Raw genomic sequence first — 141400 nt, 5'->3', positions numbered from 1 at the left:
ACTTACGAAAAAGATCTTTGGAATGATAAAATACCTAACAAACAGGTTGATGTAAAACTTTCTATAAGAGATGTTAGCTTTAAAGATAAATACCTAATTTTTAGGTTGTAATTAAAAATAAAAATCTACTAAATAGGAATTGAAAAAACTTATCTCTACCTCAAACTAAGGTTTGTAAATAAATAGTTGAAATGAAGTAAATTACCTATGAAATTATAAATTTTAAATTATTCAACAAAAAGAAAAAAAGAAAGTTCAAATCACCATAAAGTGATTTCGATTTTGAATTGATTTAAATTTAAAAAACTTATGAATTCTAGATATGTCAAAAAGGAAATGCTTCATTATTTCTAAATTTGTGATGAGTAAAAGAAAATCTATAATTAAGGCAGTTAATGAGATCACAATTTATTGATTGACTAATCAATAAGTTTTATCAGATTTTAATAGTGGCATTTTGTAATTTAAATTTAAACGAATGGTTATAATTCAGTGCATAATGAAGAAAAAAATAGGTAGGTTTCTCTTAAACGAGCTTCTAAAAATTGGGTATACATTAAAATACCCCATTTTAAATTCATCAACAGCTCATAACGTTTACAGTACATGTATCAGGTTGAGAATCCGTCTACCGCTTTAGTATTAAGGAAGACGATTGTATGCACCACGGTGCTTGAGCACCATCTAATATTTTAACCAAATCTAGGCAATCCCAGCCATCAATCTATGAAGACTTTTCAGAGCCATCAGATTGTTTTCTTTATTAAAAAATGCCATCAGTTTGTTTAACGGTCTAACCTAAGTTGACCTTCACCCTCACAATCATCGTTCTTCTCTCTACACCCAGACGAATTGCCACGCCTTTGCCGCCGATGCCGTCCGGCCACCCTAGGCCACACAACCACCATGATTTAATTCCTCTCTTTTTCCACTTAAAACTCATGCCATACATGTATGATTTAAGCAAGTTTCAGAAAAAAAAAACTTATTTAGATGCAGATTAGAAGATTCTAAATTCTCGGCGACGAATCAAAATTCCGGCAACCTGCTTCCACCCTTCTTGGTAATCTCTTGACTATCCTCTTGGATTCTGGATCTTTTTCCTCTTTAATTTCTCAAATCAGAGCGCTAATCTAGGTTTTTCTCTTTTTGTTCTTCACCACCACCGCACTTCGGTCGTGAATTCCTTTTCCTCTCGGCTAGATTTCGGGTATTGATTTTGCTATATCCTCTATCAGAGCACAAATGGTCGTCGCCTGAAAGGGGTGAGTGGGTGGCGAACTGGCGATAAGATGATGGAGCGGAGATGGGTTTGAAGCCATGGGTTCCGTTGGGAGATGTTCGGGTCTGGATTTACGGTGAATGACGAAGAATTTAAAAAAGTCACGTGCATGAGCACGTGCTGCTGGTGCTCAAACACCGCTGAAGCACGGAATACACTCTCTATGTTCGTTCATACTATATCCACAATGATATTACACCCATGTTTATAATTATACTTTAAAGCATTCTAAGTACCAGATCGTCAACTAGCAATATTTAATTTACACGTAGTAGAATGAGAATCCGTCCAAACCCCTTTCAAAAAAAAAAAAGATAATCCGTTGGTTGTTTGAGTATTAATGGTTTGAATCTATATTGTCTCTTCTTCTCATGCCATTTTTCACGCATGTATCGGGAGGTGTCAATGAAACTATAAATTTCCGTACTCTCTTTTCCCCCATCCACACCGGACCGGCAGCCAATATTGTGACCTATCGTTTCGGTATTAGTTGTGTTTCTATTCAAATTAATGATATTGTGTTTGAGTTCAAAGTGTAAAACGCTTCCATAATTTAAACACACCTACTAACATCAATATAGGGAAGATTAACGGCAACTCCAAATGAAATATCTAACCCTATCAACACACATTAGCACCCAAATAACTAACAAACAACCCTATTAAGTACTATCGAACCATTTAGAATCGTACTATATTCGATATGACATTTATATGCGCTTATCTTCTGTACATATAGGTCTTTTCATGACCAACCATTACCAACACTCTACTCCATAGAGTTGCACTCCAAACCCGAAACAGAACCAGCTCGATCGACCCCCCTAACAAAGAACAACAGCAGTTAATTATACTTCCAAAAAGTACATATAAACAATGCAAGAAATTTTTTTTTTGGTCTGAAATGCAAGAAATTCGAGAAAACCTTGATTCTAGTATTCCATACCTCACCAGCAATTGCACGCGGGCTCTGGTTGGTTGGTCCGCAATAGTCTATGTTTTGTATTACCAATTCCCCCCCCCCCCCTTCATGACCTGGACCGGACCCCATTACAAACCGACCTATACAAATACGACAGCAACACCTCTCCTCTCCTCTCATCAGTTCGGCTCGGCTGAGGCGAGCCGATCCGTAAAAAAGCTCAGGTGAGACAGTGCGACATTGAAAGTAAGGTCGTTGCGCTGCGTGAGTTTCCGTGCCTGACTGTGTGGTAGTGGGCTGTGGGGCCCGGTGGAGAACGGAATGATGTTCTCCCGGGGACGGGGTTACGTGACGGCGGACGGTCCGGCGTGGGTTAGCCCAAGAGATCATTAGGCTCACGATTTTCTGTGCAGGCCGGTTTATGCCTGTGGGGCCCGTCCCGTTATCCCGTTATGAGCCTCAGACTTTGCAGGGTCCCACTCTCCCCGGCCAATCTTGTTTTGCAGGAGAAGCTTACGCTTCGTCGGCTTCGAGTATATGGCATTTATTTCCGTTTTAGAATGAAGAAGCATTTCTCATCATCTACTTTCTCAAAATGGGTAATAACCAATAGAATTACTCCGTATATAGGATGGGATATAATTACTATTCATATTAATCTCTCCTTATTCAAAAATGGATGTGATCGATTATAGTAGTAACTTTGTGGAAGAAGAAAAAGAGTTCGAGTGAATTTCACATCTCTTGAATGCACTCCATATTCAAGTAGCTAGTCTAACCCTTACCATGGTTGGATGTGATCTTACATTGGGCCACTCTTGAAAGACAACCAATCAAATTGCAAGATTCACTAGGACAACGTAACATTGCAATAAGTGGCGCAAAAGAATTTACATATAGAAGTTTAATGGATATAATATATGCCTGGGTTGAAAAATGATTACCAGAAAACCTTTGAGAACCCTAATTAAAATTACATTATGTAAACCAACATGTCTATAATCGAATTAAAACGTACTCTTGTGAAAATGAGAATCTCCAAAAAAAGATTTAAATATTTAAAATTTGACTCATATATAGGGTACTAATGTTCAAAATATGACACAAAGTTGAATTTTCTTAAGTTTACTAATTGTTTGTTAAATTAGACAACCCCACCATCGTTTTTTGTTATTTTTTTTCCTGTGTATCGGGCCGGTGCATTGCCTTTTGAGTTTTGGGGTCTTTAGGGTAAAGGGAATGTGATAAATATGATTTAATAGTGGACTAAGCATGTTTCATTGTAACAAGCTACAGTAAAGAAAGAAGTGAAGCTAAAGTCTCACACGTGATCTCGGTGTCATTTAGGACCCATCCTTACGTGGATATGAGTTTCAACTTGATCGAAAGGATTTTCTTGCTAGCTCTTCCATACACCTTGAGGGAACGATAATGATAACTTTATCTCAGCCTCATCGGGCGAGTTAATGACACCAAACACCAATAACCATTGGACAAGGTATAGTTGCATGCACTAAAAACTCAATGATAAACACAGTGAGGCACTTAATTGTTTGATTTCAGTTGCAATTATCAATTGACGCTGGCAATACTTTAACATTGACAATTAGGATTTTAATGTACCAAATATTAATTAATTCATTGATGATGTGTATTTGATAGAAGAGTGACGGCGTTACAAGTGCTCCAATTGAATGAACAAGTTGTTTTGTAATGATAATATGTAGCTTATTAATTTGCCTTTCTGCAATTTCTTACGCTTAAAATATCTGAAGTGTTCCCTTAAGTTTTCCTCAAGTTACCGAAGCAGATAGATATGATGCATACATGATACATGCATAGATAAACCGAATGCGAGGGGCCAGTAAGTTGTAAGTTGTAACATCGTGAAAAATTATAAGATGGTTACGTAGGGCGGGAATTTGTTTTCAAAATTTTGAGAGCCAATAAAGTACGAGTGTTCTCTTCTACTAATGGTTGCGAGCTATTGGCTGGTGACAATTGAGTCAATGACCGTCGTGAGAGGAAGAATTGAAGTAGAGAGAAGAGGGACGTTTCACGGTAATATTTTTTCACTTTCCTTTTCACTGGACAAACGAGGCCTTAAGATTAGCGTTCATTTTCTATTACTAAAATTAAAAGCATCCATTTATAACATCATGCAGAGAAGCAGAGGCATTCCGCATACAACCGTATTGATCGATCATCGATGGCAATATATGAAGAAAATCCCAAGAAAATATATTCTTGATCCCGCCTTATTTTGGAAACCCAAACCGAGAGTTGGCTAGCTCTCGAACTAATGAACTAGCTAACTTGACAATAGTCCCAGTTCGTCGCTGGGAGAGAAAGCCGTATCAGGCTATCAGCTCACCTGAATCGATCTTGATGGAAATTCAAGCTACGGTCTAGGGCAGTGCTGACCAGGTGATCAGCACTCCGGTCTAGGGTGGTTAATGCCACAATATCCCCATATCGCTCTAGTGAGCCACAACCCAAGCTAGCTCGCCGGCGCATTACTTAGATACTTGTGACAAGTTTGGTCAGTGTACAATTTCTCACTAGTTAATTAGGTACTAGTGGCGGAGTGGTACCAAGGCGTCGCATAATGTGAAAGGAATCTTATTAGAAGTTTAATTGCGTGACATTAGTTAATGACTCAAAACCTTAATTTCTTTTTGTTGCGTACTAGTTCAATTACCAACATGATTAGCAAAAGTTTAAGAGAACAAATGGGAAGCTGAAACCCAACAAATGGTGGGGACTTAGTTGATGATTGCTGATATAGACTCATTATTGTTACGGTTCCCCACGTTTAACCAGGGATGGGCAACTCCTCAAAAGGTTCCTATTAAAATTAGGGAAAAGTTATCATCCTCTCACTCTCATCTCCATGATCGAGCAAGCTTATCCTACATTCTATGTATCATGAAAATACTTAAAATCTTCTTCTTTTTTTTCACATCGAAAAATATATATGTTCTTCTTGGCGAGTTCCTATATATAGGTAAACAAAACCAAGTATTTTAGCTGTGATAAACTTTTGTGGATGATATATATGTTTATATACGGTATATTTTCGATGAAACATATATATATATAGTAGTTTGGACCATGTATTTCTCAAGTCTCTACAATGTACGTACCTAAAAAGTATTGAGTAAAGCTTGGGCAATATGAATACAGGTAGGCCATACGTACGTTATGGACATAAAAACAGCTTAAGCTGTAGACATCAAGAAAGATGACCACTTAACCTGAACTCTTCATAGTCAGAGGATTACATCGCCCGGAAAATTTGGGATGCCATCATGTCTAGCTGAGCTTGCTGAACCAGATTGGCCACTTCTGATCAGTCGAACCAGACTGCCTATCGTTCAGGGTAAAGACAACACATAACTCCACTACTGCTACAAAATAGCTAAGCTGGTTGGTGAATATAAAATCATGTCATGCTCTTCAAACTTCTAGAACAAATTACTTGTGCTTTAATTATGTATTCATACGATATAATTCAAGCATCTAGCTATATATATCCACACACATATATACATGATGTGAAATTATGGTTGATATTATAGGGTTATGTGTGCTTAAAATCATTAGCAAAAGAATAGATAATGTTGAAGGCACATTATCACACTTACATCGAAGTCGCAACTATATGCGTACTGTATGATCGAAAGGTATTAGGTTAAAAAAATCTGATGATCGAGCTGACATAACCCCCTCACTTAATTACCCTAGCCTTCTTCAAGTAATTAATTAAGCCATGCCACGCCTCAGCAAGACTGCTCCGGCAGAGAACTAGACGACCTGGACAGAAGACCGGCCGTACCGTACTTATGAGAAATCGTCAGTATAAAATAGGTCCTGCTTGAACACAACTCACTGAGCGTTGCCATACAGTCTTAAAATTTGGCCAAATCGTTATTTGCTTGCTAAAATATTCGTCAAGAACAGCCAAGTATAGGGTACAGTCTATTTTTAACTTCAATATTATGAATTTACGACCGATTGCCTATAAATTAAATAAGCTAATGATGTAAGTTATGAGTTTTTCCAAGATTTTGATAAAATGATATGAGGTTTCTATCTAAAATCAATTGGCAATGTATGAAATGACTCAAACTCTTATAAACCTCACACTAGATCTCAATTTCTCAACAGATTTTACATAACATGGCACAAGAGCTACATATAGATATGAAGCCTCAGAAGCCGGACCTGCTAGCTAGGACAGTCAGTAATCTGGTTTTTAAGGCATAATCATGACACAGTATATCGATCTTGATCAACATCAAAACCTCTCCTTACATACTTCTAACACGTTTTACTTGTGATTTTCTGAAGCTACCACTTCAAACTTTGTCGTAATGTTCTACCTCTTAACTCAAACAGTCATTAACATTGTTACTGATCATACATTTGCTTATTTGTGGCTCTTGGGAAGAAAAGGTACGTGAATGCCAGATCAAAGCATGAGAGTGATGATACAGAAAGAGAGGGATCGGAGGGAGATCGACGTTTGCCTGTTGCGATTGTGTTAAAATTAGGAAACAGAAAAATAGATTTTGCAAGTACATGCGCATTAACACGTGGTAGACAAGGATTCATAGGGTCAAAAACTAATTTTCTGTCACTGTCTCACAAGCATGCATGATTGCATGATTAGCTAGCTAGGGAGGAAGTTTTTTCAACACATGCCAAGAAAAAAATGTAATGCACAAGATAGATGAGGTTTTCATTTGCCTGCTCCGAAAAGAGAAGACCACTTCTGATCGATATCACCTTACAGAAAATGCATGCAGCTAACAGCTTCCAGTCACTTCTTTAATCCTCTTAGAAAGCTTCTACTTTTCTCATTCTCTTACTAGCTTGTAAAATGATATTTTCAGACTTCAGCAGAAAGAGCTTGGAATTTTAGACTGTAAAATCACATGATTCACATCTTACTCGCTCCAAACGGCAGAAGGACCTTCTGATGTTAATTTCCTGGAAAACTAGAACAAAAAACGTTCATTTTAGTCACTCCACACATCAAACGAGTATGTGCCTTTGTGGTACGATCCTTGGAGGATTATACCAAAACATTCTGTTTCTATCATTCATTTTCAAAGTAATAGTTCACAGAAAAAAAATCTAGATATTAATTATGTAATTACTATTATTTACTAATGATATAAGTACGTATTAGGTACATTATCTTTGATTGTGCTAGAATTTGCAGCTACATTTATAAAAGTACCCTGATGTGGATCTCTGATCTGTAATATTTTTAGCCCAGTCTGCATCTGTGAAGCCACAAACCTCAAGGATATTATTGTGATTAGAGAACATTACTCATCTCTCTAGAGCTGACTTCAAGTACCTCAAAATCTTTATAACAACATCTATGTGGTCCACACTAGGATTATGCATGAACTGACTCACTACACTTACTGCATACGCAACATCTGGTCTGGTATGTGATAGATAAATTAGGCGTCAAACTAGCCTATGAAAACGAGATTTTCAGTAGGGACTTGATCTGGATACTCTGCTAACCGATGATTCTGCTCAATAGGAGTATCAATAGGAGTGCAGTCCAACATACATGTCTCTATTAGTAGATCAAGGATGTACTTCCTCTGACACAGATAGATACCATCACTTCCACGGGCTACTTCAATGCCTAAGAAGTACTTGAGTGTACCTAGGTCTTTCATCTCAAACTTTGTGGCAAACTGTTTCTGTAATCTATCCACCTCAACAATATCATTCACAGTAACTACCATATCATCAACATATATAATTATGGCTGTTACCTTCACTTGTTGATGTTTACAAAATAACGTGTGGTCTGAATTACTCTGTCTGTAGCCAATTATCCTCATGAATTGTGAGAATCTTACAAACCAAGTATGAGGTGACTATTAAGACCATATAAAGACTTTCTCAATCTGCATACAGAGTTACTCGGAGAAGCGGCCACATATCCAGGCGAAAGATCCATGTATACTTCCTCTGTTAGTTCTCCATGAAGGAATGCATTCTTAACATCAAACTGCCTAAGTGGCCAGTTCAAGTTAGCAGCAGAAGAGAGCAATACCCGGATAGTGTTTATCTTTGCAACATGTGCAAATGTCTCATCATAGTCTATGCCATATGTCTGGGTGAACCCCTTCGCTACTAGGCGTGCTTTATACCGGCTCACTGACCCATATGGATTATGCTTCACTGTAAACACCCAACGAAATCCTACAGCCTTCTTTCCATGTGGTGGAGATACAAGCTCTAAATTATTGTTGTTTTGTAATGCTTCCATCTCTTCCTTCATTGCTTTCCTTCATTTTGGATCTCTCAATGCATCATGCACTTTGTTAGGTACTAATACAGTAGATATTTGATTCACAAATGACTCATATGACTTAGATAATCTTTTGGTAGGGTTGATTCCCGAAACCTGGTGATGGTCCTTGTCGATGAAGTGGAGCTGAAGTTGCTTGCGGAAGGGGTGGTGCCGAAGATCTAACATAAACAGTAAGACTGGAAACGACGGCTGGTGCCTAAAGAATGCTCTCCAGTTGAGACTCATCCTTTCAGATATAGGTGAAAGCGGTGAATAGGCTAGGTGGTTCGGTCAATCGGAGCAATTCACATTTCGCACTAGTATGCTTCACATCAAGACCTTTCAGGAAATGGTGAACTCGTTCAAGCTCATTCTCATTTTGGTACCAAACAATATCCTCTTGATTTTTGATCATGCAAGGACGCTTCACATTAATCTCAGCCCAAATATTCTTCAATTTGGTGAAATAGTGCGCTACTGGTTGCCCATCTTGGTGTATTGCCAAATCTGTGCACATTAACTCATGAACCTATATGAAATCAGAGTCATTAGTATATAAGCCGATCAGTGTCTCCCATATTGTCTGCGCAGTTGCACATGCCTCCACCAGATCAACTATCTCGACATTCATAGATTTCCACAAGAAGGACATGACAAGACCATCGTCGTGGTCCCATTTATTGTAGGCAACAATATCCTCAGGACTAGGAGCCTTAGTGACGTCGGTGACATACCCCATTTTGTGCATGCCTCGAAGATGAGCAGCCATAAGTCATTTCCATTTACGGAAATTGGTCTCGTTGAGTTTGGCGCCCCCATATGAACCACTATCAGAACCCTTGACAGATACTTCGAATGTCAGAACATCAGAGAGCTGAGAACTCTCCGTTTCGTGTCCAGAACCCATTGAAAAAGAAACAGTGTAAAAAAATCAGGGATCAGGCAGTAAAAAAGCACAAAAAACGGAGAAAAATCTGTCTCCGGTGCATTTGCACTGACGGTGAGTATGCACTGACAGGAAAAGGCTGTTGAATCTGGCTGGACCGGGTCAGGTCGAGTTGACTGGGTCAGTTCGCGTCAAAGTTGGGACGGGCCGGGTCGAGGCGAAATGAAACCGGGTCGGGTGGTGCGGAGAGAGGCTGACTCGAGACGAAAAAGAACGGCGGCTAGACTGCAGCGACTGAGGAGCGGACAACGACGTCGCGGGGGGGGGGGGGGGGGGGGGCAGCAGCAGCGGCGGAGGAACGGCGACGTCGGGTTGAGTGCGGAGAGGACGGCGACTTCAGGTCGAGCGGCGTCGGAGAGCAGCAGCGCCGGAGGAGCGGTCGGCGACGTCGGGGGGGAGGGGGCAGGGAGGATGGACGGCGACGTTGAGGAGCGCCGGTGGGCAGCGGTGATGGAGCCGGACATGATGAGGCAGCGGTGAGCAGAGGGCGGTGACCGGCCGAAAAAAGAGAGGAGAAAAACCCCAGAAAAAAACATAGCAAGAAGAAAAAATTGACTCTGATACCAAGTTGAATTATATTGCTTGGTATTGCTTGCTATATTCATACACCGATTAATTCTATATATAGCCTAACTATCAACCAATTACTCACGTCCGTGAATCACGGCCGCCAATAGATAATCAATTAATTTCTAGACTTGATTGGAGTTTTGGTTTCAAAGTAATTAATCAACCCATCGACTAATATAATTATGATTCTCCACATAAAATAGCATTATTTGATATGAAAATTGACTTCATAAGTCAACTGTTGGACACAGAAACACATGCACATAGTGGCTTTGTGTACTGTGTTTTTCTGAAAGCTTCACGGCTAATTATTACCATTTTCATGTGTTTAGAAAAAGAAGAATATTTCTGGAAGACTGTGGTTCTTTTTAGGAGTCTTCATTGTTAGCTGGGATGAAGAGCAGATTGAAATAATGCTAGCTGATGTTAACCGCAGCAGAGAATATGATTGCATTCTGGTTTATATGTCCCCATCAAAATAATAATACCAAAAAAGATTAAGAAATGAGAACAAATAAAGGGCAAGATAATGGAGTAAGGAATTATTATCATCTTGTAAATTTGTTTTTCCGTAAGGTTCAACAACAAAATCAACGTACTGTCTCTCTATCTGCACATAAATTACAGGGATTCTAATTTCTTTAGATGAGGACAATGCATTCCAAGTAGAACGTACTGTAGAAGCAAGCATGGAACATAAGGCTATAATTGAAAAAGTGTATCTTACAAAGAATTCTTCTTGCTTAATTTGGATGAGGAAAATGCTCTTGTTGCATGAAATTGTGATCTAGTTTTAATCAAAGCCTCGCATGCATCCATTCACTACCTCGATTCTATGTAAATCATGTTTCTAGAGTTGATCTGTGACAAATCATCAGGGTTCCAGCAGAAACATGTATATATTAGTTCGAGTCTCGTTCAGGAGTGAAATATTTATAAGATTGGGGCATCGAATGTATGGCAAATTAAGGGATGAAACTGGTGGGGCAACGAATTATAAGAACAGGAATTCCGAATTCAGGAGTCAAACATTTAATCATTCTCGTGATCGATTATAACCGCGCAGCTAAGAACGTTTTTTAAGAAAAGAAAAGACCTGAGAAAATCAATCTAATTGGATCTTGCATAACTAAAACCCCCTTGTGTTTCTCCCTTTCTTTCTTTGGATGATATTGAAAGGCCAGGTTGCCATGTCTGTTGCTTTCTCTCAAAGCCCTTTAATTGAAGCGCACTCGATCGTTGTTCATATATTTTGGCTCTTGCAAATGTGAACTGTACGTCCTTCTTTCAAAAGGAAAGATTTTTCGGAGGTCATTTTTAAAGAACAATACCAGAATAAGAATAATTAGCAAGTTTAGTTTTGTCCCATAAAGTAGTTAAGGACTTAAGGTTTGATGATGAGGAACCAAGTAATGGTTTGAGGGATTATGTGGGGCTTCATACAAAGATAAGGGTATCAAGTAGAATCCCAATATAAGGCGCTTGTGCCCTACACTCTGTTCACATCTTGAAGGAAAAAAAGGCATTTCCCAACGTCCAGGATAGAGCAATCCGGAGTTAAGATGTTCTACCAGAAGCTCATCGATTAAATGAATTAGTATACCTGAATTTGAACTACCGACTATAATCATTTGTCGTGCCACATTTATAGATTGACCAAGTAAACTGAATTTGGCAGTCATGGTAGATCGAGCTCAAACTCTAATGACCTACAGTAAAAGTCACCGGCGGATCTAAGGTCCGAAAGTTAAGTGAGCAGGAAAAAAAATCATCAACATTAATGAAAACTCTTAATAAGGTAAAAAAGTCAATAATTTGAAAGAGATGTAAGAATTGCAAATAAAAAAGATTTATTCAACCGTTACATAAAACATTATGTGACTTGAGCTCTACACTCTCTAATAAACTTGAAATTATTAATCACTATCTCTAAGTCAATATTTCAACCAATGTTAGATGCTTCAAACCTAAAACTCTTCCATCTTCCATTATGTTTCTCCTAGTTTTTATAAATTCTATAGTGAAATAAGAATGCTATACTTTGAATTTTTCTTACATCAGTCTCTTTTTCATTCGTTTTTCATGTGCAAAGAAGTGACTCAAGTGATGGAACAACTGAAAGAACAATATTGTTGCACAGTGAAATAGAAAGAGAGCAACAGCCCAACAAATGTGTACCTTAAGAACCCAAGAGATAATTTTTTTCGATACCTAGCAACAATAGGTTAATTATGAAGGACAAGTGTTTCTTATAAATAATAGGATAGAAACCATGCACGTTTACCCAAATTGTGAAGAGGAAGAGTCAAACATGACGTCTGCCTTGTTAGATCATTTTGTTAATTATGGGAGTATAGGTTGGGCTTCGGTAATAGATTCATAAGATTGTACAATTTTCTTTTTCCACCCAGCGAATTTTTGTATATAGCCTAGATTCTTTTTCTTTTCTCCTAGCAGTTGCTGGGCACGCCGTAATTGACATCCGTCTTTGCGAAAAGTTATATAGATTAATAAGCTCGAAAATGAGAAAATTTATTATTTTAATAAAATATTAATATATCAATAAATTAATAATATATTAATTTATCAATTAATTAATAATTTATTAATTTATTAATGTATAATAAAATATTTTCTTTTACTTTTTTAAGAAGAAAAAATTAAATCAACTAAATTCTTTTATTGTCCTAATATTAATTATGTAATAATAGAGAACAATATAATAGTGACCATTTAGGTCTACCAAAATTTCACATTCGTTAGTTGTTTTGCATGACTGTTTTTTTAGGGGTTTATTTTTGGATCCCTCTATTTTTTTTTTTTTGATATCTCGGTCTAAAGAGGCTATTTGCCACTATTAGGTCCCAGTTTAACAAAAAAAAATATTTTCTTGGGGTTTCCAAATCCTATTTGCACATCAATTACCACGTTTGATTGTGCCTACTATTCTTGTTAGGATCCAGAGGCCAGACGAATAATTCTGAAAAGTTGAATATCAAATGTTAGACTTGGCCCAGTACAATATACACACTAGCCCAATCACTTTTGAATGTTGATGAGCTGCAGGTTGCATTGTAATGAGTAATGAACTAATGACGCTACATAATATTGACAATATTAGGTATAAATATATCGAAAAATTCAAAATATTATGTGTGACCGACTGACCAGTATAGTCTTCTTTGACTTCTCGGATGTAAACATGCATGTACCTAATAGACATATCTCCAAAATTATTGTTCGAGGCGTAATTGAGTCGTATCAAGCCGTACAACAAGCCCTTCATACTCATGTACAATATTATTGTACGTTCAGGTCGAGTTCAATTGAATAGAGATCAAGCTCCACTGAAATGACTGAACCCAAATGAATTGCTCAAGAGTGGCAATATATATACTTACCACAATTTCACATATGGGATAACTAGCATATATTTATATTCTCAGCGCATCAATGCAACAACTCATGAAAAAATGTCGTTTAAAAAAAAGGGCTTCTTATAAAAAAGTCATTCTATACATGAAATTAGACAAAAGTTAGGTAAGATTTCAAAATTAGAAAAAAAATCATATTCCTAAATCTCTTATAGCGTTGCCACTAAAGTTAGAAATATTTACAAGAATGCCACTACAGCTTTCTCTCCGCCTAAAACAACTGAGAAGGTGTTGATAACCAGTGCATAAGAGTTAGGTTGCATCTGAAGAAGTTTTTGAGCGAGATCAATTGAGATGAGCCCTGCACTGCATCTCATTCCACCTAGATTGTTGTAATAACCCGATTTTTCAGAAACCAATAATAGAATTTTTAGAATTCGATAAGTTTGTAAAAGTGATTAAAATGTGTTTGTTTCGCTGTGCGATGTTGTAAAAATCGAAACGGAACCGTTATCGGAATTTTTAATTAGGAAAACGTTACATTTTCGCGATGCAACAATCGACTTTTACTCCGTCGTTCGTTTGTGAAAACTTCCTTCACGAAAATTGTAGAGCTCGTCGATACGAGTTCGTGGACACGTTACGCGTTCAAATCGGACGTCGTATGTAAAAGTTAATTTCAACGGAAGTTGGTTTCCGATTTTGGAAATTGTATAAAAGGAGATGTTTAAAACTCCCTAGTTTCCAAAATTGGAAACCGCATCCCGCAGCCTTTCTGCTTTCTCTCTCTCCTCTCTCTCTCTTCCTGATCGCTCTCTCTCCCCAACCCTCACTTCCCTCGCCGGCGATTTTCCTCCACCGGCCTCTGTGCTCGACACCGCTTGTATCATTGGGACCGCACGGGCACGACGCATCGACCGGTGGTGACAGCGACGCACCCCAGGCGGAGATCGAGCAACGCCGACAAAGCTGAACCTCGGGTCTGTCAATTCCGACGTCGCCGGCATCGCAGGAGCTATGAGCCACAACGACGAGCTCTCCCTCCTACTCCTCAACGCGATTCGACCCACGGTGAGACTCGAATCGAGCAGCGACGACGTTGACCTCCTCCCCTCAAACCCGAGACATTGCGGCGGTCTCCAGCCGATTCTGGGCAAGCTGAAGGTAAGGTTACGATCGCCTCATCCCAGTCTTCATTTTTCATGTTGGTTGCTTGATGTTTTGGTTGGATTTGGTCGGAGATGGTGGAGCGGCGCGTGAACAATGATTTCAAATAGTAAATTTTGTAAAATTTATTTTTACGTACGGTGAAAGTGAAAACTAATTTACGTACAGTAAATGTGAATTTATTTCACGTATAGTAAATGTAAATGTAAATTACGTACAGTAATTGTAAAGTAATTTCTGAAGGATAAATCAGTAATTATTGTTTACTGAGACAGTATTTACAATTGAATAGTACATGGAGGTACATAAATACGTAAATAGTTTGTATGTACAGAAATACGTAAACAATATATACTCATACATGAATACGTAATTAATATGTATTTATACAGTAATACGTGAATAGTAATTACGTGAACAATTATTTCGTAAAAACCAGAAATTGCTTCACATTAAAACATTATTACTGTTTCGGCATTTAAGGTTTTACGTAACGCTTCTAAATTCACTTCTTATCTATTCTAGGTGATCGATAATCAAGTAAAGAATTCACTTTCGGAATCGTGGAATTTACGCTCGGAATTATAAGGTGAGTAAAATCTCACAGTGACGAATCTACCCTTGCGGAGATTCATGATTACGCTTAATTAAAAAGAATGAACTATGATATGTATAAGATATAGTGGATTGTGTATGTGTATATTGGTAAAATAGGTACATATATATGATTTGCTATATTATATACTGTCATAAATTACGTTTGTGAATGAGTTCATTTTAGCGTTGATGATTATTTATTTGAGCATGTCGATTTGATTTGTACAATATCATGTGATGATTGTTTGTACGTGGTTTTAACTTGAGTTGTTAAAACGTTTTTCTTTTTGTGGTATGTGGATCTGTCTTCAGACGTGTTTTTTTTTTGTCTTCGGACATGTTTTTCTGTCTTCGGACGTGTTGGCATGTCGGAACCTAGCCTTGGTCGGGCGAAAGTTACGATACAGTTAGAGCTCTAGTCTATCTGCCAGTGTACTGCATGAGGGGTAACAGTTGGGTTGACAGCTTATGAGTACTCATATTTTTGGGATTTTTGGGTGGTAGATGGGTTGCCCAATGGCCGGCGGTGTACTGTATGAGGGGTAACTGATGAGTACTTGGGTCTCATGAGTACCCGTATTATAAATGTAATTGGGTAAACATAGGGATTGCCCTATTTCTCATGAGCACTTATATTTTCATATATTATTGAATATCCATATGGGCCGTTCAATGACTCATGAGTACATTTATAATTAAATGTTTTCAGTATTTTTCTTTTGGATATTGGGTAGCGAGAGGTTGCCCAATGTCTGACGGCGTACTTCATGAGGGGTAACAGAGCTGTACCAGCACTCACGAGTACCCGTATTATAAATGTATTTGGGTAAACAGAGGGGTTGCCCTATTTCTCATGAGCACTCATATTTTCAGATATTATTGGACAACCAGATGGGCCGTCCAATGACTCAGGAGTACATTTATAATTATATGTTTTCAATATGTTTATTTTGTATTTATACACAAGTTGTATTGTTATTTTACTCATACGAGCTGCAAAACTTACCGGGTTTGTTTTTATAATCCCGGTGCACCTATTCGATGGTGTATGGGATAGTTCTGTAGGTGTGGATTAGCAGAATTGACGAACTACTCTGAAGACGTCGAAGATTTCTTTCTACTGTTAGTGGTGAGGATTTGAGAGGATTTTTACATTTCCATTTGATATAATGTTGAATTATAAATTTGGTTTGTAATAATCAATTTGATTGAGTTGAACTATGAACTCAGTAATGATTCGCTGTGACATTAAAATAATTTCGATTTATTGAGATTGTTTTAGAGTTTTTCATGACTTCGAAATTGAGTTTCATACTCGAAATTTTGGGGTCGTGACAATTGTAACTGACTATGTTCCCTCGAAGCTGGTAATGGTTCATAAGCATGGCAGAAAGAGATGGAGTTGGGTTGAACAAACGGTAGTTGACAATCAAGATTCCAATGTCCTTGGGCTTGACAGAGGTCCTGGGAAAAAGCTCGTCAATGGCATCATACATCAGTGCCTCAGCTTCTTTCATTGAGGGATTTGGAGGAATGTTGAGTACAACCTCTGGATGATATGTTGAATCACCAAGGTCAGATCTCTCAAGGATCATTTTCTGGAACTGTAGATTCTCATATGTGAACAAAGCAGTCATCGTAGACTGACCTATAAAAATCTTTTTCGTACATTTTCGAGTTTCTCCTATGTGAACGAAATTTTGTGTTGTGACCGATGCTGTGATAGGTAGTGTGACAGCAGCTGTGACAAGATCTATGACAGGATCTGTGACAACATCTGTGATAGGTAGTGTAACAGCGGATGTGACAGCAATTGTGACATCATCTGTGATAGGTAGTGTGATAGCGGCTGTGATAGGTAGTGTGACGGCATATGTGATAATGGGTGTGATAGCAGGTGTGACAGTGGATGTGATATGTGTGACAACATGTGTGATAGGTAGTGTGAAAACGGGTGTGATATGTATTGTGATAGGAGGTGTGACAGTGGATGTGACATCATCTGTGGTACTGTGATAGCAAGTGTGACAGTAAGTGTGATAGCGACTGTGATAGGTAGTGTGACAGTGAGTGTGACAACAGTTGTGACAGGGGTTGTGACAAGGGAATGTGTGTGACAGTGGTTAGGGATCGTCAACGGGCCAGGCTCGGCCTAGCCCAGCCCATGAGTGACGGGCCCGGGCCTTCATAAATTTAAATAAGTGGCAGGCCGGGCCGGGCCGGGTATTTTCAAAAATACGAAGATCCAAGCCCGCCCACTTAAGGCGGGGTTTTGCGGGCCGGGCTTTTACGGGCCGGGTCTTACGGGCTTGTATTAGAAAAACAATATAATACTCTAATTTAAGGGTTTGAAACAATAAAAGAATTATTAGAAAACATTCTAAAACAAAAAGTCACAAATAAATTTTCGAAATATTGTCGATCGACACCAATAGATGTGATCGATATATATATTTAGAGATCGTGTAAAAATTTCATCCAATTCGGACTTCGTTTAACCGTCGGAAATTTTGGTCAACAAAAAAAACAGGCTCTTTCACATAATAAAATCTCATTGACCGGGGCTTTGCCAAATGGTTTTCTCGTTGCGACAACGCACGATCGGTGAAAAAAATTAGGTGATTTCAAATATGTAAACAAATTTCCACATTCGCATCTTGATAATTGGTCCCCCCTTAGGGCATATTAGTGTTGTTTTTGGTTTACCGGAAATTTCGACGGTTAAACGAGGTCCGAATTGGATGAAATTTTAAAATGTTCATTAATATATATATTGATGACATCGGATGGTGTCGATCGATTCCGAGAATTTTTCTTCATATATTCGCTTCATAATGTGATAGTTTTATTATAAACCAAATATAAAGGTTATAATACATTAGTGGACACTTCGGCGATCGACAACTCCAATTCAAATAATGGTCGATCGACACGAGTAGATGTGTTCAGTATATATATTTAGGGAACCCGTAAAAATCTCGTCCGTTTTGGACATGGTTTGACCGTTCGTACCAACAGTGAACTAAAAAAGAGGCGTTTTGACATATTTAAACCTCATTGACCGGGGCTTTGCCAAATAGATTTCTTCAGTTCGACCGCGCACGATAGGTAAAAAAAATTAGGTGATTTTAAATATGTAAACAAATTTCCACATTCGCATCTTGGTAATTGGTCTCCCCTTAGGGCATATTAGTGTTGTTTTTTGTTTACCGGAATTTTCGACGGTTAAACGAGGTCCGAATTGGATGAAATTTTAAAATGATCATTAAATATATATATTGATCACATCGGATGGTGTCGATTGATTTATAGAAGTTTCATTCATATGGTCGCTTCATAATGCGATAATTTTATTATAAACCTAATATAAGGTTATAATACATTAGTGGACACTTCGGCGATCGACAACTCCAATTCAAAATATGGTCGATCGACACAAATAGATGTGATCAGTATATATATTTAGGGAACTCGTAAAAATTTCATCCGTTTTGGACATGGTTTGACCGTTCGTACCAACGGTCAACTAAAAAATAGGCGTTTTGACATATTTAAACCTCATTGACCGGGGCTTTGCCAAGTAGATTTATTCAGTTCGACCGCGCACGATAGATAACAAAAATAAGGTGATTTTAAATATGTAAACAAATTTCCACATTCGCATCTTGGTAATTGGTCCCTCCTTAGGGCATATTCGTATTATTTTTGGTTTACCGAAAGTTCCGACGGTTAAATGAGGTCCGAATTGGATGAAATTTTAAAATCATCATTAAATATATATATTGATCACATCGGATGGTGCCGATCGATTTCGAGAAGTTTCCTTCATATAGTCGTTTCATAATGTGATAGTTTTATTATAAACCTAATATAAGGTTATAATACATTAGTAGACACTTCGGCGATCGACAACTCCAATTCAAAATATGTGATTGGTATATATATTTAGGGAACCCGTAAATTTTTTATCCATTTTGGACATGGTTTGACCGTTCGTACCAACGATTAACTAAAAAAGAGGCGTTTTGACATATTTAAACCTCATTGACCGGGGCTTTGCCAAATAGATTGATTCAGTTCGACCGCGAATGATAGGTAAAAAAAATTAGGTGATTTCATATATGTAAACGGCTTTCAGCATTCGCATATTTGTAATAGGTCATCCCTTAGGGCATAATAGTGGTGTTTTCGATTTACCAAAAATTCCGACGGTCAAACGAAGTCCGAATTGGATGAAATTTTTACAGGGTCACTAAATATATATACCAATCACATCGGCTGTTGTCGATCGATCCCGATAAGTTTATTTCATATAGTCGCTTCATAATGCGTTAGTTTTAATATAAACCTAATATAAAGTTTATGATACATTAGTAGACGCTTCGGCAATCAATAACTCTAGTTCGAAATATGGTCGATCGACACCAGTAGATGTGATCGGTATATATATTTAGGGAACCCGTAAAAATTTCGTCAGTTTTGGATATTGTTTGACCGTCCGTACCTACGGTCAACAAAGAAAAAAACGTTTTGACATATTAAAATCCTCACTGACCGGGGCTTTGCCAAATTGGTTTCTTTGGTGCGACCACACACATTCGGTGATAAAAATTAGGTGATGTTAGATATGCAAACGACTTTTGGTGTTCGCATTTTGGTAATGGGTCTTCCCTTATGACATATTAGTGTTGTTTTCGGTTTACCGGAAATTCCGACGGTCAAACGAGTTCCGAATTGGATGAAATTTTTACAGGGTTAGTAAATATATATACCGATCATATCTACTGGTGTCGATCGATCCCAAGAAGTTTCCTTAATATAGTTGCTTCATAATGCAATAGTTTTATTCTAAACCTAATAAAATATGTATGTATAATATTTTATTATTTGGCGGGCTTTTACGGGTCGGGTCTTGCGGGCTTTAGGCAGGCTGGGCCTCACGGGCCGGGCCGGGTAAAAACCCGTCGGACTTGCGGGCCTCAGCGGGCTTTTCGGGTCCGCAGGTTAAATGATGAGGCCTAATAGTGGTTGTGACAGGAGGTGTGACAATATGTGTGACAATTAGTGTAAATATATAGTGTGAGAACTTCTGTGACAGTGGGTGTAATAGCGGTTGTGACATGAGGTGTGACAGTTAAGAGATAGTGTTACAGTGATTGTGACAGGAGGTGTGACATGCCTAGAGGAAATGTGGAAATATGCGAAATTTTGTTAAAATTCAGATGAGATTGGTATAAGTATGCTAAGAATGAAGAGAATAGCTAGAATTAAGGAACCTTGAGCTTCGGTTTCGCCGGAATTCTTGGAGCACCTCCATCGATGGCGGCAACCCTTTGTGATGGTTGTTCGCCTTGTACGGTTGGTTGATTTGGAGTGGGTAGTATATCAAATGAAAGAGGAGAGCGAGATCTTTCTAACGGTACCAATTTCATCAAAATCTATCGCCGGACGGGAAAGTTATGGCCGAAATTAGAAAAAACAAAAGGAAAAAAGAAGAAGAAAAAAAGTGAGAAAGGACAAAACAGTCTAGAAAATATTTTTTAAGTAATTTTTTCTAATTTTATTGACATTTTTCTAATTTCCACTTAAATGTGATGATCTTTTTATAATTAATTCATAAGTAGTGACATTTTCTAATATAAGTTGGAAGATGATACCTTTTTATAATTTGCCCTAAAAAACACTCATGGAAAAAGGTCACAAAACATATCCTAAGTCCATTCAAGCAACTCAAAATCTTAACTCGATATCTCCTAATCAATTAACCGATACCAACCTTACATAAATGAGGTTTAAATCCAACCTCAACGATGTAAGTTAGACTAACTAGCTAACACACTGAGCCTTACTTAAAATAGTAAGTTCGCAAACACTTTTTGATAAACTATAGTAGAAACTCGCTAAATTAATAATTTTGTTAAAATAATACTTGTTGTCAGTCTCGACTCGAGGCTAACGTGTTAAATTAATATTTCGTTAAATTTATATGATAATAGAAATTTGAGAATTGATTATAGACCACATCGAATATATAAATTAATCATGACATAATTTATATGATAAATTTTACATTTATGAGGATTTCATGACATATTTTATAGTCCAATGTATTATATTATTTTATTTGATTATAATTAAATCAACCAAATTCTTCAATGAATTCCTCATAAATGTAAAATTTATTATATAAATTATGTAATCTTTAATTTATATATTCAATGTGGTTTATAATGAATTCTCAAATTTATATTATCATACAAATTTAACGAAATATTAATTTAGCACGTTAGTCCCGAGTTGAGACTGACAAAGTATTATTTTAGTAAAATTATTAATTTAACGAGGTTCTACTGTAGTTTAACAAAAAGTGTTTGCGAACTTACTATTTTAAGCAAGGCTCGGTGTGTTAGCTAGTTAGTCTAACTTACATGGTTGAGGTTGGGTTTAAACCTCATTTATGTAAGGTTGGTATCGGTTAATTGATTAGGAGAGATCGGTTTAAGATTTTGAGTTGCTTGAATGGATTTAGGATATGTTTTGTGACCTTTTTCCATGAGTTTTTTTTTAAACGATCTTTTTTCATGAGTTGAGGCATTGATGCGCTGAGAATATAAATATATGCAAGTTATCCCATGATTCCCATATATGAAATTGTGGTAAGTATATATATTGCCACTCTTGAGCAAGTCATTTGGGTTCAGTCATTTCAGTGGAGCTTGATCTCTATTCAATTGAACTCGACCTCAACGTACAATAGTAGATATGAGTATGAAGGGCTTGCTGTACGTACGGCTTGATACGACTCAATTACGCCTCGAAAAATAATTTTGGAGACATGTCTATTAGGTTTATGTTGTAAAAATAGTGATATATTGCATATATAATTTAATAAGTTGAATTATAAATAAATATAAATCAGAAATGAAGAACACGAAAATAAATTCAACAAAAAATACCGAACGATTTGTGATGGAAGAACAAGTCGAGACGTGTGTGATACCACACTGTCCTTAAGACGTTTACGCCTCCTCTACCGGTGCAAGGATGCTTGGCGCTTGTCTCCCAGGATATAACGACTAAACAATTCTAGAAAGTTGCACTACTAACTAGAACCCTCAACGAACTCGAAATGTACCTTTATCTATCACCAGAGAAGAACTAAGAACTTTGAGAGTGGGAGAGAAATGTGTTTCGAATGGGATGATTTTACAATGAAAGGATGGTGGCTATTTATACTGTGAGGATTTGCAATCAGCAATTAATAAGATGGCTGTTATAGAAATCAAAAAATCATAACATATATGAGTTACATATGTTACAAACATTGATTTCAATTCTGTTATAATTCTCCATAACACACAATAACTCAGTTGTTACAAAAGAAGAATTTGAACAGTCAAGAGAATTTGAAAAGTCAAAACCGAATTTTCGGAAATGCAAAAGGAATCTGCGTTCCGACCCTCAATTCGGTGTTGCATTCGTGTCCGCAGGTCGCACGGGCATACACGAGTTTCCCTTGCGACCTAGGATTTGCACCCCCCCTGCGCGTGCGCGAGAGGGTATAAGGGGGCTTACACACTTTACAATCCATACACAATGGATTCTATATAAAGTCTTTTCAACACTTCTCTTTTCCAATGTGGGACAAATGCCTTTCCCTCATTCTAAGTAGCCATCTTTGAGTGACAATTTCTTATTCACCCACAAACCAAATTACACAAACAAACATATGATCTTGTAGCCCTCATTATGGAGAACTCAAATCTATGTTCATCTTTGATTAATTATAAGTTTAACTTAATTTAATTAATCAATTAAAATTTGGTTTTAAATGGTTTTTCCAACCATTTTCCAACAATTCCCCACATGAATGAAATTGGCCACCAAAGACTCGATAGAAATTGGTGATAGATTTCTACGGTTGAAACCTGCATAGGATAGGTAGGTTTGACCATTTGAACCTTCCCTTATAAAAGTATGCTTACTTTACTAACTAAATAGTAGACGCGATGTCTTTGAACTATTCGTCATTTGTGTAAATGATAACATACTTGACACAGGAGTCTCCCTGGTACACTTCGGTTCTCATTTTTGTGCCCATTTTGGCCATGGAACACACGCCTGGTTCTGCAAGTAGTTTGATAAGAGTTATGCCCTCATTAACTCCCCTAGAAGCGGCCACACTTCTCTCTTGCATAGGTGATCTCTTAATTAAGAGTAACCCGCATTACTCTGCTCGATTTCTCGACGCATAAGAATCATTAAAAGTTTTAACTTAACCTCATCCTTCACGGGTATCACTGGTTTTTATCATAGGAATGGACTTGGGGAACTCCCCACAGTGATCTGAACTAATCTCTACAGTTTGGTTTTCCCTTTTGAACCTAGATCTTGGGATCTCCAGTCAGCTAGGTTGGGTATCCACTGTAGTGATTTTTAATTTCCAATGGGCTTTAGTCCCATTCCCTTCGATGATTTTTCAACTAACTCTCTGTTTAACCCTTTAGTTAAAGGATCAGCAATATTATCCTTAGACTTTACATAGTCTATAGAGATAACTCCAGTTGAGAGTAGTTGTCTAATGGTATTATGTCTTCGACGAATGTGTCTAGACTTACCATTATACATCTTACTCTGTGCCCTGCTAATTGCAGATTGACTATCACAATGTATACCAATCGCAGGCACAGGTTTTGTCCATCTAGGAATGTCCTCTATGAACTGGCGTAGCCATTCTGCTTCCTCCCCACATTTGTCTAGTGCTACAAACTCAGACTCCATTGTGGATCTAGTTATAACTGTTTGTTTTGAGGACTTCCAGGACACGGCTGCACCTCCTAGCGTAAATACATATCCGCTAGTAGACTTTGAGTCTTTCATGTCAGATATCCAGTTCGCATCAATGAACCCTTCTATAACAGCTGGGTATGATGTGTAGTGCAACCCGTAGGTACGAGTATACCTTAGGTATTTGAGTACTCTTCCAATCGCTTGCCAATGCATAGCTCCAGGATTACTCGTGTACCTACTTAGCTTATGAACCGCATAAGCTAGATCTGGTCTTGTACAACTTGTTAAGTACATTAGACTCCCAATTATTCTTGAATACTCTAATTGAGAAACACTTTCACCTTTATTCTTGGACAAATGTATATTCAAATCTACAGGAGTTCTGACAATTCCAGAACCTTCCTTGTCAAATTTCCCAAGAATATTGTCCACATAGTGTGTTTGACTCAACACTAGCCCTTCTGATGTTCTCGTAATTTTAATTCCTAAAATGACATCAGCAAGTCCCAAGTCTTTCATGTCAAACTTAGAATTCAACATGTCTTTAGTAGACTTGATCATCTTATCGTTGCTCCCAACGATAAGCATATCATCCACATACAGACATAAAATGATATATCCATTTTCAGTGTCTTTGATATATACACACTTATCACCTTCATTTATTCTAAATCCACTGGTGATCATGGCATTATCAAATTTCTCATGCCATTGTTTTGGTGCTTGTTTTAAGCCATATAATGACTTAACCAATCTGCACACCTTCTTACTCTTAGAAGGAGCAGAAAAACCTTCTGGCTGTTCCATGTAGATTTCTTCTTCTACATCTCCATTTAGGAAAGCCGTTTTTACATCCATTTGGTGTACTTCAAGTTTGCGCAACGCTGCAATTGCAAGTACCATCCGTATGGAGGTTATTCTCATCACAGGAGAATAAGTATCAAAATAATCCAAACCCTCCTTTTGCCTATAGCCTTTAATAACAAGTCTGGCCTTGTACTTGTCTATTGACCCATCAGCTTTTAGTTTCTTTTTGAAAATCCACTTGGACGTCAAAGGCTTACACCCAGGTGGCAAATCCACTAATTCCCAAGTGTGATTTTGCATGATGGAGTCAACCTCACTTTTGATTGCTTCTTTCCACCGAGGACCATCGGTAGAGCTAACTGCCTCTTTGAAGGTACGGAGATCACCTTCAACCATATATGACAGGAAGTCAGGTCCATAGGACTTTGCGGTCCTTGCCCTTTTACTTCGTCTAGGTTCAACCTCAGACTCAGATTTGGACTCCAACTCAGATTCTTGATCTTGAGCATCATCAGTTTCGGCTCGGTTGTCTTCACGTGCCCGTTTAGAAGAATTAAATTCCTCTCTAGACTTCCGTGGAAATACATTTTCAAAGAAAGATGCATTTCTCGATTCCATTATCGTATCCTTATGGATTTCAGGAATATTCGAATCGTGGACTAGGAATCGATAAGCCGAACTGTTATGTGCATATCCAATAAAGATGCAATCAACCGTTTTAGGCCCATTCTTCACCTTTTTAGGCTTAAGAATTTCCACTTTGGCCAAACATCCCCAAACTTTTAAATATTTGTAGGATGGTTTTCTCCCTTTCCATAACTCATATGGAGTTTTCTCTTCTTTCTTTTTGGGCACCTTATTTAAAAGGTAATTTGCCGTGAGAATCGCGTCTCCCCACATGTTGGGTGGCATCCCAGAACTGAGTAGCATAGCATTCATCATATCTTTTAGAGTACGATTTTTGCGTTCTGCTACACCATTTGATTGTGGTGAGTATGGAGCAGTCCTTTGATGTATAATCTCATTCTGAGCACAAATCTCAGCAAATGGCGATTCATACTCACCCCCTCGGTCACTTCTTAGTGCCTTAATTTTCTTGTTGAGTTGATTCTCAACCTCTTTTTTATAGAGAATGAATTTCTCTATGGCCTCACTTTTGCATTTTAGCAATTACACATAGCAATATTTCGTGCTATCATCTATGAAGGTAATAAAGTATTTATTATTTTTTCTAGATACCATTGATTTTAAATCACACACATCTGTATGAATCAAATCAAGGGGTTCACTGTTTCTTTCAACACTTTGGAAAGATGATCTAGTCAGTTTAGCCTCTACACAAGTTTCACACTTATGTTTTGAATCAATTTGGAATTTTGGTAAGTGTTCCATGTTAATTAACTTTCGCAAAGTATCATAATTAACATGTCCTAGTCTACCATGCCATAAATTGGAAGACTCAATCATGTAGGTGGAAGTAGAAGCTTCATTCATTTTCTTGATCAAAGTCATTACATTCATTTTGATCATCCCACCCGATACATAGCCCTTACCCACAAACATTCCATTCTTGGATAGAACAAGCTTATCAGATTCTATCACTATGCGAAACCCATGAGAGTTCAACATTGCACCAGAAATCAGATTCTTGCGGATCTCCGGAACATACAGGACATTGTTCAGAGTCAACTCCTTTCCAGAGGTCATCTTCAGAATCACCTTTCATTTCCCCTTGATGGCGGAGGTTGCAGAGTTCCCCATGTACAGAATCTCCCCATCCTCAGATGGTTCGAAGGTGGAGAACATCTTCTTGTCAGCACAGACATGTTTGGTGGCTCCAGTGTCCATCCACCATTCCTTGGGGTTTGAATCCACCATGTTCATCTCAGATATCATGCAACAGAGGTTCATGTCTGCAACATCCTGAGTGACTGCCTCAATCAGGTTTGCCTCCTTCCTTTTATTCCTCTTTGGTTTGTGGCAGTCGACAGACTTGTGACCAGTCTTGTCACAGTTGTAGCACTTGCCCTCAAACCTTGGCCTTTTGGAGATGCCTCCTTTTGGCCCCAGCTTGGACCCTTGATACTTGCCTTTCTTGTTCTTGGAACCTTGACCATGTTCCATCATGTTTGCCTTGGCAGAGACGCCATTGATCCATGCTTTCTTTTCGGATCCTCGATTGTCTTCCTCAATGCGAAGTCTAACCTCTAGATCCTCCATGGTCATTTCCTTTCGCTTGTGCTTCAAATAATTCTTGAAGTCTTTCCAAGCAGGTGGTAACTTTTCAATAGCACATGCCACTTGAAAACTTTCACCTAGTTGCATTCCTTCAGCGTGAATCTCATGCAGGATTAGCTGAATCTCAGAGAATTGACTCATTACAGTTTTGGAATCCACCATTTTATAATCAAGGAAGCGGCCCACGATAAACTTCTTGGCGCCGGCATCCTCGGTTTTATATTTTTTCTCCAAGGATTCCCATAGCTCCTTTGCCGTTCCCATGCTAATGTACACATTGTACAATGAGTCGGCTAGACCATTCATGATATAATTCCTACATAAGTAGTCAGAATTATTCCATGCATTCACAGCAGCAATCTTTGCTTGATCGCCATGGTCATCTTCCTTTAACTCAGGAGCATTCTCCGTCAAAAATCTTGCAAGATTCAGAGTGGTCAGATAAAACATCATCTTTTGTTGCCACCTCTTGAAATGCAAACCGTTGAACTTCTCAGGTTTTTCCCCATGGGATACTGAGACAGGTACAACGGGAGCAGTAGGCACAGTTGGCACCAAAGGTCCCTTGCCATTTCCAGAATTTTCTCCGTTAGTCATTTTTAGAAACTGAAACACACACACAAGGTGTAAGTTTGCTTGAAAAAATTCAGATAAATATCGAATACAAATTATATAAGCAATATCAAAATTAAACGTCTTAAGATTGTTGTAAAAACAGTGATATATTGCATATATAATTTAATAAGCTGAATTATAAATAAATATAAATCAGAAATGAAGAACACGAAAATAAATTCAACAAAAAATACCGAACGATTTGTGATGGAAGAACAAGTCGAGACGTGTGTGATACCACACTGTCCTTAAGACGTTTACGCCTCCTCTACCGGTGCAAGGATGCTTGGCGCTTGTCTCCCAGGATATAACGACTAAACAATTCTAGAAAGTTGCACTACTAACTAGAACCCTCAACGAACTCGAAATGTACCTTTATCTATCACCAGAGAAGAACTAAGAACTTTGAGAGTGGGAGAGAAATGTGTTTCGAATGGGATGATTTTACAATGAAAGGATGGTGGCTATTTATACTGTGAGGATTTGCAATCAGCAATTAATAAGATGGCTGTTATAGAAATCAAAAAATCATAACATATATGAGTTACATATGTTACAAACATTGATTTCAATTCTGTTATAATTCTCCATAACACACAATAACTCAGTTGTTACAAAAGAAGAATTTGAACAGTCAAAAAGAATCTGCGTTCCGACCTTCAATTCGGTGTTGCATTCGTGTCCGCAGGTCGCACGGGCATACACGAGTTTCCCTTGCGACCTAGGATTTGCACCCCCCCTGCGCGTGCGCGAGAGGGTATAAGGGGGCTTACACACTTTACAATCCATACACAATGGATTCTATATAAAGTCTTTTCAACACTTCTTTTTTCCAATGTGGGACAAATGCCTTTCCCTCATTCTAAGTAGCCATCTTTGAGTAACAATTTCTTATTCACCCACAAACCAAATTACACAAACAAACATATGATCTTGTAGCCCTCATTATGGAGAACTCAAATCTATGTTCATCTTTGATTAATTATAAGTTTAACTTAATTTAATTAATTAATTAATTAAAATTTGGTTTTAAATGGTTTTTCCAACCATTTTCCAACAGTTTATGCATGTTTACATCCGAGAAGTAAAAAAAGACTATACTGGTCAGTCGGTCACACATAATATTTTGAATTTTTTGATATATTTATATATAATATTGTCAATATTCAGTAGCGTCATTACTCATTACAATCATATAGGCTGCGGCTCATCAACATTCACAAGTGATTGAGCTAGTGTGTTGTACTGGGCCAAGTCCAACATTTGATATTTAGCTTTTCAGAATTATTCGTCTGGCCTCTCGAGCCTCACAAGAAATTGTGCCTACTACAAACGTGGTAATTGATGTGCAAACAGGATTTGGGAAACCCCATGAAAATACTTTTTTTTTTAAACTGGGACCTAATAGTGACAAATAGCCTCTTTAGACCCAGATATTATGAATAAGGAAAACAAATTTACAAAAAAAAAACTGGAGGAATTCAAAAATAAACCCCGCAAAAATAAAGTTATGCAAAACAACTAACGAATGCGAAACTTTAGTATATCTAAATGGTGCTATTATATTGTGTTTGGATAAATGTTGGGGGCAAGTCTCACCATGTAAGCCCAGAGTAAGTAGCACCATAATTTGCCAAGTTATCAGCCACATGGTTATCCTCTCAAAAAATGTGAGAAGATTTGAAATGCATTTGCGAGATTCTGTGCAAACTATTACCTCATTCAATACGAAAACTTCCAAGTTACTAAATGAGGAGAGCGTATGAAATCAAGAATCAAAGAGTCAACCTCTTACCAAACGTGCTTCCAATCCCTTACCCATGCAAGTTCAGTTGTTTTAATTACGACCATCACCTCTACTGCCACTTAGCTTGGAATGTCAAGATTAGATGCAAAAGCACCTAAAAAGGTTCCATCATGGTCAGGAAAGACAACCCTATAACCACCAAGCCCCGAATCATGCTTGTAAGTACTGTGAGAATTGATTTTAATCCACCCAAAAGGAGGAGGATGCCAAAAAACCTCAATCATTTGCGGAGCCCGACGAGGTTTGCATTGAATCCAAAACCTCTTCAAAACACAAAGATCATTTACTATATTATGCATGCTGCCAGAACCAATACGACTTGTAGCTTGAATGTGGCCAGAGATTAGTTGACAAATATGAGAAACATGGAACACATAGCATTCATGCTTCCATTTATTCCTAGCTTGCCATATAAACCTTAGGAGTAGCAGTATAACAAGACAGCCATAATTCTTTAAGCTAAGGACTACGATTATCCAACCCCATAAGCAACATATCAATTAAAGAAGGTGGCACCCCAACCAAATTGACCTTTGACGCCATGCAACTCCATATTATATATACGAAAGAGCAATGAAGAAAAATATGCCCCACAGACTCACCGCTATTACCACACATACCACATTTAGAAGCCAAAGCAACACCACGTTTTTGCAAAAAGTCATCAGATAATATTCTTCCTCTCAAGACTTTCCAGGTTAACGAAGTCATTCTCGGAGTGATAAACCGAGACCAAATGCACTTACCCCAGTTCACAGAAGGAAGAGCATGACGAAGAAAATGAAAAGCTGTCTTTACCGTGAGCTCTCCTGACGTAGAAGGAGACCAAATCACTGTATCCTCCACTGGGGTTACTGCGACAAGACCCATTTCAATCAATCTACATAATGCAGGATAATGAATTTTTAGAAGATCAGGCAAAACCCAGGTACTATTAATAACATAGTCCCCCACGGACCCATGAAGGTTATGCACATTCACATGAGCACCAAAAAGATCAGTTAAAGGCCAGCCCAAGAAATTATGCTTCCAAAATGAAATCTTTGTACCAAAGCCAATTAACCAGTGAGAGTTTCCATTATTACAGGCCAAAATCTCTTCACATCGAGCCATATAGATGAAGTTGTATAAGAACGCCACATGGAATCTCCACGCCAAAATCTATCACGGATAAAAGTATAGCTAATACTTAAGCAAAACTAACTGCTTCAAACCCAAACCTCCTTCCTCTATTGAAGTACAACATGACTTCTATGCCACCAAAGGTACACCACGTTTTTTAATTGAACCAGACCACACAAAATTCTTGCACCACACCTCCACTCTACGAAGCACAGAAATCGGCCATTCATATACCTGGAAGCTATAAACAAGCATGCTATAAATAACTGATTTGATCAATTGAAGTCGGCCAGCCATCGATAATAAAGATCCCATCAAACTTGATAAGCGTAAACGTATTTTATCAATAATTTGTTGGAAATGGGGCACCCGAGGCGTTCCCCGAAAGATGGGAACACCCAAATACATGAAGGGAGCTGAGCCAAGAGGAATGCACAGAGATGAAACAATAGAATGTCGACGATACCAAATATGCTTACCAATAAAAATGTGGGACTTGGACTTATTAATAACCTGCCCTGGGAAACGGATTGTATGCACCACGGTGTGCAGCTATCGTCAAATATTTTACTCATATCAAGGTAATCTCAACTCTTTATTTATGAGGACAAATAACATTAATTCTTAGTCATTCGATTTGTTTTTTTGTGTGCCATCAGTATCCTTAATTAACAGTCAACAAATTGTTGACTAATAAAACCTAAAACCCAGTTTTTCACCCTCACGGGTCTTTTCTCTACAATATTGGTCTTTGGCCGTGTGGCCCTTGCAGCGTGTGGCCAGATTGGTGAGGGCCCCGAGGAAAGAATAGGAGATGGATGTGTTGAACTGCTATCAAGATGAGGCAACACTGCATCAAGTTTTGTGAGACCATGGAATCAATTTGGATCGGGTCGGATCCTCAATGGCTATAGCGGCGTCCAAAGACAATCGGAGGGTACTCAACGGGTTGTTCGTTTGAAAGGTGTTGTGGTGGCAGAGATAATAGTGACGAGCTATTCTGATTTTAGATATGTTCAACAGTTTTTGTGATGGCTCTCTGGTGGCATGGCGGGATGAGCAAAGATTTGTTAAAAATCGTTGCCGGTGGCTTGCAGTGGTGGCCAAAGACCAAATCTGAAATTGAAATTATTCAAGCTCATTCCAGATTTGATTGTTGTTTTTATCTTTTTTTTGGACAGAGACAAACATAGACTAACAGAGAAGATTTTTAAAGAGTTATGTGCTAGGCACGTGTTGCTGGTGTTTGCACACCGTTGAAGCATTGAATACACTCTCCCTGCCTTGAAGCATTACCATACTCCTCAAGAAACCCCATAACTCACTTTAGGTTGCTTGTCTCCTCGCAGAAAATAATGACATCATTTGTAATCATGACATGCGAAGGAGCCTGTGTACCCCACGGAGAAGAAATGAGCTTCATGTCACGAACCTAGCCATTCGGCTGCCACACTTTGTCCATACGGCGCTCCATCCCCATGGAGCCAGCCTTATCTAATGGGGCAATACACTGGTTTCGCCATACCTTGGGCTCATCAGGGGATCGACTCCAGACCCCTACCTGTGTGTAGGGCGGCCAACTCGCCTCTTTGACGTTAAGTCCTCGACTAGCGACAAGCTCTCCAAATTTAACCGGGTCGGCATGCCTGAACCCCTCGGAAGGAGCAGCCATATATCTCCCACACATTGAATCTTGGAGCAAATCCCACATATGCATGATGTTCTTTTAACCAACGACACCCACGATTGACACTCCCAAAATAAGGACGTGACATTCAGCTTCCCCAAACCCACCATCTCATAAAGACCACCGCTAAGGACCTCCTTAGCTAAACAAAAGAGTAGATGAGACAACAGATCACCTTGCCTTAGCTAAACAAAAGAGTAGATGAGACAACAGATCACCTTGCCTCACCCCTCTACTGCAAGAGAAATAACCCACTGATCTACCATTTATTGAGAGAGAGAGAGAGAGAGAGAGAGAGAGAGTTTAGCAGAACGAAGTAGAGCCTGTACCCATAAAACAAACTTCTGGTGAAAACCAAAGGTTTTAAGAACCTCTAACAAAAATTTCCAAGAGAGAGTATCAAAGGCTTTAGTGATGTCTACTTTTATTGCCACATTGCCACCGTAACATTTTGAATCCAAAAGATTATAACACTCAGAAGTTGTCAAAATGCAGTCAGACATACTTCGCCCCAGAACAAAAGCACGTTGATGAGAAGATATAATCCAAGAAGCGATGGAAGCAAGCCTGAGAGCAAGAATCTTTGGGATAATCTTGAAAGTAAAATTGGCAAGAGCAATCGGACGAAATTGCTTAATAGAATCAGCATGATCAACTTTTGGAATCAAAATAATTAACCCAGAGTTGAAGGAATTTGTCAGATCACCTTGAGTAAAAAAAAATAGCGGACAACACTAATCACATCATCTCGCACTATGTCCCAGCATGAAACAAAAAAAAAAGTCCATTGAATCCGTCTGAACCTGGAGCACTATCTGGATCCATTGCTTTCACTGCCATAAGAATCTCCTTTGCCGTGGGAACAGAAGTAAGTGAAGAATTATCTTCGCTTGTGAATCATCCCAGCATGAATCATCCCTATCTTATAGTTAGAGATATACATTATACATATCCTTCTTTCCTGTTCTTTTTCCTTTTTGCCAATACAAATTAAAGGATATGCCAAATTATATCCTCACTCTATATGTCTATATCTGATCTTTTTCTAGTTCAACAAGCACATGATAAAGCATATAACATCTCATCCATCACTAAAAGGTATTAAAGACATTAGACATATAAGGCATGATAAACTTTAGTCCACTAACTTTTTTCTTTTGACAAAAAAAAAAGTACTGAGAAATATACATCTAAGATCACATAAAAGACAGTAAAAGTATTAATTACAAATGAGAACGTTTACGTCATGCTAGTTTTTATATAAAAGAGAATGTTTTCAACTTTTACTTTACATCGGATATCGTAGCGCAACAAATGAGACAACGGGTGGACTTGGCTAATGAGTGACCGAGGTATACATGGTGAAAAATATGTTGGCAGCTACATAGTATGACACACTGATCGTCTTCTATGTACTCCTCAAAGTAAATTGCACACTCGGTGGTTGTTCAATATTTAAAAGTCGTATACTTCATTTGTCATTTACTATTATCCCTAGCCTTAGCCTTATAGTCGTGTGTTGGTGTGGTCGATGTGTCGGATCCCGTATCAGTTGCTTTACTTGTTTACTAACTTGAGACTATGGCGATTATTATTGCATATCTTGACCATAAATGGTGGTTCCGGGTGTGACTATCCTATTTGTCTCTCATCCAATCAATTTTGTTAGTATTCATCGGTATTTTCACCATCAAACACACTGAGCAACTCCATATTTTAGTCCACTAACTTAAGTTAATGTCTTACCTTAATTATCTAATAACCTTTTACTTGTTTGTTTAAATTGGTTGTGTTCTTTTGGTGTATTTTGTTTCTATAACATTTTGGATCATGGTACTATATATTCAGAACTTTTTCATAGAATTTTCTTTTCTTTACAAAGGTTTGATCGATAAGGTTAGCCACTAATTCGATCGCTGTATTTGTCATACCCTAGCTATTTAGTTTGTTGAACATTTTTTGGACCATGCCATTTGATTAGTAGTATATCTAAGGCCAAAGTTACTTACATTTTAGAGTTTGGTAACAGCTTTGCTCCTTAGTATTTTCAAACTAAAATACAAAGATGACGAAGAAAAAAAGTGAAGTACGGCATACATCAAGGTAATTCAAGACGATCTTATGTCCATACATACACGTACACGCATATACTTGGTAATTTTATTTCTATAAACGAGCGATTCCAAAAAAATTATAAAAAGAGAAATTTTAGTTTAAAAAGATACAGTTAATCGAAACATGTATATATGCATATACTTATATCAGTTATATGTGACTTCAATAAACTGAACTCCCCAAGTCTGTTTTGTTACATCAAAATAGAGCTTCTACGAACAGAATTCATATATTAAAGGTTATTCTTGTGCATGATCTTGTAGATCGATCATTGTCCCCAGAAAGTACTACGTATCAAACTAATTTGTCTTTCAATCTCACACCCAATATCCAAATTCCAAAGTAGTTGCAGCCGAGCGCCGACCTGCCGTGACGCACATACTGTTCAGCTGCACTTCACCTATAACAACACCACCTACTGGCCTTAATTTTTTATACCTATAAATTTGTCTTAACTGAGTACACAGTATTGAACCTCATAATCTGATTAGATTAGGCAGTAGGTTCCCCAACATATTGATAAATTAGCAATCAAAATATTAGCTAGTCGATGAAGATGCTAAGTATTTGCTGGTCATGTTTGTTTAGATGATCGATCATCTTGATAAGTTGATTAATCAAAATCTTGAAGATGCATAAACGCTAAACCTTACTTGTTAGCTCATTCAATTTTACTATTTAGGAATGAGAAACATATTGAGAAACTCGATCTTTGATTCAGGATGTATACCATAAATCTGTGTTGGTATCCCCAATTTTTTTGAACTTAATTTCTCTTGTTGTTCTGATTTCGTTCTCATTTGGCTTTTGTGCTCTTTAAGCTTTTGCATGAGGGGTATATTGATCAATAGAATACTGTAGTGGTAAAACCAGTTTTAAGGGGCAAGTGTTCGGAAAGGAAACTTATCAAGTAGCTAATAAGTAACTGTACTCTTGACATTATGGGCACGTTTCCGGGTTGAGAGAATGTCAATGTTTACTTAAACATGATGAAATTTAATATGAATGAGTCTCACCTCCTCGTCTGGAATTAAATCCTTAACAACTCCAATTTGAAAATCTGAAATGGGAGGTGGGTTTGAGATTGAAACATCATGAATCAACTTTTTATGTCTAAAATATCCTCATATAATTTCAATAATCCAAAATTACCCAATCATATATTAACTTTTAATGCCCAAAATATTACATAGTTTAATTTAAATGGTATACATCATGATGTATATCTTTAGTTATATTTTCCTCCATATATTAGTATACCATAAAAAAAGAAACATAATTTTTAATTCAAAGACAAATCCTATAATTCACTTGAAAGTATATATCGTTATACTCGTGTTAAATGATTAAGGGTTTTTAGTAATCAAAGTAGTTTTTATTCCAATTCTTTATGATATGTAAACAACATCTATCGTAACTAAATATGTATCAAGGGAATTGAAAATCTCCATACATAATTTCATTTTGTCTCTCATTTATTTCGTCTTCTATTCCGGGTAAATACTATTATAAGTAAGTAAACGTGCCTTATATATATTAGGAGTTTAAAAACACGATCTAGCTAATTGTGTCTATCTTCAATATTGCAAAAATAAAAGTCAGATCAAATGGGGAAAGTTATAAACAAACAAAAAAATGATCTTGTTGGGAACTTTCCCTTTCTCAACGACTTGTTTACTGTTTTTTTCCCAGACAAAAAATGAAGCATGCATGTTGCCGTCACAAATTTCGTACTCCATACGTGCAGAAATTAAGTAAATTTCAAACCTGGAGTGGAGTATAAAGTACGATATGTATGTAAGCAGATTAATTGACTCATACAGGCCTGATTGATAATATTTGTAGCTTTCGTTGTGTATAATCGTACAGCTGGAGTTCATAACATGTTATATGGATGTATATAACTACGTACGGTTAAACTAATAATAAACATGGACGAATAGAAAAACTAACAGGGAGTAATAGGATCGTTCTTTCTGAACAACACTTGTTAATTGCTTACAATTAGGACAGTCCAGCTCATAACTTTAGATTCTTTGTCTTTTGATCTAACATATTGTAATTTTTTTTATATACGAACATTGTAATAACCTGATTTTTCGGAACGATTTTTGGTTTGATTTAATTTTATAAAGTTGTGGAATTCATTTAAACGAAATTGGTTGTTTGCGACATTACGAAACAAGAACGGAAACGTTCTCGGAACGTTTATTTAGAAAAACGTTACGTTTCCGCGACGTGAATATCGACTTTTACTCCGTCGAACGTTTGTGAAAACTTCCTTCACGAAAGTCGTAGAGGTTGTCGATACGAGTTCGGGGACGCGTCACGCGTTTGAATCGGACGTCGTACGTGAAAGTTATTAACGACGGAAGTTAATTTCCGATTTAGAAAGGGGTATAAAAGGAAATTGTTCTGAAGTATGGTTTCCATTTTTGGAAACCCTTTTCTCTCCTCTCACCCGCGCCTCCATCCTCTCTCTCTCCCCGAGTTCGCTCTCTCTCTCTCTCCCTCCCTCACTGCCCCACCGGCGATCTAACCTCACCGGCCGCCGTGAGTCTCACCACTCATCCCAAAGGCGTCGCGCGACCTCCTTCAGCCACCCTTGGACACGACAAGCCGCGGTTCGCCACACCGAAGTTCTTCCGAGGATATCAAGCTTTTGCAACTCACCGCCGCTCGAACCACCATCTCCGGCGACGCAAGGGCTCGGAGGAGAGCACCTCGATGCCGATCCTCACCCTTGGTACCCTCTGCCATCAGATTGGGGGCCAAATCGCATCGATTCAAGTTCATCCCGAGGGATAGAGCATCGCCGGCGATCCAAGCTTCTCCGGTGCTAAATCGGAGTTTGTACCTTCAATCAAGGTATAGTTTGATGTAATTGATGAATTGTGTGTGATTGTTGTTGGATTTTGGCTTGATTTGAGGAAGATCAGAGGAGGTAGAGAGAGGGAGGTTACCGCCGCCTTAGGCGGCGCGTGTCGGTGCGTGGTGGGGGTAGGAGGCGGCGTGATGCCGTGGGGAGGAAGAGGGGAGGAAGTGAAGGGTTTGGGGGCGGCGGTGGCGTGCTACTCGCCGGCCTTAGGCTCGGCGCATGGGCCCCACGCACTGCCACAGTGAGTGGCGCGTGAGCGCCACGCGCGTTCTGCCTAAGGTGGCGCGTGTACCCCACGTACGGCGGCGCGTGAATAGTATTTTCAAACAGTAATTTGTAAACATTTATTTTTACAACGGTGAATGTAAAAAAGTGATTTACGTATTGTAAATGTAAATTTATTTTATGTACGGTAAATGTAAATGTAAATTACTTTCAGTAAATGTAAAAAGTAATTTCAGAAAGGTAAATAAATAATTATTATTTACTGAGACAATATTTATATTTAAATAGTATTCATACGTACATAAATACATAAACAGTATGTATACGTAATTGATGTGTATTTGTACAGAAATACGTGAATAGTAAATACGTGAATAGTAACATATTATTACTGTTTCGGCATTTAAGGTTTACGTAACGATTCTAAATTCTTTTCTTATCTTTTCAAGGTGATCGATAATTTAAGAAAAGGGAATTACATTCAGAATTATGGAATTACGCTTAAGATTACAAGGTGAGTAAAAGCTTGAGTTTGACTTAAACTGGTTTTTGACTCGGCCATGACTAAATTATTTTTCAAACGAGGAAAACATTTGTCATTACAAATAATCTTCTGAAGGACCACGAATATATGTGGCTGATCTTCTTCGATCAAGCGCCAGAATATTGCTTTCCGTCTTCGAAGATCAAGAGAATAAGAAAAACAAATCGTTCCAAAAGAAAAAGAACAAGAGGTGATCACAACACTTGGTTTTATGTTTCCTCTGCCTCTGCTACAATTAAGAACGTACTTACGTACGCGCGTATACCATTTGTAAGTATGATCTCTTGTGGATAAGGTCTTGATTCTAAAAAAGAAATGGTTTGATCCAAAAACGAAATATTCAAAAAAAATCTCTACTAATGGAAATGTAAGCGCGATCAGGAATTTTGAACAAATATAAAGAGAACTATTGAGGTCAGTGTCGAAGATGGTAGGAGATAATTTCACGATAATTATTGCATTTTATCATGAACGGTTCTTGGGGAGTGCAGCCAGTGCACATGCACTGCCCAAGGCCAAAATTCTATTTTTAGCATATTTATTAATAATTAAATTTAATATATTTTTAAAAGTAAAACCACAACAATAAAGTTTATTTGACATTTATTGATCAATCTACTTCTCCTCGTTTTTTTTTGTCTTCACAATTACCTTATTCCAAGAAAACCTCATTTATCTTTTCATTCTTTCATCTTATTCTCTCTTAAATTTTTGATCTTCTCATTTTATTACGAAGAATACCCATTATAAATTACAATCGGCCCAACAGAGTGCGACTTAACAAAAATTTGTATACGGGCCTATTTTTTTTCCGCACTGGGCTTCAAATCTCTCAGGACCGGCTTTACATTTTATGCATGCTACGTACGTACTATTCTAAATTACCAACTATGACTAATAGTTTATTACTAATTTACAAATTACAATCGGCTCAACAGAGTGCGACTTGCATTCTAACAAAAAAAAAACAGAGTGCGACTTGGCACTAGCAATTTATAAAACGTCCATCAAAATGGACCCTCGAGGCTTTTTAGAAGATTGATTAAAGCGACTCTTCAACTTGGGATTTAGACATTTCTTCATACGGACAGCTTTCATTTGTGTGAATTGTGTCAATCCTAATCACGATTAAAGTTGATCCGATACAATTACTGTTATTGTGATACGTTGTAAATTCCTGAGTTGGAACTGATCCATAGTCAACCAAATGTCTAATAGACAGTTCCATAATATTCACTACATATACGGTAGACCTCTATAGTTTCCTATCATGTACCCTAATGGCCGAATCTATTATCTAATTTTACTTCTAGTTTTGTTAATACTCAATTCTCATGAATATCATGTCGCTCGTGATTGGAATAGTTGTTTTTTGAATATTTGAAATTGTGTTTTTTTAACATTGATCATAATTAAAAAGTAAAATTAGTTAATTATTTAGTTTTGATTAGGATCAATTGACTGCTAAATGAAAAAAAAAAACGTGTTGGTTTGCACTTTTGCTCACTTGCTAAGTACATAAAAGATGAGAAAGTTTTGATCAACTATTAGATAGAGATAAGAGATCGAGTAGCGTTTGATTCACTCCAACATACTAACCAATGATGTTTGATTGTACGGTCTTGCTAAATCAGTTTGTATATAAGATAAATAGTACAAGCAAAGAGTTCCATTAGAGTATCTCCAACAACTTCTCCATATTTTCTCCAAAATAGAGAAATAAATTTCAAAATCTCCAAAATTTTCATGCTCAAAATCCAATAATTTTCTTATTTTGTAGATTTCTCATTTATTACAATAAAAACATATATTTAATTTTATCATTAATTATTACATATTCTTATATTGTTAGCTTACAATAAATTATTCATATTTTTGATTGGTTATAATCTAAGTTTAAATTGTTGGAGAAAGTGTAACATTTAATATTTGGTTATGCAATTTTTTTTGCCAAATCCTGTAAATATGGAGAATTATCTCTCATCTTTCATCTCTTTTTCTATTTTGAAGAATGAGATAGAGAAACTGTTGGAGTGAAAATTTACAATTTTTCTCCAAATTTTTTTTTTCAAAATGCATAATATGTTAGAGATGCTCTTGGATACATCCGTACGTTTATCAAAGTACCAATGTTTATCAAAGTACCAATTAATAACAATTAAGTACCTAATTACTCTCTCTCTCTCTCTCTCTCTCTCTCTCTCTCTCTCTCTCTCTCTCTCTCTCTCTCTCTCGTAATTATTCTCCCCTTTTTTCTGCTATATATATATAGCTTCAATTTCTTCCCATACGCTCCAACATTCTGTACCGTGTACCGACCACTATTTCATCGTATACACAACAATTCTCTGATTTCCCAAAGGAACCATATATTCCAAGAATCCCACCACCAACGCCACTATAAACACCTCACTACTATAAAACTCATAACCGACAGAGACTACTCCAGTACAGAGTTGTATGATATCTTCATCGTTCTAGACGCACAACCCAGTTCAGAGTTGGTTACTTTTCCGATCATGAACTCCTACAGAATGAGGAAGAGCAGAGGTTTCAGGCTAAGAATACGCAAGCTGGCTAAGATCTTCAAATGGATAGTCCGACCCAGAAGGGAGGCTGCCCGGCACCATAGGCTGGAACCAGCTACGGTGAGAAAGTACAACCCCATTTCCAAGTTCTTCACCTTGGCAAGGTCTCTTCGTCGTGGAGCCAAGCAGCTGTCTTTTCCTCACTCGGGTTACATGCGGGTCGGACAGGCTCCGGAGGAAGCCAAACCGGTGGTTGTTCCGAAGGGTCATATGGCGGTGTACGTAGGGGAGTCCGACGACGATACGCAGAGGTACTTGGTGCCTGTTATATACTTCAATCACCCGCTTTTTGGTGAGTTGTTGAAGGAGGCTGAGAAGGTTTACGGGTTCAACCATCCGGGTCGGATCGTTATACCATGTGAGGCTTCGGAATTTGAGAAGGTGCAGATGAGAATTGCTGCAGCGGACTATTGTCAACGGCGGAGGAGGAATGGTAGCCGTCGCTTTTAGTGTAAGTTGAACCGGGGTGATGATCATTTTGCGTAAAATCGCCATAATGGTCCAAATTCATGAAAGTGATTTTGATATTTTTTTTTGTCTTAAGATATAGTAATAGAGGGGTAATTTATTACATATTGTGAATTGATATAAAGATCAACATTATCTTCCTCACCTTTAGAAGAGTTTCCAAATAATGTTCATTGATTCATTGAATGTCATGGCAAACTAATTGAAAATTATTACTAGTTTTAGTCTTGTCTTCTTGCAGCTAACAACTTGTGAGACTCAAATATATTAATGGGTACTACTAGAGCGCTATAATATGATGTCAGATTCAGAGTCATAATTTTATGTGATATGCACTGTCAGCAATTAAATAATTATTAAATGTCATTTTAAATGAAAAATAAGCATAATCTTATTAATCTAACAACTATAAATCATTATAAAAATTATATTTTTGTAGTCTTTTATTATTATTATTTTATTTGCTTCTAAAATATAATTAAAATTTTAATATTTACGAAAATATACTGAAATATATATATATATATATATACAGTTCCTATTAACTCTGAAATTACAGAGTGAAGTTCCAATTTTAGCACATTTTTCAGTCAAATTTTTTCACCATATAATTCAATATTTAGGTATGCTATTCAAGATCATCTCTACAAAATTTTATCTAATTCGGACATCGTTAAGGTATTGAAATTTGATTAAATCAATGAATGAATTAAAACTGTTCAACGTGAACCGTTCGTGTAAATCTCAATTTTGAAAGCTTAAACCATTGTCAAATTGGATGAAACTTTGTAAAGATAATCTTAAATAACATCATAAGTATTAAATTGCTTATGGTGAAAAAATTTGACTGAAAAGTGTGCTAAAATTGGAACTTCACTCTGTAATTTCAGAATGAATCTTCACTCAGGATATGTACTCTGTGTATATATATATATATATATGTTTGTGTGATCGAGGCCAGCAAAGTTTGAGGTTAAATTTTGCAGTGCTATATTAGTTTCACAACGTCCTAATTAATAACTTTCATGTTGATGAAATGGACAAACGGAAGTAGGAATTTCAGGTTTAATTATTTGATACATCTGCTGCAAGCGATGTTGATATAGACAGTGAATTGAAATGTGCCATAATTGATCTGCTTCATCACAACGCGTACAATATTTGAACCGGAAGTAAGTACTAAATACAGAAAAGAACGTATGCACTAAAGAAGTTAACAATATATATTTTGAACGGTGAAACGTTGGAATGAACTAATTAATAAGCTCATTTAAGCACGTCGTATGCTATACTATTACATATGTAAGTATGCAAATTGAACTGACATGAGCTCTAGATCGTCCTCAACTTAACTATATGAAACGAGAGCAACATGGATACGCTACTATCTGAACAAACGCTTGGTGCACACTACTAGTAGTACAGCTCGCCAACTTATGTAGATGATCGGATCTGGATTAATGATTGTATCACCTGTCTGATTGTGCAGATAACTAACATCGACCATTACAAGCAAACCAAAACCTTTTGTAACCCTACTAGCTATCATCTCCTTCTACCAAATAGAAACATAACAAAGAAGACACGAAACACCAACAAGAGAATTAGGCTTTGGTATAGACATAAAGACATAAAACAACAAAGCATCGTGGTGGAACAAGACCTAAATTACCATACAACATGCGCTATCATCATGAATCATATTTGAGAGAGTTGCATGCATACATTCCTTTTCTCCACGCAAAGCAAATTGGTTAGTGGTTTCTTGGTCCCGTATGATATATCCTTTGATATGGGAGATCTGAAGTAGGATTCGAGCTAGCTCTGCTGATGCTGATCGAGCCTTGCTTCTAATTTGGTCCCCGCGTTTTCTACCCTTTCAGTGACGAAGGTGCACCACAACTAATTTCAAATACGTGACCAAGTCTGATCGGACCGACCACCCGAAAAAAGAGGTGAGGTGGAGGACTCGTGGCAGAGCGCCACAAAATCTGGTGCAACTCAATTTTGACACTCTTTACTTGGTTTCTTGCTGTTCATTGCCTTCAAGGATAAACCTGCGGAATTATTCTTCATGCTTAGGCACCTGCAACACGTACTGTAATTCATGCGTTCGATCATAGTACACTTGATTCCTCTGTTAGCCATTTGATGTCTCTTACTATCAGCCCACTCCTCTGTCAGCCATTTGATCCACATCATCGATTCCTTGTCTAGTAAAACCATTTCATCTACATTGTAAATTTGTAATCGCCCTTATCACCATCTCTTACTATCAGACGGTTATGCAACGCACTACGCATCAATAGGGTGGTTGAAGTTTACATGTCAAGTCCAAAGTATGCGCACTCTGAACTACCGGGCCAATTTGGTTGAGCTGCAGAATATGTAGTATAATCGGCTGAATTGCCGAAATATATAAATATATCTTGATGGATTCTCGGCGTATATATACATACGGACCTCCTCAGGGGTGGACCTAGGTGTATAGTAAGATAGCTCAAGTCCACCCACATTTTGGAAAAATAAATAAATCTTCTACTATATATTATATATATAGCAGGACTTCTAGAGTTCCAATTTATACATTAGTAATAAAAAAATGTATTAATGATTTTACATAAAAGAACTCTCAATTTCTCTTGTCATCATGATGAAATAATAACGGATTAACAAATTTTTCACTCTTTCTCTCTCCTTGAATCTCACTCTCTTTCACTCTTGCAATTTGTCTTATTGAGTTTCTTCAATTTGGAGATTCAATTTTAATATAATTTATTATATTTCAATTTTAAACATTGGAGTTAAAGACTTAAAAAAGATAATATCTACATTAACTTATTCATTGGTTTATTTATGTATATATTAACTCTTGTCTTTTATTGCATTTGAGGGATTAGCTCTTATATCCCACCCTGATTAATAAAGGGCAAATTATAAAAAAAATATAATCTCGCAACTTATATTAGAAAAATATCATTACTTATGAATTAATTATAAAAATGTCATCACATTTAAGCGAAAATTAGAAAAAGGTCAACAAAATTAGAAAAACAAAATCACTTTAAAAATATTTTCTAGACTGTTTTGCCATTTCTCACTCTTTTTCTTATTTTTTCTAATTTCAGCCATAACTTTCCCGTCCGGCGATAGATTTTGACGAAATTGGTACCGTTAGAAAGATCTCGCTCTCCTCTTTCATTTGCTATACTACCCACTCCAAATCGACCAACCGTACAATGCGCAACAACCATAGCAAAAGGTTGCCGCAATCGATGGCGGTGATTGCTCGATTACTCGACATCAATATTTAACCCTGTAAGCATCGTTAGTAGTATAAAGCAAGAGGGTATCGTTCACAAACCGGGGATCCATCCAGGGCTTAGGATCACAATACTTAACACAAATTCATAAGGATATAAAAAGTTGATATAGATTCGGATTGAGTTATAAAAACAGTAAATAAAACCTAAACTAATATTTACATGTGATCAATCAACAAACACATAAACAATCACCAAACAAATCATGTAAGAAATCGAAACAAGCTCTATGTCTTCCTTAAGAATCATGCCGAGACCATATGTTGTGCAACTAAGGATGGATCATGCAATTAGGGTTCTAAGCAGTAACCTAAACACATAGACACATAACACATTCGATCACTACCAAGCAGCTATAATCGAAATCTAACATATTCATCTTCATCATGTAATTCCAAAGCCATACACATTGAATTCATCAAGTATGTCACTTACTTAACCAACAACCATGCAATTCGAAATTCACATATAAAAGAGTAAACATGTTCTTAGCATAAGTCTTTAATCCAACAACCTAAATATCATGCTACAAGCATAGTCATAATACTTGGAAATCGAAATTGATCATACATGAAACTCGGCAGAAACCAAAACAGAAACTTCATAAAACCAAAACATAATTTTGAATCCTTTATATAAATTGAATCAAGTAGCTATTTCATAGACAAAATTGAAACAAGATTACACTACACAAATCGCAAGCTTCAACCAAGAACAAGAATAAAACCAAAACCGAATTTAAACAAGAGTGAATCATGGTTACACTTTATCAATCAATCGATTCTACAAGGTGTAGCCAAGACTTCTAGGGGAATGGAACCTCTTCTCAATCGTGCTTGAAGGCTATATAGATAAAGGTGGAGAATGATGGAATCGGTTTTAGGATTTCTTGGAAGAGTGAAGGATGAATTCGGCAGAGCTAGGCTTGTGTTTGTGTGTTAGGTTGATGATCCTCTGAATGGAGAGGCGGAGCCTCTATATATAGGAGTCTAGGAAGCCATCTTGCCGTCCCATAAGGAAATAGAAACCAATTGGGAAACTGAAATCCTCTTTGCTATGGATTTGATTCATGTACTCCATATCCAACTTAATGTAGGAAACCAAGTCCAATAGGGAGATCACTTAAGGGTTGCACGGCATCATCCTTGGTCCAACTGAGGGTAGCTAGGCCGGCCTCCTCTTCTCCTTCTTCAACTCGAACATGATTTCCTTGTTCAACTAGGAATGCATCTCGGCAACTCTTCTTCTTTTCCAAATATGATTTGTCTTTCCTGAAAAGAAATCGTCGATTAAGGAATAGGAAAAAATGAAAATAGGAAAGTAGAATCATAGTCGAGTAAGGAATCCTAGCTCAATAAGGAGTTCTAACACTTAGCACAATTTCATCATCAATTCATTCAAAATTCGAAATAGCTCTCCTTAGAACATAGAAATGACAAATATGAAACTAAAACAACTAAATAAGAAGTAACAAAGCATAAGAATAGGGCATATATACATTAAGAACGTCACACCCGTTGTCACACTACCTATCACATCCACTATCATACTATCTGTCACACTCCCTGTCACACCTCATGTCACACTACATATCACAACCTTTGTCACACAATATGTCACAACCTCTGTCACCTTACCTGTCACAACTCTTGTCACAATACCTATCACAATATCTGTCACACCGTTTTTGTGTGACTATGTTGTGAAAAAAAAAGATGATGATGATGAAGAAAATGACTATAAATAACAAACTTTTGTGATCTTGAACTAATACATATTGACACTTTATGTTGTAGTACATACCCCGCCAATCAGATTGTCTGTCACACACTCACATTACTTATCACACTACTATCACACTGCCTATCACAGTACCTGTCACATTACCTATCACAGTACATGTCATAGCACAAAGTTAGTGTGACAGGTAGTGTGATGGGTAATGTGATAGGTACTGTGACGGGTAATGTGACAGGTAAACTGATACTTACACTACCAAAAAAAACTGACAGAACCCAAGGATATCAAAGCAACCAAGGACGACAACCACCTACACGATTCGAACGACCACGCCGACCTACCAATCTCGCATCTGGACCTTTACCCAATGAAGGCTCTGCTCTGCTGCAGCAACAACCAGGAGTATCTGACATTGGCGGTGTTGTAGTCGACATGCATGGTAAATGACTCGCCGGAGACGTTGTGAATTTGAAGTTGCAGAGAAGCGAAGGGTCTAGAACAAAAATCGAGACCATGGTGATGATTTCCGATAAACTGAACAGAGAATATGACCATTGATGTTGTGCTTGTCGTTGACCCTATCGAGGACGACGGGATCAAAGAAGATAACTTTAGTTCACGGTGGAGATGCATAACAAGTCATCTCTTCTCTTAGAAGGCGAAATCAAAACCTGATGCGATGGAGCTGTAGAGCGGAGGAGCCGTCATCCTCGTAGCGTCTGGTGGGGTCGATGTCGTGCTCATCTTAGAAGGCGTGAGCTCGGTAAGGTCTGTCGGGGAAGATCGACGACATCGCACGAGGGTTTTGGCCGTCGAAAATCGACGATGGGGAGGTTTAAGATGGGCAGCGATGGGCGGTGGTGGTACTGGATGACGAGATTGGAATTCGGATTTGGATGAGTGGATGATCAGATAAAATGAAGAAGGGTTTGTGTATTAGTTTCAGTAGTGGCATTTTTCGTAAATTGTACGAAGTTGATGGGCAACATTTTAGCAATTTTCACATGAGTGACTTTTATTCTAATTTTCAATCTTTGACTGATTTTTTTCTAATTACCAATGTCCAAATGGACTTTTTTATGATCTACCCATTAATAAAGTCCTCCAGCACCGTCTTGAATTTTTTCGTTACAAAATTCAAGTCCACTCAATGTTGAATTTCTAGGTCTGCCACTGGACCGCCTAAATATTAAGAGAAATGATTCAGACTCGAAAACAAGTCTAAGCTACTTCTGATTCAACAGGTTTGTTTACTTTCATGGTAATTTGGAAAGCTCGTAATAGACTTAGGTTCGATAATCGATCTCCTATTTTTTACACAATGTGTTGTTCAATAATGGCATGGATTCGACAATTTGGTCCTCTAAATCCTAGTTATTATAAGCGTGTTCTTGATTATCAGTTATTATCTTCTCTTAAAGTTTGTTTGAAGCCCCATAAGGCTCCCAAGATACATCATGTTATGTGGCATCCTCCTTTTATTCCTTGGGTTAAAATTAATATTGATGGTCTAGCGAAAGATAATCCTGGTCCTGTAGCTTGTGGGGGAGTTTTTCAGGACACCAATGGAGCATTTTTAGGAATTTTTGCCAACCTTTAGGTTGCAAATCTTCTTTTTATGCTGAGCTTTATGCGATGATTTTGGCTATTGAAGTTACATATTCTAGAAGTTGGTCTACTATGTGGTTGGAAAGTGACTCTATCAGTGTTTTAGCGTGCTTTATCTCAATTTTTTTTCTCTTCCATAGAATCTGAGAGTTAGATGGCTGAATTGTGTAAGGAAAATCCAAGATATGTATTTTCGTAGTACGCATATTTTCAGAGAATGAAATGTAGTGGTAAATAAGATGGCAAATTTAGGTCTTACAATTTAGGTCTTACAAGTGATATGTTGTTGTTGAGATGAACTTTTCTCATTGTCATGTGATTTCTATTGTACGGAAGACTAGTTGGAAATTCAATTTTATGGCTGCAATTTATTTGCTTAAATTTCAGTATTATTTTACAATTTCATTTTGTAATTGTCATATTTGTTATTGGCATTGATTTTTATGTACTTTTTTTTCTATTTATAAATTTTCATTAGGGATCGAGTTTGGTTCCTTTACGCTTAAAACTGCTTCTAAAATAGATGTAACATTGAATATTGATATTAGACAGAAGGCCGAAGGCCAGCTATTGAAAACACGGCACCCCAGCATAATAAGTTCTATATATATTTATATTCACATGGATACTTTTTTCCAGATAGAAATATTAAGGATGTAACATCCATATCCTGCTACAAGCCTACAACTTGAACTCTCCGAACTTTCGACATTTATTTCAAGCACTATAACCTTTGTTTGAAGGATGAAGATGGCCCAAATCATAACCATCACAAGCAGCCCAAGATGCCTCCTCCATTTGGGTTTGAGATGCACCGCTGTTGCAGATGTTGGCAAATGCCCGCATATGTTTCATGCCATACTGAGTCAATGACCCACAGTGTGTTTCAAACACTCGCACCTGTAATTCAAAGTAATCACATTCGATAATTACAATGGTGAATATCATCAAGTCGCATGATTCAATAGTTTGATTCACTAATTCAAAGCAAGTGAAGTTGAGAGTTGTTCACCATGGATTTCAAGCATTCCCAGTCATCCACAAGAGGCAGCCCTGGTGGTCTGACAGAATTCAGTACCCTAGCGCCATTCTCAGGTCCATAGAGAAATGCCCCTATGAGTTTTATACTTTCATCTACGTGATTCCTGTGCTTCATTGTTTCTCTAATCTGCTTCAAGGTTTCCCTCTTTTTTTCCGATCCATGTTCTGATCTTTTGTACTGTATGACAATAACCAAGTGAGAATAACACTCGGCTCAAGTGACCTGTTTAATACTATTTGCCAGCCCAACCAGTTCCAGCTTCAAAATAAAAAGGGCTATGCATTCAACAAACTAAAATTTTTGGTTGATTTCGAACTGACATCAGTCGATAAACAACCTAGACTAATAATTCCGATATTGGTAAGGTAAAGGATAGGCTCGTACGATAGATACAAATGATCTATAGGTTGTTTTTAAAACAAAAGGAAAAAGAAGGGAGGGAGGAGCTCACCAATTGCCACAAAAAGGAAATCTCTGCATCTCTTTGGTCGACAACTTCCATTTGCTGTTCTAGTTGACCATTGTTTGGAGGGAAGTTCACAGAGGCAGGATCAAAACCAAGGTACAAATATAGCTTCTCTTGAGTGATATTTTTACTCCCGTATTGCATCACGTGAGATCCGATATTGTAGTTATTAGAATTTGAAGTCCGTTTCTTTACCTGTGAAAATGCAAAAAATTAAGATGTGTCCTAATTGAATACCAGGGTAGTAACAATTCGTTTGAACTGACAAAAGGATATTAATTATTCAGGTCCAGGATATGAAATTCAAGTGCAAATATATTTATTTGTGAACCTCACCGTCTGGTATTGTTCTTTTATTGTTTCTTCCTTCAGATTGTGTCTCTCACTGCAAAACAGAAGAAAACAGCAAACCATTATATAGTTGATAGCGCCAAATAACTATTCATCCATTGAGATATCAAATCACCAATTTTCCAAGGAGTAGAAAGATGGATACCTATCCTCCATCCAAGCAACACTGTACAAATCCCCCAAGCAAGTGATGTATTCAGGTGGTGGTGGAGGGTTCATCCCAGGACAGTAAGTCCCAAAGCTATTCTCCTCTGCATTTGATGCTGTGGACACATAAATGTTAAGGTCGCTGGGCATTATGCCTACAAAAACGCTCCCACTCTCACATGCTTCTACATATATAACCTGCATGCGAGCAATTAAAGTTGAGAACCTCAGAACTTAGCTGTCATATATGTACTTGAAACTGTAATCATAAGAAGTGAAACAAATTCTTTCAAAAAAAAGAAAAAGAAGTGGGACAAATTAAAATTGAAACTGAAAAAGTGACATCCATGGTTCCATACCATCTCTTTGTAGCTCCCAGACGCATGTTTCTTCTTCAAAACATTAATGAAATCCATTGCATAGAGAAAAGGCATATTTGGCATTCCTATAAAACAAAATTGTGAATTGTTGCTCTGAAGTACACAACAACATCTTCTGATAGAAATTCAACCACATCCAGAAAGAGCTAGCGCGCAGTTAGGCTGACAAACTTGCATAAAAAAGAAGAGTTTTGTCCAATTGAATGAGTTCTGATGCGTATAATGAAAAGTGCAGAACCCACCAAGAACACCAGGACCACCATGATCTGAGTAATATAAGAAAATCCAGTCATTTGATTTGCTAGCCACAACCTTCCCGCTTCCACCTTTCAAGGCCTTCTTGTCCCCAAGAAGTACTGCATACAGGTTCGCAGCAGTTACATGCTCCCCAGTGTAATCCTACAGCGTATGATCCAAAGTATATTGGATTCCAGTTCAAAGTAAAGCTCAATAAATACACTAATCGACAATCAATCATGAAGCTAACTATGACTTTTCGATATCCTTTTCCATACTACTGAAATTTATAAATAAAAAGAGGCCGGGGAATTGGATTACTTGAAAATTGAAATGATGTTCTACAAGGAAAAACCAATGCCTCCAGTCCTCGGTAATTATTAGACTACCGTCATAACAAAACAGATCATGGGCAGTAAGAGGCAATTTTATGTTCTTATCATATGCAATTCAATAATTTCATGTAATATTGTACCATATATACATAAAATTATACCAAAAACATTCATGGAGATAGGTTGAACCTTTATCCTACTAATTCTAAACTTAATACTTCACACCCTTCCAAAGAAAAAGATTGAATTTGAGAATAAGTGAATGGCTAGTATTCGGACCATGGGCTACACAGGTCAACAAGTTTGTAAAATGGGCAAATAATGCTTAAAATTGAAGTTACTAGAGCCAAAGACACAGGTCAGTGGTCAATATCATCACTCCTCATCAATCAAGACTCATGGTTTCATGCTATAACATACCACCAACACAAAGATGCACCGAACTTAATCTCCTCTAACATGATCATATTTTGTGACTCCAACACACACATCACTGAAATAGCTTATATCATCCTAAACACAAAATATATGTATATAATTAATATACTTTTGATAATATAAACATCAAAGTCAAGTCACCTATTTATGGCCTACGAAAAACTTTAGTTTTTTTTTTTTTCCAATTCGTCTAAATCTGTAATCATAAAAGTAGTCGGGTAGGGACAATAATTAAGTAATGGATGTCATTTTCGCTAAACCTTGTGCTGACCTTAATATAGACACAAGCTAGCTTATGGTTTATCCTCGTTAAATTACTAATCACTCTACCCACCTTTTGTTTTGGTTAAAAATGTAACATGAATGAAACTATGAATGATGCTAGCTAGATTGTTAAAGCATATTCAATTTTAACAATAGTAAAAATTATTATCACTGATTAGAGAAATGAAAGAACAAATAGCAGCCAGCTTTTGGTACCTTAGGGACGCCGGCGTATACATCTTCACCTTGTGGATGGTTGATGATGATGCCTTTTCTGGGATTCATCTCATGCGCGGCGATGTCATCATACATGAACACCACTATGTTCTCCTCCTTCAACCCTCCTTTTCTGAGTATCTGATACGCGTGACAAACATCCGCCTGTACGCATATGTACATGCATGTATGTAAAAATCAACCCCATATATACAATAATACAAATCATCAAGAACAACAAAAACTGATACCATACACACCTGATGCCTGTAATTTCCGTAACCATTAGAACCGGCTACGAGAACCGCCCATGTTGTCCCGGATTGTTTTTCGATACCTTCGGTTTCATCCTTCTCTGAAGGCAACCGGATTGCAGAGTCCCAGAAGTCGACCCTAGCAGCAGCTCGACTTCCTCCTCTTGTAGTGGTTTGTGCAACCAGTACTACAACTAGGAGAACTAGCAGCTTGGACAGACGGACGGCCATGGATAACAAACGGACCGGGTTGAAGAACACCCAGATTTGTAAGGGAACTGTGTGCAGAGGAAGAGAAAGAAGAGAGGGGAGAGCTGAGTGGAGGTGAAGGGTGGTGAGAGAGAAAGAGAAGAGTTTAAAACATTAAAACAGGTGGGTGCTGGAGTGGTGTCGTGTGAGGTGCCATGCAAAACGAGACAAGAGGTTGACACGTGTCGGGCAGGAAATGAGTCCTGTGGGCCGAAGACTGGTAAGAGTCGTACAGGTGGTCTAGTTTTTGGCAGTGGAGGCATTGGGAAGTGTGAAGACTGAAGGGTGATCACTCTTAGTTTGAGAAAAATGTGAGACTTGTTAATCAAGATATTTGGATCTTTGCTCTTTATTGAAACAAAAAGAAAAAATCCATTTTTTCTCTGTAACAACTCAACGATGTGATCAAGAAGACTGTTTGATTTACGGTTGATCAAACTTCCTTCTTTAATTTCCTTTTGAGAGGATATTAAGCTCAAATTCTTACTATTTTAAAAACAGTTATGACATACGTGTTATAAAATATGAGTTTAGATCTCACTAACATATCATTTATTCAAATTTAGAAATTACTTAATGTGTGTCACGAAATGTATGAGTTCATATCTCACTAATTTATAAAATAACTAGATATTTTTACGAATTATGATATTGTTAAGACTTAAAAAATTGTGTTTAAGAATATGATAACTCAAAATCACCATAATTTTTCAGAAAAACAGCGTTATGAGTTAGGAATAGGCACCTCATTAAAAATTAAAATCTAATGTATTTGTCAATCACATCGTTAGAAAATTGAGTCATATGATTATCCAGGATAAGTAGCTTTCAATCTTAAAATGCTTATTTCATATCATCATATTGTATTTTTTTTAATTAGGCTGAAATTTAAATAAATGAAGTTCATCATCAGGTCATCATATTGTATTTGAGTCGCGTTAAAAGCGCTTTCTAAACAATGGGTTGGTTATGAGCAGTACGGCAAAACCTTAACTAGGAGATGCCAAATAAAAACTTGGGCGGTATTTGGTGAGGTGTTGTGATCGAAACGTCTGTTTCCTTCATTTCAGAAATAGAATAAGACCTTATCCAAATTAGTTCGCTTTCTCTAAAATAAAACAATAATTTTGGGTATAAATCCAAAGACAATCCTAATTTATAAACGACATGAAGCCAAACATGTATATCTAATCAGGACAATATAACATATAGAAATGAGGTTGTCAAAGTGATTACACCAAATAATATCAAGTGACTCGAAAGACATCATTTCCAACTTTACCAGGATACCATTCTTTGTCCAGAAAGCCAAGTTTAGTCTCAAATAAGTAATTAATACCTCACTGAATTTGATCGAAAGCAATCACTAATAGAAGAGGGGCTATGGACCAAGATCAAAACCAAGTAGAGCAAAAGGATTTCTCAGATTACTTGACAAAAGAATTTGGTTATTTTCAGTGACAATGGTACTCTCAACTTTACTTCAAGTTGGTGCGAAAACAAACAAAATCGACAACATTGATAGAGTGACCAACAAACATATTAAAATGCCTATGATATGAACCGCATCTTCCTTAATCACCAAAGTATATCCACTGACCTAGTAGCTACTATAAACTCTACTATTAAGATGTAGCAGACCAAGATCAAGCAAATGATTTAGCCTACTATAACTGAAGGCTAACTGAGACTGAGAGAAATTGAAGGAAGAGACAGAGCGATCAATAGAAGGAAGAGATGATAGAAATGGAAAAAACATTGTGATTGTTTGATGGACTAAACAGTCCATCAACAGCTTTAAAGGCTAGATAGCTAAGTAATCGAATATCCTTCTCTAACACAGTCCTAACAAATACTTGTGGGAATTCGTAACTTTCATACAGAACCTGGATCGTTCAACAGAAAATACAGACCAACAAAATGAACAAGGAAAAGAAAGAACCGGGCAGGAGTTTCAAGTTGCAAGAGCTAAGTGCTATTCTCAAAGCCCCAAGCCCCATTTATTTAAAAAGTTTCTCAAAGACAGGAAAAAAAGCATCTTGTGAAAACATATCCTCAAAAACAACTCCGGATTTGTACTCTAGAATGCAAAATGGAACATCATTTTGTAAAAACTATAAAATCAAATTTCTCAGTATTTTCCTCTCCATGAATGCCACTTTAATTTCAACTGATACAACAAAGGGGGCACACCTAGGATACCACGTGCTAACCTTGAGTCAAACACATCAAAATTCACCCGCCTCAGGGAATCCAGTAGAACTTGGGCAGGCACCGCTGGCAGCAGCACTGGACGCGCCTCTGCAGGTACTGTACCAGCTAATTCACGAGCCATCTGCAAATGGTCATTAGCCACTGATGCCATCTCAAAAACTGCTTCACTTAAGCCCTCACGAGAGTCTAAATGAATCTCTGCTTGGTTCCCATGTTTTACCAACAACCCATGCTTGGCTGCCACTTCAGTTGGTATATAAGAGAAGTGACGGTTGCGATTAGCATGGTATGGAAGTGACTTAATTAGCAGAAGTAGCCCACTTGCTTTACCAATATGTGATGCTGCATGATCGGCTGCAGTGGACCTGATACCGCCAGCTTGTAGCGTCATGTAAAGATTAGTTGACATGGTGTCTTCAGCATACTTTTCCAAGTCTTCAATTTTTTCTGGGGCGTCACCAATCTCCTTTCTTGCATCATTGATGCGAGCTTCAACAGACCGTTTCAACCAGGCCTTGCTAATTTTGTTCTCGTGTACAACTGCCAAGAGGGCTTGTGCTGTTGGGTGCTCAATTGACTTGTTGGCGTAGATTTTGTCTATGGCTTCTTGCCACCAGACAAGACGCATAAGACCAATCCGGGGATCAGAAGCAACATCCATTGCACGAGCTGTTTCAACATTCAAGGCACGGACTGCAAACGCAGCCTTCCGCATGTTATGAGGGAGTTCAAGGAGGCAAAGATAGTGATGATAATCATAATTGCGAACTTGCTGCACACAATGCGAGAAAGCTGCCATTAAACTACTGGATGCTGAAGCTTTATTCATAAGTACAAACTGAGGTTTGACTACGCTAATACTCTCAAACTGTGCAACACTTCATTCAGATGACTTAGGATTTAAAGCAGAGGATTTGACACCTGAAACGAATAAGAAGCACGATTATGATCCAAACCAATATTTAAATCACAACTAGAACTCAAGATCACAGAGAACGTATCGAAGATCCTAATCAAATGATCACTAAACTGAAGAAAAGATAACACATTTTAAATAAGTTTAACCACCAGCTATCTATAAAGGCATTAGCTCTATTCATTCCAAAATACATAGTAGAAAAGTTTATTTCATATAAGTCTACCAGACCATAAGTAGACGCTTCCATATCAGTTTGAATCACTCTTTTATACATGCTTGTCAACTTTCCAAAAATATAGGCTGTTTAATCATTATTACAACCTAGTAGAGACTTGGTTAGGCAATAGAGCTGTTATAACATGAAAGATTAAAATTAAACATAATCCTGAATCATCCCTACAACAAACATCTACTGATTTCATTCACATACATGTATCCTCAATCCTATCCTCATTCAGATTTAAGTCCCCGTGGCTAACGACAACTGATACCCCTCCATAATCATTTCATGCCTTAACATTTCCCCTGGCATCTCAATGGTGCAATCTGCAGGGTATATGTACATCTCAGTAGCCCCCTTCTTCACTACCTATATCACACACTAAATTCAGACAGAATATTTAAGAAGAGCAACTGTGCGGAATCAGTAATAAACACAGACAATTACTTTAACAGATGTCGACTGATTGAACTGATCATAATTAGGCAACTAAAAGTTCTCATTCACATACCTAACTAAGCCATTCCCTCAAAACACATTACCTAATCTTCCTCAAAATTGATCACAGAAATGGGTAAAATAACGAATCCATGGAAGCATCCAAGAAATCTCACCTGCACATACTTCTCCTAGGAAACCACTCACCCAGCAAGCATGGCATTTTTGTGGGCATGCTTGTTTTTGTTTTCTTAGTTCAATACAACCACAACAATCAAACATGACTTCAAAAACCAAGGATAAAATTACATAAATTGAGATGACCCATAGTTTTCATCTGCTCAAAACTGAAATGAACCGGAACCTTACATCCACAAGCGTCGACAGATTACGGTGGGTGTTAAGTTTCAGTGGAGACGCCGTGAAATTGGTCAGTGGAGACGGGTTTGCGGTGTGAGAACCATCAACAGTGAGAGCGACGGAGAGAAAAGAGTAACAGAGAGATCTGATTAGTGTTCAACACTTGAAAGTGGGCTGAGGAAGAACAAGGACAAGCCGCGCCGTGTTGGTTGTGGTAAAAACGTTTTTATTTTTAACTTTTTATTTTCAACCACAACGGTGGTCAAGTTGGTAAGAGATTAGTATTCCCGTACTAAAGTTCGAATTCCGCTCATACTAACGGGAGTTGCTCAAACATGTGCATAATAGCAATTTACAAAGTTTTCCAACAAAATAATATCACATTCACAATTTCAAAAGAAAAGGAAACTGAACAACATTTTTTTTATATACGAAAACTGAACAACACGAACTTAACCATCAATCATATATATCTATGGTAGAGGCGATGTACAATAGGACAATGCCAATACCCAAGTATCTGCGTCCGGTCCTCAACTGACTTAGCTCAGTCCATAAATGGAAAGTATGGTTGAGCATCACGTACGTTCATTGCCTAGTGTAGGAGCTCAACCCCACCAAGTCTTACAATAGCATGCAATAAAACGTTAACAAGCGAAATGGGCTGTGACAAATGAGGAGTATTAATAAAACTGCAAAGCGCATGACGCACAATGAAATCCCAATATCTCATAGTCCAGATGAGTCCAGGGACGGATTCACTATATAGCTTGAGGTGACTCAAGCATCCCAAGACAAGAATTTTTTTTTTAATCTTTTATTTTTGGAATTCTCCTTAACTAAGCATTATCAAATAACAATTCTACTCATTTGTTTCATTTCCAAATTTTACTCTTCTTCCTCAATAACTTGTATTCAGTCAAATATCTCTTCTTTTAGAAAGTTAACTAGTACGTTACTTATTTATTCAATTGTGTATTTGTGTTAGATTTTAACTATATACGTTTTTCTTCTAATAAAAATGAATATATTTTTTCAATGGTTATAGGTGTTTATTAAGCTAAATGACAAATTTGAGTCCAAACTGAAGTGTTCGAAAAGAAAAAAGAAAAAAGAAAAAAAAATTCATGGTTTCAAAGAAATGTCCAGTACATCTACAAGTCCAGATCTGAATTATATTTATTTCTTATCTTTCTTAAACTTTATTGATCAACCGCGATGTTTAATTTAGTTTCTATTGGTCATTTCATAACATTTTGAATCGTTAATAGAATGCTCTTGTAAATAATTCTAGATTACGATGTGTTATATGAATATTTAAACAATATTTAAATAGTAAGTTTATGTTATTTGTATATATGCATTAAAAGAGTAAGACTCATTACGTTCATCAACTAAATATATCAATTTTAATTTCAATTAATAAAAAAATTTCGCACCGTTATAATTCTCCACTAATTTTTTTATATGTAAGTTTAAATATTCCTAATAATGTAATCATGGATCCGCTACTGCAGATGAACATTCATGTAGACTAACTACACGGTCTTACCTCTATCAAAATAGTACCAAGTAAGCGTAGCGAGAGTATTAGCTATAACTCATCATCAATCCCCAGCTTGTACAACTGGGTGAGCAAGGTCTGTTATATGTTGGTTATCATGCAACCTCTCAATTTCCGGGGCAGGGCTCTAGATGCGTAGAGCTTGTCTATTGACTCCATCCAGACGCTTAAAACAAGTAGCCGTGTGTTTCGATCAGAAGGATAACACTTGATTGATTGCATCATGATATCCTACATAAACAAACGAAGAGGAAGTCGGGGGCCGGCCGAGGCAAAGGTGTAGCGATGGTACTCATAGTTTCCAACATAATTCTCACAACTCGCGATCGAGAAAGCTGCATCTGATTTACCTAATCATAGTATTTGCTCCATGTATAGTGCGTTGCCCCAAGAACAATAATACCAAGGCAGTACGTGATACTGTATATGTATGCTCGATCAAATTGCATAAAACTTATCTCCCAAGTCTTATCAAAAGCATCCTCAAAAAATAAAAAATATCAATCAAGAATTCAAGACAAACTCTATTAAGAACAAAATCGTCACTTATAAAATGAGATATCTCGTTATCATAAAACTATTCAATTAGTTAGAGAAAACTGAACGCTCGAATAACTGAATCAATATACATATTTAGAAAACTGAAATAAGTTACTTTGCATATCGAATAGAGTTGTACGATTAAGTTCGATTTATTTCATAAGAAAAAGGAAACATTATTGAACATACCGAGCTCAAAGACCTCGATTGGTTCGTGGAATCTCGTACATTTTCACCCAAAAGGACCAGTTTCTAGCACCAAAGCGTAAGCAGCAGAAGGTTCTCGAACCCCAAAAACCCCCCTAGAAGTCTCTGGTGCCCCTTAAAAACCCATTTCTATCCTTTATAAATCTCTCTCTCTCCCCTCCAAAATTAAACCAACACTCCCCCAATCGCAAAACCCTTTTCCCCCAAAAAAAAACAACCACTCATGGCCGACGAAGCCAAAGCCAAGGGCAACGCCGCCTTCTCCTCCGGCGAGTACTCCGCCGCCATCTCCCACTTCACCGACGCCATCGCCCTCGCCCCCACCAACCACGTCCTCTACTCCAACCGATCCGCCTCCTACGCCAGCCTCAACAACTACTCCGACGCCCTCTCCGACGCCAAGAAGACCGTCGACCTCAAGCCCGACTGGCCCAAAGGCTACAGCCGCCTCGGCGCCGCCCACCACGGCCTCGGCCACTTCGACGACGCCGTCTCCGCCTACAAAAAAGGCCTCGAGATTGATCCCAACAACGCCGCGCTCAAAGACGGCCTCGCCGAGAGCCAGTCCGCGGCCGCGCGTGCCGCACGCGCCTCCCGCCCCCCGCCGCCGTCGAATCCCTTCGGCGATGCTTTCTCCGGGCCTCAGATGTGGGCCAAGCTCACCGCCGACCCGAGTACCCGGGCCTTTATGCAGCAGCCGGACTTCGTTAACATGATGCAGGAGATTCAGAGGAACCCTAGCAATCTCAATCTGTATTTGAAGGACCAGAGGGTTATGCAGGCCCTTGGGGTTTTGCTCAACGTGAAGCTCCAGGGCGGCGGCGCGGCGGAGGGCGACGACGATATGCCTGATTTTCCTGCGGAGAGGGCGAGGTCTGCCGAGCAGCCGGCGCCGCAGAGGAAGGAGGTGAAGAAGCCGGAGCCGGAGCCGGAGGAGGAGAAGGAGGCCAAGAAGAGGAAGGCCGAGGCTTTGAAGGAGAAGGAGGCCGGCAATGCGGCTTATAAGAAGAAGGATTTCGACACTGCCATTCAGCATTATACAAAGGCGATGGAGATTGATGATGAAGACATTTCGTTCTTGTTGAATCGAGCTGCGACTTACTTGGAAATGGGCAAGGTATGGATTACATATTGTTCTTGTTTCTGTGATTGGTTTAGTTTGCGTAGAGCTGGATATGTAATTAGTGTATTGCGTAGTTTAAAGTTCTGTTCTTTGATGTATGCATGATAATGTTTATGATCTCGGTGATTTAGAGCCCAACTTGGAATTTGCTGCGTGTTAGAAACATAATGGGATAACAGTTAATCACATTATTGGAGATCCTTAATAAAGTACATTACTTGGTTATATTTCTTTGAATATTGAATGTGGTAGTTAATCTTGGAATTGGGATTCATTTTGTAACACCGTCACTCTCTATCATAGGCATAGATTTGTAGAGAAGTATGCTACTATAATCAAATCACTAATTCTGTAGTGGATCTTTATTATGGGACGGTTGAGTGTTTTTACATAGGTCATAGAGTAAATCGTCGTAGCTGGTTTCATCTCTATAACTTTTTAAGTTGGTGACAAAGAAAAGTGTGAAGGAGGCTCTTTTTGTAGCTTTAGGGGGCTACTGGCTGCTGAGCAGTGAACCCTCAATCCCTCATACATTGGTTCCTGAGCTGATCTTTTATCTCTTTTGTAAAATATGCTATTGTTTTCTTATTGTACACTGAGATGTTTGTGCCTGGTTCTGTTTTGTTCTGTCCTATACATTTTTCCTTAAATTGTTGTATTATTCATGCGAGGGTTAATATTGTTATGATCATCACATGACCTGGTGTTTTATAGTTTCTGAACCGATTATCATTGTTTTTTTTCGCAGTATGATGATTGCATTAAAGACTGTGACAAGGCTGTCGAAAGAGGAAGAGAGGTAAGGGCGGACTTTAAGATGGTAGCAAAAGCTTTGACTAGGAAGGGAACTGCTATAGTGAAAACAGCAAAAACCTCCAAAGACTATGAACCTGCTATTGAGGTGTTCCAAAAAGCTCTTACAGAGCATCGTAATCCTGACACCCTTAAGAAATTGAATGATGCTGAGAAAGCTAAGAAGGACCTAGAGCAACAAGAGTATTTTGATCCAAAGCTAGCAGATGAGGAGCGAGAGAAAGGTATGCCTCTTACTATGATCTTGATTTTATGGGTATATGGTTTCTGTGGCACAGGTTGTTTTGCCAGTGTACAGCCATTTATGTTTTCCTGATGTACTGTGTTATGTAAATGACAAAATATTGGATTGATGTGCAGGCAATGACTTCTTCAAGCAGCAGAAGTACCCAGAGGCAATCAGGCATTACACTGAAGCATTGAGAAGGAATCCAAAGGATCCAAAGGTGAGAAAATCCCCAGTTCCATATATTAAACTCACTATGTGGCATGGTGCTGTGGATTGACTCAAATGTGCTTATATATGTAGGCATATAGCAATAGAGCTGCTTGCTATACAAAGTTGGGGGCAATGCCCGAGGGATTGAAGGACGCCGAGAAGTGCATTGAACTTGACCCAACCTTTTCAAAGGGTTATACTAGAAAGGGTGCGGTCCAGTATTTCATGAGAGAATACGAAAAAGCTTTGGAAACATATCAAGAAGGTTTGAAGCATGATCCTGGCAACCCGGATTTGGTTGATGGTGTGAGGAAGTATGTAACATGGATAATAGTTTGTGATTGGTATTTTAGTGTAGACAATGGTTGAGACTATGTTAATCACACTTAATACTTCCTTTTTGGCAGATGTGTAGAACAGATGAACAAAGCTAGCCGCGGGGACCTGAGTGCAGATGAATTGAAGGAGAGACAAGTAAGCTTCTGAACATTTTTTTATTATTGATTGGTCTTTTGGAAGTTTGGATGGGGTACTGAGTCAGTTTCCTTTGTGCAGGCTAAGGGAATGCAGGACCCAGAAGTTCAGAATATCCTCTCAGATCCTGTTATGCGACAGGTAAATCATATTTCTTGAGATTGTAGTTCCTTTTCCTTTCTCCAGTGTGAAACTCGGCTCCTGTTCATGTTAACTAGATCCTGTGTTCTGTTTTTATTCCTTATGTGGTGCTAAACATTTTTCTGGGATGTTGGCAGGTGTTGGTTGATTTCCAGGAAAATCCCAAAGCTGCTCAGGAACACTCCAGGAACCCAATGGTGATGGCCAAAATCCAGAAACTGGTCAATGCTGGAATCGTTCAGATTAAGTGAGCTTGATGACAAGATTCGAATGATACATACAGAAAAGCGTTTCTGATTCTTTTGTATTTCCCTATGTTCATTCGAGTAATTAGTTCAGACTTCTGACTCTGGAAAGTTTTGAGATGTATTGTTTTCATTTGTGTGTGGATGTTCCTTCTCTCTCTCTCTCTCGACACATTTTATTTTGCAGCCTGGTAAGTTGTGTTCTTAATGTGTTGAGTTTGAGAAGCCTTCACTTGGAGTCTTGGACTGTTGTACTATACTGAGTACAGCAGAAGACCAACATTTGAGGGCAAATTGGTATGACTTAATGTGTCTTTCAGTACAGGAGCAAAAAAGAGAAAAAAACATCCTCATTTTCTTGGACCCTGAATACAGGATAATAATAACTATGGTACATTGAAACAAAATTAAGCAGCAACTTCTTCCTCCTTAGCAGCAAGTTGGTTCTGAATGTGCTGTGGAACAACGTCAAACTTGGCTAATTGCATTGTGTAGGAGGCACGACCTTTTGTCATGCCCCTGAGTGTGCTAACATATTGGAACATCTCCGCAAGAGGAACCAGAGAATCAACCACCTGCATTTAATCAAAAGTATAACTGTTGGTAAATTCGAAACCAGAAGGAATAAGAACTGCATTATTGAACTTGAGATTTTGGGGTTTTCTAGCAGTCATGGTTATGAATACAAACCTTGAGACCACCAGGTTTGTCACTAAAGCTGTTGATTTGGCCTCTCCTGGAGTTAAGGTCACCAATTACATCTCCCAGATGTTCTTCAGGTGTTACTACTTCAACTTTCATTATGGGTTCAAGCATTTTTGGGGCGGCTTTTCTCATACCCTCTCGGAAAGCTCCTCTAGCTGCCAATTGGAATGCCAAAACACTCGAGTCGACATCGTGGTACGAACCATCGGTTAGCACAGCACGCACGTCAACCACAGGAAAGCCAGCAAGCACTCCGTTACTCATACACTCCTCTAGTCCTTTCATCACCCCGGGAATGTACTCTCTGGGCACTGCACCTCCCTTGATTTCACTCTTGAATTCGTATCCATTACCAGGCTCCATGGGTTCAAATCGGACAGTGATATCTGCGAATTGACCTTGTCCTCCGGATTGTTTCTTGTGCACATATTTTACTTCTGCGACTTTAGAAATGCTTTCGCGGTAGTTAACCTGGGGTGCTCCAACATTAGCCTCAACCTGCATAGAGAAAATGACCCCAGTTATGAGGGGTTTCCTTAAATCGATAGGCTGCGAGTGAAAGCAACAAATGATACTAATAAAATATCAACCCCACCCTAAAGACTATAGTGATTGTCAAGCAGTGTTAGTGTGTTACACCCTTGCCACATGATATCTTGTCATGGCAGATAAATAATCACAATCACTGATTACCCTAACAGGTTACATATTAAGACAAGATTTCATCGTACCAACAAGAAAGAGTGTAGTATGTAAGATGAACTAGGGAATCACTACTCTGGCTCTGTGCAAACTATAAATGCTTAAACCTGTACTATGCACGTGCTTAATCATTAGCAAAAGATGCATAATGTTGATGAGTGGATATATACAAAAACAAGAAGTCATCAGAGGTACAGAACACAACAAAACAAATAAAAATATAACCAAACCTTTTTACTGGAAAATAGTCATATATGAAATTGACAATCAGCAACATGGAGTAACAGATGTATACCTTGAATTCCCTCTTGAGGCGATCAACAATAATCTCAAGATGCAATTCGCCCATTCCTTCGATCACTGTCTGATTAACCTCTTCATCTCTGGAGAAGTGGAATGAAGGGTCTTCCTGAGCAAGCTTAATTAAACCAGCTGCCATCTTATCAATATCAGCTTTAGTTTTGGGTTCAATTGCCACCTTAATCACAGGATCAGGGAATTCCATACGCTCAAGCACAATAGGATGGTCAGGGTCACTCAAAGTTTCACCAGTAACAGTATCTTTTAGACCTGCAAGCGCAACAATATCACCGGCTAAAGCAACCTTAACATCTTCCCTACTGTTTGCGTGCATTTCAAGAAGTCTACCAATCCTCTCCTTTTTCCCCTTGTTTGCATTCAGCACATATGATCCAGCAGTTAGCTTTCCAGCATAGATTCTCACAAATGTAAGGGATCCCACAAATGGATCACTCATGATCTTGAATGCCAGCCCAGCAAATGGTTCATCATCACTTGCAGCCCTCTCAATTGTAATTTCTGGGTTATCTGCATCAGTTCCCTGCATTGGTGGCACATCAAGTGGTGAAGGTAAATAATCCACAACAGCATCAAGCAATGGTTGAACCCCCTTATTTTTAAAAGCTGACCCACAAAGTACTGGCACAAAACTGGCTGAGACGGTTCCCTTCCTAATCAATTTCTTAACGGTAGCTTCATCAGGTTCAACTCCTTCTAGATAGGCCTCCATAGCTTCATCATCCAACTCAACTATGGTATCAATCATCATTGACCTGTATTCATCAGCCAACTCCTGTAGATCAGATGGAATATCCTCATATGTGAATTTCGCACCCAATTCTTCTCCTGACCAAAGTATAGCTCTCATTTTCACAAGATCAATAACTCCCTTAAAATTATCTTCTGCACCTACTGGAATTTGCAGTACAAGTGGTTTGGCACCCAAGTTTGACACTATCATGTCCCTTGTGCGGAAAAAGTTTGCCCCGAGACGGTCCATTTTGTTGACAAAGCAAATCCTGGGAACACCATATTTATCAGCTTGCCTCCAAACAGTTTCAGACTGAGGTTCCACACCAGCAACACTGTCAAACAAGCATATTGCACCATCAAGTACCCTGAGGGCTCGCTCCACTTCAAGGGTGAAATCCACATGACCAGGAGTATCAATAATGTTAATTCTGTGTTTGTCCCAAAACGTTGTAGTTGCAGCAGAAGTGATAGTAATGCCTCTTTCTTGTTCCTGCTCCATCCAGTCCATAGTAGCTGTTCCTTCGTGCACCTCCCCAATTTTATAGTTTCTTCCAGTATAGTACAAAATCCTTTCAGTTGTAGTAGTCTTCCCTGCATCTATGTGAGCCATAATTCCAATATTCCGATAATCTTCCAATGGTACCACACGCTTTCCATCTGTATAAAGAAAAATATAAATCAGCTGATACACGAACTGATACACTAATCTCTGTACAAACATCACTTACCAACTGATACACGAAACTATAAAATAAAAAAAGGTACAGGACTTCTAGGAAAAATCATAAATTCAGCTGAGAAAATTTCAACAAATAGATCATTATAGCACACAACTCGTACATACGTTGACCATGGACAGACAAAAGAGCATTACTATTGTGTTCCTATGTAGCATGTCAAGGCCAACTCAATCACATCCATTATAACTTATAAGTGACATTGATATACAATTCCCTGCATAAACACCTCAAAAGATAACAACAGATAATCAACACAGTAAGCTAGGCTTATCATAATCGAGAGAGAAGTTTCACTGATATATAGTGAAGAAGCTATGTGAACTATAAACTATACTATACCCTAACAAAAGCACAGGTCTCGAGGTTATAAACATTAAACCAATCATTTAAACTCAGTAAAAGTAACAATTTATCCAATTCAACAATCTGGGCAGGCCCAAAAACGCTTAAAGATTGAAACTTGAACAAGAAAGTAGAAGTGGGTTATGAACTAGAAGCATACCATCGGCAGCCATGGCGAGAACAGAGAGGTTTCTACGGCGCAAAGTAGAGGTCTTTGAGTAGTTGGAGGTGAGACGCAGGTTCCCGAAGAACTGGGAAAGCGAAGAGGAAGTGGTAGAGGAAGAAGAAGAAGGAGAGGAAGAACGAGGAGGACGAAGACCCAGAAAGCGAGGTGGCGGGGAGAGAGGGATGGTTGGTCTTCTAGTCTGAGACCCATTGAAGCTGAAACTCCGAACTGCTCTAACTGACTCTGTTGCCATCTTTTTGCCTTATCCCTCACTCGGTGTTTGAGAGAGAGAGAGAGAGAGAGAGAGAGAGAGAGAGAGAGTTGTGGGGGGTTTTGGCGCTTTTATTATCTGATACGACCCGAAATGGTGGCGTGGGGTTTTGGGGATAACGAAAAACCAACTGGTTGAGCTTTGTTTTGCTCCTCCAAACCTTCCTCTCTTTTTTTGCTCTTTTCTCTTCTTTGGGTGATTCTGGACATCAAGATATGGGATTTGTACTCCAAAACTGGAAATTTGAAAAAATAAAGTAAAAGAAAAAAATAGATCCATTTCCAACATGTAGTTTGTGGAATTCATCCAAAAATGGGAAATGACTCAAATGAGTGACGAAAGTGTACGTGACTTGGAGATTATTGGTTATTGAAGTGAAGACACACTTAACTTGTATCACAGCCAATACAGATAAAAATGTGGGTAAGTTTAGAAAGATCGGTGATACTAGTTTCGGTAAATTTACTCTATATAAGAGCTTCTAACTTTAGAGGCAAAGAAATTGTGGTTTGCAAAGACCCAAAGGTGTGCTTCTTGTTCAGTTGTTTTTATCTTTCTATTTTACCCACTCCCCATGACCTACGATGTGATGAAAGAAAAGACTGTACAAGTGATTGTAAACGAATTTTTATCCTCTTCAATGAAATAGATGAGTTTATCAGAGGACTCTCAAGCGAATCAAGGCTGTGAAGCTGCCACATATGTCAGAATTCATATCCATGAACAAGAAGTTTAAATCGATACATGTCTTCATTTTTGGATCCAACTTCCTGCAGAGCCCATTTCATTCCTCGCTGAAGCCCAGCCCACCTTCTCCAGACCAAACTCACCAAAAGTGGAACAAAAACAACTCACTTTCTTCCCCGTATTGGCAAGTACTCCCCTTCCTCGTTCTACAAAGTTGAAACTTCTGGAGTTCGGGGTTCCCTCACATCCTCCTCTACACTCTACAGTCCTTCAGCCTCTGATGAGTTTGCCCATTACGCACAAAAGGTATCTGCTAGTTTTCTTTATTTACTTGTAACTTTTGTGTAGGACTTTGCTGTTTCCAGGGTAGAGTTTTAGAGTTGAGAGATTCACCGGTTTCCGGTGAACTTTCTGTGGTTGCTAAGTTGATGGTTACTTGTGCAAATGTTTCAGCTTTGAATACAATTAGTTTTTTTTTTTGTGGTGTTATTATCTTTGCATTTGGTCCTCAGAGCACTGGTACTGATTTCTTGCTATTCTGCTTAGAATGCTTCCTCTATTTTCGGAATTGAATAACAGTGGATTCGAGAGTGTTGCCCTTTCTTATGATTAGGACCAATTTGATAACTTAAGATATTGATTAAAATATTTGTCTTGTTCTGCTGTTTTTGTTTCAAAAGAATAATGACAATGTGCTCCCTATATTGCATTTGTTCATATATGGTGTCATTGGTATGATAAGGTGGGATCATAGGATGATTTTTCTCTGATAATCTGAGAAATGTAATACGTTGGTTAATGTATGACAGATTAAACTGTAAATCATGTCATCAACTGCACTTGCTGCGTCAGCAACACTTCTAAGGCTCAATTGTGAGGCAAAGCACCAGGGCAGATTATTTCCTGATTTCTCGAGAGGACGCGGGTCTAAGATATCACTATTTGCTAGTTCACAAAGGAAAAGCTATCAGTTTGTTGTTGCTTCAAGTGCATCTGTGGGGAATGGAGGTGTCGCGGAGATGTCTGAAGCTGAAAGTGCCCCTCGGTATTATTCTTGGCCGGATGAGAAGAAACCAAGGGTGTGTATACTAGGTGGTGGGTTTGGAGGTCTATTTACTGCTCTAAGACTGGAATCATTGGTGTGGCCTGATGACAAGAAACCTCAGGTGCTCCTTGTTGACCAGTCTGAACACTTTGTTTTTAAGCCAATGTTGTATGAGCTTCTTTCCGGTGAAGTTGATGCGTGGGAGATAGCCCCTCGCTTCTCAGATCTGCTGGCAAATACAAGTGTGCTGTTTTTACAAGACAAGGTCAAACTCTTGTACCCCTCTGATCATTTGGTAATGAATGGACCTGCAAAATCAAGTGCTGGAGGAAGTGTCCTTCTTGAGAGTGGTCTTCTTATTGAATATGACTGGCTGGTTCTTTCTCTGGGTGCTGAAGCTAAGCTTGATGTTGTACCAGGAGCATTGGAGTATGCATTGCCATTTGTCAGTATGGAGGATGCTCGCAAGGTTGATCTTAGGCTAACAAAACTGGAGAGAAGAAAGTTCAGCAAGGAATCTCTGATACGTGTGGTGGTGGTTGGTTGTGGTTACGCGGGAGTTGAGTTAGCTGCTACCGTATCGGAGAGACTGCAGGACAGAGGTTTAGTGCAAGCGATTAATGTAGAAAACACAATCTGCCCCAATGCCCCCCCTGGAAATAGGGAAGCTGCATCTAAAGTTCTCTCGTCGAGGAAAGTTGAACTCCTGTTGGGTTACTTTGTTCGTTGTATTCGCCAAGTAGTTGATACGGAAGCTTCAGAAAAACATGATATTGGGAAATATATATTGGAACTGCAACCTACTGAAAAAGGATTACAGAGTCAAACTGTTGAAGCAGATCTTGTCTTATGGACTGTTGGGTCTAAATCCCTTCTTCCTCATCTGGAACCTGGTAACAGGCGTGGTGCGCTTCCCTTAAATGGCAGGGGCCAAGCAGAAACAGATGAAACTCTTCGTGTTAATGGTCACCCTCGCATATTTGCAGTTGGTGATTCTTCTGCTCTAAGAGAATCGAATGGAAGGCTACTTCCTGCAACTGCACAGGTCGCTTTTCAGCAAGCAGATTTTGCTGGTTGGAATTTGTGGGCTGCAATAAACAACCGCCCACTTTTGCCTTTCAGGTTTCAGAATTTAGGCGAAATGATTGTTTTGGGGAGAAATGATGCTGCCATTTCTCCAAGTTTCATCGAGGGATTAACGTTAGATGGTCCTTTGGGTCACACTGCGAGGAAATTAGCCTACTTGATTAGATTACCAACTGATGAGCATAGGCTTAAAGTAGGGATCAGCTGGCTCACAAAATCTGCTATAGATTCTGTTGCATCTCTGCAGAGCACCCTGACCAAGGTTATCTCAAACTCATAGACCCTTTTATTATTCCAGGATATACCACTCCTCAGTCATTGTGAATCAATCGAATGTTGGCAAGGAAACTTATAATAGAAGCTTCGTTGGTAACATAAGCAATAGAAATTATTCATCTTGTTCAGGAAAACATATCTTCACTTATAAATATTATTTATTTTCATGTTGATGAACTTCAACGGATTATCGGGCACTCGCTACTGCAAGCCTCTGGTGGCCGCCGGCAGGTTGGAATTTGGACTGTACGAGAAATAATAAAATAAGCGCCGTCGGGCGGCTTGTAAGTACTGTAAGAAAAGAAACCGCCACATTCACAATAATGCTTCCTATTCTATAGTTTTGCCTAAAGAATCTTGAAGGGGACGTGAAATATCAAATTGTTCAAAAGACAGATGATTAGCATACACAATTTATTTCATAAGGTACTGTATTAATGCTATAGTCCATAAGGCTTTAAACCACAAAAATATATATTTAGTGTTTTGAAGACCATGCTTGCTGCATATACTTACGGTGCTATAGAAACCACTCCATATGATTCATTCCTATACCTCTTAACAGTTCTAGCATTTTTTTTCAAAATAATATTCTTGTCCATCAGACTTTTTTACACATGAACAAGTCTCCCGTTTGGAAACTAATAATAGAACATGTATGGATACTGGTCTATAATTCTTGTGTAATACTGTAGGTAGTATACAAATTTTCACCCCTAGCTAGAGGAATGCAGCTTTAGTTCGAGGCATAGTTGTTGATGAGTGCCAAGGCATTGCTCGTCAGACGCGAAATCTTCAGTATTTCCTTCCGGATAACAGTCTCCACCTTCCCATTCAATTTATCAAAACCATCCATGCAGGTGTCCTCATCAGTTAATGCAGCACTGACCCATGTTTGAACATCACTAATTTGAAGCGGGAAATTTCTCGAACCTTTAACTGCATGTCCAAATTCATCTATGGATTCTCGCAGCTCGTCCAAAGCATCACTAACCTCCTCAACACAGTCGAGTGTAGCTGCAGCCTCTATAGCCTTCAGTCCATGAAGTCTTGAACACCTGTTTATTACCACGGAAGTTGCTTTGGTGGCTGCAAGGCTCACATTGAGGGCGGTATGTGCTAGCACTTTCGGACTGGTTTTGATTTTCTCAGCATAGATTGAGAGGGAGGTGTAGCACAGTGCCGGATATAGCGTCATGCTGCATGATGTCTTTATGTACTGAGTGTTTGCTTTGCTAGAAGGTGCTGCGGCGGCTGCGCAGGGGTTGATGTGGTTAAGAAGCAACATAATAGATAGAGCTAGCATAGGATGGCATTCCATCTCTCTCTCTCTCTCTCTCTCTCTCTCTCTCGTCTCTAGAAGACTACTTTATTTCTTCCTTATGTAAGATGGATGAATTTGTAAAGGAAAGGATGCCTCATATATATATAACTAGCTAAGTGGTTCCCGCCACACTCATAAATCATAAATCGATCTCAAATCAATCACCGAGTTGTTAAATCAATCATCCAAGTGTGCCTCCAAAATTGAACAATATTGGAGGATACTTTAAAAAATGTAACATCATGAATAAAAGCAACAACTTTGGATTGAGCGATGCGTAATTTATTATATTATTTCCCAGATGCATGGCTGGTCCTGTTAAAGTGTAATCATACATTACTAAGCATAATGAAATCGTGTACGTAACTAATTGAAGACTAAAGTGACAGTTCACGACTTGCCTCTTAAATTGTATCTTGATTTTAAATATTTTATACTAAGTTTGGGACCAATTTTAAAATAATGATCATTTTACAAAATTAAAACCGGAATCGAAAAAAGAAAAACAGTCTGGATTTAACATTAATTATTTTTGGAACCAGAAGAAACCGGAATCGTAAATATCAAGTCGGTTTTTGAGTTTTTACGGTTCTAAAAGTTTACTGTAATATAATTTTACCTCCAAGCCTTAACTAATAATTATATAAAAATATCAACTTCAAAATACAAATACAGAATGTAATAACAACCTCTCTAATACAATTACCTAATGATCACAATTAACATACTCAATTAATATTTCAAAAAGAATTGAGAGAGAGAGAATACAAAACTAGGACAATTTGAATTTTAGGAAGTAAGAGAATAAAGAGGAAGTGAGAGCGTAAGTCAAAGCGAATATGGTTTTTTTAAAATTTATATAGTGGTTAGTAAGAGTCTAAGAAGTAAAGAAAAGAAAGTGATGAGGGAGGTGGTGATAAAACATGTTTCTTTTAGGGGGTTTTTTTTATATAGTTGTGAAGACACGGTTTTAACAGCTCCAAAATCATTTTCAAAAATAAGAACCGAAGTCTAATCGAATCGATTGTTTCAATGCAATTCCTCTAGAGTTTGTAATTTATTTATTTTTGGAATCGAATCGAATAGATAATTTCGACGGTTCTAAACGGTTCTCGAATCTAAAATCCCGGACCTATTTTATATTGATTGATGTCGTGTGTTTCTATTTGAGCTTGGATTGATTAAAATGAAAACTTGTGTGTTGTGTGTTTATTTCAATATTAATGAGAACAATCATCCTTTTGGTCACAAGTTCTTCAGTTGCACCGCTGAAACTATGTGACAAGATCTATCGATCTGGGTTTAGATTGAGCACTACTCGGAATATTTGCTGCAGAAATTATAACTAGGTAAGTAGGTATTACCTGCTGTAAGACGTATGCAGAAACTTGGTGACATTCTGATTAGACAACAGCATTCTTTCATCTGGTATTGACCGTAACTAGGGTCTTGGTAGTGAAAGAAGGAGACTGGATATGCTTAAAATTCCTTGGCGTTCTGATCCACAGCAGCACTGATTTGGTTTTTGTTTTCCCAAATACCCTTTATTCCAATCACCTCAAAGAAAATGGGGGATCAATCATTCAATCCTTGGCTCTTTTAATAAAGACAAATAAGTTATTCTCACAACATAAATTGTTGGTTTAGTATATTGTTAAAGAAGAAACAATAAATTGAAAACTGAAGCTGTATTATTCAAGCTGCAAACACATTTAACCAATTAGAATTTAAACAAAAATCAGAAATATACATGCAGTATTGATAGAGATGGCCATCAGTTGAACCTTGATCTTCTGCTCTCTAATACGTTCACAAACCTCAATGAGATAGGTAGTTGTATTGTTGTTGTAATGAGAGGCATGGACCAATAGCTCATATATATATAGTGATTCAATTAGTGTTTTACCCATTAAAGAGTCTTAATTGAATTCTAATTTGTTTTCTTATTGAACATGATAATCATATTATAAATCTAATTGAATTCTTAATGAATATCTTTTTTATATAATTACAAGTTATTGTTGAATATACATTTCTCATTCAACTCCAATTGCTTAGAAATTATTTGATCAATTACTTAATCTTCAACTCATGTAATTTATATATTAAGTCCAAATTATTTGCTCAGTTACTGGCCAGGGTTCATTACTTCTGTTTTTAGTTAAGGAAGATATATCACCTTGATCTTACTACCGGATTAGGACAATAGATACAAGTTTAATACTAAAATTTCCATCGATCTATATCCTTTTCCTCATCATTATGCAAAGTGACTTCACAAGACAGAACTCACAGACGCTTTATTTTGATTTCGTGAATCTCAGTTTTCTGTTCCTGCTTAAATATGTTTGTGTTAACTTATCAGCTAGTAACTGCTATATTGGCAGCCATCAGGATTTATGTTTAAACGAAGCTCATGTACGTAGTTATTCAGGATGTAGTAGTTGAGAACTGTACATAACTACATATGAAAGTACTTTTCATGAGGTTTAGTTGTTACGTCCCCAGCTGTACAATGCAATCGCTTCTAGTTTTACTCGGTCCTAAATCCCTTCATTCAGATTAAACTTGCTTCTCTTATCTGATTAAAGAGTCCTGCTATATACAAAATTTGTTTGAAACATTGCAAGGATTGGAAGAAAGAAAGGTAGCGGAAGGTTCTGATCAAATATCTTAAATTGAAATTATTAAATAATAAGAGGCAAATGAGGCTGCATAAGGTCCTAATCAATGTTCTAAATATCCCGATATATTCTCGGTATATCCCCGATATATCCCTGATATTAAGAAAACGATACGATAAGTTGCTTATCGGTCTATTATATTGGTCAACCCGAAAAATCAAGTCAAATGACGATATATCGGTGTTTTTTTTTCGTTTTTTTAAACCACGTTGTTTTGAAAAAATAATTTAAATAACATGAAAGTTTCGTCGACAGCATTCGATGACGAGAGAGTTTATGATGAATGATCACCTCTATTTTTATTAATTAATACTATTTATGTATTTTAATTATCAAAACAATGAAATATTTTTTTATGAAGTTTATTTAGTACATTTACTTCTATAAGTTTTAATTTCTCAAGTTTATTTAGTATATTTTGATATGTATGTTTATAAATATATTAAATTTAATAAAAATTAGCAAAAATGATAAATCCGATACAATCTGATATATCTCGATATATCCCCGTTATATCCTTATTTTACAAAACCGATACGATGCCGATAACCGTTATTTAGACCATTGGTCCTAATCATGCAATTATGTGACTAGCTTAAATTCTTATTTGGTATGGTACTTGTTTAAAATCAGGAAAGCATGCTTGAAATGTATAACGGAGCAAACATAAACAGACGCATCGTACAAGAATTTTCGTTCACATCCTATATTTAAATTATTCTCCATGCCACATGTGAGCTACATGGCATTTTTCAGACCAAAAAAAAAACAGAGAGCTCCATGGCATTTGTCTACTCCCAGTTAACTTTTCTATGCAGGTTGAGCTTGTGCTTCACTATCCCATGGTCCACAAATCACTTTTATGGGGACACGAGGATTCACTATGCCCCTTAATCATTCACCTAATGGTCTAAATATCGTTTATCGGTATCGTATCGGTCGAGCGGTAAAACGATATATTGGGGATATATCGATATATATCGATTTTATCGGATTTGCATATTTACAATAAAATTTATAAAATTATATTTCAATATGTACCAAATAAACTAAAAAAAAGGTAATAAGTAAACTAAAGAAAATAAATATTTGATTTTGTGACAATTAAAGTACACGAACGGTATCTAATAATAAAAATAGTTATTTAAGAATGATTATTTAGGTTTGAAATTCATCATATATATTTAAAATATATATATATAAATTTAATATATATATATATAAATGAAGAAAAAAATCAGTTTTTTCAAAAAAGTGAGGAAAGAAAAATTAAAAAATTAAAAAAAATTGAAAACAAATATCAAAGTTTGACTGATATATCGGAGTTTGACCGATATTTGACCGTTGACCGATATATTCAACCGATATGAGCGATATCGTATCGTTTTCTAAATATCACCGATATATCTAATATTTAGAACACTGCATTCACCCCTTCATGCATGCAACTGCCTCCCCACCATTTTGATGTGGTAAATAAACTAATTAATCAACTTTGCAATCTTCCATGTGCTTCATCTCATTTCCATGATCAATGACTAGGCTTGATAAGATGTGAATAATGACTCATTTGTTTAAACATGATCTAGTCTAATTCTATTTCAAGCAGTGAGAAGCAATTTTGCTGATTGCATAATGTTTCGATGTTTCCAAAATAAGCTTATAAGAGCATCTCCAATCAACTAGCTAAATTTTTGCCAAACTCAAAATTTGATATATGAGGTGGAAGAGCCATTTTTAACATAAGTTTGTTCCAATCGAAAAGTCAAATTTGGAATTTTTATATTATTATTATTTCATTTAAAAAGAAAACAACAATTATCACTCACTCACTCTCTTCCCTATCTCAATAATATCCGTCTTCTTCTTTTTCGGTTACATGACTTGCATCTCTCCTCTATCTATTCTTCTGGTTTCATTATCAACTCTTAAAATCAATACCGATAGAAAAATCATGTTGGGTATTTGAGAGATATTGCCTGCGATTGTTCAAGGGGTGAGTGGTTTTGGATCATCATCATGGCCGTTTTACCCATGGATGGGTAAGTTTATGATGTTAATCTTTATGCCCAAATCTAAATGAAAATTTAATATTTGCATCTTGTATTGTTTTGATGTGGGTGTTTTGTTGAAACTCAAAACCCAAACTTTGGAGGTGATTTGAGTACATAAATGGGAAACAAAAGCTTGAAGTGGCTCAATTGGGGCAGAGTGTTCCTTTTGGAAATTGATGAAGGATGAGCAAAAGCATATAGGACATTTATTGGTCTTGGAAAATTCCATGATCGAGTATTTTGGTTTTTTTTGTTTTTGTTTCAATGAGTCTAGTCAGAGTAGTTCTCAGAGTGGAAGACGAATTTGGTCTGGGTAGGTCTAAAAGAAATTTGACTCATTCGGTGACTTGAGTCAAATTTGACATGAAGCTAGATTAGTTAAATTACAAGTGTGTGACTAACCGGTTGGAGTCAGGAGACTTTAGCCAAAAGTAGCCGTGGAGCTGATATGGCAAATTTGGCTCTTCGGCCGGAGATGCCTTAGATGTCCCATCCCATGTAAAAACAAAAAAACCTAAATTAAGAGATAAGTCCCCTCTTGAATTATATATTTCTCTGCATCATCTTTAGATTCTTATTTGCTTTCCTGACGAAGGAAATCAACTAACTCTAGATTTGGTCGTCTCAAATCTCAGATGTAAAGTAAGTCCAGATCGAACTAGAGCAATGAAAATGGATCACGTTGAAGACGTCGATAAAAAAAGGGGTAATCACATCGATAATGACATCGCTTTAACCATATATTCTTAGTTCATGTAGCGCGATTTTTTCGCGGCAAAACTGTCTGCCTGTTTTCTGGGATGAGTTTATGTTGTATACGAAGATGTTAGAACCATGGTTCAAAATATCGATATCAGTAGATATATCGTTTTTTTTAAATGAGATATCGGATATATCGAAGATATATTAGGGATATTGGAAAAAATATATCGTTCATGTTTCAAAACTATTTATTTATTATTAAATTACATACAAACATATACAATTATTAATTTTATCTAGTACCAGAAAAAAACTCTAAGTGTTTGAAAAGACGCACGTTTGTCAATAAAACTGTAATACTTTGCTTAAGACATACGAGTCATATAGTACAAAATGTAATGGTTAAAATGATAGACATATATCTCTTTCGAGATGCCGACAGTTTCTCCGAGAAGGGGATAGTAAGGATAAATCTAACTTGATGATTGATCATATACTTATCTAAACTGACCGTAATCGTAAATATGATAACCAGATTGATAGTTTTACTTCATGTGATTCGTTTGATGTCTCACTATACTCTGTGCTCTATCAATATAGAATCAAAAAACTTAAGGTAACTAAAGTAACATCATATGGAATACTTTGATCATCAATGACTCTTCTTGTTCTTACGCACCATGATCACCTGATCTAGATCCATGATCCTCATCTTGGATAGCATGATCAAAATTATTTTCACAAGTAAATTGCTCAAATCCTCTGTCTACATAAGATTGTTCTTCCACCACTACCATTACCATGACCACCACCACCATTATCTGAACTATCTGGAGTTGCTACGCCGGCTCACACACTAGCATATTTGAATCATTTTCCAAGTCTCTAACTCAATCAGATAATACATTGTTTACATCAATTCCAAAATCACTTGCCTTTTCTACGTCGTGTGGAGGAGGGTTGTCATTTTCATCATCGAGGTCAAGAAGAGCATTTGTCACTGATATATATATTGAGTCTTGAGAGTTAAGACTTGAACCTTTATTTCTCATTCAGATTTCTTTTACGAAAAATTAAAATTAGCCGATTGAGGACTACTTTTATATTATTCTTTTTGATATCTCTCGAGGCTCGAGGTGATTAGTTAATAAAAAAACTCTTCTATGAGAGTCTGAGACATCCTCAAGTTGAGATAAAAAAATTTAAATAAATTTTTTCAGATATTTATCCAAAATATAGAAGATATATCGAATATATTGTAAATATATGAGATATTTTATATTATCACAGATATGGGAAAAAAAGTATTTACCCCTAAGATATATCGTTTTTTTTAATAAAATATTTAAGAATATATCAGAAATATCAGGGAGATTTTGAATCTTGACTAAAACTGGCTTCCGGAAAGCTAAATGAGTGAATGCTCATGAGATAAAATGAACATATATAATAATTGGGATGTGACCATCTACTGTGAAGTGACTAAATCAGTGTTCTCTTTAGAAAACATTAGCTCTTACGAAGTCTTCAGTTCAGAGTCCAGAAGACTTTTGTAACACTAGAAAAGTACAGATCTCAGGAAGAGGGAGGACTTGTTAGGCATCTGGTGCAATATAGCAACCATTCAGATTAATGGACAATTTAATGCAAATAATCTTCCAAACATTTGTTCTTCTTGAGGATACACACACACACATATATATATATATATATATATATATTGACTGTGAATCAATCATGTGACCATTATCCATTTATGTCGAATTTTCGAAGTGCTATATAACAGAACCGGGTTCGAAAAAAAAAACAAAAATACAAAACAATGTGGTAGCTGTTCATTTCAAATTGAATAGAAAACATGTTGGAAGGTTATGAATCATTCATATTTCAAAAGTGTATAAAAATAGACAGTTGGGCTTTGATAGGAAATGTTGAGATCGTGTCTGAGTGTCGAAATCATTTGATAGGAAATGTTGAAACCACTTCAGACAATTAGTCTAGATGGGAGGATATATGCATGTTCTTCACAAACAAAACTAGTATATTACAGTCAAACAAAAGCTTAACTGGTACAAAACTTAAAGCTTGTTGTCTTGCACATCAACCAGCATGAACAATAATACCCTCTAAACAAAAACTAGGCCAGGCACAAAGTCACAAACCTTACCAATACCAAGTCACCTTTACATATAACCAAGTGAGTGCTAGATCTGGGGCTCATTGGCAGCTGCAGCCGCCCGATGTTTAGCAGCAAAGCGATTAACCAGAGCGAGCGCGTTGCTAGTTACCTGAGCGACATTATTGATCCTTCTTATTATAGCAACCTTGATGTTCCCGTTCATAACACGACCTGAAAAACCATCAAGACAAGTGGTCTCATCAGTGAGTGCAGCACTAACCCAAGTCTGCACATTGCTCATGTGCCACATGAACTCCTGACCAAAGGCTCGTCCCATATGTCCAAGCTCCCTCATCGACTGGCCAAGCCGGTCCACGCCATCTCCCATGTTCTCTATGCAGTCCTTCACAGCTCTGTACTCCCTAGGCTTGATCCCCCTAACCTTAGTCAACTTCACCACAAAGGATTCAGCTTTTCGCACCCGGGATAAGCTCACTGCCAGAGCAGTCTGAGCTAGCTGTCTTTCACTCTGTCGAATAGAGCGTGCATAACCTGCAAGGCATTGAACACACAGAGCTGGATATTGGGTTGCTCTGCATGAAGCTTTGATGAAATTAGTGGAAGTAGAGTGTCTAGGTGGGTGTGAGTCTGCTTTACCAACCAGGTAAACAACATGAAAGAGAACTAGCAAGGAAATAAAGCCAAGTCTTGCCATGTTTGCTAAGGTTATAGGAGATGAAGTATGGGATTTCAAGGAGGGGGTATGAGAGTTTTATAGAGAGAATTAAGAAGGATTTAAACTTTCCTTTGGAGATATAATAAAGTGAAAGTGGTCATTGCCTACTCTGCACTTGAGATACTTGAATTACTTTCCGTTTAGTCATCTATACTGTTCTTTGACTTTCTTGAACTCTGTTTGATTGCAAGGAATTTAGGCTCACCATTTTTTTTTATATGTACTGTAATGGAGTAAATGTACCTAACCCCTTAAAGTTTGCACCGGAAAGTACCTAGTCTATGTACTAAAATTACATTAATTTGAACAAACTAATTGAGATTTGGCCAATATATACACAGGCGGATCCTCTTTATAACGAGGGATGCTCAAGTGCTCAACCATCCCCAACTAATCACAAAACAAACAAAAAATGCAAGTAATATACATATATATTTTTTAAGTGGAAACATCCTCTACACTCACTCACTCACACTAATTTCATCACTCGCACTTAACTTTTTCACACGTGCAGACAATATACATTAATCAAATTCTATTTTCTCTTCGTCTTCTTCCCCGACCTCAGAGACTGCCCTTAATTCTTAAACCAAATCCCTAAATTAGATTGACTAATTCCACTTGGGGTCTTGGGCCTTAGCTCCATGCTCCACCACAATACCACCGTCGTTCGTCGACGATTCAAGTGTGGCTGTGCGGCGCTATTGGGCTTGCTTCCTATATCAAATTGGGGATTTGTGGAATCTGTTTCTCTGTTTGGCAATCTCAAGTGAATGAAGTGATGAAATTGAAATTTGAGTTTAGTTTTACTTCGTTTAATTATTTTGGTTCTTCTAATTTTGAGTTTGAATTGAGTTGATTTTAGTTTTTTTTTTACTTTCTTGAAGAGTCAAGGAAGAGAACAGAGAAAAAGTAAGTTTTTTGTCCATCCACTCCATCGGTTCAAGGTTTATTCATATAATATCAGAACTTCAGCCCAAACGGAGCGTTCGAAAAAAATTACTTCATGGTTTTCAAGCACCGTCGAGATTCTCACTATTTGCTTCTTATTCGGTTTATAAATTAGAACTTCAAACATCCCCAATATGACTATCCAGAATCCACCACTGAATATATATGCATCTTGTGAAGAAGTAATCGAGTGTAAAATCCTGTTAAATGGTCCAAGTAATTAGTATGATTTCCATCTTGTACTGTTATATGGTCTGATGAATACCAGCTACAATTAGCGAGATGAGAACCAAATAATAAAGTACTGGTATATGGTCGAATCTGTCGATTATAATTATGCCTTTCATGATCAGAAGGATTAAATCAAACTAAATCAGAAAATGCTTTAAACCCTCTTATCTACATTAGAGTTTAGTAGTAGAAAATACAGATAAGTGATGATATGTCAAGCAAAAGTATGAGGCTCGACTCTCGTTGTTTAGATCCAGCTTAGGTCATTTCTCACTAACTTGAAGCAGACCTCCCACTTTGGTTAGGTACTCACTAGAAATATAATATCCCAACGATTCTGGTTTTTCTCATGATTACTACATAAAATCTAATTGACTCGTAATTTTTCTTCATTTCCCATATACTTTATACAGGAGCCAAGTAGTCATTCCAAGTAGAACGCAGAATGACCACATACAAAAAGCAGAACCCATTCTTTTCATGCTTGAAAACCCTGCCGAGTCCTTATTCCTGGATTTTCAGCCAAACTGTCCCAGTGTATCTATCCAAGTCAGTTGTTCTTGCACCTAATTATAGAGGAAGAAGATCAATGCTTACAGTAACTAATTTATCTTCCATGTTTAAATAAGCAAAGACTGTCCAGCTTCAAACATCATCTATATGATATGCAACATGTTTAAAAGAAGCACTCAGTCCTGACATTGTACTACTGGCATGTCACTTTATGTTTCTGTAGTGCTTTCAGAATAGTGACCACTTCTCAACCAAACAATCGGTGACCACTTTCTGGCTCCTCTCGATCAAGGACTCAAAGTTCAAACTCCATTTTCAGTTTTTCATCTCAAAGAACTTATCTGATAAACGACATGACAGCGCAAGACGTATGATATATCATATATGAAACTAAAATAGGGGAAACAAAACAATATCTAATGATTACATGCTTCTTGTATTTTAAATGTGTTTTATCAAGATATGTTCTATAGCATTCTATGATTTTCTGTTGACGAGTCTAATCCTTTCTTTCAAATCACTTTATCGAAATGAAGCCTAACTAGTAGTATTCGACCATGATACTGTGATAGTCCACCAAACTTTGTATTTCCTTCCTCTTTAGTCAATAGAAGTGTGTTTCTTATTGAAAAACTTGGATGGGCCTTATTCTCTCATCCATCCAGATCATTAGACTTGCACTGGCCTAACTACTATTCTTAATATTACATCTGAAACACATCTGTGGTAACTGTGTCGTATATTTTTAGTCTCATAACTGTGTTTTGAGAATATGTTTGTCCAGATCTCTGGAACGTCACTGTACGTACATATAGTACTGCAAGTCTTAATTAAGCATGTATTGGTACAATAGTAGACTCAAAGTTTACATTTTTCTTGTACGTTTGTAAATAAAAACTTAATCTATCCAAAGTAGTGTTTCAACACAATATAGACAGATCAAACTATCAAAGTCGCCAAAATTTTATCTAAAATAATACTCATTAGGCTTATATTATATACCAACTGATCAGTCTTCATTAAACTGTCATGTACTTGAGGACAGCTCCACGAAGCTTTTCCATGAAATCTGCTGCTTGCTTCTGCAAGCCAAAAATTTAACATCGAATTAAACTTACATATCGTTTTGGTCGCCATGTATGCAGGCATGCAGCAACTTATTTAGATATAACAGCAACTTTCTGCGTTATTTATGTACTTGTTGCAAGACAGTGCAAGACCTATAAAGCTTGTATATCAAAGTCAAGTACATTTGGGTAGTTGCATGGGGCAAATATTAGGACTGTAGCTTTAATTTCATTACAAGATCCCACCTCAGTTTCTTGATTAGTATTATTTATAGGTGGCATGAAGCTAGAAAGTAACATCATTTTCAGGCGAAGATGGTGGTGTTTCATGATGTATCATGGAGCCTCAAACTTGGAAAGGTAAACAAAACCATGAGATCCATAAACCATATGAAGAAATCTGAAAGAATATGTTTAAGAAAATTACCTGGTTACCCTGCAGAGCACTTGCTATGTTTTCATCAAGAATCGTCAACAAGGATCTATTCAGTTCATTGCTTTCAACCATCTCTAGTAACTGCATTGTCAGGAACAATTAACTCAGTTGAGTAAAACAGTACAAAAGCGTTCAACTTCAAAAGTGATGAATGAAAAGAGCATCACATACAGTTTCTTTGATATTCTTTGATGACAAGATTTTGGCCAGACTTTCCTTTGCTTTAATGAGGTCAATTTGCAATTTATCATACGCTTCTGTAACAAAATAAAAATGCAGCCAAAGTTTGACAGTTTCAGTAAGCATACAACACTAAGGTGAAGTCTTTATCATCAAACTGTGTGGAATTGAACAAACCTGTTCCTTCCTGCAGAGCTTTCTGCAGTGCTTCCAACTCAATCAACCTATCTTCTATGTCCTATTAAACATATTAACCATCACCAAATCTTTCAAATGCACATTGTCAAACAATTAATCAAGTTGTGCTGGAATTGACACCATTAGTATAGTTCTATGTAACACCGACACCGATACCGCGACACTGACACGGCAAATCTTAAAAACTCAAATCCCGACATGGTGTTGGCATAGAAATTTCTATATAATTTAATATATATATATATATATATATATATACGAGGCTTTTCAGGTGCGGAGGTCCGTACCTTAGCTTAAGGTACGGATTTTCATTGTTTGCCAACTTTCTGATCGTGTTTTCACATCTCCACCGTCAAATCTTTAGGTAATAACGTATAGATCACTTCTGCAAATTTTCAACCAATTTGGTAATCGTTAAGTCACTTAAAACTGTGTTTTTCTATTATATACATGAACGGTTAAAATTCGGCAGATTTAATCAGTTCATTGGTTTAACTTAATTAGATACCTTAACTATTACCAAATTGGCTGAAATTTTACATAGGTGATCTATACGTTATTACCTAAGGATTGGACGGTGGCGATATGAAAACTCGATCGAAAAGTTGATAAAAATGAAAATATGTACCTTAGCTTAAGGTACAGATCTCTGCATCTGAAAACCTCTGTGTATATATATATATATAGGAGGAGCCGCAACTTTCCTCCGTCGCTCCCTTCCACTACCTCTTTAGTAACATACTTTCAAAGTGGTGCACTTAGATTTTCCGGCTGAGCTGACTCAACATTTGGTTCTGTCTTACCTACACTTGAGCTCATCCTATTCAAATAAACACATCATATTTATCTTACACTAGCACACTAGCACGGTATCACCAAACCGGGAAACCCAAAGTCTCAAACTAATCCTATGACATTCCAAAGAATCCAAAGTTCCTAAACTAAATATATGAGTCTTTGACCTTCCAAAGAATCCAAACAAACAACAGTACAATGGAGGAAGGGGCGAGACGGAGGAAAGTTGCGGCTTTTTTCTGCTTTGAAATGCTTCGATTTGCGTCGTCCTCTGTTTTGAAGCAAAACAAAAGGAAAGTTGCGAAGTGAGAATTAAGGGTTATGATTTAGGGCTTAATTTTTGTTTTTTCATTTTTGTTTTCTTTTAATTCAAAACGATGATGTGGTATATCAGATACATTAGGTGGCGTGTCAGTCAATGTATTAAGCTGTGTTAAAAAAGTCAACATTCTGGTGTGGCTGTCGGTGCTATATAGTTACGTAACCAACCTGAGTTTTAGAAACCGCAAACCGTAGCTGGCCTATCTCATATTGTAGGTGCGAGAAAAATTCCTTGTTTAATCTGTACATAACATATCTATGTTAGAGTAAAAACTTGACGTGTTCTTTCATTTTTCATTCATTTAAGGATTCCTTACTATCACAATTTGAACAGACGTTCGTAAGTAAAAATGGGTGCAATCACCAACCTTGGCCTCAACCTCGAAATCTCGAACTCAATCTCTCTAGCTTCGGTGTCAAGAAAGTACTCGATCAACCCCTCTGCAGTGTCTGGAGCCACCCGAGACTTAAAAAGCAAGCAAACAAAAACACAAAACAATCACAAACACAATAAACTAATGAAGTAATAATTTACCACTAAGGCACCCAATTAATCAAAATTCAAAACCAACTTGTCAAGCTCACCTCTCTAACAGCTCGACGGCGCTCTTTTTCCTCCATGACTTGGCGCTCGAACGCTTCTCGAGCATCAGAGTCCTTCTCAAGTCGTCTCTGGAACTCGTTTCGGGCTATGTGGCCGGTCTGCGGCGGCCCGAGTATACCCTCTGGATCCTTCCTTGGTTTACCAACACCATTAAAATTAAAATTAAAACCTCAAGACATGGTTAAAACAAGATCATAGAAGGCAGAGTTTGGAGGGTTTACCCAGGTGACGCAGGAAATCCTTGTGGGGTTTATACGGCGGGGTATTGGCCTTGAAATAAAGGCGGAGCTGGTGGTAGCGATGCCAATGCTTAGAGCTGCCATTTGGTTTTTTGATTTGTGAAGCTCTGCTCAGCTCAGCCTCTGGTTTATTTGCTCTGTTTCGTATTTGTTATCCCTTTGGTTTTGGGTGGCAGAGTAGGTAAATAGAGCGTTATGTATGGCGGGAAATGCAACCGTTATCTGTATTATTTGGGCCGGTTATACGCAGATATTTAAGGCCCATGTACGAAGAACTAGTAACACAAATTAGCATAACATGAAGAAACTAATCATGCATGTTCCCCAAATTAAAAATGATGTGAATTCCAGTAATGTCTGTATAGTGTTTAGTTGTTTACTTTACAGGATAGCAAATCTCACAGTCTCACTCGAAGCATTCGCAAATCATGCACATCATGACGACAAGAAAACATCGACATTGTTCCTCATTTCTTATGGAACTCTATCAGCTGTTCGTTTGGTTGCTTATTGCAAGGGTCACGGTGATTGTTAATTTACAAACTGTATGACCGGCTTGAATCTTCCACCACCTAATTTCAAAGTTTAAGCGTACAATCAGACCTATTTCGACAATATCTACGGGACATGTTGATCATTTGTAGATTACATGCATATTACGACATGCTAGAATGAATTACACCCAAATAATATTGTATAGTGAATACAAGTTTAAGTCGGAACAATGTGAATCACAACTAAATGTATTGTGTGCCCTGAAAAACTTAAATCTCTTATAAACTACAAGAATTAACTTGATAACAATGACGAGTTTACTGGCTCAGTCCCAAATTCTTGCATTGACGTGAATTATAATTTGCAACCCACCCATATATCTTGATTATATTGAGTTATTGACAGAGATGGTCTTGGTAGCTAGGCAAGTACCTCGTCGAAAATATTGACTTCGTCTTCCTCGATTGAGTATTAAACTTTGAATACTCTTGAATGATTAATATTCTAAGCACGTAAGTGGCCGGCCAAGCCCGACGGCCGGAAGACTAGCTCGATTATCACAGTCTTGTATTCACATTTCACAGTCACAAGATTTATTTATCAGTTGAAGGGTAACTGATTTTTTTTCCATATCGATTATGTAAAATTCCTCAAATCAGTTCAGAACTTGAGATGGACATCATATAATAAGAAACTAAGAAAATTCCTAACCTGCCAATGTAGTTGGCAGCATTGACAAGGTCCGGGTTTTGAGTGACACTCCCGCTAAATTCAAAAAATTCGCTAAAATATTAGGCTCCCAAAGGATTGTTTTTGTTGCCTTAAAAAAAAAGGGATTGTTTTTGTTTTGTACTGCCCCATTGTTGTGGTCCTGTGGAGTTTTAAGGCCCTTTTTTTTACCAACTTATTTCGTAGGTTACCGACTTACCGATGCTTTATGGGAAGAATATCTTTGTAGCGGATTAAATAGCGTATAGGTTGTGGTGCTTTGTAAAAACAAGAAACAATTTCACCACCGGTATCCCAATTATTGTGGCAAGGTCAATGTAGTACCTCAACTCTGAATTGTACCAATGTAGTACCCAAACTTGTAATTCGCTATCAACGAATAGTCTAAGCCCAATTTCCGTTACGGCTCTGTTATCTCGCTCACGTGTCCCGCATGTGACCACACAAAAAATTCAACAGTGATACCCTAACTCTTGTGGTAAGGTCAATGTATTACCTAAACTCTGAGTTGTACCAATATAATACCCAAACTCGTTTTTCGCTATCAATAAGGGGTTTGAGGCCAATTTTTGTCTTATAGGTCAAAATAAAATAAGTATTTATCTAAATAATCTTATGTGGGTTATAAGACCTTAAATAAGAAACTCTTACAGTAAATATCTAGAATTCAGAAACAACTTACAAATTAGGTAAATCACTAACCCATTCGCATTACACTCCAGACACCTCACCACCACGGTGCGGCATCGAGGAGCTCCACCCCCTCTCATCCCCACCACCTCCTCCTTCACCACCAACACTATCTTCGAGCTCCTCCACCTCTCCTTGGAACCCCCGATCCATCGACACGTCACGCTCATAGACCTTCACTCTAAGGCCGCCGACCGCACCACTTTACACGCCTCGAATGTCGTAGGTGGAGAGAGAGAAGGTTGTATGTGGAGGAGGTGAGGGAGACGATGTGGTGGCTCAAGGCAGAGCTGCCGAGTTGGGAGAAGTCGTCATTGTGGTTGAAGAGATTGGAAGAAACACAACCCGTAGTATTGTTTTGCCTAGAAATCTGAGCTCATAAATAAAATGTGGAAGGAGTGAGAGTGAATGAGTAGGAGAAGAAAGGAAAAAAAGACAAGAAATTACGATACGTGACCCAAAAGATGGAGCTGTGATAGAAATTGGCTTCAAACTCCTCGTTGATAGAGAAAAATGAGTTTGGGTACTACATTGGTACATCTCAGAGTTTGGGTGCTACATTGAGATAACAGAGCCATAACAAAAATTGGGCGCAGACCCTTCGTTGATAATGAATTACAAGTTTGGATACTACATGGGTACAACTTAGAGTTGGAATGTTTTCTAAAAACAATACTTCTAGACAACAATATGGAATATCTATAAATCAAGTTCCAAATCAAGCATTTTGGTACACAAAGTTTGAATTTCAACCTAATATCTATACATTCATCATGACACTGTTAAGACCTCTGCCACCTTACATAATATGAGGATAATGAAAATACAAGATAGAACAATAACGAGTAATAGAAGCGGAATATGTAGAATAATTTTACTTTTCTATTGAATAAACGATATTACAATAATTACACTTTAATCTATAATAATATTATTCTCAAAAGTAAAATACTTCTTACTTGATAGTCACAATCAAGTATGAAACAACCTCACTAAGATTGTTGCTTTAAATGTCGATACAATCTCACTAAGATAGTTGTAATCACACATATGTTGACTTTACTAAGCTTGTTGATGTTGCCACTAAGGTCTTCAATGAAGTCACTAAGATCTTCTAGCACAAAGCTCTATTTTGATGTGAAATTCTTCTCTCTTGTTTTCACATTTTTTTGTTTTGTCCGTGTGTATCACTGGGCAGCCAACCTACTGCCTATATATATGTCTTTATGACTCACGGAAAACATCACAACTTAACCCCAGTACCAATTAGAATTAAACCTAAATCTCTTCCTAATACTGCTTTATATCGAAAAGGTCCATATAAATATGGAATACAACTTTTATTCTAAAACCCTTTTCTATAACAATTTCTAAACACTATTTAAGTAAATATATATTCCCAAATATATAACATTCTTTGCCGTGAATAAAACTTGCCTTGAGGCCCTTGACAGTTTCCTAGTTCAACTAGGAAATAACTTCAATACTCTCCCTTAGCTTATTCTTCACTCCTTTTGCATATCTAATCTTCATGACTTGTCTTCCACTCCATTCGGTTCTTCATCAACTTTATGGAGACCAATTCCGTGTACCTTCAGATAAATTGATCCCTATCGATCGATCTCTGACTAGGTATACTTACCTCCGTCTCATGGTCTCACCTGCTTACAAAGGCTTACGCATTATTGAAGCTCTTCCAAAAACGTATCGACTATGTCTTAGGTCTTTGTTTTTTTTAGTTTCATGTCTAAGTCTTTTGAAACATTAAAAATACTTAGGATAGAAGAAGAACAAAGAATAAAAATAGAAAATAAATGGAACAAAACTAACGGAGCCCGTGAACTCGCTCGTGGTCAATTTCTTCTAGTCTTCGTAAGTAATCACAGCTGTGAGCTCAGCTCAGCTGTGTATAAATATACGAACACAAACACAAACAGGGGAAGGAAGCCAGAGCAGACCAAATATCCTCCCAATAATTCAGAACAGCAAAAACCAGAGATTCACACTAATGGGTTGCCGCAACATTTCCACACTGACGGCCATGGTAGTTGCGGTGGTCGTGTTGAGCTCGATCGCAATCCCAACAACCAAGGCACAGGAGCAGTCGTGCGCTAATGACCTACTGCCCTGTGGAGACTACCTCAACAACACCAACCAACCATCCACCGCCTGCTGCACCGCCATCAATGAAACCGTGTCCACCCAGCTCACCTGCCTCTGCAATCTCTATTTCAACTCCAATGTTCTCCAGAGCCTGGGCGCTACCACCGAATCCGCTCTCAGAGTAGCCACCGCTTGCGGCGTCGACTCTGTCGATGTGAATCAGTGCAAAGGTATGTGGTGTTTTGATGAATGCAAGCACTTTTGAGGTTGATTTTGGATTTCCATGGACGCCCTTTTCAGATCTTTGATTATGTATGAACTAGTGTGAACTACTAATGCTTTACTGATTGGTTTTTGCAGCTCTCCTAGGTCAAGCACCAGCTGTTTCTCCACCTACAGGTACCGGACTTTGTTTTCATTTTGAAATCTTTTTAATGTTTTATTTACATTCCAACAGAACATTTTAGATTTCATCAAGAAAGGATCCCTTGCGGCTCTCGCAAGTTTTTCATATATAGGTAGTTACCCCAGCAAGTAAGCACAATGTAGTGATTGGTTCAGTTGATTTTAGTGCACCCATCTTCTCCACCACTTCCCTAGTTTGAATTCCAGGGATTCGTACTATTTATTTATTTTTATGTTTTTTTTCAAGTCTTTCCTCCTTACTTTTCATTTTTTGTTTTTCGGTTACCCATTTGTTCTTCTTTTTTTTTTCTCCATTTTTTTCTCATTTTTTTATATTTTCTAACGTTAATCATTAGTTTTCCAAAAAAATTCCAAAGGTTTTTGCTCTTTCTCTCATTTTGTTCTCCCATTATTCATTTTAGTACAATATTTAGAATTACATTCTAAATATTAGGGAACAAAATTACCTGTAAATTTTTTTTTTCGAGCAAGTCCTACCACATTTTACATCTTAGATCCGCCACTGCTTATAAGGCAACGAGTTGTCTTTTATTGTGTGTGAAATTCTTGCAATGTGATATACGTTTGTGAAATGCACATTTAAAAAATACTTGACTCATTTCAGCCAGCATCATATATATATATATATATATTTTAAGCAATTATGTCACCGATTAGAGATTTTCATATATAGTCATCATTGTTGTCACTAGTATCTGTTTTAGAATTCTTTGCTATTTTTCAAATATTGAATTAGTTAATGGAAAATAGTCTCTGGTGTAGAAACGTAGATAAAGGACAGAGTGTTTTAGCCAAAACAGAGAAGAGGACAGGGTGTTAGGACGAGGTCCGAGGGCAACACAAGGCCAGGCATGTGTTTGGGACTTTAGGTCGCCTCCAATTTTGACCACCGTATGAATTAAAATTGTGAAAAAAATCCCACTCCTTGACAAGTTTTCTAAAATTCTGAGTTTGTTAGCAAATAGATATTAAGCTTCGTGCTCATTAATCATGTCATGCTTTCACATCCTCACTTTGACCAAATGAGGAAGCTTCTTCTTCTCCAAGAATCAAAGTCACAGGATTTGAATATTAGATTAATGTACTATACCACAAACCATTATGCATATTACATTTAGGCCTCGTTTGGTTTGGTTCGTATTATGCTAGAATACTATCAAGTTACAGAAATTAAACTGTCGAAAAACGAGTGAACCATTATTTACGAATATCAGGAGTGATAATCTCCCTTGTGTTCATATACATTTGTGATTCGTCTTGCAGCTGTACCGGGAGGTGATGGTGGCAGTGGTTCCGTCAAGATTGCGTGGACAGGACTCCCTGCCCTGCTCTTATTCTGGGCTTCTCTCATGTACTACTAGGTTTTTCGCAGCCGATTGTTATAGTCTATTGAGTAAATAAGATTGGTTTTGGTATTAGGGTCCAGAGCAGAAACTTGGAGATCATTGTATTTGCTTCACGTTGGTACGTTGATATTAATTTATTTGAAATGCATTCGTAGCTTGGATCACTTTATTCAGAATTGCTTATGGACATGGTTATCAGGTTATGTGCTTTTGGTAGCCAATGACCAGATTCTTATGATGGTTTTTTAAAACATTAGTAATAAATCAATCTTTGTTGCAAATGGGTGAGACTCAATGTGATATGTAAGGGAGAAGTGTATTCTCTACTCTTATTTCTATCTCAAATCAACAGCAATGCTGCACTTAACAACAATGCCTTGTTCTTTTGAAGAGGTTAGAATCCATCTGAATAAATTGATTGTAATTTAAGCTCAAGTTTGCCGATCTCAGTATATATATGCTACAATTCGGAGCTTAGTCTTCGTTTTCGGTCACTAAGAGCATTTCTCTTTATTGCTTTTCTCATCCGCCTTACCTACAGAGAAATGGTATTACTTCGGTGGTTAGGAAAGTATGGATTCCAAAAGAAAGAGTGGCTTTCCTTATGAAATGCATCGTTCATATTCAGCAAAACTGTCTAGTTTACACTCCTTCAAAATTGTCGTCTTCAAGTGTCTCGTGGCTGTCCTTAATCAGGTCATAATTATCAGTACATGCCGCACTCTTAACAACTTAGGCGACGATGATGGTGATACTAACTGATGCACAAAGTACTGATGAGATAATGATCAGTCGTTGATGAAAATCATACCACCTGTCCGTATACAAATCAACGGTAAAGAGCATAATTATCTCTATTACTATAAATAAAGCACCCAAAAGATTTATCAAATTGTGAACTGTCAAATTTATCATCTATTTATAAATTTATTCTCACACATAAGCAGAAACATAATTATGTAAAAATACAAATATTTCATCAATGTGTTTTGTCAAATCTATCTTTTGCAGGAAACAAAATTACATGAAAAAATGATCTTTGAAAAATACACTTCAAATAAAATTTTCCAAACTCATACGTTAAAAAGATGTGTATGGCACAGGTACGGAACTAGTTAAGTTAAATTGATCTGTTATTACATTTATCGGTTTCGGCTAGTAACCGACCAAGTGAACATTTCTATGTACGAAAATTTCCGATCCTTATTATTCAAACACTACTATGGTACTCGCATGATGTAAATGAAGTTGCCGATCTTAACAAACTTTCTCTTATACACGTTATGAATTAATATACTAGATACCACGCATACAAAAGCCTACAGACACATGATGTATCGTTAGATAAAGAAATGCAATAAGAAAGTGTACGCCCATGATTTCGATTGTCCATCAGTTGTGATCATTTTATCAACTCCTATCATCAATTTTCACGTTTGTTCATCTGACCTTCGTAGAGAGGCCCATAAGGCAAGCCCAATACGATTCATAATGTCATTCTTAACCCGCCCATGGTTTCAGACGACCGGCGTCATATCCAAAATAGGAAGCTCCGAAGCTACTAGAAGCGCCTTGTGACCACCGAGTCACTACAAAGTCCTCACAAATCACATTCCAAAGGAAAAAAGAAAACCCAACTCTTCTCTCTCTCAGCGCCTCTGTAAAACCCTATTGCTACTCTCTCTCTCTGTTACTTCAACAATGGACGAGGCGAAGCTGAAGCAGCTGAAGCATTTCGTCGAGCAGTGCAAGTCCGATCCCTCCATTCTCGCCGATCCTTCCCTCTCCTTCTTCCGCGACTACCTCCAAAGGTAAACCCTCCGTTTCTCCTCCTCCCTCTTTTTCATATTTTTTTAGCTTCAATTCTGTTATGAATTTGATGAATCAAAACGATTCGTTTCAGTCTCGGCGCTACTGTGCCGTCCTCTGCTAGCAAGAATGAAGATTCGAAACCGGTACGGTCTCCGCTTTCTCCTTTTTTTTGCTCTGTGATTTTTATTAGGTTACGATGTTACGTGTGTTTGATTTGAGGCGGTTTTGGCGATTGTAGAGGAGCTATGTAGTGGAGGAGAGCGACGACGACATGTCGGAGGAGGCTGAGCCGGAGCCGGTTCATGTTCAGGAGGAAGAGGAAGAAGAGATTGTCGAATCTGATCTCGAGCTTGAAGGCGAGACTGTGGAGCCTGACAATGAGCCTCCTCAGAAGGTTAGTTTTGGACTGAGCCGAGTTTCGGTGTAGTTTGATTAGTTGATAGTGTGTGAATCGTTTTGCTTATGTGACGTGTGGTGATGGATTTACTTGTTTTGCAGATGGGAGATGCGTCTGTTGAGGTCACTGAAGAGAATCGTGATGCCTCGCAGGCGGCTAAGAGCAAAGCTTTAGGGTCCATGAGTGATGGTATAATGAGTAATAGTATATTGTGTCTGTGAATTAGGGGCGTGGAATTTGGATTGTGATGGGGTTTTATGTTGTACAGGTAACTTGGAGGAAGCTATTGAGCATCTTACTGAGGCGATTCTGCTCAATCCTACTTCGGCCATTATGTATGGCACCAGAGGTATGGGTTCTTGGCGCTCTTATGTTCGTTGTTATATCTGTTTGTTTGAATTAATTAGATAAGTCCTTAGCGGTTGGGTGTAATTATGTTATATGTCCTACTTTAACAGCCAGTGTGTACATCAAAATGAAGAAACCTAATGCCGCAATTCGCGATGCCACCGCTGCTCTGGAGGTTGTTGATGTATTCCTTTTTTTTTTTTTGCTTTTGTGCAATAAAATCTGTGTTTCCCTTTCTGTTATTGTCATTTCTTTATATGCCAGCTTGCTTTTGTGACTTTTGTTTATAATTCTACAAGCATATGGTGAGGTTTTAGCTTCTTTAAAGGTGAAACTTATTATTGATGTAATTTATGTCAGATCAATCCTGACTCCGCTAAAGGCTATAAGGCTCGTGGCATCGCTCATTCAATGCTTGGGAATTGGGAAGAGGCTGCAAATGATCTCCACTTGGCATCAAAGCTAGACTTTGATGAGGAAATCAGTGCCGTACTTAAGAAGGTTTGATTTCTCATTTTTCTGCCACTGATTTATAGTGCTATTATTTTTGCTTGTCCTGTTTTCAGATATATCAATCGCTTTTTGCTCGTCATGAGTAATTTTGTTGCTTATCATTCTTTTCCCACTTGTCCTTTTTTTCTTTACATTGCACAAGTATCTTACTTATAAATACTAAATCATTTCCCAAATATGCTGGTTTCATTGGGAGACCATTGAAAATCTTCCAAATGTATCTTTTGTCCAATTTTACTTTATATTAAAACTGTGTGATAGTGAGCTTTTATGCGATTACTTAATAAAACCGAGAAATTCATTTGATTATTGGGCTGTCAGTTAGGTGTTGGTATTGATGAAGAGCATGATGTAACCTTTTAAACTATGGAATATTTAAAGATGCAACACATTCTAGAAAATTGTGGGGCAAGTACCCAAAGGTCCAGATACAATATTCTTGAAGGTGTTGATACTTAGCTCATAGATAAGAAGAAAATAAAAACTATCATTTGTTAGAAGGAAATCAGTGCTGTACTTTTAGTATTCTCAATTCTCAATTATAGACTTATTGCAATTTGCCTGTTTGTCATTTTCGGATTTGGTTTTCTGTCTAATTGGAACTCATTGACTGTGTAGGTTGAACCAAATGTACACAGGATTCAGGAACACCGTCGTAAGTATGATAGGCTTCGCAAGGAAAGAGAGGACAGGAAGCTTGAGCGTGAGAGACAACGTCGCAAAGCTGAGGCTCAGGTAATTATTTACATAAAAAGGAAGAAACTTCTGTGGCATCAAGTTTCCATCTTATTCTAATATTTTTGTGTTTCCTTCAAGGCTGCATATGAGAAGGCTAAGAAGCAAGAGCAGTCATCTTCTAGTAGAAGGCCAGGAGGCTTTCCTGGTGGGTTCCCAGGAGGGATGCCGGGCGGCTTTCCTGGTGCTGGAGGGATGCCAGGCGGGTTCCCAGGAGGGATGCCAGGCGGGTTCCCAGGAGGGATGCCAGGCGGGTTCCCAGGAGGGATGCCAGGCGGCTTTCCAGGTGCTGGTGGGATGCCAGGTGACTTTCCGGGTGCTGGTGGGATGCCAGGTGGCTTTCCAGGCGCAGGAGGAATGCCTGAAACAGGAGGTGCGGCTGGAGGCTCTGCAGGAGGGGCTCCTGGAAATGTCGATTTCAGCAAAATATTGAATGTATGTACAGTTTTCACAAATTTTGTATGTACCAAATGATAGTCAGATACAGTTCAGTATATCTGTATCTGTGTGTGTTGTCTACATGTTGCGTATAGTCTTTCTTTTATATTTATTGTGGAATGTGCTCTCAAGTCAGAAATGCAAATCACACGCCTAAACTCTGTTGTAAACTTGTGCAGGACCCGGAACTGATGTCTGCATTTAAGGATCCAGAAATTATGGCTGCTCTTCAAGATGGTACAGTCTACTTTTTTACTTACTGTTCTTAGACGTACTTCTCAGACTCATATGGGACATATGTTGCACTTAGATAAAGCTTTTTATTCAGTTTTGGAACTTCAGTTTTGTGGTTTCTGTCATGCTCATACCATATATAAGTTCATCCCAGTCTTGAGTTTAGTCTCTCCTGGTCCTGGTGTCAGTGCCTTACGGGTTGAGTCTAATACTCTATAGACTTCTATTTTGGTAATGTGGATCACCACCTCAGCTGTTGAGGCCACTGTAGATCGTGTAGATGTCAATTGCAACCTCTTTCTTTGACATGGAGAGCAAAGCTGTCATAAGGAGATCAAAAATAAGGAAATTGCAGTAGTAACATCCATTCATAAAATTGAGCTTAGGCTCCCTCATAACATGATGTTGCTTATGGTAAATTGCTTAAACATGGAAATTAAAAGTTTTTTTTTCTCAAAATTATAGGAACAATATTATTGCCAGTTTACTCTTACTTTCTTTAAAAATGCTGGATTGATATCAGCATCTGAGACTGTTTTAGCTACATATAGATTCTAAAACATACGTAGAATTCTCATAATATTAAAAAATGAAGTGTAATGGTGAAAACGAAGAGTGAGCTGGTTTAGATAAGGAAGATTGGGTAAAAGCCGAAACCAAATTGGGTCAGATTTTCATTTGTGATACTGTCTATTTTGAATTTGTTCTCACATTTGCATGAGTATTGTTCTAGTGAAACAGACATTTTATTTTTGTCTAGCTTTAAGAATGGGCTGAGTAGAAGCCCTTTAAATATGGGCTGGATACGTTACATTTTATGTAGATATCTTCAGTGTCAATCTTTTTTCTACACTGAATCTTAGCTGAGTTCATTTCAGCCTCATAAGCTTATAATGAATCTTTGATATTTAGTTCTTCAGTTGGAGTCTTTTTAATACTGATCTTTGAGCAGACATTCCTGCCTCTCATAGATGGGAGTGGATTCTCTAACAGTTTAATCTGAGTTGGTGTTGCAATCTTGTTGTTTTATTAGTCAGTGTCCTGATTCCTAAATATTTTGCCAACTTGAGTTATCTGATGATGGACAAAACAAGAAAAAAATTATGTTCACCATGAAATGAGATGGAAATTGAACATCCGGATTTTTTGTCTAGATATTTGTTTATGAAGGCTGCATCTAGATTGCAGATTCAGATATGTAAATCAAATATTTAGAAAGAGTGCTACACTAAAAGTAGTTCTTGATGCTAGTCATGCCTCTATCTGGCATTTGTTTACATTGTTTGTCTTGATGTGCTGCTCGGTTTCGACCTTATCTGGCATTTGTTTACATTTGTTCCTATGTTTGGTGCTTATGTTCTTTCACCCGAGTTGATTCACATTAATTTCTCCTACTAAATCTGGTACTGGTTTTGCTATATGCACCTAACTATAGTTGGTTGATATGTTTTTTTGCAGTGATGGCGAATCCTGCTAATCTTGCAAAGCATCAAGCAAATCCCAAGGTGGCTCCAATAATTGCCAAGATGATGAGCAAATTTGCCAAGTGAAAGTTCTCTGAATTGTCATGATATTTTGGGAAATGAGTGAGATGAATGCTTTGGAATAGTGTTAAACAAGATATTTTCATGTGCAGTAGCTTGATGGAATTGTGCAACTCACTCTTCAATTTTACTGAAACTCATAGTCAGTAGACCATGTCTTGCTGTCCCTGGTGAAATTTGATCAATTTACTGGAGGGTTGAAGGTTTTCTGTTTTGGTTTCTGTTTCTTTTGTCGATTTTCTTACCAAAATCTGCCTAGCATATATTTGACTGCTATATCTAGCTTATGATGAATGCTTGCCCTCTAATTTCTGTGTCTAATCCCAATGGCCAGTCTTTCCCTCTAATTTCTCACGGTCAAGAGAAAGGTCTGTAATGTTAGAACTGTTGTCTGTTGCCTTGTGAAGCAAGCCGCAATGGTTGTGAATACTATATCGGGGAATAATGTGGGTAGAGCACTGTCTCGAACGTGAAACCTGTCAGCTGATACGCAAAGCGCAACGCAGTGAAGTTCTGCCCTGTTTGACCAGTGCTTGTGATCTTAAACCTTACCACCAAACCGCAACAACCTTTCATCTTTGCTTAAAAGAATGATCAGGACGCATAAAACGTGGTCTTCTCCGTGAATAACAGCCCATTGGTGAGCTATCTAGGTCACTTGCATGTACATTATCAAGAATCCTTGTGGGATTTAAGACCATCCTTTCTACCAAACATTGTTCTTATTTGAGAATGTCTTGTTATTTAGACCACCATGAAAGTTCGTTGCTTGGAGTTTTCGACTCCCAAAGGCGTAGCGGTGTTATCATCAGGTGCATGTGAAACTGTTATCAGTAGGATGAGTTGTTCCTCTCAAAGCTTATGTACTGCGTGAAGATGGTAAATGCACAGCTTGGAGTGAAACTCAGAAGATGAGGTTCGGAACTTTGGATCCCGGCTGTCGTCCTCGGCAAGCTCTGTGTAGGGTTCTTGAAAGTCCAATCAAATTGCGGGAATCCTGGTAGTGGTCCAAAATTGTTACTTGAAATTTTTGTTTACAACCTAATTAATGATGGGTGTATTAATTTCTCTATACGAATATCTTTCCAAGGCTTAGCAAACCTCATGGAGGTAAACAATCCCAACTTTGTAAAAAATGGCATGGCTTTCAATCCGGTAGCTCAGAAGTCGCTTTAGGGTGTGATTAAACCATAATTATGCTTTTTCAATGCTGGTGGATTGATCAATGGGGTTTGTGGGATGGTCGCTGCGACATTATATGTAGAAGAACGTATGGTTTTACCATGAGTAATGAAGCTCGATCCCACTAGAGATTAAAATGAAAAAGGGTCATTAGATATTTTGATCTAATTTATCGTTTGTTTATACTCAGTCACCATATTGGCATATCAAATTGTAGACCAAAAAGAGAAACAAATTCAATATATCTTGCATCAAGCGACGTGGAATTCTAATTCAGCAGTAGAAGCAAGACTTCAAGAGGTGTATGCTGATCGACTTATCAAGGAAAAACACTATATGAGTTCTTTGTGATTTCATAATTATTATTCTTTGAAGTGATCACAATTGGTATCATCCCAAGTACTATCAAATTACGAACTTCCAAAAATATCATTTTCACATTGACATACAAACAAACAAGGATTTTATAGTCAAAACATATATATTTTCAGAAAATCACATCTTCACAATAATGACCGCCCATTTTTCCACACCCCTACGGGTGTAGGCAGTTTCTAGTTTTAATAATAATGAGTCCTTTATTCTAAAAATGTTGGACCGTAATATCACCTAGTCAGGTTCTGGTCATATGTCATACTCAGTATATATATGATCTTCCTAACACCAGCTAACAATAATTTGTAATTTTGTATCATACTTTCGAGGTCCGGGTCAAAATACATAGGATTTCCAATCTAAGGTACGTAATTAACAAATTCGTTAAAAACTTAACAAACTATATGATTTCAAGGAACCTCATATTCTACAATTTTCGCACAATAATACTTCTTTTCGGGATTTTGGTCATATGTCATACTCAAACTCAATGTAAGATCACGTGATACTATTAACATGAGCGTAGGGTTGTATACGCAGCTAAGAAGTAAGGGTAATTTGCCGGATAAATTGAATCTTCATCATCAGCTATTGAACATGAATATTATATGAAGAGGAAAATTCACTAACGGTCCATGAATTTATGTGGTAAGGACAATTTGATCCCTGACCTTTAAAAAGAATCAAAGAGATCCCTGAACTCTTATTCTGATATCAATAAGGTACTTATGTTAAAACTTTTGGAATATTCCGTTAAAATATTCTTTTTCTGTTAATTTTGTCATTTTGTTATTTGTTAGTTGAGAATTTATTTCTTTGAGTTGATCTAATCGAAGATTAAACCTTTCGAGTTGTTCTACAACTTTGTTATTGCATTTTTCTCTATATAGATAATCTAGAAATTCAATCAGGCTAGGTCTTAACGGATCAATATCTGCTACTCCAATCTCCTTTTGGAGATAAATATGTTCGTCGTATAGGATATTTAATATTCTACAAACGTATTCTATGGAGTACTGGCTTTCTTGAATATGTTTTGAATGAAAGCACACTTGCCACTTATCAGTAGCTTTTTCAGTACAAAAAGACTGGTAATTTTTAGGTCTGACTTCTTTTTTATTGGATAAAATGAGCCAATTTTGTGGCATAAGCCTGATCTTCACTTGTTTCTGAGCGAAACAAGCTCTGATACCAGCTAGGGCGAATCTAACCGATGCTCAAAATGTGAAGAGGTTTATGATCTTCTTCAAAAATTTCTTGAAGAACTTCGATATTTTCTTGAGATGCGTAGATTCTACGCTGTATTTTGTAGATAATATCCCAATAATTTTTGGTATTTCTTGGAAGGTTCTTTCTATTTCTTATTAGTTTTTTATATTTTTCTTTTTCTTGTTGCAGTTTTTTTAAAGACAGTTTAGCAAATGCTAAAAGCCTAAGTCTAGAAGCTATGATAATTGCTATGATGATAAAATAACTGTTTACCTTTGAGTATAGAGGGTAGATTTAAAAATTAGTAAACTTCTTAGAAAAATAAATTTTAAAAATTAGGTCCACCATGCTCTTTCAAAATTTTAACAAAATGACAAAATTAACAGAAAAAGAATATTTTAACGAAATATTCTAAACGTTTTAACAGAAGTACCTTATTGATATCAGAATAAGAGTTCAGGGATCTCTTTGATCTTTTTGAAAGGTCAGAGATCAAACTGTCCTTACCACATGAGTTCAGAGACTGTTGGTGAACTTTCCTCTATGAATGGTATATTAGTTTTCCTTGCCGGCCGTATTGGCAGTTGCCAGCACATCACGTAAATAGATCTGCCATATAAATAGTCATGAACATTTCACTGATTCACAGTTTTGCACCAAAAGCACTTTTAACAGACATGATCCACTGTTAATATCTATGGTCCTTAAAGGCCCAGTGATCGTTCTTATATAGCTAGCATAGATCTCCCAGAATAGTTAACATCATTTCAACTTTGCTGCTACTCATGATAGCTGCACAATTGCTTTCATTTTTTTTTGTATTTCATAAATTATGATTCCAAAATATACGTGGTTTGATTCACATCATCTACTCGAACAAACGAAACAGCAACAATATTAAGTGGAACTTAAGAGAAATCCAATATAGAAGGAACTGTGATATGCGAACATGCGTGGATTATTAGTCTTTGAAGCGATGAGGAACTCTCAACTGCTGCAGTACCACAAATGGTGTGTGTTTAAACCAGAGCCTCATTCCCACTTAAAAGCATTCCCACCCCATTTTAATTTGCTCCCCACTTACACTACGTACATACTTACCTACCTGTTTAAATTATGCCTATTTCTACAATCATATACGCGATCAACTATAATGTAAACTCTTGCAGTTTGCACGTATATTTATTATATGATTTGTTAGGATATATAGCTTATATAAGAACACGTTGTGTAAACTATCTATAGGTGAACTAGCTTCACGAATTCCTTTCCTTAAGGAGAAGGCATTATGTGGCTTCCATTAAGACGTATTATTTGCATGAACGAAAATATGTAGATATCATAATCGCAATATTATAAACATCCCTAAAGTGCCTTGCAAGTTATACAAACCGATCGATACGTACTGCTTGTTAGTTGTCTGTTTCTAGCACACTCGGCCGGCAGTCTCAAACTGGATAAGGCATATGCATGGAGATATATACAATGTATATATTCAATCAAACTTAGGGTTAATCAAATAATAGATTTTGCTAGCTTGTTGACCTAAACTCCATAAGGGTCGATCCAAATCAAGATTCTTTTGTACAAGTTCGTACCTGCTATGATTTCTTCGGATCCACTTTGCGATCGATTGAGGAAACGAAAACATCAATTGGAGCAATAAGTCAATAACCTACTTCAAATGTTAATAAAGCTTGACTCCCTTCGATCAGTGTCGAACTATTATAGCTTGATAGTAGCGACCTGCCATATGTGTATCACCTATGTAGTGTTTGTATAGGAGTGATCGAGTTTCATGATCTATGGCTAGTTTTTCGAGTATCGTCTCCTTGTAGCCTATGTGATTGTGAATCTGCTCGACAAATAATGCGATACAGATCAGACGCATCATATTAGTTCTTATTTTTGTGAAAACATAGATGGATGGAGCTAGTGAGCAGCCAAGTGAAGAGACTAATGAGTCATGAGAGGGGAAAAGGGTCCACTTTGAACTAAGCGCACCTATGCTAAGAACTACAAGTCAGGACTTAAGACCAACAAATTGGATAATTAACTACCCGCAACCCAGCTAGCTATGTGTTGTATACTGAAAAATCATAAACTAAGATTGACCAATTTAGGGAAAACCCTTGCATCATGAGGTCAAAAGGCTTATGAATCAGAGGTTAGGACGACAGACCTGTCCTTTGTACCACACTCCACACGTATACAATCCGTACCACATAATGCAAGTTCAAAGCCTATAATCAACGAAGTTGGTAAAAAAAAAAAACGGGTATAAGTACTATATACTCTTCCAAGGTCATAATATCATAATGCAATTTTTAATTTCAAACCAATGAATTAACAGACCAAGAAGGCTAGAATTGATGATGGAGCAGATGCACAATAATAAAATGAAGCATGCCATGCGCGGCACATATATAACACTTAGCGGATGTTTATGTGCGTGTTATAAACATATATGTACGCACACACATATGTGATCCGTGTCAATATACTTCACCATTGGGATCTCTTTTTTTTTTTTTTTCGATAACCATGCCATTTCTTGTGATCTATTTTGCTAAGATATGCACGGTTATCTAAGGGAATGTCCTGGCTCATACGTGTGGTGACACATGTCTACATGCTTTAGTTTGGCATACAAATTAGTAAAAGTATACTAGTATAGTTTTAGAAGAAAAAAAAAGAAAAAAAGAAGAAGAGTAAATTCAAACTTGTCTTACTAAAATGGTAATGATGCATAATATATTAGGAAGGAAGTGTTTACATTTCGGTGCACTTGACACTCCCGAAAGATGTTGGAACAAAAGATTTTCTAGTCATCGACTATATATGCATGCTGCTCATTACTCGCATAAATGAACTAATGCCGCTATATTGATATATAAACGCGATAGCAGAGATGTTCCATGTGATGAAAATCTTAGGTATTCAATTTCAGGAGAGTGATAAAAAGATTTTCATCACGCCTCCACATTTCTCTACCATCTCTAAAGTATAAATATATAAATTAATGCTAATTTTCATTCATAAAATCCTATTCGTTTGTCAGGAGAGAGAGAAAAAAAAAGAGGTGTGTGGCTACTAGCTGGATTAAAGGTCTCTCAGAGAAACAATCGATCACATGCATATAGTACACCACTAAATGAAGTCCAACCCGAACATTAAGATAAAGCTAGAGACACAGATCGATTTTCCAAGTGCTGGTTCGCTCTAATCGGTCAGTGAATGGACAATGGAGTACTTCACACAAAAGGAGCTAAAGCCACTATACAGAAACGAGCTCTCAGAGTACGATTGGATCATTTGGATGACAGTACATACATATTAGGTGGCTAAGCATCCTTTCCTCCTTATAATCAAACACATCTAAGTGCCTTTTTTTTTCTTCACTTAATCCACTAAAATCAGAAATCAAAAGAATTAACTATGTTGTTAATGTGAAGCATATACAGATTTAAGCTTAAAAGCAAATGCAGACAGATGATTCACTCCACCACGACAAGGACACGTAAACGTAGTGATGACGAAATGGGTGATGGAATGGTTGAGTAAGAGTGCAATGAAATTGTGTAGGAATATGGGAACAAATAACAAAATTTACACTACCTAATTAACTCTCGTTTGAATCTTTCAAAATTTTTACATGTATGTGTAGCTTAGCTAGCTCTACTTTAGGTCACCTATCTTTCACTATCACCCATTTCCTTGAAGCAGACACACCAGAACAGTTCCCACATCACTTTCACTGCCCAATGGTGGATATCTCTCTCTCTCTCTCTCTCTCTCTCTCCCTCTCTCTCTGTTATTATATATCATGACATGAAGCTGGGAAAGGTGAGGAATTTATATATAGGTGGGTGTGGAGCTTTTGGGTCTTTAGAACAAGTAGCGTTGGTGAGCCACTAGATAGCTGATCATCCATCGCGAGAGCATAATTAGTTTATTTGGTGGTGTTTTATCTGTTACTAGCTAGCTAGCAAGATACTGTGAATAATGGGAAGGCAACCTTGCTGTGACAAACTGGGGGTTAAGAAAGGGCCATGGACAGCCGAGGAGGATAAGAAGCTCATCAACTTCATTCTCACAAATGGCCAGTGTTGCTGGAGAGCCGTCCCGAAGCTCGCCGGGCTTCGCCGCTGTGGCAAGAGTTGCAGGCTCCGTTGGACCAACTATCTCCGTCCCGACTTGAAGAGAGGCCTCCTTACAGAATCTGAAGAACAGTTGGTCATTGATCTCCATGGTCGTCTCGGGAATAGGTCGGCACTGTACCCTCTTATATTCACTCATTTCGTTCGTCTCAGCATTCATATAAATCCAGCAACACAACATTTGTAATTTTGTATTGGAAGAGTATCCATATTAATCTTAATGAGGATCTTGTTATTACAAATTTTCTGGTGTTGGACAAGCTCCTTTCACCCTCCATCATTTATTTGAAGTGTTAAATTGACTCATTTTTCATTTGCAAGGTACGTAGAATCGTGGTTTCTACTTTTCTTGTGTTCAATCATGCATGAACTAGAAAATGATTATATGTGTTTTGAAATGATAGTGCATTCAACAAGACAGCTTTAGTTCATTAGTTGATTGAGGTTGACGTGAGAAATGATCTACAAGTATTCCTTCGATTCGGTTCGGAAAAGGTTATATCTTAGCCCAATGAGGGTTTGTTACGTATGCCCCTTTTTTCTAATTGCTTCTTCCACCAATATGGTCTAAATAGTAAATAGCGATAAATTTTTCAATACTACCGGAGAGTGACAATGCTTAATTAGTGTATAAAAACTTCTTCTAATTAGGATCTTTGTATTAATTGTTTCCGCAGATTGTAAGGCGCAAGAATAGGTTTAAGCTACAGTTTTAGTTAAACTGGTTGTTAAAAAGTTTAATATGGTGCTAGCTACTTCTGATTTCATCTTAGAGTTGCATTGAATTAGTAATAAATGGCTTTTACAAGCAAAATCTTGTTTAACTGTTTTTGGTATCTGGATATAGGTGGTCCAAGATTGCAGCAAGATTGCCAGGGAGGACTGATAATGAAATCAAGAATCACTGGAACACCCACATCAAGAAAAAACTGCTTAAGATGGGAATTGATCCTGTCACGCATGAACTCCTCCATAAAGATCAAGATGACTTGGCCAACAAGAAAACTATTATTTCATCCCATACTGATCAAGCTAACAGCAACTTACCACAATCCACAACCGAAAATTCTTCTTCAAACTCATCACCAGCTGAGAATTCATCATCAAGCTCATCACAAAATGAAAATCCTTCTATAGAACATCAATCAACAGTGATTGATAGCATTGGCAACGTTGACGAGTCGTTGATGAACAGTCTTTGGGTGGACGAAACTCCGCTGATCGATGCCTTGTGGAACAGTGATGAAATACCAGACGGAGGAAACTACATTCAGAATGGCATGGTAATGCAATCCAATTGGGAGGAGAATTGCTCATGGCTTTTGGACTGTCAAGACTTCGGCGTTCATGATTTCGGTATGGATTGTTTCATCGATACCGAATTAAATGCCCCCGATACATTAGGGATTGGGAAAATTTAAGGCAGCTGTTATCTGCACTTCCAGATTACACTATGCAATTTTTACGCACTCATCAATAGGAAGTGCAGAAGCTAACGTACAGAAGTACTACAAAGTAGTGAAGAAATATTAGTAGTGACCCAGTAAAGAGAAGATACTGTATTGATGAAGTCTATCTCAAAGCTTCAAATGTATGCATGTTACAAAGTACGTACCATATCTGCTGCTTCACTCTTATTAAGTTCATTTCAAGATGTTGAACTATAAATGTAAATTACTTTGTACGCAGAGTAGTCTTGCAATTGGAAGGTTGAGGTTTCTGATCACCAACCAAAGAAAACAGCAAGTAATACCAAACTGCTAAGAAAAAGAAGACACGATGTACACTTAATTTAAATTATATTTTGTTCTCCATAATAAAATATCAACGTGATTATCATCTCTTATGTAAAAGCACGCACGTTATACATCATTGGGCTTTTGCTCATACGGAAGAAATTTACGCATGAACTATGTATCTATTTCGCTGAAAATTTAATTATACTAGGGTTTATATCATTGTGAATTTGTGATCATATTTCATGAGAGCTTGAGGTTACAGAACATTTACATTGTCGTCCCTTCTAATTTTGTATGGCATATGATATGCCTACGATCGATCTGGGGGATATATAGGCCGGCCTCAAATCCTCAATGCCTCATCAAAATATCATACTAAAATTTGCAACCAAAAAAAAAAAAAAGCTATCTTAACTGTATGTACTGCATTCAGTGCATTGTGAGCATCAAGCCTTCAAAACTGGCGTGGGTGGGGTTGCAAGTGAGCCTTGACTGGTAGTGGCCGGACCGGTGATGATGGTTGTAGGTTCTTGCGTTGGCTAGTGGAGAGGTTTTGCAACCGTACTTGGTAGTGCAACAGTTTGAGTATGTGAAAATAATAGGGTGCGGTTATTGACACCCCACTATCTACTTTGTTCTCATCTCAACTCATTTCACCCCATATTTTAAATTTAACATTAAATTTGTTTATTTCACTAATTTATTTTTCCAAAGTTATCCTTATATGATATATTGAATTCAAAAATAAAATTTTTACACCAATATAAAAGGAATAATAAAGTTTTCAAATAGAATCATAATTTGATTAATATATTTCTTCCATAATTATATATTTATTTTAAATATTTTCTACAAAAACATTCAGTGTTTATCTAACATAAATGCCAGATAATTCATATTAAAAACTTTAAGCAATGAAACAAATATTAATTCTAATGTTAGAATTTTTATTTGTGATGTTCACAAGGTATTACAAAAATATTATTAAGTTAATATTAATAATTTATAATTTGAATAACTAATTACATATGATTATCGAACAAAAATAAAAAGAATTATTTAATAAAAAGAGAGAAATATTTTCATATTCGGGTGTAAAAGATCAGTATTTCATGACAAATTAAGTGTTTTTTATATACATATAATTAATTGATTATCTATTTTAGAAAATTACTGTACTTAATAGTCATTTTGCACTTGGATAATATAAATTTTCAATTCGAAATCTTTGTGGGGTGAACAAAATAGGTGGGGTGGCAAAAGCCGTACCCAAACAATAAGTCAAATTACTATGTAAAGTACGTAGTTGACATGCATAAATAATTAATCGGCATACTTAATTTCAAACTGCTAAAAAAAAAAACTTAGTTTCAAAGTGAAATATTTCCGAATTGCAGCCATCATTGAGCTAACCAAGTTAATTTTTCATCAATCTAAACCAAACTATAAACGTTCATCACGGACTACATACAAAGTGAAGATTAATTTGCATTCTGACCCGGATGATTGCATGAATGTGAAATCCCTTGCAAGAGCTAGGATCGCGATGTTCCTTTTCTTCATAATTCGAGCTAGAGGTGGCAAATGGGTCCAAAAACCCGAGTCCGCCCCGGACCCAGCACGTTAAAAATCGGCCTGGTAAGACCCGAGCTCGTTATTGTAATAGATCGGGCTGGGCTGAGATATTTTGGCCCATGGGCCCGGCACGGCCCGAGCCCGTTTTTAGTCCGGCACAACCCGAGCACGATAAATTCATGGGCCGGCCCGTTAAACACATAATTTTATATTATTTATATCAATATTTAAACAATTATCATTATTAAACTTGAATATTATACTTTTTAAATTAAAATCTATTGATTATTTCATTATTTTAACTATAATATTTCACAAATATTATCAAAATAGTGAATAAAACGTCATTATTTTGAGATACGTAACGTTTTAAAAATAAAATTATGAAATGTGTTGTAGTATTTTATTTATTTTACTACTCTAAATAATTATATAAAATAAATATTCAAAGTACATAATATTTTTTATTTTAATTGTGTCATATAATGCTAATGGGCCGGGCCGGCCCGTTTTTTGGCCCGACACGGGCACGGGCACGGCCCGAGTCCGACATGATAAATAAATGAGCCGGCATGAGCACGGCACGAGCACGATTTTGACCCGTTTAAAATAGACCAGGCTGGCCCGGCCAGTTTGCCATCTTTAATTCGAACTACTGCTTACCAAATATCATTCCAGTTGCCAGTTCACACTTCACAATATCGTCAATATGACTACAAAAATTAGTACGTATGGTATTGGCATGCATGGGATTCGCGGCCGTAGTCTGAAAGCTATATAGTGCTACATTTTTTGGCCCGACACGGGCACGGGCACGGCCCGAGTCCGACATGATAAATAAATGAGCCGGCATGAGCACGGCACGAGCACGATTTTGACCCGTTTAAAATAGACCAGGCTGGCCCGGCCAGTTTGCCATCTTTAATTCGAACTACTGCTTACCAAATATCATTCCAGTTGCCAGTTCACACTTCACAATATCGTCAATATGACTACAAAAATTAGTACGTATGGTATTGGCATGCATGGGATTCGCGGCCGTAGTCTGAAAGCTATATAGTGCTACATTTTTACTCAATTAGCTCGCTGTAGATTCTTGACAATTTTGTTCAGATCCAGATGACAATTACCTTGCCACCCATTCTCATCATATATATAATCAGGCAGAAGCAACTTAGCTAGTTCGCTAGCTATGTCATGCAGACACAAACCACTGAGTTAGTGAGTTATCCAATTAATTGTTTACTGGTTAATTATTTGTGGCTTCTAGCTAGTTAAACGTCCCTTCATGATCAGCAACAAACCCTAATTTTATTAATTACATTCAGTTAGCCCGAGCTAGCCATAATATTGATCGAATTCCACATTGTACATTAATTGTAATGCATTATATATGCATATACGTACGTATTACGAAGTTGATGTAAGGAGGAAAAGTTTTTCTTTGTTGCTTGTCCGGCGGCTCCAATACGCTGGCGATGGCTTCCGGCCTCGTTGGTGTGGACTGGATCGCTGCTCGACAGGCGGTTGTGTTGCTCTTTTGAGGAAGGTTGTTGACAGAAGGAACAAGGCTGCTGATGGATGCGGTTTCAAGACATATTTGGTCTTTGGCGTCTCTGTTTCGGCATTGATGTGGGTCGTCGAGGAGGAGCGATGTCGACGCGGGCTAGGAAGATGTTTGTAAAAGGTGGTGTGGTGCTGCGGTTTGTGTGGAGTTGCCTTCCAAGATTGGTTGTCTGATCTGGGTCGTGTCTCTCCGCTCCGTCTTGCTCCAGTCTTGGGATGGGGGTGCCTGAATTTAGAGGCGCGCTATCACAACTTCGAAATTTCGAATGATAAAACTCGAAATCGAAGCCATGAAAATTATAAAACAATCTCAAATATATTGAAATCATCTTATAGTAACAGTGTATCGAAACTGAGTTCATAGTACGACTCAGTCGACTTAATTAATACATAATCAGTTTATAACTCAAATATTATATAAATGTAAATGTAAAATTCTCTCAATCCTCACCACAAATGGAAGAAATAAACTTTGACAATCTTCAGAATAAGCTTTCGAATTCTACTAATCCACACCTGCAGAATTATCCCTTACACCATTGAATAGGTGCACCGGGATTGTAAACACAAACCCGGTAAGCTTTAAGCTCGTATGAGTAAACCAACAGTATAACACACATCGCATACAAAAGAAAATAACTGATAACATCTAAAGATAAATATACTCATGAGTCACTGGACGGCCCATCTGGTTGTCTAATAATATTTGAAAATATGTGTACTCATGAGTCATGAGACATTGGACAACCCATCTGTTTACCCAAATAATTTTTAAAATACGGTACTCATGAGACCCAGGTACTCATATGTTACCCCTCATGCAGTACGCCGACATATACTGAGCAACCCATATGCTACCCAATATCACACAAAATAGGTACTCATGAGACCCAGACAACCCATCTGTTACCCCTCATACAGTACACCGGCAGACAGACTAGAGCTCTAACTTATCGTAACTGACACCCGACCAAGGCTTAGCTCCGATTACTGCCAACAACGTCCGAAGACCAGAAAAACGTTTTAACAAGACACAATGTTAAAACCACGTACAATATAACAATCAACGCATGTTTGTTGTACTACAACCAAACGACTATTGCTTAACAATATAAATATAGTTTCCACAATACAAACTCATTTGGAAATAAAAACGTAACATTATATAATATACCAACCTATATATATGTATCGTATTTACCATTTTTATACACGTACACAACCCACTATATTATATACATGTCATAGTTCAATCTTTTTAAGAAATCGTAAATATGAGTTACCGCCAATGGTAGACTCGTCATAGTGAGATTTACTCACTTTATTCCCTCACTCGTTTCGTCGGTCACCTAATAGCATGATAAAATGCTTAGAAAACGATACATAAAAATTTTAGGTGCCGATTCAGTACGACTGATTACTGTTCACAAAATTACTGTTCACGCGCCGCCGCAGATGATGGTGCCTGGCGCTCATGCGCTGCCCACAGTAGCTGTGCGTGGGGTTCACGCGCCGCCCAAACCGGTGCACGTGACCTCACACATAGCCCCCAAAACCTGCAATTCTTTCTTCTACACTATTCTAGTTTGAAATCCTAGCCCCTACCACCCTCACCTCCTCCCACGTGCCGCCACAGACGGTGGCACGCCCTCCACCACCACCTTTGACCAACACTCCTCAAATCAACAAACTTCCAACATGAAAAACGTAGATCACAAGGAGATAGATACAACCATACATTCAGCTCGTCCCAAGCCGGCCAGAAACTGCGGAATTGCCGCCGTAATATCCCGGATTGGAATTTGGAGATCGGAGTAGCTGCAGCTCGAATCGACCCTCACTGCCTGTGGAATCGTGCCTAGAAGGAAGGAGGAAGACTCACCGTCGTGGCCCCGACCTCCAGCGTCGCTGATTTCGTCGATGCAACAACTGTCCTCCTCGATGGAGCCGCGTCACGGCGCGGGGTTGTTCGCCGCTACCACAGATCAATGTGGCTCGGCCGTGGGGTCCTAACGACACCGGCGGTGTCATGCACAGTGGCCGGAGGAGGGACATTGTTGGAGGAGGGATCGGTGACGGGAGAGAGAGTCAGGGGAGAGGAGAGAGAAACCGGGGAAATTTTTTGAATTTTTTGGAAAGTTTTCAAAAAGTCCTTTTATAACATTCCAAAATCGGAAACTAACTTCCGTCAATAATAAGTTTCACATACGCCGTCCGAATAAGGTGCGCTGCATGTCCACGAACTCGTATCGACAAGCTCTACAACTTCCGTGAAGAAAGTTTTCAGAGACAATTGACGAAATAAATGTCAACTCTTGAGTCACAGAAAACGTAACGTTTTTCATTTTAAATTTCTAGATTTTGTTTCGTTTCGCCTGATATTGACGAGTAGGCGTAAAAATGCGATTTTTCACTCGATTTACCAAGCTTAGTAATTACAAGAATTATAGGACTTAAACTCGAAAATTCGGAGTATTACACGCGCGGTGATGCTCTTTAGTGGCGGTTGGCGTTGGTGGCAGGATAGCGAGTGTCGTCCATGATGGCATTGCAAGTTTCTTGGGCATGTGGCTTGTTTGGCAGGCTTGTATCTGAAGTCCAAAAAGGGGCCTAGGCTCTTTTTTTAGTTTTTTTATTTTATCGTCTTTTTCAGTTTTTTTTTTCTATGAGTATGTCAGGTAGTTTAGTTTTTATATTACCAGGTTGATCGTAATTTTCTTATGCATAGTGTTTATTACTTAGATAAGTGAGCGAGATATTTGCCATTTGGTATCACTATAAATCTATGTCTATCCTAAAAAAGGAATAGTGGGTGGTATGTAGTGGTCTTCCCTCAACTTTTATTTGAGTATTTATCATCTTAAAATACGAAGTTGATGTAATTACCGGAACGTAGTCAGTGAATTTTTAAGTGATAAAAAAACAATCATATGGAAACGATATATGATGAATCTGCTACAAGACATGAATGATTTGGACTAAACATGCATCTCCATTATATTATAAACATATATAATTTAGATCGCATCTCATCATCGTGACTTAGATATAGGAACTTGCTAATTAACATTTGGGCCTTAAATTCAACATAAGTCTTGTCAGCAAGCACTGAATGTGTATATATATAATATATTATTTTAGATCGACCTTTAACATGTTTTGAAGAAACACGAAAGACATATGTAAGTTATTTAATCTTTAAAAAATAACAATTTCAGCAAGTTGGTGATTCACATAAAGAGTATTACCATAGATCAGTTGCATAATCGTGATGTCAATATGGATGGTTTTCGTAAGAAACAAGCCAGTGAAACTAGCTTTATATATCTACATTTTGATGCTTTATATATCTCAGTGCCCTGCAGACGTCCGCTCTCGATCACCTTTATATATATATATCTTAATGTTTTGTGAGAGTTTTGGCTTACTAATTTAGGGGTTTGAAAATCCATAATTTGACTAATTCCTAATTTTCTATATGACAAAGTTAATATTTTTGTTATCATTCACATTTTTTCAGTTTCTTACGCTACTCTATCATTGCAATAGTTCAGCGTGGTATTTTGATTATGATCATCTTATAGAATCTAAGAGCGAGTTTCGTGAATAAGAGAAATTCATATGGATCCCCATATAGCTAGGTTATACAATCAATTTTTGAACTCGATCGTAAAAATGACTAGAACGTAAAATGACAGAATAATACTGTTGGAGTAATATTCTTCCATTATTTAAAACTCTATGAACTAAGTCAAAATCTCCCAACGGAGTAAAAGTCCAATTTGCTTTGGCAACCAAGTCTCCCATCGGAGCGGAGCTACCCAGATGCACGCCTCGCGCTTCAAGCAGATCGAAGAAGCGTTGGGAATCCAACGGACTGTCGATGGGCTTTACGAAAGCCAGAACCATGACAAGCCTAATGCCACCAGAAAGGCTAGGTCCAGCAAGAAAGATAGAGCCGGTATCAACAACGGCGCTGAAGGGGACGAGGCCAGAGGTGATGAGGCTGACAAATCTGACGCTGAGCTTGTCAGACTTACAAGGAGGAAGAAGGTGAAGGCTAAGAAAGGGAGGTTCACGCTTGGAGGTTCCAGACGGTCGAACACTCCCGAGGTTGAAACTTTACAAAAAGCATTGGCACTTCTTCAACCAAGCAGAAGACAAGAGCGTCAGCATCAATTCCGTCGCGAGCGGCGAGAGGAACATCGAGAAGAGTTTGAGCATGGAGTAGAAGAAGGTCAGAGCCTTACCAAGGAGCAAGTTCAGAAGATGATCCAGGAAAGTGTGAGGACCATTCATGGCTATGCCGCCGCAAACATATTGTATACAAGTCCATTCCCGGAGTGGGTATCAGCATGTCCTTGGCCTTCGGATTATCGTCCAATCAAGTTCTAGACTTTCTCAAGAGAGGGTTCCGAGAACGCTGCTGAGCATATATCACGTTTCCACAGTGATTGTGGGCCATATGCATCTGATCCAGTCTTCAAGATGAGGGCTTTTGGTTCATCGCTGTCAGGACTGGCGCTGTCCTGGTACTCCAAGTTGGCACCAAGGTCCATTTCAGATTGGTCCATGCTCGAGACGATGTTTAAAACTACTTTTGGAAGTGTTGAGCCTGAAGTGGATTTGTCATCTCTGACTTCCATGTATCAATAGCCAATGGAGTCGGCAGTTGAGTTCCTAAAGAGGTTCAAGGTGCAGCATGCAAAGTGCAGAACACCGCTCGCGGAACGGGATGCCATTCGCATCGCCATAAAGGGTTTGGAAACCCGTCAGCGGGCCAAACATCACGATGCCTACTTTTCTAGCATGGTAGATTTAATGAACAAGGTGAGTTCTTACCAAGTGTTCCTCAGGGAGATGGATGACAGTGCTACAGTTCCAAAAGGCCCACATGTGTCCTATCACCTTGGAACTTTGAAACCACGTTATGCAGTTCCATCCGGGACTAAGAGGATTTCCACTATCTACTCGCATGTAGATCCTTTCTACACACCGTATCCGTACGAAGAGCAGTGGGTCGAGGAAGTGTATGATGACGTAGCTGTTGTGGAGATAGCTGGAAGACAAGCATTGAAGTCTAGGTCTTTGAAGATGTCTAGGGACCCTGTCAAGATTTCTACATCAGCATTCACCAAACCCGAGTATGACTCGTATACCTACAACTCTCCCAAAGCTCCAGAAATTCTGGATGAGTTGTTCGCGAGTGGAAGAGTGAAGCATGACATTGCGATGCCTACCGCAGCACAGATTGAAGGGAAGAAGTACTACAAGTTTCACAACTTGTTCAATCACCACACAACTGATTGTGTTAAGCTCAAGGATCAGTTGCAGACCTGGATTAACAAAGGAATGCTTAGGGTAGACACTGAAAGAGCTGCAGCTTGGGTCGATGTTGATCCCTTCCCTACAGTGTCAGTGGTAGAAGTTACTCCATTGACAACACCGTTGAAGACTCATCGCCCTTCCAAGTTTGCTGAGTACATTTATGATGCGTCATTGGCTCATGAGATCTTGGACAAGCTTATTGCTGAGGGTGAAACCATTGTACCATGGACTGACTTCCCGACCATGGACGAAGTTAAAGGTAAATGGTATTGTAAGTTTCATAATGTTTGGACTCATGATACTCGTATTTGCATACAGCTCAAGGATCAGGTACAGTAGTGGTTGGATGAGGGAGTGTTATCCTTTGCTTCAGAGTCTGATCTGGGTGTGGAGGCAACAGTGAAAGAAGTGCCCGTGGTGAAGGAGGTTGTGAGAGCCAAGCAATCTGACCCGGGTAAACAAAAGAGCGGTGTCCAGAACAAAGAACAAAATGTCGCAAAGGCCAACACTTATGTTCTTTGCAATCGGTGCAAGAAGGAGTGTTCCATAAACTGTGATAATGTTGACAGACGTGAGGAGTCGAAAAGGCACCGGTGGCCTCGCTCGCCGACAAATCTTTCCGAGAGGAAGGACTCCAAGAAAGCTAGAGTTCAGACATACACTTATGCTTAAGTATTGAAAAAGCTACACTCAGGTCTTGGCAGGGTCGCGAACGTTCTTGGAGGGCAGCGAATGGGGACAAATGTGTCAGAAGCTCAGGCTTCGCGCGAGGCACTACAACGGCCATACATACTGCCTGCGCCGAGGTCACTAAAACCCGATGTCTGGTACGTTCAAGAGCACGGAAGAGCTATGGAAGCTACGAAAACTCAGAAAAGGAACGTTCAGAAAAGATGGGGAAAGGCCAAGCGAATGCTAAAGGCATTTAACCGAGGAGAGCTCTCTCGCGACCAGCTAGAGCAACCACCTTGGTTGTTGCGAGAGACAGTTGAAAAGCTTAGTTTCAAGCCATATGTGCATATTTGCCAGAATGATCGCCATAGGAAAGAGCCATACCCCAGGGAAAGCGTTCATAATCGAATTGAACGACCAATGAAAACTGCTCCTACACGAAGAGTTTCAATCCATGATAGGTTGTCTTACGCGTCTACGGACGGCAGAGCAACAAAAAAAACAACACGCACAGGGTGTTTGTATTCAGCAGAAACAATAGCAAAGTAGTGTTGCTCGACCTACGCAATCTAAATGGGTACCTAAAAGGTCTGTAAGTAGGCCAGGCCATCACGAACCAGTCCCAGAGGGAACCAAGCCACAGTTTGAATGGAAACTGAAGATCAAAGAACCAGCACTAGTGGTTCCAACAGCGCAAAAGTCAACTTTGGTGGTTCCAGAGGAAGTCGAGGCTGCGGCAGTGGTTATTCCTCCCAAGGCTCCTCAGGAGCAATCTCTAACGGAGTATCTTATGACTAAGTTCCTCTCGCGAACGCCAACTGGGTCCATGCTGGATGACGATATGGAGGAAGCAGGCGGTCATGAGCAAGGGTTAGAGTTTTATGATCCGGAGGACGAATTGGAACAAGGGTATAATGACGAGATAGTCGCTACCCCAGACTGCAACATGTTTAACCTCTGTCATGGAGATACCTTTGAGGAAGGCAAACCGAAGCTAGACAGTGTTCCTGGCTGCAACAAGGTGTTCACTTTGTCCTCGAAGTATGCTCTTCCACGGCCAATGTCATCTCATCTATTCATTGGAGGTGAAACGCAGGCCCAGGAGGTGGGCACAGTCGCAGAGTTGTCATCTACAAAGGTGCCAACTGTTGAGAAGGACTAGAGGAAAGAGGGAGCTGATAGTTCGCACACGATGACAGAGCTCCGAAGATTCTTTATGATGTTCACAAAGCCGACCGCAACCATGACTCAGCACATTAAACCTTTATACATATCAGCTGAGATAGAGGGTAAGAGACTGCACAAAATCCTTTTCGACGGCGGTGCAGCAGTTAGTATCATTATAGTGAAAACAGTCGAAACACTTGGCATCGCGAAGGAAAAGGTTCTCAGTAGCAATCTCAAGGTCAGGAGTTTTGCTGGCAACTTAACTAAGACCTTGGGAGTTTTGATCCTCGAAGTCAAAATAGGACATTCTGAGCTGTTTCAGACATTTTTCATTACGGATTGCACCGCTCCATACAGCATCATACTGGGTAGGGATTGGATACATCGAGCCTACTGCATCCCTTCTACTCTACACCAAGAGATGTTGATGTGGGATCCCGCAACTGACAAGGCAGAACTAGTAAGAGCTGATGATCGACCATACTCAGTCGCTTCATGTATTCTGGATGCAGAGTATTATTATGGTGACATGAGGCCTTTGGGAGTTGCCGGGATCGATACTAAGGGTCGTCCAGGTGGGGTGACTTATACAGAATTGACACGATGGGGTCTAGTACAGGTTAAGACAGACATAAATAGACCTGGCTTCATCGTGAAAGCCAAAAGTAATCATCCATGACTACATCACTGGCCAAGGGGTAAGAGTAGGCCTATGTATCCTTTCTCCAACGTTTATCTATTTACAGAGAGGAACGGGAGGCTTGGGGGGCAGTGGCACTAGTTGAATGCATTGAGGATGATTTGACTGAAATTCAACCAGGGGAGGAGTTCATTCAACCAGCACCAGCAGCTTTGGATGATACTCCACCTAAAGTAAAAGATCCAGTGGAGAAGATCAATCTTGGGACTACAGAAGAGCCCATGGAGGTTGGAATAAGTAAACACCTGGATGAGGAACTGAGACAACGTTTGGTGGAGTTGTTGCAAGAGTTCCGCGATTGCTTTGCTGCGAAATTTGAGGACATGCCGGGCTTGTCACCAGATTTGGTTTGCCATCGCTTGCCCATCATGGAAAGGTACAAGCCTGTACAACAAAGTCCACGACGAATGAGTACAGACACAGCAGCAGCAGTTAAGAAAGAGGTTCAGAACATGTTCCAAGCCGGTATTATCTGACCAGCCAAATATTCTCAGTGGTTGTCAAACATAGTACCGGTACGGAAGAAAAATGGCAAGATTCGCGTGTGTGTGGACTATAGGAACCTGAATACCGCGACACCAAAGGATGTCTATCCTATGCCCGTGGCGGATATGTTGGTCGATGCGGTCGTGGGGCATGAACTATTATCTTTTATGGATGGTACAGCTAGTTACCATCAGATTCCTATTTATGAACCGGATAGGCACAAAACAACATTTCGATGTCCAGGGTTCACTGGAGTGTTTAAATATAACAATATGCCGTTTGGTTTGACCAACGTGGGGGCTACATACCAGCGAGCAATGAACCTGATTTTTCACGATGTGCTGGGGGCATTCTCGAAGTCTATATCGATGACGTGGTGGTCAAGTCTAAGAAGAAAGAAGATCACATCGAGAATTTGCGGACAGTGTTCACCAGGATGAGAAAGCACAAGCTCAGGATGAACCCGACTAAATGCATTTTCGGGGTTCGAGCAGGAGACTTCTTAGGTTTCATAGTGCATGAAAGAGGTATTGAGGTCGCGGAAGATAAGGCGAAAGCAGTTTTAGACACGCCGGCACCAAGGAACAAGAAGGAACTTCAGAGTTTGCTTGGGAAAATAAATTTACTTCTACGCTTCATTTCTAATTCCGCTGGCAAAACCGCAGTCTTCTCTCCTTTGTTGAAGCTTAAAGCAGATCAAGAGTTTCAGTGGGGACCTGCGCAACAGGCAGCTTTTGACAAAATGAAGGAATACCTTACTCATCCACCTGTTCTTAGACCCCCACGGCCGGGAATACCGTTGAAGCTATACATCTCAATATCCCCTTACTCCATTGCAGGTCTCCTAGCACAAGATGGTGATGGAGAGGGAGGCAAGAAGGTTGAGCATGCGGTTTATTACTTGAGCCGAACCTTGTTAGACGCTGAAACTAGATACTCACCAATTGAGAGGTTATGTTTAGCTTTGTACTTCGCAGGTACTAAGCTCCGCCATTACATGTTGTCCTTCACTACAGTGGTGGTGGCGCAGACTGATTTAGTGAAGTATATGCTTACCAGACCTATGCTTAGGGGTCGGATTGGTAAGTGGATCTTGGCATTATCAGAGTTTTCTTTACAGTATACACCCTTAAAGGCGCTCACAGGACAGGCAGTGTCCAACTTCTTGTTGCATCATCCTATTGTGGAGGACATTGACGACCAGAACGTGGTTGTTTCCTTTGTTCACACTCAGCCTTGGGTTCTGTACTTCGATAGTAGCAGCACTGATCATTTGTCCGGATCGGGTGTTGCATTGGTTAATCCTTCTGGCGTCAGACATTGTTACTCTTTTCAGCTAGAATGGAAGTGCACTAACAATCAAGCAGAATATGATGCCATCATCATTGGCTTGGAGTTGTTTCTTGATCTGGAGGTCACCGAGGTAGAGGTATTAGGTGATTCCCTCCTAGTCATTAACCAGCTCAAGGGGGTCTACAAGTGCAACAACTTTACATTATTCCCTTTTTGGGAATGAGCATCGGAATTGTTAGACCAATTTGCAAACGTGGTGCTTGACTATATTCCTCGTGAATGAAATTTCGCTGCCAATGAACTTGCACAGTTAGCTACGGGCATTTGCTTGGCAGATGGCATTCGCGAAAGGATTTTGAAGGTTCAGAGACGCACATTACCTTCCTTTATGGCAAGGAAAGAGGTTAACGATGAATGGTTGGTGGCTGTTATCGACACCATTGATGAAGATTGGCGGCAGCCGATCATCCAATACCTCACTCATCCTTCTACACCAGTGGACAAGAGGGTTAGATATTTTGCTACTAACTACGTCCTTCGAGGCGGTGAGCTATTGCGCAGAGCAGAAGATGGTTTGTACCTGCGATGCATCTATGGGGCTGAGGTTAAGAGGTGCTTGCGAGAGGTTCACTGTGGCAATTGTGGTTCTCATCAAGCTGGTCCAAAGATGCGGTGGCTCATTCGCCGGTATGGTTTTTATTTGACTACCATGCTCAAGAACTCCATCAGCTTCGTGCAGGGTTGCATCGAGTGTCAAATACATGGGCCCGTCCAGTATGTGCCTAACGTTCCTCTGCAACCAATCATTAAACCTTAGCCAGGTCGCGGCTGGGCTTTAGACTTTATTGGGGAGATTCATCCCAATTCTTCCTTACAGCACACGCACATTCTACTGGCTACAGATTTCTTCACCAAGTGGGTCGAGGCCATACCAGTCAAGACCACGTCTTCAGAGGTGATCACAGACTTCATCTTCAAATACATTATCACCAGGTATGGCATTCCAGAGTGTTTGGTTGCAGACAGGGGGGCAGATTTTATGGCTGAGAGGACCCAGAAGCTCTTAGCTGGCTATGGGATAAAGTTTATGCATTCTAGTCCTTATTATGCCCAAGCGAATGGCCAGACAGAGGCTAGCAACCGCGTCATTATGTCTATACTCAAACGCATGCTGGATGCCAATCCGCGATCTTGGCACAGAGTTGGATCACACATTATGGGCCTATAGAACTTCCAAACGTACTCCAACTGGTACTACACCCCTATGCATTGATGTATGGACATGATGCGGTCATTCCTATGGAAATTAATGTTCAGTCGCTGAGGGTTCGCGAGCAGCACCAGTTGATTGGTGAGGACTATGTTCAAGCTATGTTTCAAGAACATGAGGATTTGGACTTGCGCCGGATGGAAGCTCTCGATAGCCTTACTGCGGAAAAGAAAAGGATAGCACAACTTTATGACAAACGCACGAGAGGACGCAGCTTTGGAGTTGGGGATCTAGTTTGGAAAGCATGTTTGCCTTTTGGTGAGCACGTTGATGGTCGTGGTAAATGGTCTGCTAAATGGGAAGGTCTTTTTGTGATTGATCGAGTAATGGGCAAGGGCGCCTACTACCTTCGTGACACTGATGGGAATGTTCACAGAAATCCCATGAATGGTCGCCATCTTAAGAAGTACTTTCCTAGTGTTTGGGAATATGAAGATCCACCGGCTGCGGTGCAAGCGACATAGCGAGTGTTCGAACTTAGTGTTTTCTTGGACTACATTCTTTCAACAAGTAAACAGGGGGCAACACCATGGATACTCAGAGCGATCGCGAACTCAGGAAATTTTCTCGACTCGCGAACATTACTGCTGGTCGCGACCATTCTTATCGATGCGTTCGCGAGCCCGCCGAGCCCGAAATTTTTTTTCGAAACTGTCGAGTTTTTGAAACTTTATGAGTTTCTTAATCATGCTTCGGCCTTTTTTGTAACACATTGGATCAATATTTGTGGTCCAGAATTGATTGTAACTTTGGATTACGCAGCAATAAAACAGTACAAGTGTTTTTATGAAACAAACTGTATTTTATTCATATGGCTTTGTGGCTAGAAACTTCATACAAGATCTATACTATTACCGGTGAGCTTTAACAAGCTCTGATACCATCTATGTTAGGTGGAAAGGTCTTCGCGATGCCTCATGTTCATCCCACCACCGCGAGAAACTTGAGATGAAACTGCACCAGTTGAGGACCGATTGGCACCAACTTGGTGCCAAACATAGGTTCCAATTGGAAAACTGGTGGTAGCATGAGGGATCCTGAGCCTTGATTTGTAGCATTCGCCTGATGTTCCTTCAAAGAAGGGAGATTGGAGGATATTGCACATGGGAGGTACAACAACTGGCGTCGCGTTTCAAAAGAGGTACGTGACGAGCATGCTGTACCTATTGGCTCTGGTCCTGAATTTGGCAGCCTGCTTCCCGATGCTCGGTGACTAAACAACGCTGAATAGGCCGCGGGAAGGGCTGCCTTTTTCTCTCTCACTTGTAATCCTTCAGTAGGAATAACCTTTAATGCAGGGCAGATCCCCGGTGTTGAACTACAAAGAAGGGAGAATGTGAGGGTGGAATAAGACTCCCACCTCACATTCGAGGGTAGAATAAGGCTCTCACAAATTGCTATTGAGTTTGCAAATCTGGGGGATGAAATTTAAGAAACCTAAGGGGTTTTGACCGAGGAAATGGAATTGACATGGTTGGAGGCTGCGGAAAATAGCGTGGTGTGTTCTTTCCTTAGGGTTTCATTTTATAGCAGAGGAAACGTGGATTCAAGGGTTGAGATTAGCGATACGGATTTGGAGATCATACCCGAGATTTATTGCAGCAATAATGGTTAACCTGAAATGGTTTGTGCGTTTCCCAGTATTGATTGCTTTTGTTTACGAGGGTTTGCATGCAAACTTACACGGTGATGCGTTGAGTTGGGCTCTGGTCATGTGCATGTAGTTGGGTTTTGACGAGTCAAGGAGATGCGAGTAGGAGAAGCTTTCCAGTATCGTTAGCTTTGTCGCATATCAGGTTATTGAGCCTTCTTTCTTCAGCCTCAGAAGCCGCCAGTTGCCTTTTGCGCTCTTGTATTTGGGGTACAATACTCCTTATCTCTTCCTCCACATCCTTGAGCTCTCTAGCTTGCTCAGCTTCAAGCTCCGCTAGTTGTTGCCGCAATGCACTGATCTGTTGCGCACGGCTGGTCTTGGCATGATGGAGCTTGGTCTTAAGTTGAGCAGGGCGTTGCGTGATAAATTGTCTGGCATCAGCATTGTGTTGTGACAGATTCTGAGATTGGTTCCTCAAGGTGCGGCATTCTGCTATGAGGCCCAACGGGGTTTCAGTGTCTGTTCAGCATTCGCGACTAGGCTGGGATCAGGTGAGTGTAGCTTAAGGTAGCAAAGGGCATCTTTTACCTTAGCCAGATGAGCTAGATCAGTCAGGTCTTCAAAAGACAGTTCCGCAAGTTATGCCCGGGCCTGGACAAGTTCTTGAGATTCTAGAGACATTAAGGGGCTGGCCGGACCCAGCATATCATCTAGAAGAGCTTTCAAAGAGGGACTAGGATAATTCCCAGACGGATCAACATCGGGTGTAGGTCCAGAGGTTCCAACAGTTGTCACAATGGGCAGGTTGGAAGTAGTCGCGATTGCCACAACCTACAGAGAGTAAAGAACAATTAATAAAACAGTAAAGTGTTTACAAAGAGGAGCAGAAACGTATAAACCAGGAAGTGGTTAGGGGTGTTACCTCATCAGAATGAGAAGAGGGAGTATCGTTTCCTGGAAGAGGTTGCGGTGCAACATTAGGGCTTCCTGGGGTCGCAGTCGCGAAGGGATGCTCCACATCTTCATCTTCTTGATGAGAGTTGGTCACACCTTCTTTATCTCCTACATCATTCTCCAGAATTTGAGTTGAAGAGGAGTAGGAGAGTACCGTCGTGGGGATGATTGACATTCGCGACTCCAAGGTTTGAGTGCTCGCCACCATAATAGGGGGAGTTGCTTGAATGGTTTCTTGGTTCACGGCCACAGTTGGTTGCATAGCAGTCGCGACTTCTGTGGTAGGTGTTTGAGCGCCAACATGAACTTGTGTTAAAGACCATGAAGGATATCAACAATCCACAAACGATCAACATAGGTTCAAGAAACTACATTCTAGCAAACAACAAAGTGTTGCTTTGGGGGGCAACAGCGTGTTTGACTACTTACGGCAACGTCTTCCATCGCGATGGCTGCAGCTTGAGGGGTAGACAGAGGTGGTGTAGTTGGGTTCTCGCGGACCTACAAATTAGATAAAAATCAGTCAGAGTGGTTCATGAATGTATCGCCAGTTGGAACAAATAGGGTGTTCTTTTTACATCAAGTGTTGTCTCGGGGTTACTGGTCCCAGGCACTGGTTCAGGGTTGACCTGGTGGGGTGTTGCCCAAGGTGTTGCAGCAATCGCGAGCGGAACAGAGGTGTCTGGGGCAGCTATTCTTCTCCGCTGAGTCAGCTGAAGGTCACAAATATTGGTTAGTGACGAACGTTTAACACCTTTTAAGAAAACCATAATAGGGGTGAGGACTTACAGGATTGAAGTCTATGGCATCAGGATCATCCTCGTCGTTATCAGGGCTAGATGTTGTTCTCCCTTGTTTATGGTCTTGAGAGGAGGAAGCACCAGTTGTGTTCTCGAAAACCTGCAATCAGTGTTGGAATAAGAACTATAGGAGTTCGAAGAGGCGTTAGGATTTTACCCTTGAAGGAACGATTCTGACAGCATTTGGAATAACTATTCGCAGCAACTCCTCATCCCCAGGAACCTCAGGGTCCTCCTGCAAGTATCTCCTAAGCCCAGTCTGGAAGATGTATTGAAAAATGACTCGCGAGCGTTGCTCCCACTGGCCAGAGTTGATCCTCTCCCACCATTGAGGATAAGCTTTGTTGACGCGAAAACAGCGAAGGATACTCCCACTTACTAGTACAGGAAGGGGAGTGGGTTGCAACTGAGACGGGAGCTGGTGCCCAGGATTGGTGTCAGTAACGGGGACCATGGGGCGTCGCCATGAGGAAAACGGGTTCATACTCTCAATAGGAGGGAATAGAACCATTTGAATGATTCCTAATTGCCTCGCGAATAGGTGGGGGGCATAGAGTTCTACTCTGTTGCAGAGATGTCGGGGTAAGTTCGTCAAACAAATGTCGACTCTCCCCATCATAGCGTTGCAGGGTTAAGAAACCGCCTCGGATGGCATTAGGGTGAGTGCGGTCTAGGAGCAGCTGCGCAGAGTCAAGAACTGAGGCATCCAGGGTGTAGAAGTATTCGAAGCATGCTGCGTAGCGAGGAGAAAAGTTGGGCTCCAAGCCAACAAATCCTTTTCCTAATACTTCTGTGAGACGGAAGTCCTTTGCGTTTTCATTTCGCAGTTGTACAAAGTAAACCTGGATCCAGAGGTCTAGAATCCACATAGGCCCTGAAAACTTATGATAATTGAGGGGTTCCATGGTAAGCACACGCAACATACGATAGAGTTCTGCCAGAACTATTTGCGCTAGACCCACAATGTGGCCATTGTAGAGAAGGGTTGCGAGCTGCAGGTGGTGCCCAGTCATCTTCTTAGAATTAGAGCAGAGCATGAACTTGGTTAGCCAAAATTCCAAGAAGGCGATTCCAGCATTGGCAGTATGGTTGCGATCAAAGCTGGAAACCCAGGAGCCATACGACTGATAGATACCAACGTCGCGAGTGGCGGTGACTGGGCACTCAGCATCAAAATAATCATGATCTCTATAGGGCCTGGTACCAACTGGAAGACCTATGATAGCATATATGTCTAGCAAAGATATACCCATTTGACCAAATTGATAGTCGAAGGTATTACTTGCGGAATTCCAGAAGCAAGCAGCAGTCATGATGGCACATCTGTTGCCTCCAACCTGAGTCAGTTTGAAGGAGAGGTCGATACTTTCCAAGATTCCTGCCGCGTGCCAGATGTCGCGATCGATCAGGCGGCGACCTGCATACCATAGCTGCATGGCTTCAGAAACTTTGGGCCATGCTCCGACATGGGTATTGTGATGACTGTGCACTTGCCATCCCCTAAAGGTGGCCGGGGTGTTCCTAAAAGCAAGCAGAGGAGTTCGCGAGCGGTGGTGGTAGTCGGTGTTGATGCGCTCTGGGATTCCGGTAAGAGATGGGCCCAAGTACACAGTGCTGTCGTCAATCACTCCGATGGTGGTGCGATTGGTGGGTTCGTTGTTTGGATAATCGCGAAGTGGTCTTGCACCTGCATGGGCATCACGTTGGTTGGGTTTTGGAGCCATTGTTGTTAGAGAGTAAGAATTTCAAAAGAGGGCTTTGTGGATTTTCTGATGATAAAGCAATCAGGTTGGATGGATTTGTTGGGTTCGTGAACGCGATTTATATAGGAACTGAAGGGGTTTCTGAAATCGAAACTGACGGGTTCGGGGAAGAGTCACGTTTGCTCGATTGGAACTGGTTTGAGTTTCCGAAACAGTAAGTGTTTCTCGCGTACTTCAGTTCGAAAGGTTGTAGTGGTTTGAGGTGAAGGCGCGCGTCAGTTAGTAACGGGAGAACGTAAAGCGTTTCAGATTATTTTTAAAAGATAACCGTTTGGGGTTTTCTTCTAGCCCTTTTCAATTTCGCGGGGTCTTCAATTTCAAGGCCTGGGGGGGGCAATGTTTGGGCCTAAAATAATACTCCGGTATTATCTAGACTACTTAGGCTCGTGGACCGGATATTTGGGGAAAGTATATCATAAAGCAAGATTACTTGCCGTATTGGAATAGATTTAGGGGACTGTCGCGGTATAGAAACTGAATTAATGAAGGAAGGTGAATCTAAATAAACTAGGAGGTTCTCAAGACTTGATTCGCAAGAAAGAACAAGTTGTGTTCTCTATATAAAGGGGTTGAATGCACATAATAACATACGTAACGTCAAACAAACTATCGCGCAACCGCATAGTCAAAATCTCCCAACGGAGTAAAAGTCCGATTTGCTTCGGCAGCTAAGTCTCCCATCGGAGCGGAGCTACCCAGATGCACGCCTCGCGATGCATGTAGCAACAAATCCGATTAACTTCGGCAATTCGAGTCAAGTCCATCGAGTCGCTAGCCTAGCTTCTAGCAAACCCAAAAGTCTGCACTAGTCAGCAAATTCCATTCGCGAGAGAGTCCTGCTATTAACGACACAATATAAGCTATGCTTTTCCCCAAGCGATCAAAAGTAAGATCGGCCATCTACTTGAGGTGGAGTGAAAGGTACCTAGCAACTCCGGTTGTGTATAGGTCATTCGAACTTCAGCGGTTTATCAGCAACTACGGAGCAATCATTTGAGAAGAAGACAGTTTGTGGAGCGCGATCATTGTCAAACAAAGCAACAGTTGTACCTAACTCAAAGGTACTGGCATGCCAACAACAACAGAGAACGAAGGGTCGAGCCGTCTAGGGTTCGACACCGGGGCTTGCTGATTGTTCTCTGAGGAGGATCCATTTTCCTCGCTCGAACACTAACAAACACACACATAAATGTGAGAGAGACCCTACACCTAAGAGGCTAAGGATCTCATCAATTCAATCCTCATCAAGTGCTCTCAGGTGGTGTTCTGGTGTGCCCTCAAATACGGAATGATTATTAGAAAGTGGAAGGCTCAATAATTCTTAATTTCTTATCATGGTTTCTGAATTGAAATGGATCTCAGTGTCAATCTGTAGAATATTATGTAAATATTTATTTTCCTTATACGTATAAGTTTCCTACTAAGATTATACTTGTACTTCTATATATACCTTATACAGTGGAGAATAATAGATCATACAATTAAACCCCAAATTGAATTCTAATTTCAACTTGGTGTTAGAGCAGGTTCGATCATTCAAATTTGCACACAAAACTTGAATCTCAAATCACACCAAAATCCTACCCAAAATCCTCAACTCATAAACCAACCACCACCATCGAAAACTTCCGCCGCATATTACCACCACAAGAATCATATTTCCACCACAAAATCATACCCTCGTATGTACAAGAAGAAGACTCGGCAAAGCGAAACGCAAAGAACAATCGGAGTAAAACAAATAGAAATTCTTATCGGATCCACATGAAGCTGTGCAGCAAGCCGAATCGTTAACTGAGTCATCAACATCTGCATATGCCGCTTGAATTGCAAAACTTTGTTTTGCTCCACAAGTGGACCTCAGATCTGTCACCAATCAGAACCACCACCTTCTTATACTAACAACATCATCAAAGTCTTCAAAGCATATCACGTGCAAAGCAATTCAGGGGCCCTTAATTGATGGAGAACGAATTGAACGCTTACCGTACTACACTATAACACCGTATTCCGAATAAACCAAATTCACATGCAAACACAAAGTGCCCGTTATGCAGATATTTGGGTCACAGAACATAACGATGTTTTGAAGTAATCAAATAATCTACTTGGTGGGATTTCAGCAAAAAAAACATGTAAAAATCTGGAACAAGTTGTCATGACTACTGCAGACAAAGACCATCACAATCACGTAAGTGTACTTTGAATAGTACTTGGATAATTGATACATGTGCATCAGATCTCATGACAAATGACTTTAGTCTCTTGACAACAATTAAATCTTCATCACAAAATTATGTGTCCACTGCTGATGGTACCCCAACTCTAGTTACTGGAGAAGGTTCTGTAGTCTTATCTGATACCTTAGCCCTTGAATCTGTTTTAGTTGTTCTATCAGTAGCCTATAATCGTCGGTTTGTTGGTCAGATCATCAAGCCCTTTCATGTATTGTAACATTTTATCCGTCTTTTTGTGTGTTTCAAGACATTCTAACTTGGCGGATTCTTGGTTATGGTGTAATTGTGTAAAGAAGGGAAAATTGTGCTACCTGGATTTGACAGAGACTGGAAAAAAACATAAACATCTTTTGGGGCAAGCTAATCAGGTTGATGGCGTCAAGAGTGCTAAGGAAACTATATGGCTATGGCCTATGGCACCGTCGTCTTGGACATCTGAACTTTCACTATCTCAAGAAGCACCAACCTCAGTTATTTCCAGGTGTCAATGCTTCAGATTTTCATTGTGACATTTGTGAATTAGCCAAGAGCCACCGCATATCATATTCGCCAAGTCTGCACAAGAGTCCTATTCCTTTTATGAAAATTCACTCCGATGTTTGGGGTTGCGCGAAAATTCCTGCACTTGTGGCGTTTGGTATTTTGTCACTTTTATTGATGATTGCACTCGCATGACTTGGGTATCTCTACTGAATAACAAGAGTGATGTATGTTCCAGGTTCACAGACTTTCACAAGATAGTGTCTACACAATATCAACAGGAGATTCGTGTTTTCCAATCTGACAATGGTGGTGAATATGTTAATGACCCTATGCAAGAGTTCACCCAAACTTATGGAATTCGACATCAAACTTTGAATTATTATACTCCTCAACAAAATGGATTGGTAGAACGAAAAAATTGATAATTCCTTGAGGTTGTTCGTGCCTCCTTGTTTGGCATGAATGTACCTCGTGAATATTAGGGAAAAGCTATAAAGTCTGATGCGTATCTCATTAATCATACTCCTTCACGGGTAATTGAATTTCAGAATCCTCAACAACAACTTCATCAACTTCTTTCCGCTCCATCCATGCCCAATTTGGAGTCCCGAGTGTTTAGATGCACAGTGTATGTTCATATTCCCAAGTCACAACGAAGCAAGCTCGATCCTCGTGCAAGAAAGTGTATTTTTGTGGGTTATGCCAAGTTTCAAAAGGGATACAGATGTTATGACCCGCTTACTTATACCACACACACCTCTCTTGATGTTTCTTTTCGTGAATCTGAGTTGTATTTCTCAAATGGAGTTTTGGAGTCTTCCCTTTAGGGGGAGAGATAGTCAATGAAGGGAATTCTCATAATATATGTATTTTTGAAGAATTTGAAGAATTAGAAGCATTGGAATCAATATTTGGAGTTGGGAAAAATAACGAGGGCAGAGATTTTGTTCCAGATGGTAATATTGGATCACAAAACAAAAGTGGGCTAGACATGTCTCTCTCTTCCCAACCGTCAACATCAATGGAAGAAAATAGAGGTGGGCCAGCTGATAGCATTCCATCCGAACCTCAACTTTATGCATCACCATCTGATACGGAGCCGAGCCACCTGAGCCACATCTCCGAGCCGAGCTGCATCACCAAGCCCGACCACATGGTTACTAAAAATAGAACGGTGGAGCCTATGTCAATTGTGGAGCAAAATGCCCCTGCTGATGTAGACGTTGTACCTATCAGACAAATGTGTTCTTCATCAGAAACTACTGTACCCACGACACAAAGTGCTTTTCCCCAATTTACATCATCAACAACTGAAGAATCTACCGTGAATGTTTCTCCTCAGATGCCTTTAAATTCAAATAAATTATCTGGAGTAGATAATATTGAAATTAGAAAATCACAGAGGGTTACCAAAGGTATTCCTAAGAAGCACTATGAAATAGATATTAAAGCTAAAGCAAAATATCCAGTAGGCAATTATATATTTAACCACAGGTTGTCAAAGTCACATGCTCTTGTTGTTGATCAATTATCCATTGTATCCTATGTAGCATGGACACGTGCATTCACTCACGTATCACGTGTCCGACATGGATACGAACACGATACGGCCTGATATGTGAATAATACGCATGTCCGTGCGTATTATTTTTAGATACGTAATGGACACGCCGTATCTCGAACGGACACGTGTATTCTCCAAATTGGACACACGAAGGCAATAAATTCGGATAAAAATGCACATGGTGTGATTTGAACTTGGGTTGTCAGTGCACATGGGGAACTCCTCACCATTTCTACTGAAATGTTTTTGTTAATTGTTATGCACAATTTAACATATATAACAATCTAAATAGTTCTATAGAATATAAATCAATTGTTTTTAAAGTTTATCAATATCTTTTTTTATTATGTCAAATTTTCCTCAAAAATCAATATTTTTAATTATTGGTTTAACTCTTTGTTTAAATATTTTAAATTAAGAAACTATATCACTTATGTTTTAATTTTTTTAATATTCATATATATATTAAAATAATATTTAATCCAATTTTTTTTATTTGACGTGTTCTCGTATTATATTGTGTCGAATATGGACACGTCTGTGCTACTTAGATAGTATCTATTCCTAATACTGTAAATGATGCATTAGCAAACCCTAAGTGGAAACAAGCGATGAATGAAAAACTTGAAGCACTACAGAAAAACTCAACATGAGATGTTATGACTAAGCCAACTAGAAAGAAGGTTGTCGGATGTCGTTGAGTGTTTACAATGAAACTGAAAGCTGATGGAGCCATTGATAGGTATAAAGCCAGATTAGTTGCCAAAAGATACCCCCAACGTTATGGAGTTGAATATGAAGAGACATTTGCTCCTGTAGCAAAAATCAATATTGTCATAATTATGATCTCTATTGCAGCAGTTAGAGATTGGCCACTTCGCCAATTTGATGTGAAGAATGTATTCCTCAATGGAAACTTAGAAGAAGAAGTATATATAGACATGCGACCAGGAGTCAAACATAAGCCTTGTGATGCTGGCAAAGTTTGTAAATTGAAAAAATCTTTATATGGCCTGAAGCAGTCTCCTAGAGCATGGTTTGAGAGATTTTCCAAAGCAATGAAGGCATTTGGGTACAGACAGAGCAACTCAAATCATACTTTGTTCATTAAGTGTAATCAAGGTAAAATCACCGCTCTGATAGTATATGTGGATGATATGGTTGTCACAGGAGATGATCCGAAAGAGATGGAGGCTTTACAAGATTATTTCTCAAAGGAATTTGAGATGAAAAACCTTGGGCAATTAAAGTACTTTCTTGGAACTGAAGTAGCAAGATCGACAAATGGAATTTCTTTGTCTCAACGTAAGTATGCACTTGATTTGTTAGTTGAGACTGGGATGCTTGATTATAGGCCTGCGGAGACACCGATTGAGATGAATCACAACCTTGCCATTTATCCGAATCAAACTCCAACAGATAAAGGAAGGTACCAATGTCTTGTAGGGAGACTTATTTATCTTTCTCATACTATACCTGATATTGCTTATGTTGTGAGTGTGGTTAGTCAATTTATGCATTGTCCCAATGAAGAACATATGGATGGAGTATATCGTATATTGAGGTATCTCAAAAAGGCACATGGGAAAGGTTTGTTGTTTGAAAAGAAGAGTGAATTAGAAATTGTGGGATACACAAATGCTGATTGGACAGGTGATAAGACTGACATACGGTCTACATCCGGATATTTCACTTTTGTTGGAGGAAATCTAGTTACATAGCGTAGTAAGAAATAAAAGGTTGTTGCTAGGTCAAGTGCTGAAGCTGAATTTCAAGGTATGGCTCATGGAGTGTGTGAATTGTTATGGATACGAATGTTGAAGGACTTAGGTATCAAACTCAAGAAACCTATGGACCTACATTGTGATAACACATCAGCAATTGAAATTTCTCATACTCTAGTTCAACATGATCAGACTAAACATGTGGAGGTAGATTGATTATTTATCAAAGAAAACTTGGACATGAAAGTCATTAGATTTTCTTTCGTGTATACTGAAGATCAATTGGCGGATGTGCTTACAAAAGGAATATCAAGGAAAGTGTTTGATGATTTAATTGACAAGTTGTGTATGATTGACATCTATGCGCCAACTTGAGGAGGAGTGTAGAATATTATATAAATATTTACTTTCCTTGTACGTATAGGTTTCATACTAGGATTATACTTGTACTTCTATATATACCTCCTACATTGGAGAATAATATATCATACAATTAAACCCCAAATTGAATTCTAATTTCAACTCAATTAACTTGATCCTCAATGTCTTAAGTCATATGGTAAAATTCTTCCCATTTTCTAGTATGAATGATAAAAGGTATATATGCGGCAATAAGTGTCTATACCCTGCATAATCAAAATCAAATGAGTTTAACAAAATGTGAGAGTTTGTAGGTTTTGACATTCATAGTAACTTCTTCCACTTTGTTGTGAAAAGTTCTAACTCTCAAATAGCCATGATAAAGTATCGAAGGTAAAAATAGTGTCAGCGTGAATCATACAATGTAATTTAGAGATGTACATCATATAGTTAATACTTACATATTTTGTATATGGTAGTACATAGTACGTAGGGTTGATAATACAATGTATTCTCTATATGTAGCCTCCAATGTAAGATGAATAAATATCAAAAAATTCATTCTCCAAATTGTATCATATTTGACTTAGTATCAGAGCAAAGATCTGAAACGACTTTGTCTCTTTGTTTTTCCACTGCAATTTATTTGTGGAATTGAACCCTTTTGTTAGAGTTTTATTTCCTCTCAGTTTCTTCAAACGTCAACGTTGTCTTCTTTATTAAGAACTTTGCTTTGGGCACCTAATCAGATCCTCCCCACAGATCGACCGGCTCCGTCTTCTAGTTCATGACAAGCCTGACTCAGTTCTCTCACTAACGTTGTCAGTTCGCCATCTGCCCGACATCGTTAGTCTGGTGTCTTCATCTTTTCCTGCATCGTCAGTCCAGCGTCTTCATCTCTTTTCGACGTCGTCTTGGCTTGTTTCCAAAATCTGCCCGACCTGTTCCAGATCAGAACTGATGACATTTATGTGTCTGCTGGATCTCTAATTTGGCTTCTCTTCACGACTATATTCCCTAATTCGGGTTCCCAAGTTTAACCGGATCCTCTTTGTTTGACCCGCTCTATCAGGCCCAATCCACCTTAGCCTGATTCCTTCAAACCCATATATCTTATCAATATACCGAGGAAAAAAATGTCTCGTGTATGGAAATTTGGATTCTTGGGTTTCTGAAGAGGAATTTGAAATTGAGTTTCGTAATTTCGGAATTATAAGAAGTATTTGGGTTGCACGGAGACTACTGGGTTATGCTTTCATTGATTTTGTTAACATGAGAGATGTCGATAATGCTATTTGAGAACTAGATAACAAGAATGGATGGAGAGTTGAGTTCTCACACGATTCTAGACATGTTATGGGCCAATTCTGCACTAATGGTAACATTTCTATGACTACAAAACCTCGGGCTGGTGGTAAGATCGGTATGACTTTGAAAGTTTCTAACTTTGTTGGTTTTGATACTTGGGTTATTGATTCTGGTGCCTTCGATCATATGACTTATGATAAATCTTATTTTATTACTGAGCTGTCTACTCCACCAATGTCCTATGTCACTAATGCTAATGGTGAGGTTTTTCATGTGCTAGGGAGAAGGTCAGTTCATATCACTCCTATTTTAGAACTCCATAATATTTTATATGTATTTAACTTATCACATCACTTATTATCTGTTCCTCAATTGAACATTGAGTCTCGATGCTATGTAACATTTTTTCCCATGTATGTGATTTTTCAGGATTTTCTTAATAGGGAGATACTTGGTCGGGGGGATTTAAGGGGCATATTGTTTCACCTGGATCAGACATATGCAGGAGCTAAACCATAAGCATAACCATGTACTATCGTGACTGCAGGTTCTAATCAACTAAGTGAAATTTGATTGTGGCATCGCCGATTGGGGCATCATCTTTCCATGTTATGAAAAAAAAACATGCCTTATCTGTTTATTGGTGTGGATGAGTCATCTTTTCGTTGTGAAACATGCATCCTTGCTAAGAGTCATCATTCTACATATTCTTTGAGTTTTTCTAAGAGTCATACTCCTTTTGAATTAATTCATTATGATGTTTGGAGACATTCCAAAGAGCCTACAGTCACGTGTATGAAGTATTATGTGTCTTTTATTAATGATTGCACTAGGTCGTCATGTGTTGTTCTTCTTCAAACCAGAGATGAGGTTTTCCCTTCTTTTTAAGCTTTTCATAGTCATGTCCAAACATGGTATAATAGTAAAATTGTAGGATTCTTCATTCTGATAATGGGGGGGGGGGAGTATGTCAATCATAATTTTCAACAATTTTGTAGAGATCATGAGATTTTTCATCAAACTACATGTCCACAAACACCAGAGAAAAATGGGGTGTCCGAAAGGAAAAACTGTCATCTCCTTGATATGACTTGTTCCATTCTTTTTAATGCTCATATGCTTCCAAAGTATCTGTGGGGTGATGCCATAGCAGCTTCAGCTCACCTTATCAATTGTCTTACATCTAGTGTCATTCAGGGAAAAGTTCATCTTCAAGTTCTTGCATCTCATGTCTCCATTCTCTCTTTTCACAATGTATATGCTCGTGTTTTTTGTTGTATGCTTTTGTTCATGTCCCTAAAAGCCAGAGAAAGTCGAAGTTGGATCCTCGGCAATCAAGTGTGTGTTTGTTGGATATAGAAGCAATCAAAAGGGATACAAGTGTTATCATCCACCTACCAGGAAATACTATGTCACTATGACTATTAATTTCTTTAAGGACATGAGTTATTTTACCTCTTCAGATATGACACTTCAGGGGAACATTCATATTTCAAAGAGTTGTATCATGGCGAGGGGGAAGAATCAGAAAGAGTAATTGTCGGAGATACTTTAACTCTAGTAGTAAAAGCTCATTATGAGGTAGAAACTTCAGATAATCAGGTACCAGCAGTAGTAGATACTCATTATAGGTCTCAGATAATCAGGTTCCAGCAGTATCAAAAGCTCCATCAGAGGTAAAAACATCAGACACCCATGTTCCAGAAAGGGGAACCAATAGTCACATAGATACTTAGGCATATGAGACATGTCCTTCTATTGGTACTAGCAGTGAGTTTGATAGTAGGCAATATGTGTTATCAAATAGGTCTACTAGAAGTCAGTCCCCCAAAAGATATGAACTTAGTTTACAGGCTAAATCAAAATATCCAATAACCAACTATGTCCACTAGGAGATTATCAAAGTCATATGAATCTTTTGTGAATCAAATATCTGTTGTATCAGTACCTAATAAAGTGTATGATGCATTAGAGGATCCAAAATGGAGGAAAGTAATGGAAGAAGAGATAGAGACATTACAGAAAAATGATATTTGGGAACTCGTGCCTCCACCACATGACAAGAAAGCTGTAGGTATTGTTGGATGCTCATTATGAAGCATAATGCAAATAGGTCAATAAGTCAGTATAAAACATGTCTTGTTACAAAGGGGTGATGAGACTTTTGCTCTGGTTGCAAAGATAAATACTATCCGAGTTCTTATTTTGTTTGCAGCTAGTTTGAATTATCCACTTCGACAGTTTGATGTCAAGCATGCATTTCTTCATAGAGAGTTAGCTGAAAAGGTGTATATGAGTCTTCCTCTAGGGTACATAACTACCTCTTCTGGTGATTTTGTGTGCAAACAAAAAAAGTCTTTATATGGTCTCAAATAGTCACATCGTGCCTAGTTTGAGAGGTTCTCACAATTCATGCCGAAGATTGGTTACAAACAGAGTAATTCATATCATACCCTGTTTCTCAAGCACTAGTAAGAGAAGGTAATAATTTTTATTATATATGTTAATGATATGTTGATTACTAGCAATAATATTGTAGATATGAGATCAATTGCAGAGACAATTGTCTTCTGAGTTTGAGATGAAGGACTCGGATGATACTTATACAAGAGGAAGTACATACTTGATTTGTTGACAGAGACATGTATGTTAGATTACACACCTATTGACACCCATATTGAGCAAAACCATTGTCTAGTAGAGTATCCAGACCAAACACCTACTGATCGAGCTCGCTATCAGAGGTTAGTTGGGCGCTTGATTTATTTGACCCATACTATACCAGATATTGCTTATGTGGTGAGTACAGTAAGTCAGTTCATGCATAATCCAATGAAGAGTCACATAGATGCTGTTGTGAATATTTTGAGGTACTTGAAATCAGTTCTAGGGACAAGAGTAATGTTCTCTAAAGACAACAATATTCTTGAGGTTAGTGACTTTACAGATGCAGACTGGGCTGAAAATATTACAGACATGAGGTCGACATCAGGTTACTTTACCTTTGTGGGAGGTAATTTGGTCACATGGAAGAGTAAGAAGCAAAAAGTTGTGGTCCAATAAAGTGTTGAGGTTGAGTATAGGGGTATGACTCATGGCGTGTGTGAATTATTGTGGCTGAAAAATCTGCAATTATATTGTGACAACAAAACAACAATTGATATATCACAGAATCTAGTACAACATGATCGTACTAAACACGTGGAGGTAGATCGCCACTTCATAAAAGAGGAGTTAGATGCAAAGATTATTAACTTACATTTTTCCATACTGAAGAGCAGCTTGTAGATATTGCTAGAAAATCCCAATTTGGAATATCAAAATGAATAAATGATATAATTTATTACTTTCTTTATCTTTATTAGCATCGATAGTCATAATGTATCATGAACTGTCTAGAATGTTTCATAGCTCAAACTCGTTCATTAGAGACTTGAATATTACATGTTAGTTCTACTCCTTGGTGAGTTGCATAATATCAACGAAAAGAAAAGATATCACTTTTATTATGAATTTAGTGAATGAGTAAAAGATTAAATTAATTTGATAAGATAGTTTGTGCGATTATTATTATGCTTTTTTCAAGTTGTGTATAATAAATAAATTTGAATTAGAGTTGAAAAATAATTATTGGATAGTAGCTTAATTTGATATATGTAAATTAAATTAAAGGCATTTTAATTAGGAAAATTAGAGAAGTCTAAATAACATTTTAGCTATCTGTAAAAGTAAATTAGAAGTATACTACGTAAAGAGATTAAACTACCATTTTTAGAGGTATGAATATGAGTTATATTTTCCGATCTACACTTCTTCAATTCCATTTTCACTAAAAAAAAAATTTATTAAAGTCAAATCATATGTTGTTAAAGACGAAATTTAAGTTACTGAAACAGTGACAAGGTAACAATATGTTTAGCTCTCATGGTTCAGACGATCGGTTTGCTTGTTGGGCTGCTAATATCCGGCCCAAATCGATGCCTTCCTGCCCGCTCAAAAGTAAAAGGTATTTACAGTTTCGTCCACTAAATTTAACTTGTACTTACAACTTCACCTCTCTCTCTCTCTCTCTCTCGCCTATGCCCATACCACCGAGCTGAACAAAGTCCGACCCGACTCCGATTTCTGTTCCTTTCGTCCAGGTTAGCAATCTCCTTCGCGATTCTTCTTTACCGATAAATCTCTAATTTTAATTAGGGTTTCATCTTAATTTCACTATCGGATTTTGTCTCTCTCTATAATTACCAGCAATTCGTTCGATCAATGAGCTCGAACGAGTCCGCTGATGTAGTTTGAACATGAATTTGCTGCTGTGAATTTTTGAGGCTTCATCATTTATTGCTGTGAATTTAGCTAGTTTAGTTTGTTGCTGTGTATATAATGGTAATTATTAGTGAAATTAATTGGGGGGGGGGGGGGGGGGGGGGCGGGTTGGAGATAGTGTGATTTGGTGATTTCGGCTGCCGAAGAAATTAGTTTTGGGCATTCATGAAGGCCCTCTGGATGTTTTAGGTGCTACTCTGGTCGTGATTCCAATAGGCTCATTAGGTAACTTGAGAATGTAGGACATTAGTGATCTTTCCTGAGGTAATGCAGAGCCTGGGTCGCTGGTTTTTAGATGCAACAGTGATTAGACTAGATTAGTAAATTTTGTCAAGTTATCGGTGCAAATTTACGTGAGAAAACAGATGTTTTCTATTTGAGCAAGTACACGAGAAAACAGACTGATTAGTAGTTTATAGAAGTTTAATTGGAAAGTCGATTTTGTTTTACTTGTAACTCAACTACTGTACTATTCTTGATGCTCTTGCATATTTTGTACATATATATACATAAAGACATGCCTTACTCTTTGAATTGAGTAGAGGAAACATGAAGTTAGCCTCTCAAATGTTGTTTTTCTCTTCTTTTTTTCTCATGTTTCTTGCACTTATAATTTAGGTTATGATTTAGCATGCCTGTTTTTCTTCTTCTTTCTTTTTTGGTCTGAGTTCGCTCTCTTACACTCGAATCATTCTCACTGCAAATATTACCTGAGGTGGTGATTATGTACATATTTCTCATTTAGAAGTTGTGGTGGATATCTATGCTTATTTACGCCTCTCACTGAGTTTATTGTACAACCTTTAGCAAGCAGGTTTATCTGTGTAACAAGCATCATAATTGTAGGACCTTTCAACTTAGGTTTGTAAGAGATTGGGAATATGTTACTTCACAAAACTTTAGGGGAACTCATTATATATTTATTTTTTAAGGTCAATGACTCCCTATTATTTTGCAATTCCAGTGAAGCTATAAACAATGGAATTATAAATTTCTTGTGTTGTCTCTGCTCTCATTTATGGTGAATTCAAACTTTAGATTAGACTCTGCATAGTTTGTGAAGATAGAGTGCTTCATTGCAATTTCAAAAAGTTCCTTCGTAATTATTGTGTGCACACACTTTTTGGAGTTTATCCAAGAGATGGGGGTGCTTATGTCTCTGGCTTCCACTTCCTTTAGCGTGCCTGAAGTGAAGATTCAGGGCTATAAAAAAAATTTATATATTCTCTCTGTAAAGTGTAAACTACATAAAACTTTGGAGTAATAAGATCAGAGTTGCCTGACCAGTCTATCAGTAATTTACTACATTAGACTTATGTTTTCATATTTGTAAAGTACAAAATGTCATATTCTATTATGGTTACTTGATTCCCCTCACTCAAACAAAACCTCTTGAAATCTTCACTACATTGCCGGTTGTCTGTAATTTTGAAAGTTGGTTCGTTTTTATTTTTCAGACAAATCAATTCTCAAATTTGCAGTTTGCAGCAACATGGATATTTTCCCTAATGTATTCTCTTAAGATAGGCTTGCATATTTTGATTTATTTATTGTTTCCTGAAGGTAATTGTTAGTATCCAAACTGTGAACCAATTTTTCTTGTTTTATTATTATTATTATTATTATTATTATTATTAATGCTCAAAGCCTGCTCCATGAATTTTCCAGGTATCTAATCAGAGAGAATAGAGGACTTCTACCATGGGTGAGGCTCAATTTGGTGTTCACATTACCCCCAGGTTTTTTAATATGCTTACTGAAGACATTGAGGTATCAACGAAGAAAACCAGAAGAACTAAACCTAAGGTACCCCGAGAGCCTCAGCAGCCCCAACTGAAGATAAACCAGAAAAAGGTTTCTGATGATTCTGAACCACTCAAAGGGTCAGGTGCTGAAGGATGGCCTTTCCAGCCCCCTGTACACATTCCTTCTCAGTCTACCAATGCGGACTTGGATACTATCAGATCTGTTCTTCAAAAGAGTGAGGAAGTTGTGGAGCGTTTGAAGCAGCAGGAGGAGAACATGGCACATGAGGTGACACAAAGAGCGAAGGAGCTTCGTGACAAGGAGTTTAAGCTCCCATTCCAGGAGTCTATGCCCTGCTTAGCTGAGACGGATGGCTGCGCGAATTGCTACAAGGAGCATGGGAAGGAGGATCTTCTCAAGTGTGCTGGTCTTGCTAAAAGTTTAGCAGATTGTGCTCGCAGAGTTAGGCAGCAGGTCGGTTCGGGAAACAAGTAATGCTTTTGGGGAATTTTCCTGGTCATATACGCAAGTGCAAGCTGATCTCCAAGATTTTTGTAGTGGAAAATAAACCAATTAATTGGTATCCCCATTTTTGGATTGCTTGCGATGTTCTCATACTGTAGTTGCAGTCTTGAACTATGCTAAACTGTTTTTTAAATTCACTGAGTGCAAGTGAAATTGTTCACTATCTTAAATTGGACATTATTGGGTTAGTACTCACTATCTGAGTATGAAGAGGCACTTTACAGATGCATACTTATTTTGAAACCCATTTTTCATTTTCAGTCGGTGATTTTCTTTTTCAAAACGCTTTCAGATGCTGCCCACCCAAGGTGCTTGTGCTTCCTTCCACTCTCTTCATTATGATGACAAGGATGAATATTTGTTATATATAAGATGGTGGAAGTGATGATGGAAATGAGAAAGCAAAATGTAATGAACCAAGTCACCAACTTGTTCATGTTTAGTCATTATAGATCCGCATCCAAAAGTCATATTCTTCCTAATATGAGAAAATAAAATTGTGCTCATCTTGACTTCGAATTTCTATGTGTAAGTCGAATTCTCATTAAGAACTCAAAGTAGTCTAGAATATTATTTTTTTAGAATTTAATTTTAGTATAACCCTTGAGCTTTTTCTTCTATTAACTCTCCCATACAAAACATACAAAACTGATTCAATCGAGTAGTTTACCAGGCAAATAAGAGGTTTACTTTTGGTTTTATTATAAAAAAACATTATGCACGCAATATCACGTCATTCAGAAGGCTAAACGTCAAAAACTCTTTTTTTTTTGGTTACATAAGTCGGAAACTCTTTAAACCTTTGTAGTTATAATTAGAATTCTTGCGTCACTAATATTGGCTGTGTGTCTATTCATCCTCAATAATCAATAATGATTTTACTTTCTTAGGGTAGTCACAAGCAAAGCAAGGATGTAACAGAACTTTAAGCCCTTTCTCCTCGGTACGTCTCCAGCGAGGAGCCGAGGACCACTCGAAAATATCACCAACCTTTTCCATTTCCTCGTCACTTTCCTTCCCAAAATCGGCGATCCGCTTTGCAGAGTCCGTCGCCTTTGTAATTTTCTCCGACCTCCAGCCAGGTACTCTGGTACTCTCTCTCTAAGCTCAAACTCCTCCAGCTCATTAGTAGTAAATATAACAACTCAGTACCCAATTACGCTCTGTAATTGTCACTTAGTGATGCTGGTTATTTAGAGGTAATAGTTTTGTGGGCTACTGGGAAATTAACACAAAGAGGAATATAACTAAAATGGAGAAGGAAAAGCTATATTTGGTAGAACCCAGTTTTAGTGAAAGAGTGAAAACACTAGTAGGCTCTGACACCCTTCGAAGTTAAGCTTCTGTATGTCTTAGGATTTGTAGTTGGAAATAAGAGGTTTAATTTTGCCTGTGATAGTTGGTAATGCTTGTGGTGTAGTACAGAGAGTTCATACTTTGGGAGAGATCTCAAGAAATGTGGTTGTCAACTTGTCATTCTGATATGAGAAGGGTTTATTTAACCATGAAGGTAATTGCTGGCTTTGTTTTGTGTTATTTGACTGAGTACAACATAGAGATGGGGATTAATCGGGAAAAAAAAAACTTAGAGATTGAGAGCTTTTCTGTGGGAAATCCGTCTCTTAGTTGCTAATCGAGTTGCAAAGATGAAAGATCTATTTTCTATCTATGATTGACAACTAGTGTAAATTGTTTCTATGTCAATGTAATAATAAAGAAATCTAGTTAGAGCTGTGATAGTGGGAAGGAGGTATGAAATGTAAAGTTAGTGAGATCTTTAGTAGAAAATTGAGACGTGTAGTCTGATTCTATCAAGCATGTTGTATTGCTTACTTAAAACATAGTTTGAAGGCTGAGTAAGTGTCAGAAGTGGTTGCTATTGGATCACTACTATCAGCTGCTAGAGAAGTGATGCAGAATCATTACTTTTATATAGGATGCTTCTAGGAATGTTTGAACAAAGATTGTATCAGGAATTATTATGTTCTAGAGTTATTAGGTAGCTTATAAGAGTTAGGAATCCTCTTTTCCTATATGTGTTAGGTTTATTCTAGCTCTTATAAATAGGACTCCTATAGACTATAGTAGAATAGAATGGAAAGATTTTGTTGATAAAGATTATACACTTCCATTATCCTTAAAAATTACGCATGCTGTTAAAATTGATAGGGTAAAAACGCTGTGTAGACGCGAATGATCTTAGCCGACCCTATATAAACAAACTGTCAGTGTTCTTCGAAAGAAAAAAATATATATCGGAAGATCTCACGGTTTAGGGTTCTTTCTGAAAATCCAATGGACCAACAAAAAGATATGGCTTCTTCTGTGCCCCCAGAACTTAGGAAAAGGAGATTAGGAGATTCTTCGCTGGAGGGGAATGAAGCTCCCAGGGCTAGGAAGTCGAACCTTGAAACTTTCTGGATCCCAATCGATCAACAGGAAGATGTCAGGGTTGGGATGTCGAACCTTGCAATTTCCGAGCAGCCAACCGATCAACAGGATGGTCTTGAAGTCTCTGAGACGGAAATGATGAATCAAGAACCTCCTCAACTGCAAATGATGGATCAAGCACCTCCTCAACCACTGCATCCTCAAATTTCACGACGTGAGGAAGTTGTCGTCTCTACTGTCCTATCGATACTTATGGATGCCATCACTTATATGTGGAAACTAAGAGTACGTGATGGGAACAAGACTATAAAGTTGCACGGGAATTGTCCTAGTATTATATGATTGGAAGCATAACTTATATCTCTTCCTTGTTAAACCATGTTTATTATGCTTTTTATTATCGTTTTTCTCTGTTGGCTCAGTGGTGTCCGACCTGGTTATGAACCCTCCGAAATCCATCACTCCATACATTTCAAAGCATGATAGATCCCCAGCTGTTTTACTTGCTGGTGTCGAGTCCTTTTGGCGGGCATAATGATGCAGAATGAGAAGTGATATCTAATATGCTTCTAAGAATGTCTTATTCAAGATTGGATTAGGAATTACTATTTTCTAGAGTTATTATGGTAGCTAAAGTATTAGGAGTCCACTTTTCGTCTAGGAATTTTTGAACGTGTTTAGGAATTATTAGTTTCTAAAGTTATTAAGTAGCTTATAAGTATTAGGAGTCCTCTTTTCCTGTACGTTTTGGGTGTATTCTAGCTATTTATAAGAGGATTCTTTGTAGTAAGAAACGAAAAGACTTGGTTGATAAAGATGTAGAAGTTTCTACCCTTGTGTTATGTTCTCTCCCTTCTCCCAACTCTCTTTCTGGTCTCTGATCTTAATCCTCTATCTCTATTCTGTTTTCTCTCAATCCTCTAGCTCTGAATGGCCAACTGAGTTGGAATCTCCGGCCCCAATTTTGGATGATTCATTAATGGACAGCTTACCCTTAAATGTAGAGGTTGTCTCTGATTTGTAATCGACGAAAGTAAATTTCTACAGTG

The 141400-nt window shown here is 38.4% G+C and overlaps 14 protein-coding genes across 18 annotated transcripts; 7 read left to right on the top strand and 7 right to left on the bottom strand.

The window, feature by feature from the left end:
• Positions 1-14162: 14162 nt before the first annotated feature.
• LOC126795464 (uncharacterized) lies at positions 14163-16826 on the bottom strand. The gene is made up of 3 exons (XM_050522299.1): positions 16505-16826; positions 15954-15972; positions 14163-14583 (listed from the first exon to the last, which is right to left on the bottom strand). Exons 1-3 carry the CDS (start codon positions 16824-16826, stop codon positions 14163-14165), a joined length of 762 nt encoding a protein of 253 aa, XP_050378256.1.
• A 23557-nt stretch (positions 16827-40383) lies between these two features.
• On the top strand, positions 40384-41215 carry LOC126795110 (auxin-responsive protein SAUR36-like). Its single transcript, XM_050521929.1, has one exon. The coding sequence runs from the start codon at positions 40537-40539 to the stop codon at positions 41053-41055; it is 519 nt and encodes a 172-aa protein (XP_050377886.1). The 5' UTR covers positions 40384-40536; the 3' UTR covers positions 41056-41215.
• Positions 41216-48263: 7048 nt separating this feature from the next.
• LOC126793737 (legumain) lies at positions 48264-52214 on the bottom strand. Its single transcript, XM_050520347.1, has 9 exons — positions 51881-52214; positions 51621-51785; positions 50373-50529; positions 50110-50195; positions 49749-49948; positions 49589-49637; positions 49238-49447; positions 48757-48963; positions 48264-48644 (listed from the first exon to the last, which is right to left on the bottom strand). The coding sequence occupies exons 1-9, from the start codon at positions 52103-52105 to the stop codon at positions 48462-48464; spliced, it is 1482 nt and encodes a 493-aa protein (XP_050376304.1). The 5' UTR covers positions 52106-52214; the 3' UTR covers positions 48264-48461.
• Positions 52215-53978: 1764 nt separating this feature from the next.
• Positions 53979-56424, bottom strand: LOC126793738 (uncharacterized). 3 transcript variants are annotated; one of them, XM_050520350.1, is made up of 3 exons: positions 56284-56403; positions 55687-55845; positions 53979-55258 (listed from the first exon to the last, which is right to left on the bottom strand). In XM_050520350.1, the coding sequence occupies exon 3, from the start codon at positions 55164-55166 to the stop codon at positions 54255-54257; it is 912 nt and encodes a 303-aa protein (XP_050376307.1). In that variant the 5' UTR covers positions 55167-55258; positions 55687-55845; positions 56284-56403; the 3' UTR covers positions 53979-54254. The 3 variants fall into 3 exon arrangements, with proteins under 3 accessions (XP_050376307.1, XP_050376306.1, XP_050376308.1); XM_050520349.1 differs by lacking the exon at positions 55687-55845 and having other exon boundaries at positions 56284-56424; XM_050520351.1 differs by lacking the exons at positions 55687-55845; positions 56284-56403 and adding an exon at positions 56091-56261.
• A 2314-nt stretch (positions 56425-58738) lies between these two features.
• On the top strand, positions 58739-61965 carry LOC126793395 (hsp70-Hsp90 organizing protein 2). The gene is made up of 7 exons (XM_050519905.1): positions 58739-59702; positions 60457-60745; positions 60882-60967; positions 61051-61274; positions 61368-61434; positions 61516-61575; positions 61713-61965. Exons 1-7 carry the CDS (start codon positions 58809-58811, stop codon positions 61824-61826), a joined length of 1734 nt encoding a protein of 577 aa, XP_050375862.1. The 5' UTR covers positions 58739-58808; the 3' UTR covers positions 61827-61965.
• A 99-nt stretch (positions 61966-62064) lies between these two features.
• LOC126793394 (elongation factor G-1, chloroplastic) lies at positions 62065-65971 on the bottom strand. Its single transcript, XM_050519903.1, has 4 exons — positions 65523-65971; positions 63523-64937; positions 62511-63023; positions 62065-62395 (listed from the first exon to the last, which is right to left on the bottom strand). The coding sequence occupies exons 1-4, from the start codon at positions 65779-65781 to the stop codon at positions 62228-62230; spliced, it is 2355 nt and encodes a 784-aa protein (XP_050375860.1). The 5' UTR covers positions 65782-65971; the 3' UTR covers positions 62065-62227.
• Positions 65972-67296: 1325 nt separating this feature from the next.
• LOC126794709 (alternative NAD(P)H-ubiquinone oxidoreductase C1, chloroplastic/mitochondrial) lies at positions 67297-69181 on the top strand. The gene has a single exon (XM_050521478.1). The coding sequence runs from the start codon at positions 67311-67313 to the stop codon at positions 68895-68897; it is 1587 nt and encodes a 528-aa protein (XP_050377435.1). The 5' UTR covers positions 67297-67310; the 3' UTR covers positions 68898-69181.
• A 150-nt stretch (positions 69182-69331) lies between these two features.
• LOC126795181 (21 kDa protein) lies at positions 69332-70261 on the bottom strand. The gene has a single exon (XM_050522021.1). It carries the CDS (start codon positions 70212-70214, stop codon positions 69630-69632), a length of 585 nt encoding a protein of 194 aa, XP_050377978.1. The 5' UTR covers positions 70215-70261; the 3' UTR covers positions 69332-69629.
• A 7507-nt stretch (positions 70262-77768) lies between these two features.
• Positions 77769-78530, bottom strand: LOC126794953 (21 kDa protein). Its single transcript, XM_050521750.1, has one exon. It carries the CDS (start codon positions 78489-78491, stop codon positions 77862-77864), a length of 630 nt encoding a protein of 209 aa, XP_050377707.1. The 5' UTR covers positions 78492-78530; the 3' UTR covers positions 77769-77861.
• Positions 78531-81019: 2489 nt separating this feature from the next.
• Positions 81020-84167, bottom strand: LOC126795111 (uncharacterized). Its single transcript, XM_050521930.1, has 8 exons — positions 84030-84167; positions 83790-83936; positions 83573-83670; positions 83373-83445; positions 82068-82128; positions 81882-81967; positions 81702-81791; positions 81020-81289 (listed from the first exon to the last, which is right to left on the bottom strand). Exons 1-8 carry the CDS (start codon positions 84129-84131, stop codon positions 81227-81229), a joined length of 720 nt encoding a protein of 239 aa, XP_050377887.1. The 5' UTR covers positions 84132-84167; the 3' UTR covers positions 81020-81226.
• Positions 84168-87909: 3742 nt separating this feature from the next.
• On the top strand, positions 87910-90110 carry LOC126794844 (non-specific lipid transfer protein GPI-anchored 7). Its single transcript, XM_050521630.1, has 3 exons — positions 87910-88294; positions 88425-88463; positions 89754-90110. Exons 1-3 carry the CDS (start codon positions 87970-87972, stop codon positions 89849-89851), a joined length of 462 nt encoding a protein of 153 aa, XP_050377587.1. The 5' UTR covers positions 87910-87969; the 3' UTR covers positions 89852-90110.
• Positions 90111-91456: 1346 nt separating this feature from the next.
• LOC126794235 (FAM10 family protein At4g22670) lies at positions 91457-96076 on the top strand. 3 transcript variants are annotated; one of them, XM_050520901.1, is made up of 13 exons: positions 91458-91647; positions 91740-91791; positions 91887-92042; positions 92147-92234; positions 92314-92394; positions 92504-92568; positions 92754-92894; positions 93525-93641; positions 93723-93789; positions 93892-93945; positions 93976-94076; positions 94259-94316; positions 95772-96076. In XM_050520901.1, exons 1-13 carry the CDS (start codon positions 91538-91540, stop codon positions 95861-95863), a joined length of 1182 nt encoding a protein of 393 aa, XP_050376858.1. In that variant the 5' UTR covers positions 91458-91537; the 3' UTR covers positions 95864-96076. The 3 variants fall into 3 exon arrangements, with proteins under 3 accessions (XP_050376855.1, XP_050376858.1, XP_050376857.1); XM_050520900.1 differs by having other exon boundaries at positions 93723-93945; XM_050520898.1 differs by having other exon boundaries at positions 91457-91647; positions 93723-94076.
• A 6407-nt stretch (positions 96077-102483) lies between these two features.
• On the top strand, positions 102484-104437 carry LOC126793478 (MYB-like transcription factor ODO1). Its single transcript, XM_050520015.1, has 2 exons — positions 102484-102891; positions 103631-104437. Exons 1-2 carry the CDS (start codon positions 102629-102631, stop codon positions 104202-104204), a joined length of 837 nt encoding a protein of 278 aa, XP_050375972.1. The 5' UTR covers positions 102484-102628; the 3' UTR covers positions 104205-104437.
• Positions 104438-135403: 30966 nt separating this feature from the next.
• Positions 135404-138166, top strand: LOC126794902 (uncharacterized). Its single transcript, XM_050521697.1, has 2 exons — positions 135404-135508; positions 137358-138166. Exon 2 carries the CDS (start codon positions 137391-137393, stop codon positions 137928-137930), a length of 540 nt encoding a protein of 179 aa, XP_050377654.1. The 5' UTR covers positions 135404-135508; positions 137358-137390; the 3' UTR covers positions 137931-138166.
• Positions 138167-141400: the final 3234 nt, after the last annotated feature.

The sequence above is a fragment of the Argentina anserina genome, chromosome 5 (genome assembly GCF_933775445.1).
Source record: "Argentina anserina chromosome 5, drPotAnse1.1, whole genome shotgun sequence".
NCBI lineage: Eukaryota > Viridiplantae > Streptophyta > Magnoliopsida > Rosales > Rosaceae > Argentina > Argentina anserina.
This window is presented reverse-complemented; position numbering and strand designations above follow the sequence as displayed.

Coding starts and splice junctions, on each gene's coding strand:
- LOC126794709 (XM_050521478.1), top strand. CDS start 67,311: ATGTCATCAACTGCACTTGCTGCGTCAGCAACACTTCTAAGGCTCAAT.
- LOC126795464 (XM_050522299.1), bottom strand. CDS start 16,826: ATGACTGCTTTGTTCACATATGAGAATCTACAGTTCCAGAAAATGATC.
- LOC126794953 (XM_050521750.1), bottom strand. CDS start 78,491: ATGGCAAGACTTGGCTTTATTTCCTTGCTAGTTCTCTTTCATGTTGTT.
- LOC126794902 (XM_050521697.1), top strand. CDS start 137,391: ATGGGTGAGGCTCAATTTGGTGTTCACATTACCCCCAGGTTTTTTAAT.
- LOC126795181 (XM_050522021.1), bottom strand. CDS start 70,214: ATGGAATGCCATCCTATGCTAGCTCTATCTATTATGTTGCTTCTTAAC.
- LOC126795110 (XM_050521929.1), top strand. CDS start 40,537: ATGAACTCCTACAGAATGAGGAAGAGCAGAGGTTTCAGGCTAAGAATA.
- LOC126794844 (XM_050521630.1), top strand. CDS start 87,970: ATGGGTTGCCGCAACATTTCCACACTGACGGCCATGGTAGTTGCGGTG. Junction 88,295..88,424: donor CGATGTGAATCAGTGCAAAG/GTATGTGGTGTT, acceptor TGGTTTTTGCAG/CTCTCCTAGGTCAAGCACCA. Junction 88,464..89,753: donor AGCTGTTTCTCCACCTACAG/GTACCGGACTTT, acceptor TTCGTCTTGCAG/CTGTACCGGGAGGTGATGGT.
- LOC126794235 (XM_050520898.1), top strand. CDS start 91,538: ATGGACGAGGCGAAGCTGAAGCAGCTGAAGCATTTCGTCGAGCAGTGC. Junction 92,569..92,753: donor ATGCCACCGCTGCTCTGGAG/GTTGTTGATGTA, acceptor AATTTATGTCAG/ATCAATCCTGACTCCGCTAA. Junction 94,077..94,258: donor ATTTCAGCAAAATATTGAAT/GTATGTACAGTT, acceptor AAACTTGTGCAG/GACCCGGAACTGATGTCTGC.
- LOC126793395 (XM_050519905.1), top strand. CDS start 58,809: ATGGCCGACGAAGCCAAAGCCAAGGGCAACGCCGCCTTCTCCTCCGGC. Junction 59,703..60,456: donor CTTACTTGGAAATGGGCAAG/GTATGGATTACA, acceptor TTTTTTTCGCAG/TATGATGATTGCATTAAAGA. Junction 60,746..60,881: donor AGATGAGGAGCGAGAGAAAG/GTATGCCTCTTA, acceptor ATTGATGTGCAG/GCAATGACTTCTTCAAGCAG.
- LOC126793738 (XM_050520349.1), bottom strand. CDS start 55,166: ATGAATAAAGCTTCAGCATCCAGTAGTTTAATGGCAGCTTTCTCGCAT.
- LOC126793737 (XM_050520347.1), bottom strand. CDS start 52,105: ATGGCCGTCCGTCTGTCCAAGCTGCTAGTTCTCCTAGTTGTAGTACTG. Junction 49,638..49,748: donor GTTGCTTGGATGGAGGATAG/GTATCCATCTTT, acceptor TCTGTTTTGCAG/TGAGAGACACAATCTGAAGG. Junction 49,448..49,588: donor TAAAAGAACAATACCAGACG/GTGAGGTTCACA, acceptor GCATTTTCACAG/GTAAAGAAACGGACTTCAAA.
- LOC126793394 (XM_050519903.1), bottom strand. CDS start 65,781: ATGGCAACAGAGTCAGTTAGAGCAGTTCGGAGTTTCAGCTTCAATGGG. Junction 64,938..65,522: donor TCTCGCCATGGCTGCCGATG/GTATGCTTCTAG, acceptor TTCTTTATACAG/ATGGAAAGCGTGTGGTACCA. Junction 63,024..63,522: donor GCCTCAAGAGGGAATTCAAG/GTATACATCTGT, acceptor TTCTCTATGCAG/GTTGAGGCTAATGTTGGAGC.
- LOC126793478 (XM_050520015.1), top strand. CDS start 102,629: ATGGGAAGGCAACCTTGCTGTGACAAACTGGGGGTTAAGAAAGGGCCA. Junction 102,892..103,630: donor CATGGTCGTCTCGGGAATAG/GTCGGCACTGTA, acceptor ATCTGGATATAG/GTGGTCCAAGATTGCAGCAA.
- LOC126795111 (XM_050521930.1), bottom strand. CDS start 84,131: ATGGCAGCTCTAAGCATTGGCATCGCTACCACCAGCTCCGCCTTTATT. Junction 82,129..83,372: donor TTGCGGTTTCTAAAACTCAG/GTTGGTTACGTA, acceptor TATGTTTAATAG/GACATAGAAGATAGGTTGAT. Junction 81,290..81,701: donor GTGCTCTGCAGGGTAACCAG/GTAATTTTCTTA, acceptor TTTGGCTTGCAG/AAGCAAGCAGCAGATTTCAT.